Source organism: Larus michahellis, chromosome 25 (genome assembly GCF_964199755.1).
Source record: "Larus michahellis chromosome 25, bLarMic1.1, whole genome shotgun sequence".
Lineage (NCBI taxonomy): Eukaryota > Metazoa > Chordata > Aves > Charadriiformes > Laridae > Larus > Larus michahellis.
The window spans coordinates 2526373-2659356 of NC_133920.1; the positions used below are offsets into that span (position 1 = coordinate 2526373).

A 132984-nucleotide genomic window follows, 5' to 3' on the forward strand; every position below is an offset into this window, starting at 1 on the left:
GGAGGGGTGTCTCCCGGGGAGGGGGGGGAGCATTTCGGGGGGCTTCACATGGAGGGGCTCATTTGGGGTTTGCACTTGGGGGGGGGGCTCCCATGGAGGGAGTCCCATGGAGGGGGGGTCGGTCTCTTATGGGGGGGTCTCATTCGGGGGGGTGTCCCGTGGGGGGTTTCATTTGGGGGGGGGGGTCACTTAGGGGTGTCCCAGGTGGGGGTATCCCAGAGGGCGTCCCATTTCGGGGGGGGGTGGTGTCGCATTTGGGGCGGGGTCTTCCATGGGCGGGGGGGGGGTGGTCTCACTTGGGTGGGGGGGTTAGATGGCGGGCTCACTTAGGGGTGGCCCATGGGGGTGAGGGGGGTGTCCCAGAGGTCGGGGGTCTCATTTCGGTGGGGGGGGGGGTGTCACACTGGGGGGGCTCCCGTGGGGGTCTTACGTGGGGGAGTCTCTCTTGGGGGGGGGATCTCCCATGTGGGTCTCATTTCGGCGGGGGGGGGTTACATGGCGGGGCTCATGAGGGGGTCGTACTGGGGGGGTGAGGTCTCCCATGGTGGGGTCTCCCATTGAGGGCGTCTCGCCTGGGGGGTTGTCATTTGGGAGGGTCTGTTATAGGGGGGGGGTCTCCCATGGGGTTCTCTCTTGGGAGGGGAGTCTCCCACGAACGGGGTCTCCCGTGGGGGTGTCTCTTGTGGGAGGGGGTGTCGCATGGGGTCTCACTTTGGGGGTCTCATATCGGGGGGGGTTGTCTCCCATGGGGTCTCCCATGAGTCTTCGGGGGGGGGGGGGGAGCATCTTCCGTGTGGGGGTGTCTCCCATGGGAGGGTCTCTCATGGGGATCTCCCATATGGGGGGTGCGGGGTGGGGGGGGGGGGCTCTCATGGTGGTCTCCCATGGTGGGGGGGGGGGAGGGGGTTCGCCCCGGGTGACCCAGGCGTCCGGGCAGCTGCCCCGCCCCCAGGCCGTGCTGGGGACCAGGGGCTGGTGTCTCCCCCCCCCCGCACCCCGCCCCGGGTGTGTGTTGTGTGTCCCGTCCCCTTCCCCCCCCCACCAAAACCATTCCCGCTCCCATCCCGGGGTGGGGGGGGGGAACGACACACAGAAATTCCGGCCCGGGCTCCGTGGCAGGAAACTCCGTGGCTCCGTCACGGCCGGGGGAGGCGAAATCCCCGGGGACGGGGCGGGGGGGGGAGTGGAGTTGGGGGGTGGGTGCCGGGGGGGGGGACACACGCTTCCCCTCCGCGGTGACGTCACCACCGGGAGGGACCCAGGCGTCCGGGCACCCAAGGATGGGGGGAGGAAGCGGGGGGGGGGGGGGGTGCAGCTCCCGGACGCCTGGGTCCCCCCTTCCAGCCTCTCCCCCCTCCTCGGTGTCCCCCGGGGCTCCCCCCGCCCCCGGCACCGCCGGTTCCTCCCCGGTCTGTCCCCACCCCCGGTGCCGGTCTGTCCCCACCCTCGGTCCCTCCCCGATGTCGCCCGCTCCCACCGTAGCCCCTCCGGTCCCCTCCGGTGGCCCCCCCGGTGCCAATCTAGCCCCCCCCCACCCCCCCCACCCCCACCCCGGTGTTAGTTTGTCCCTCCCCGGTGCCACCGGGGTCCCCCCGCTCCCTCTCCGGCCCCGCCCGGTCCCCCATGGTCCCGCCCCGGTCCCTCCCCCGGTGTCCCCATCCCCTTCCCGGTGTCCCCGTCCCCTCCCCGCTCCCTCCCCAGTCCCGTCCCACCCCCCCCGCCCCACCCGGTCCCCCCCCCGCCCCCCGCCCCGATCCGTCCCTCTATAAGGCGGCTCCGCCGTTCGATCGCCGCCGCGATGCCGTCGCTCGCCGACCCCGAGACCCCCCCGCTGTCCCCCTGTCCCTGTCGGTGCCAGTGCCGGTGCCGGTCCCGGAGCCGTCGCCGCCTCCTCCCGGTTCTCGCCGCCCTCGGAGCCGCCGCTCTCGGGGCCGCCGCCGCCGCCGCCGCGCTCCTGATGGTGCTCCGGGAAGGGTCCCCCCCGCCGCAGGTGGGCAACGGGGAAGGGGGAGGCACTGGGGCTCCGTCCGTCCGGGTGTCCGTCTGTCCGGGTGTCCCTCTGTCCTCTTGTCCAGGTGTCTGTCTGTCCTGGTGTCCACCTGTCCAGTTGTCGGGGTGTCTGACCTGATGTCCGTCCGTCTGTCCGGTTGTCCTGGTGTCTGTCTGCCTGGTTGTCCTTCTGCCCAGGTGTCTGGGTCTCCGACTGTCCAGTTGTCCAGGTGTCCGTCTGACCTGGTGTCAGTCCATCTGTCTGGTTGTCCTTCTGCCCAGGTGTCCAGGTCTCCATCTGTCCAGCTGTCCGATTGTCCGTCTGTCCAGTTGTCCAGGTGCCTGTCTGGTTTATCCAGGTGCCTGTCTGTCCTGGTGTCCATCTGTCCGATTTTCCAGGTGTCTGTCCTGGTGCCCGTCCATCTGTCTGGTTGTCTGGTTGTCCCTCTGTCTGATTGTCCAGGTGTCCATCTGTCCAGTTGTCCTGGTGTCCGTCTGTCTGGTTGTCCTTCTGTTCGGTTGTCCAGGTGTCTGGTTGTCTGTCTGTCCAGGTGTTCATCTGTCTGTCTCATTGACCCAGTGTCCACCTTGTCCAGGTGTCCATCTGTCCAGTTGTCCAAGTGTCCGGTTGTCCATCTGTCCAATTGTCCAGGTGTCTGTCTGTCCTGGTGTCCATCCGTCTTGTCCAGGTGTCCATCTTGTCCATCTGTCCAACTGTCCAGGTGTCTGTCCATCCTGGTGTCCATCCATCTGTCCGGTTGTCCAGGTGTCTGTCTGTCCTGGTGTCCAGTTGTCCATCTGTCCAGGTGTCCATCCATCCAACAGGATGGTCATCTGTGTGTCCATCCAGGTGTCCATCTGTCTGTCTGCCCACTTGTCCATCGGTCTGTCCATCTGGGTGTCCATCCATCCAAGTGTCCATCCGTCCGGGTGTCTGCCTGTCCGGGTGTCCAGTTAGCAGTCTGGTTGTCTGTCTGTCCAGGTGCCCATCTGGTTGTCCATCTGTCCACCCATCTGGGTGTCTACCCGGGTGTCCAGTTGTCTGTCTGTCAGGATGTGCATCTGGGTGTCTGTCCAGATGTCCATCCAGATGTTCATCCATCTGGGTGTTCTCCTTGTCCATCCCTCTGTCTGAGTGTCCATCAGTCCAGGTGTCTGTCCACATGTCTGTCTCTCCAAGTGTCCACCCATCTGCCTGTCCATCTGTCCAGGTGTCTGTCCACCCACCTGTCCTGGTGTCCGTGCAGGTGTCCATCCACCTGGGTGTCCATCTGTCTGCCCAGGGGTCCATCCATCTGTCCAAGTGTCCATCCATCTGGATGTCCACCTGGGTGTCTGTCCATATGTCAGTCCATCCCTTTGGGTGTCCATCCACCCAGGTGTCCCTCTAGGTGTCTGTCCATCTAGATGTCCACCCGGGTGTCTGTCTGTGTGTCTGTCCATCCCTTGGGGGGGTCCCTCTAGGTGTCCATCCATCTGGATGTTCACCTGGGTGTCTGTCCATCCCTCTGGATGTCCATCCACCTGGGTGCCCATCCGATTGTCCACCCACCCGGGTGTCCCCATCCTTCTGGTTGTCCCTCCCTCATGTCCGTGCGGCCATCCAGGTTGCACATCCTGGTGGTGTCCATCTGTCCATCCATCCCCCTGTCCCCAGGGACCCCCAGGATGTCCACCCTTCTGGGCGAGGACGCATCAGGCCTTCAACTCCCCCCCGCCACTCCTGTGCCTCAGTTCCCCCATCCTCAAAGCCACCAAATCCCCCCCCACCCACGCCAAATCCAGGGGTCCCCCCCAACCCATGGGGACCCCCCACCCCATGGGGACCCCCCAAAATACCCAACGGGCTGTTGGAAAGTCCCCAAATCCCGATGCGAAACCCAACTTCCCCTTCGCCAAGGTAGGGGAGATGGGGACAAGGACATATGGGTCCTTCCTGCCCGATGACACTCTCTTTCCTCCCCCTTGCAGGTTGCCACCGCCGCCCACATGCTGCTGAGCGCTGGTAAGTGCCCCCCCCCCGCCCCCTCCCATCCCCACTGCCAGGCCTGAGGCCACAGTGAGGGGCTCCAGGGATGGGTGGGGGACGGGGGTAGGTCCTTCCTTAGGTGGCTCATCAAGTCATCTTGAAAGTCATAGTGTGGGTTCCTCCTTCCGCCCTCGGGGAGGATACGTCAGCCCCTGGCTTGGAGCATCCGGGGGTGTCACGGGGCGGCCGCAGTGCCCAGGGTGTCGCAGTGTCCCCGAGGTGTCATGGAGCATCCTCTGCCCCTGCGGTACGCGGGATGTCACGGAGCATCCTCCGTCCCTGTGGTCCCCAGAGTGTCACGGAGTGTCCCCAGGGTGTCACGGAGCATCCTCCATCCCTGTGGTCCCCAGGGTGTCATGGAGCATCCTCCGTCCCTTGGTCCCCGGGGTGTCACGGAACGTCCCCAGGGTGTCACTGAATGTCTCCAGGGTGTCACAGGGCATCCTCTGTCCCTGCAGTACCCGAGGTGTCACGGAGCATCCTCCGTCCCTGTGGTCCCCAGAGTGTCACGGAGTGTCCTCAGGGTGTCACGGAGTATCCTCCGTCCCTGTGGTCCCCAAGGTGTCATGGAACATCTCCCGTCCCTGTGGTCCCCAGGGTGTCACTGAATGTCTCCAGGGTGTCACAGAGCATCCTCTGTCCCTGCAGTAACCGGGGTGTCACAGAGCATCCTCCGTCCCTGTGGTCCCCAAGGTGTCATGGAGCATCCCCCGTCCCTGTGGTCCTCAGGGTGTCATGGAGCATCCTCTGTCCCTTGGTCCCCGGGGTGTCACAGAGCATCCTCCGTCCCTGTGGTCCCTTGGTGCCATCCCAGGTACCCCTGGGGGGACTCTGGTGGCCAGGAGCTTCGGGGAGGGCTGTAGCACCCATCTCTTGTCAGGGGCACCCACTACAAAAGAGGAGCACCCATTTCCCCTTGGGGACCCCTCATTCCCAGTGGGGACCCCCCTTCCCAATGGAGCCACCCCTTTCACACAGGGGACGCCCATCTCCTATCAGGGGCACCCATCACTGAGCAGGAGAACCCGTCTCCCATCGGGGGCACCCGTCTCCCATCGGGGTCACCTGTCTCCCATTGGAGACACCCATCTTCTGTTGGGGGCACCCATCACCAAGCAGTAGCACCCATCTCCTATTGGGTCACCCCATTTTCCATCCAGGACCTCCACTACCCATCAAGGGCACCCATCTCCCATTGGGGTCACCCCATCTTCCATCCAGGACCTCCCTCTCCCATTGGGGTCACCCCATCTGCCATTGGGTCACCCTATCTTCCATCGAGGACCTCCACTACTCATCGGGGCCACCCATCTCCCATCGGGGCTGCCCATCTCCCACTGGGGCCACCCGTCTCCCATGGGGAGCACCCATCACTGCTCAGGAGCACCCACCACCCTTCTCCCCTCTTCTCTCCCCAGGCTCCTTGGCGGTGCCAGCGGGACCCATTTGGCGTTATGAAGAAGGCATCAAGGGCGTCTTCCTCAGCGGTGATGTCCAGATGACAGCCGGGGAGCTGCGGGTGACAACGGGTGGCCTCTACCTCCTCTACGGCCAATTCGCCCTGGTCTGCACGGCACCCACCTGTCCCCATCGCAATGTCACCCTCCAGCTCTGGCGCTCCAGGTCACAGCGCCCGTTGCTCACCGTGCCGTTGACGCTGCCCAAGGGTGCAGGATCCCAATCAGTACGTTCTGGTTTGGCCCAAGCCATCGGGCAGCTCCAAACCGGAGACGTCCTCAGCCTGGCGCTGGAAGGGGACACAGACAAGGACGGGTGGCAGCTGGCACAGGACGAGCGGGAGGGCAATTTCGTAGGGTTGCTGCGTATCGCCGGGGGTGACACGTGGGGTGACAAGGGGGTGACCAGCGGGGTTTGAGGCCGGTCACCCTCCTGGCTGGAGGTTGGGGACATCAAGGGACATTGCTGACCGCCACGGCTGGAGATTTGGGTCCCAAGACCCCCATGACCATTTGGGGACATCAAGGGGCATCAAGGGACATTGCTGACCTCCACAGCTGGAGATTTGGGTCCCAAGACCCCCATGACCATTTGAGGGCATCAAGGGGCATCAAGGGACATTGCTGACCTCCATGGCTGGAGATTTGGGAACATCAAGGGACATTGCTGACCTGGCGATGTGGGGACATCAAGGGACCTCGCAGACTTCCATGCCTGGAGATCTGGGGCGGGTGACCCACCTGCTTGGAGGCGGGGGACATCAAGGACCTCCTTGCTTGAAGATTTGGGACATTAAGGGACATTGGAGACCCCCTATGCTTGAATATTTGGGGCTGGAGACCCCTTGCTTGAAGATGTGGGGACATCAAGGGACCTCGTGGACCGCCATGTCTGGACGTTGGGGACATCAAGGGACCTTGGAGACCGTGGGACCCAGAGACCCCTCCCCTGCTTAGAGGTTGGGGACATCAAGTGACCTCCCAGAGCCCCCCCCCCCATGCCTGGACACTGGGGACATCAAGGGACCTTGGACACCCCCTGTGCTGGCCATTTGGGGACCCCAATGCCGGACACTTGGGGACACCAAAGGACCTCCCCCCCCCCCCCATTTTGGGGACATTGGGGACCGCACAGACCCCTGTGCCCAGTGACGCTGGGGGGTCCCTGCTGCTCCCAGCCCCCCCCTACCCCTCCCCCCCCCAGCTGGCCTGGGGGGGTCCCTCCTCCCCCCCCCTAAATTATTATCTGCTTTATTTATTGATTAATAAATTTATTTATGATCCTCCGTGCCCCAAAATGTCTTTAATCGTCCCCACAAATGGGGGACACCCCCACCTCCCCCCCCCCGAAGGGTGTCACTGGCCCGGCCGCCTGCGTTCCCACTCGTGCGGGTGCGAATACACACACACGCGTGTGCACATGCGAGGGCACACACATGGGCACGGGGCGCCCGCGAAACACCGCAGGCAATGGCACACACGTGTGCACACGCACATACGTGTGCAGTGGGTGAGTGCAGACACGTGCACATACGTGTGCACAAGCACATACGTGTGCAATGGGTGAGTGCAAACGTGCACATACGTGTGTGCATGCACATACGTGTGCAATGGGCGGGCGTTCGCAAATAGACACGTGCACATACGTGTGCACACGCACATACGTGTGCAGTGGGTGAGTGCAGACACGTGCACATACGTGTGCAATGGGTGAGTGCAAACATGTGCACATACGTGTGTGCATGCACATACGTGTGCAATGGGCGGGCGTTCGCAAATAGACACGTGCACATACGTGTGCACACGCACATATGTGTGCAATGGATGGGCAACCACAGACACGTGCACATACGTGTGCACACGCACATACGTGTGCAATGAGTGAGTGCAGACATGTGCACATACGTGTGTGCACGCACATACGCGTGCAATGGGCAGGCGAGCGCAGACACATGCACATACGTGTGCACATGCACATACGTGTGCAATGGGCAAGTGCAGACACATGCACATGCGTGTGCACACACACATACATGTGCAATGGGCGAGTGCAGACAGACACGTGCACAGACGTGTGCGCCCGCACATACGTGTGCAATGGGTGAGTGCAGACACGTGCACATACGTGTGCACACGCGCACACGTGTGCAATGGGTGTGTGAGCGCAGACAGACACGTGCACATACGTGTGCACAAGCACATACGTGTGCAATGGGTGTGTGAGTGCAAATAGACATGTGCACATACGTGTGCACACACACATACGTGTGCAATGGGTGGGCAACCACAGACACGTGCACATACGTGTGCACACGCACATATGTGTGCAATGAGTGAGCGCAGACATGTGCACATACGTGTGTGCATGCACATACGTGTGCAATGGGCAGGCGAGCGCAGACACATGCACATACGTGTGCACACGCACATACGTGTGCAATGGGTGTGTGAGCGCAGACAGACACGTGCACAGACGTGTGCACATGCACATACGTGTGCAATGGGTGTGTGAGTGCAAATAGACACGTGCACAGACGTGTGCACATGCACATACGTGTGCAATGGGTGTGTGAGTGCAAATAGACACGTGCACATACGTGTGCACACGCGCACACGTGTGCAATGGGTGGGTGAGCGCAGACACGTGCACAGACGTGTGCACCCGCACCTAAGGGGGCAGACGCAAATGCCCGTGTAAATGCAAATGCACACGCGTGTGCGCACGCTTTCACGTGGGCAACTGCAAATACACGTGGAGATGCAAACGCACATACGTGTGCACACGCGTGGCCTTCGCCGCCGCCCCCCTCCCCCCCCCCGCCGTGTCCCACTTTCTGAGATACCGCAGATCAGCGCAGAGATAGAACCCCGGCGGTCGCGTTTCGCAAAACCTTGGTGGTGGGGGGGCCCCCACCCCCCCCCCCCGCCCTTGTCCCTGTCCCCCCCCCCGCCGTGTCCCGTCCCCCCCCGTGGCCTTATCCGGCCACCGGCAGGAAATCCTCCCCGCGCACCCGCTCGAACGACGGGGTGGAAAGACCTGAAGGGGTCCGGGGGCGGGGGGCACCCCACACGTGTGGGGGCTCAATTACCCTTCCTCCCTGCCCCCCCCCTCAAAAATCCTAAAATTCCCCCCCTCTCCGAGCAGGGAGAAAAGTGTGTGTGTGGGGGCACAACCTCATATCAGCCACCAGAGAATCTCCATTCCCAAGAGGGGGCAAAAGGAACTTGGGGGGGTGGGGGTGGGGGGCTGGCTTGGCCCTGCCGCCCCCACCCCCCGCAGCCCCCCCCCCCCCCCCCCGTATGACCCTGACCTCCCCCCCCCCCGAAATTTTTCCTGACACCCCCCCCATCTCCTTCCCCCGACCCTTAGATTTGCCCCTGCTCCCCCAAAATGTGCCCCGGACCCCCTCCCCCCCCCGGTATACTCCAGATTCCCCCCCCCAATTTGCCCCAGTATACCCCAATTTGCCCCATCCCCCCCCCAATTTACCCCTCAACCCCCAGATTTGCCCCGACACCCCCAATTTGCCCCAGACCCCACAAAATTTGCCCCAGCTCTCCCCCCCCCGCCCCAGATTTGCCCCGACAACCCCAACATTTGCCCCAGTCCCCCCCCCAAAATACCCCAGACCCCTCCGATTTGCCCCCCGGCCCCTCCAAATTTGCCCCTGCCGCCCCCCTCTCCCCCCCCCCCCCCCGAAATTCTGGCACACAGCAGTTTCTCTTCACGTTTATTTTGGGCTCAGGATGGGGGGGTGTTTCGGGGGGGGGTGTGTGTTTCGGGGGGGGGTGTCCCCCAATTTGGGGGAGGGGAGTGCCCACCAACCCCTGCCTGGCCCCACCTTGGGGGGAAACTGAGGCACAGCAGAGGTGATGCCAGGTGAGGAACCCAGGGAAATGGGGGGGGTGGGGGGGGGTGGGCAAAGCTGGGGGTGGGATCGGGGTTCAGGGCCCCCCACCTGAATATCAGGGTTACCCCCCACCCCCAAAATAAATAGGTTAAAAGGGGGTCCCGGAGGTCCCCCAGGTGTCCGGGTGGGGCAGGATCCGGGTCATTGGCACCCAGTGCACAACCCTATAGAAGCCACTGGAGAATCCACAATGTTCTTCAGTCCTGCGTGTCAGGGGCTTTGGGGGTGGCCAAGGCGGTCTTGGGGGGGTCCTGTGGAGAAGGACCCAGGTGCCCGGGTGGGTCAGAGGCCAAGTCTGGAGGGTCCGGGTCATCAGCATCCAACGCACAACACTATACGAGCCACTGGAGAATCCCCACTGCTCTCCAGTCCTGAGCGTCAGGGACTTTGGGGGTGGCCAAGGGGGTTTTGGGGGGGGGGTCCTGCGGAGAAGGACCCGGTGTCTGGGTGGGTCGGAGTCCAAGTCTGGAGGGTCCAGGTGATCAGCACCCAGCGCACAACCCTATACGAGCCACTGGAGAATCCACAACGTTCTTCAGTCCTGGGTGTCAGGAGCTTTGGGGGTGGCCAAGGGGGTCTTGGGGGGGGTCCTGTGGAGAAGGACCCAGGCCTCCGGGTGCGGCAGGGTCCAAGCCTGGAGGGTCCGGGTGATCAGCACCCAGCGCACAACCCTATAGGACCCACTGGAGAATCCCCACTGCTCTTCGGTCCTGGGTGTCAGGGACTTTGGGGGTGGCCAAGGGGGTTTTTGGGGGGGGGGGGGGTGTCCTGCGGAGAAGGACCCAGGCCCCTGGGTGGGTGGGAGTCCAGGTTGCTGCTCATCAGCATCCAGCGCACAACCCTATACGAGCCACTGGAGAATCCCCATCACCGACCCCCCCCCAAAATAAACTCACACCATGAACATCCCGAAGTAGGAGCGGGTGCCGTCCACCGCCCGCACCAGCTCGGGGGCCTGCACCCGGGTGAACACCTCGTCCCCCGCTTCCAGCCGCACCAACCCCCCCAGGAAACTCTGCCGGGCCCAGGGCGTCCCGTGGGGTTGGGGACAATAAACCACCTTCGTCACCAACAGGTCGAGGATCCCCGGGTACCGCGGCGTGCGTTTGTGGATGCCGTGGAGGGTGGCGGCGCGAACCGGGCACCCGGGAGCGCCCAGTTGCACCTTGGAGTAGACGAAGTAAAGGCCGGGCTGGCGGCAAACGAGGGAGCCCTCGCGGTAGCCCAAGCCGCGGATGAAGGCCCAAGACTTGCCCGGTTCCCACCGAAGGGACCCGTTGGGTTGGGAGGAGAGGTCGGCGCCGGCTGCGGGGAGGAAGGGAGAAGTGGAGGTGAGGGGGGGGGGGTGTCAGGGTGCTGAGCACCCCAAAATCATCCCGCACCCACCTATATATAGGGGACCCAGGTTTGGGGGCACTGACCCCCCCCAATCCCCCCCCAGCACCCACTATCTATAGGGGACCCAGATTTGGGGGCCCTGACCCCCCCCAACCCCCCCCCCAGCACCCACTATCTATAGGGGACCCAAGTTTGGGGGCGCTGAACCCCCCCCAATCCCCCCGCAGCACCCACTATCCATAGGGGACCCAGTTTTGGGGCGCTGACCCCCCCCCAATCCCCCTCCAGCACCCGCTATCTATAGGGGACCCAGGCGTCTGGGGCCTCGAGCCCCCCCAATCCCCCCCCAGCACCCACTATCTATAGGGGACTCAGGTCTGGGGGCACTGACACCCCCCAATCCCCCGCCAGCACCCACTATCTATAGGGGACCCAGATTTGGGGACCCTGACACCCCCCAACCCCCCCCCCCAGCACCCACTATCTATAGGGGACCCAGATTTGGGGACCCTGACACCCCCCAACCCCCCCCCCAGCACCCACTATCTATAGGGGACCCAGATTTGGGGGCCCTGACACCTCCCAACCCCCCCCCAGCACCCACTATCTATAGGGGACCCAGATTTGGGGTGCTGACCCCCTCCAATTCCCCCCCAGCACCCACTATCTATAGGGGACTCAGGTCTGGGGGCACTGACACCCCCCAATCCCCCCCCAGCACCCACTATCTATAGGGGACCCAGATTTGGGGACCCTGACACCCCCCAACCCCCCCCCCCAGCACCCACTATCTATAGGGGACCCAGATTTGGGGACCCTGACACCCCCCAATCCCCCCCCAGCACCCACTATCTATAGGGGACCCAGATTTGGGGACCCTGACACCCCCCAACCCCCCCCCCAGCACCCACTATCTATAGGGGACTCAGGTTTGGGGGCCCTGACCCCCCCCCCCAACCCCCCCCCAGCACCCACCTATCTATAGGGGACCCAGGCGTCCGGGGCCCCAAGCCCCCCCAAACTCCCCCCCAGCACCCACTATCTATAGGGGACTCAGGCGTCCGGGGCCCCACCCCCCCCCCCCCCCGGCGTGGAACCTTCCCCCCCCCCCCGGCCACCCCCGCGGAGGGACTCAGGCGTCCGGGGCTCCCCCCCCCGCCCTCCCCTCGGAAATTCCAGCCCCCCCCCGCCCACCCCCACTTCTTTCCACCCATCGGGGAGGGACCCAGGCGTCCGGGCCACCCCCCCCCGCCCCCCCCCCAACCCTCGGGGTGGGGACCCCGGCGTCCGAGGCGCCCCCCCTTGTTGTGTGCCCCCCCCCCGCCCCCACCCCACCCCCCCCATACCTATGAGATGAGCTGCTGGTTTCCTTGTTGGGGGGCGGTCTGCAAAGGGGACCCAGGTGGCCGGGTGAGGGCTGGGGTCCCCAAGGTGGTGGCACCCCCGTCCCCAGGGTGGTGGCACCCATGTCCCCAGGGTGGTGGCACCCATTTCCCCAAGGTGGTGGCATCCCCATCCCCAGGGTGGTGGCACCCATGTCCCCAAGGTGGTGGCACCCCCGTCCCCAGGGTGGTGGCACCGCTGTCCCCAGAGTGATGGCACCCATATCCCCAAGGTGGTGGCACCCTCATCCCCAGGGTTGTGGCACCCATGTCCCCATGGTAGTGGCACCCATGTCCCCAGGGTGGTGGCACCCAGGTCCCCAAGGTGGTGGCACCCTCTCCCCAGGGTGGTCACACCCTTGTCCTCAGGGTGCGGGATCCCATGGTCCTCAGGGCAGTGGCACCCATGTCCCCGGGGTCGTGGCACCCATGTACCCAGGACCCAGTTTTGGGGACCCACCTTGCAGCATCTTCTCCGACAGCGGCTGGTTCCCCTGTGGACACCCACATGGGTCAGGGGACACTCGGGGACACGAGGGCACACGAGGACATGGGGATACGTGGGGACACGAGGGGACACGAGGGTGCATGGTGACAGCGGGACACGGTGGGACATGGGGACACACAGGGACACATGGTGGGACACGCACCTGGGTCTGGGGACACACGGGGACACGGGAATGGACATGAGGGGACATGAGGGGACATGGGTGCACACCTGGGGAGACACGAGGGGACACGAGTGGACACGGAAACACACGAGGGGACACGAGGGGACACGAGGGGACATGCAGCACCACGGCCCCTTCCCACGCACACGCGGTGTCACCCACTGCCCCGTCCCCATCGTCCCCGTGTCCCCCCTGTGTCACTGTGTCCCTCCGTGTCCCCGTGTCCCCCACCTCCCGCCGTATCCCTGTGTCCCCATAACCCCCATGTCCCCACATCCCCCCTGTCCCCCCATGTCCCCTGATGTCCCCATATCCCCCATGTCTCCCATGTCCCCATGTCCCCATGGCCCCCATGTCCCACCTTGTCCCTGCGTCCCCATAACCTCCCATAACCCCCATGTCCCCACATCCCCCCTGTCCCCCCGTGTCCCCCGTGGCCCCTAATGTCCCCATATCCCCCATGTCTCCCCATGTCCTCCATGTCCCCAAATGCCCATGTCCCCGCGTCCCCCTATGTCCCCATGTCCCCTCATTATCTCCCCGTGTCCCCATGTCCGCCCCCGTCCCCCCATGCCCCCGTGTCCCCATATCCCCCATGTGCCCAGCATCCCCCCAGGTCCCCCCATATACTCCCATGTCCCCATGTCCCCCCCCGCTTCAACGTGTGTCCCCCCCCGCCTTGTCCCCATGTCCCCTCTCACCTGCAGCTGCGCCATCACCCTCTGCAGGTCCCCCCGGACCCCTGCCAGCACCCAGCCCTGCACTGCCACCGCCACCAGTGCCAGGGCCACCAGCGTCCCCAACACCCACCGGCCCCAAGCCACCCCCCGGACCCGCCGCCGCCACGTCGGGGTGGGGGGGGTGGCAGCACACATGGGTGCCTGGGGGGGGGGCAGCGGTGGCCAGGGCCCCGCTACGGTGAAGACGCCGTCCCCCATGGGCCACCCCCGGCGTGTCACCCGGCGTGTCACCCGCTGTCCCGGGGACCGGCACCCGCTTTATGGCCCCGGAGGAAACGGGGCCCACGTCACCCGTCGGTGTCACCACCACGGGGTGGCTCCCCCCCGCCATGGGGATACGGGGCGGGGGGGGTCACGCACGTGGTCGTGTGGCTTCTCCCACCCCACGGTGCCACCGCCGTCCCCAAGGGTGGCACCTCGTCCCCTCCAGTGCAGTGTCCCCATAGTGTCACCCCCTTTGTGTCCCTAGGGGGGGTCTCTGTGCCCCCCCCCCCCCCCCCCGCCATGTTTCCAACACTGTGGCCCCCCTGTGGTGTCCCCTGCACTTTCCCCATGGGGACACAGAGGTGCCACCGCATCCCCCTACTTTTGGGGACGTTGGTGACCCCACGTGTTTCACCAGGACTGGGAATGTCCCGAGTGCCACCAGTGTCCCAAAAATCATGGGGGAAGGGCGGGGGGGGGAAGTGCGTCCCCATCCTCAGGGACACTACGGCCGGGGACATCGGGGACACCACTGTCCCCACGGTGGCCTTGGGATGCTGGGGACAGGTTGGGGACAAATTTGGGATGCTCCGGGGGGGGGGACAACCCGAGGACAGCCTGAGCGAGAGCTTGGGGACAGCTTGGGGACACTCCCAGCTGCCACGTGTCCCCAGGGCGAGGCCAATGCGGGAAGCAGCAGGACGTGGGGTGACACGGGGGGGGTGGGGTGGGGGGGTGTGACACCCTCTGCCACATGCGGCTCCCGGCCACCCCCACGCCTTTGGGGACACCGCGCGGCCGAGGGGGACGGGCGCTCGGCCGGTTGCGTGCCCGCACACGCGTGTGCAAAGCGCTGGCACCGTGCATACGCTGCCACCACGCCTGCGCACACGTGTCCACCTTCACGCACGCCTGCGCGGCTGCATGCGGGCATCGGGCACACGCGTGCTGGCGCACACGCCTGCGTCACGCACGCACACGTTTGGGTCGCGCACCCTCACGCTTGCGCCCGCACCCGCGCATTACGCTATCGCACGCTTGCACACGCTTGTGCCACGCACCCCCATGTGCGGGCATGCACGCGCTCGTGCTACAAGCAAGGCGCGCACACACGCACTTGTGCAAGCGCTCGTAGTCCCCCGCCACACGCTTATGCACGCAGCCACGCGTGTCAGCGCCCCCTCCACGTCTGTGCACACACGTGTGTCTATGGACACACGTCTCTGTGCCCCCACGCGTGTCTGTGTCCCAACATGTGTCTGTGCCCCCACGCGTGTCTGTGCCCCCACATGTGTCAATGAACACACAGGTGTCTATGAACACACGTCTCTGTGCCCCCACGCGTGTCTGTGCCCCCACGTGTGTCAATGAACACAGGCGTGTCGCTGCCCCCGTGTATGTCTGTGCCCCCACACGTGTCTGTGCACTCACGTGTGTCAATGAACACACGCGTGTCTGTGCCCCCACACATGTCAGTGCCCCCACACATGTCTATGAACACACACGTGTCTGTGTCCCCATGCGTGTCAGTGCCCCCACGCGTGTCTATGGACACACACGTCTTTTTGCCCCCACACATGTCAGTGCCCCCACGCGTGTCTGTGAACACACACGTGTCTATGAACACACGTCTCTGCCCCTACACGTGTCTGTGCCCCCACACGTGTCTGTGCCCCCACGCGTGTCTGTGAACACACACGTCTCTGTGCCCCCATGCATGTCTGTGCCCCCACACGTGTCAGTGCCCCCACGCGTGTCTATGGACACACACGTCTCTTTGCCCCCACACGTCAGTGCCCCCACGCATGTCTGTGAACATACACGTGTCTATGAACACACTTCTCTGTGCCCCTACACGTGCCTATGCCCCCACGCGTGTCTGTGAACACACACGTGTCTGTGCACTCACACGTGTCTGTGCCCACACGCGTGTCTGTGAACACACACGTGTCTGTGAACACACGTCTCTGTGCCCCTACACGTGTCTGTGCCCCCACACGTGTCTGTGCCCACACGCGTGTCTGTGCACTCACATGTCTCAGTGCCCCCACAACTGTCAGTGCACACACGCGTGTCTGTGAACACGTCTCTGTGCCCCCCATGTGTGTCTGTGCCCCCACGCGTGTCTGTGCCCCTACACGTGTCTATGAACACACATCTCTGTGTCCCCACACGTGTCAGTGCACACACACGTGTCTGTGAACACGTCTCTGTGCCCCCACGTGTGTCTGTGCACTTACATGTCTCAGTGCCCCCACACATGTCTGTGCCTCCACACGTGTCTGTGAACACACATGTATCCGTGTCCCCACGCGTGTTTGTGCCCCCACGCGTGTCTGTGCCCTCACAGGTGTCTGTGCCCCCACGTGTGTCTGTGAACACACACGTCTGTGCCTCCACACGTGTCTGTGCCCCCACATGTGTCTGTGCCCCCACGTGTGTCCGTGAACACACACGTGTCTATGAACACACATGCATCAGTGCCCCCACGCATGTCTGTGCCCCCACGCGTGTCTGTGCACTTACATGTCTCAGTGCCCCCCCACGTCTGTGAACACACGCGTGTCCGTGAACACATGGGTCTCTGTGTCCCCACGTGTGTCTATGAACGCACACGTCTCTGTGCCCCCAACACGTGTCAGTGTCCCCACGTGTGTCTGTGCCCCCCCCACGTCTGTGCCCCCACGCGTGTCTGTGAACACACATGTGTCTGTGCCCCCCCGCGTGTCTGTGCACTTACATGACTCAGCGTCCCCCCCCACGTCTGTGCCCCCACGCATGTCTGTGAACACACACGTCTCTGTGCCCCCACGCGTGTCTATGAACACACGTGTCTGTGCCCCCACGCGTGTCTGTGCACTTACATGACTCAGCGTCCCCCCCACGTCTGTGCCCCCACACATGGCTGTGAACACACACGTCTCTGTGCCCCCACGCGTGTCAGTGCCCCCGCGCGCGTTCACAGCCGCACGGCTGCATGCCGGAGGAGGTGCGTTGCCCCCGCACGCGTGCGCCCAGGCGCAGGCCCCACGCGTGTGCAGGGCAGCGCAGCGGAGGCCGGAGACAGCGCCGGAAAAGCGCCGCCCGCGCCAAGGCCTTGCTCGGAAGGCAGGAAACCGCCGGCCGGGTGCCGGGCTGGGTGCTGAGCGTGGGGGGGGATTGGGGGGGGGGGTGGTACAAAGGCAGGGTGGCACCCAGCGCCCTGCACCCAGCGCCGGGCAATGGTGTGCACCGAATGGCACGCAGCACCGTGCCCCGCACCACACGCTGCAGTGCCGAGGGCGCAGCGCCGTGCAACCAGGGCTGTGCAGCGCCGTGCACCGAGGACATGCAGCGCCGTGCACTGAGGACGTGCAGCACCGTGCACCAGGGGTTGTGCAGCACCACGCACCAGGGGTTGTGCGCAGTGCCATGCACCAAGGACATGCAGCTCTGTGCACCAAGGACATGCAGCACCACGCACCGAGGATTGTGCAGCGCCGTGCACCGAGGACATGCAGCGCCGTGCACCAAGGATTGTGCAGCGCCGTGCACTGAGGGTTGTGCAGCACTGTGCACTGAGGACATGCAGTGCCATGCACTGAGGGGCGTGCAGCGCCGTGCACCGAGGACGTGCAGCACCATGCACTGAGGGTTGTGCAGCACCGTGCACCGAGGACGTGCAGCACCATGCACTGAGGGTTGTGCAGCACTGTGCACCGAGGACGTGCGGCACTGTGCACCAGGGGTTGTGCAGGGCCATGCACTGAGGATGTGCAGCACCGTGCACCGAGGGTTGTGCAGCGCCATGCACCAGGGGTTGTGCAGCGCTGTGCACGGAGGACGGGCAGCATCATGCAGCAGGGGTTGTACAGCGCCGTGCACCGAGGACATGCAGCGCCGTGCACCGAGGACGTGCAGCACCGTGCACCAGGGGTGGTGCAGCGCCGTGCACCGAGGGTTGTGCAGCTCTGTGCACCGAGGACACGCAGCACCATGCACTGAGGACTGTGCAGCACCGTGCACCAGGGGTTGTGCAGCACCGTGCACCAAGGACATACAGCGCCGTGCACTGAGGATGTGCAGCATCGTGCACCAAGGACATGCAGCACCGTGCACCAAGGGTTGTGCAGTGCCATGCACCAGGGGTTGTACAGCGCTGTGCACCGAGGACATGCAGCGCCATGCACTGAGGACTGTGCAGCGCCATGCACTGAGGCCATGCAGCACCGTGCACTGAGGATTGTGCAGCGCCGTGCACCAGGCGTTGAGCAGTGCCATGCACCAAGGACGTGCAAGCACCGGGCACCGAGGGTTGTGCAGCCCCGTACACTAAATGCCAGGCTGCAGCGTGCACTGAGGGCCACGCAGCACGATGCGCCGAGCGGCTTGCACCGATGGCACCCAGTGCCGTGCACCGACAGTCGTGCACCGATGGTGACAAGCGCAGTGCACCAACAGTTGCGCACCAACGGTTGTGCACCAACGGTTGTGCACCGATGGCGCCCAGCACCGTGCACCGACAGTCATGCACCGATGGTGCCCAGCGCCGTGCACCGCCGGTCGTGCGCCACGCAATGCGCAGCGCCGTGCACGGAGGCCGCATCCCCCTGACACCCTGCAGATTCAGAGCCAGGCTGTCAGAAAGGACTTTTTTAACCCAAAAAAAAAAAAACCCAATAAGGGGGAGGGTGGGCAACAGAGAGGGGGGCAGCCGGGGCGGGGAGGGGGGCAGGGGACGCCGCTGCCACCCAGGGTTGAGGGTCATCCGCTCAGGATGGACACCCGAACATGGTCATGGCCTCGGCGAATTCAATGAAGTCCTGGCAGAGGGCTTGAAGGTCGGGCTCCTGACACGCCACCTCCGAGGGCCACGCCTCCAGCCAGGTGTCCTTGCCGATGAGGTAGGAGAAGCTGGGGACAGCAGGGGACAATAGTGGGCCGTGGCTCAGAAGCAGGTGGCACCCCGGAAGGGACACACACAGTGGGTGCAAGGGAGTGCACAACCCCGTAGGAGACACGAGAGAATCTCAGGACTTGGGTGTCGGTGTCACTGCGTCCATGTGTCTCTGTGTCCCCATGGCCCCATGTCCCACCTCCCCGTGTCCCGCCTCCCCCTATTCCCGTCTCCCCCTGTCTCATGTCCCTGTCTTCCCGTGGCCCCCTCCGTGTCCCCACAGGTGTGCCCGTGTCCCTACCGGCCGCCGGTGACCCACAGGTCGGTGGCCAGTCCCCAGAGGAGGTAGTCCTGGCCAATCTGGAGCCGCAGAGCGTCCCGGCACTGCTGGTGGCTCACGAAGGTCCGGTTGCTTCCTGCTGGGTCCTCGTCGGTTCCTGTCCCAGGAGGGGACACCCAGGTGACGTGTCACCTCCGCCCCAACACAATAGGGACACCACTCTGACATGTCCCGCGACAGGGACTCTCCATCCCCAGGGACCCCACCGTTGTCACCGTCTCATGGGTGACACCAGCCCCCTCCAGCTTTTCCCACCACCCTTGGGTGCCTCACCCCACCTGGGTGACACCAGCCCTCATGGGTGTCTCCAGCACCCTTGGGTGACACCAACCCACCTGGGAGCCCCCACGTCACACTAATGACCCCAACCCACCTGGGTGTCCCCGCCCCTGGCTGTCCCCAACCCTAGGTGACCCCCACCATGTCCCTCAGGGTGGCCTTGTCCCCCACCCCTGGGGTGCTCGTACCCATCTTGATGACGGAGAGGATGGTCATGATGTAGTTGTCGTGGGACGCCGAGTGCTCCACTGCCATCAGCTTCACCTTGTACACTGGGGAAGGGGATGTCACCATGTCACCCCCCACCCCTAGACAGCACCCCCACTCCAGGGTGGCCCCTCAGCAGGTGGCCTCTGTCCCCCCCTTTCCTCCCTGTGTCCCTTTACATCCCCTCATCCCTCCCTGTCCCCCTGTCCCCTCCTGTATCTCTGTGCCCCTCATGTCCTTCTATGGCCCTTCATGTCCCCATCCATATCCTTTATGTCCCCTCCTTGTGCCCCAGATCCCCCCATGACCCCATATCCGCATTATCCTTCCACGTCCCCATTGTCCCACCATAGTCAACTCCTGGCTCGCAGGCACGGTCAATGCGTTGGTTGACGGTGATGGGGACGTCGTCCTTCTTCCACATGAAGCAGCTTTCTGCGGGGACACGGGGACACAGCAATGGCAAGGTCTATTGTGGCACCAACATGTCCCATCATGGCAGGGACATGTCCCACCATAGCAGGAACATGACTCCATCACAGTCATGACTGTGCCCATCATGGCCATGACACGTCCCATTGCAGCAGTGATGTGTCCCCATCACGGCCATGACATGTCCCATCATGGCCATGACACAGCCCATCGCAGCAATGATGTGTCCCCATCACGGCCATGACATGTCCCATCACGGCCATGACACATCCCATCACAGCAGTGATGTGTCCCCATCATGGCCATGACGTGTCCCCATCACGGCTGCGACATGTCCCATCACGTCCATGACAAATCTCATCACAGCAGTGATGTGTCCCCATCATGGCCATGACATGTCCCATCATGGCAGGGGTGTTGACCCAGTCTGTCCCCGTGTCCCCATGTCACCTTCGGCACAGCGGCACACATCCCCGTAGCAGATCTTGCTCAGTTGCCCCCTGTTCTTGTCCGGATGGTAGAAACGGGTGCAGCGGTCATCTGCAGGGACATGGGGACTTGAGGGGACAGGAGATGGGGGACACACAGGGGGAAAGGACCACTGGGAGACATGGGGACACAGTGGTGACATGTGGAAGGAGAGGGTCGGCAGGGGATGCAGGGGGACATGGTGACACAGGCACAGGGAGAAGGTCAGCAGGGACATGGTGGGACAAAGGGACAGGAGGGGACACAGAGGGGACTTTGTGGAAGACAGGGGGCACAGAGGGGAGTGTGGGGATAGAGGGGACCTTGAGGTGACACAAGGGGACATGGGGCGCACCGATCTTGTAGTAGCTGTAGACGGTGACGGCCGCGGGCTGGATCAAGCCCACCTGGAATCGCTGGTGGGCCTTGAAGGAGAAACACTCCTCGGCCTTGTGGGAGATCTGGGGACGGGGACACGGGGATGGGGGTGGCAGTCAGCCAGACCCTGTCCCCAGCCATGTCCCCATGTTGTCCCTGTCCATGACCTGGACCCGTCCCTGTCCTTGTCCCCACCCCTGAGATCTTTTTCCTGTTCCCACTCCTGAGATACTTTTCCAGTCCCCACCTCTGTCCCCATCCATGTCCCCAACTTCATTCCCACCTCTGTCCCTGTTCCAGTCTCCATCCGTGTCCCCAACCCCACCCATGTCCCCGTCCCAGTCCTGTCCCCACCTGTGTCCCCAACTTCATCCCCATACCTGTCCCTGCCCATGTCCCAGCTCCATCCTCTGCTCTCTTTGTCCCTGTCCCCACACTGTCCCCATCCCTGTCCTATCATGTCCCGATCCCTGACCCATCTTGTCCCTGTTCATGTCCCCATCCTGTCCTGTCTTGTCCCCAACCCCATGTCCCCACCTTGTCAAGGTAGATGACGAGGTTGCTGCGGTCCGACAGTGCTTGGTCGATCTCAAACTTGGAGATGTACCTGTCCACCCCTTCCGTGAGCTGGTGACAGGGACACGGTGACACGGGACATGCAGGACATGCAGGGACACGTGGGGACACGCAACCACATCAGGACACGGGGAAGCGTGGGCACAGGGGCACATAGGGACATGGTGGTGCCACATGGGACACGCAGGGACACATGGCCATGGCAAATGCAGGGGACTTGCAGGGATGTGGGGACACAGGGGGACATGCGGACACAGTGGCACCCAGAGGACATGGGGACACACCTCCATGGAAGGAAAGGCAGGGACACAGGGATGCAGTGGCCCAGGGGAATATGGGGACACAGTGACACACAGGGACACATGGGGATGTGGGGACATAAGGACATGGTGGGACACACATTGGGACATGGTGGGACATGATGGCACAAAGATGCAAGGTCCCATGTGTCCCCTCCGGGTCCCCACAGTGTGTCCCCATGTCCCTGCACTCACCCTCTTCAGGTCCTGGATGTCGGGCGAGAAGCCGGTCAGCATGGAGACGTCGAGGATGGACATGGTGGCATCCACGTTGTCCAGGTACCTGTGGGGACAGGGTTGTGGCCACCCGCCTGTCCCCAGCTGCCCTATTGTCCCCAGTGTCCCCATCCCTTGTGTCCTTGTTCCCAAGGATCCCTACAGGACAAGGTGGGACTGTGCTCTCTCTGACCTCAGTGTCCCCCTTTCCCTAATGTCCCTGTCCCCAGTATCCCCGTTCCCCTCCCCATCTCCAATGTCCCTGATGTCCCGATGTCCCCAGCCTGTCCTACCTGGCGCAGATGGTGATCTTGACGGAGCGGAAGACACCCTCCTGTTCCTTGCCTATGGGGGGACATGGGGACAATGAGGGGACACAGGGGATGTGGAAGGAGACATGGGGTGCCATGGGGGGGACTTGGCAGAGGGGGACATGGCGGGTCCACATAGAGGACATGGCGGGGACGTGGGGGGGACTCACCTGTCCTCACGTCCTCCACCTGCACCTGCAGGTCGAAGTTGTCACACTTGTTCTCCTTGTCAGGGACCTTGGCATTGTAGACAGTCACCACTGTCATCGTCCCCTTGCCTGTACCCTCAGCTTTCACCGTGAAGTCCTCATTCAGCTTGGTCTGTGGGGACAGGGGACATTAGGGAGGGACGGGGACATCCCCTGGGAGGGAAATGGAAGGCATGTGGCATCCTGGGGACATGGAGGCACATGAGGACATGGAGGGTGTGTAGAAGGGACAAGGGACATCCCAGGACATGGAGGGGACAGCAAGACACAGAGGGGACAGGGACATTGAAGGGACAAGGAAATCGGAAGACAGAGAGGGACATGAAGGGGACAGAGACATTCCAGGTCACAGCAAGGGAGGGGACAAGATCAGCTTGGGACATGGAGGGACACGGCAGGGACATCCCAAGCCTTGGAAGGACACAGAGGGGACAGGACATGGAAGAGACAGGGACATCTGAGGCCGTAACAAGGGGACAAGTTTATCCTGGGACATGAAGAGACACAGAGGAGACAGGGACATCCCATGGAGAGCCAAGAGCAGGGTGAGCAAATGCTGCATCCCCACGGTCCCGATGGTGACGGTGACAAGAAGGGGGTGGGTACCTCAGCGGAGCGTGCCACCAGGGCGTTGCGGTTCTCGATGCGGTAGGTGATGGCACTGGCACGTCGTGGCAGCAGCACCGACACGTCCAGGCTGAGCTCGAGCTGCCGTGGAGTTGACACCTGGTACTGGGCCAACGCTTGGAACACCAGGATGGTGGCCTGCGGGGACACCCGTGTCACCAGGGCTTGGGGACAGCATCTGGAGTGTCCCCAAAGGCCCCTGGGTGGCCTTGAGCCTAGGGTGACCCCAAGTCCTGGGGCCACCTGATATCACCTGGAATGTACCCGTGGTGGGGTCTTGCGGAGCGCAGTTGTCCCCCAGGGACAGGATGTGTCCCTGAGGGTCCCCAGGGTCTGGAGGTGTCCCCCAGGGACAGACCTTTTAGGTTTTCCAAAGCCCTTGAGATCCCATGAGACCAGGAGTGTTCCCCAAGGATACGCCATGTCCCCAGGGGTCCCAAGGGCCCTGAGGGGTCCCCCAATGCTTTTGAGGTCCCATGGGACCAGAGGCGCCCCCCCAAGAGACATGTCATGTCCCTGGTATCCCCAGGGCCACAAGGTGATCCCTCAACCCCCAACCAAGCCCTCAACCTCCCTCTTCCCCATCACACAGCACTCCTCCCCATGGCTGTGGGTGCCAAGGCAGCACCCATGGGTGCCAGGACGGGACCCATGGGTGCCAGGGGGGTCAGTAGTCCACCTGAGTGGATCCGTAGCCACCACCAAAGTAGTTCTGCTGGGCAAGCCAGCGGGCCACTGGTCCCGTCAGCTCCGGCTTCTCCATTTGCAGCAAGGACAGCAACGCGTAGGACGTCCCCTCGATGTTGTAGGTATGGGCGTTGCGTTCCTCCCAGCGTTTGCCCTCTGGGGTGACATCGGTCCCTCAGCACCCTCTAGGGATGATTTCTCCCCCCAACAGGTAACCCATAATTACCTCTCCCCCTCCCCCAGCCCATGACCCCTGCGGTTTTGTGCCCCCCCCCCCAGCCCCAGTGAGACGTCACCTTTGGAAAACTTCATGAGAACTTTCTCGCTTTTGAGTCTCTCCGTCAGGGCCAAGGCGTAGGAGGCCAGGGCCACCGTGTAGGGTCGGCTCAACGACTGGTACCTCCGGGCAAGGTAGTCGGCGGCTTTGTTGATGCTCCCGTCCAAGCTCTGGGCAGAAAGAATGGTAAGTTTGGATTCTCAAGTGGCTGCTATAAGGGTTGGGCACCTCATCTTGAAGGTCACTTCTATGTGACAGGTGCCAGTTGTCCCTCCTCTCCTCATGTGGGGTTGAGGACTGGGCCACTCACGTTGACATGGTCCTTGCAGACCATCCGTGACTCCTGCAGCGCGACGAGGACAAAGGCTGTCAGTGACACCTCGGGCTCAGCGCCCTGGTAGCCTCCCTGGGTGACAAAACGGAGGGGAAAAAAACCTCAGGATCGTGGTCTTCTCAGCAAGCTCTGTCCCCCAACACTCATCCCCATCACCCAATGTAGTACTTTCCCCATAGCTCATTCCAAAAGCCCATCCTCGAGCCACCAGGGTTTTGGCCACCAGCAGGGACAGGGTTTAGATCCCCCCATACCACCATCTCCTTGTGGATGACAGGAGCATCTTCTTGGAAAATCCCATCTGGCTTCTGCTTCTCCAGGATGAGCCATTTCACGGCCCCACAAACCACCTCGGGCTCGATGTCTACCAGCTTGATGGCCATAGCAAAGACTTTGGCTACGTAGGCTGTCAACCTGAGGGCAGGAGGACCTTAGTGTCATGTCCAACCATGTCAGCTGGACCCACGTATTGGTGGCAATGTGACCCTCACCAGGTGCTTGATGGACGGTCCTTGAAGGCAGCATAGGAGCCGTCAGGTTTCCGGAAAGCAAGTTGTTGGGTGTAACCTGGTGAGGAGATGGTGGTTGGCCAACACAACGAGCACCCAGCCAAGTTGAGGTAGCTTCAGGCCACCATCCCACTCCAGAGCAAACCAGTAGCTCTAGAAATCCCCAAACTGGTAGCACCCAACCCGTGTCTTCTTCAAAGGTGCAGGTCTCTTCAGCACCTTGGATGATGGTGACATTTTGCACCCTGAGAGAGGAAACCAGAGGGCGCTCCCAACCCTTTGGGGGATGCTCCTACCTTTTTTAATCAAGTTGATGGCCTCAGTGCGGCGGTCAATGCCGAAGCTTTCCCACTGCAACGTGCTGTCCAGGTAGTGGGTGGCAATGACAGTGGGCGTCATCCCGATCATGTTCTGCTCCCCGCAGCCCGCTGGCGTCACGATGAGGTGCTTCAGCTTGTCCCCGTCGATGGCTTTCTCCACCATGATGGACACAGGGTTGCCTGGAGCAGAAGACGGGGAGACGTCAAGCCAGGAGCGTCCCACCCCATCCCAGTTCATCCCCAGTTGTGTTCCTTCCCCCACTCTCACCTTGGATGCTGACTTTGGTCTCCGACTCAGTGTTGGGGACAATGTCCGAGAGGTTTGCTGCCCTCACCTTCTCTTCCTGTACACCATCTGTGGGGCAAGGAGGCCAGGATGGAGATGGGTGGCCCCAACTCCTTCATAAGCCGCCCACCACCACCACCCTGAGGTGACCCAGCCCTGCCCCACATCTGCCCCAGGATGTCCCTTGTCCCTCAAGATATTCCAGAGCCATAGCAGGATGTCCCTTCTCCCTTGAGATATCCCAGCTCCATAGTACGATGTCCCTCGTCCCCCAAGATGCCCCAGTCCTACCCTTGGTGATATATCCTTCATCCCCCAAGATGTCCCAGACCCCACAGTGTGACTTCCCTTGTACCCTGAGATGTCCCAGACCCTTCTCTCAAGTGGGACATCCCCGTGGGGCTGAGACATCCCCAAGACCAGCCAGGGCCACTCACTGACTCCCTTCGTCTTCGGGTCCAGCTCAACTATCTTCACCGTCTTCTCCAACCTCATCCCTTCAGGCTGCAGAAGTGAGAGTCCAATGCTAAAAGGCTGGGCTGGTTTTGGGTCCCCCCCTTCCCAGCCTCTCTGGGTTGTCCAGGAAAGGTAGCCCAGTATAAACCAGCATCCCCAGGTCATGCAACAAACTGGGAGAGCCCCAGAAGGTCACATGTGAGCATCCTGGCGGGGGAGGATCCTTCATCCCTGAGTACCAACACCGGTATGAAAGCGGAGACAGGAATGTCACACGGATACCATGCTGGAGACATCTCAGGGACGGAGGTGGCACCATGTGGTGGAGACGCCATGGGCAGCAATGACCACTCACCACAACTTTGAGCTTCTTCTTGACACCGTCAGCCACGAAGCTGCCCCGAACGGCTGCCTTCACCTCGACGTCATGCAGCCCCAGCTGCAAGGGCACGATGACGAAGGGCACGGCCCATGATGACTGGGCTTTCAGTTTGAGGATCTGCTGGTAGCGCTTCTTGGAGGTGGAGGCACTGCACAAGGCTGGGTTGTACATCAGCTCCACACGCACCTACAGGGCACAGAGATGTTGGCCGTGGGGTTCAGGTGGCCACAGACCTCCCCCCAGAAGCCCAGGTGTGGCTCCCCTGCCCACCGTGATATCGTGCGTCCAGTAGTTGTAGAGGATGGCTCGGATCTCCACCTGCTCGTTCCTCACCACAGAGTAGGGCAGGCGCAGGTCGATGAAGAACTCCTTCATCACTGTGATCTCATAGGGGTCAGCCACACACAGCCCTGTGGGGTGGCCCCCAGGGACATGGGGTTCAGGCTTATGGGCCTGATGTCTCAGGGACATCCCCAAGGGTTTTGGAGATCCTTCAAGTCCCATGGCTTCCTCCCAAGGCTTAGGAGATCCCTCAAGTCTCATGGTGTCCTCCCAAGGTTTAGGAGATCCTTCAAGTCCCATGGAATCCTCCCAAGGCTTAGGAGACCCCTCAAGTCCCATGGAGCCCTCCCAAGGTTTAGGGGAAACTTCAAGTCTCATAGAGTCCTCCCAAGGCTTAGGAGATCCCTCTCAAGTCCCAAGGACTGCCACCAAGCTTTGAGGGATCTCCCCAAAATTTGGGGCACCTCCCCAGTGGTATGCACCCCTCTAAGATTTTGGAGATCTCTCAAACCCCAAGGAAACCTGCCAGGCTTTAAGGGACCCTTCAAATCCCAGGGACCACCCTGAAGGTTTGGGGGATTCCTCTGATCCCCAAAGACACCTTCCTCCTTCATCACGCACCCTTGGTCGGTGAGATGCTGACAGCCAGCACCTCCCACGTAGTGATGGAGTCCTTCAGGTATACAGGCAGAGTCTTCATGGAGATGCTGGAGAGGATGAGAACAACCAAAGGGGTCATAATTGTCCCCAAACCAGGCTAAGGAGGTATAACCAGCCATCAAGCTGGAGTAGGGTGGGTCATAGGTGGTCCTTCAGCTAGACTGGGGGTTGTAGATGGCCCTGAGCTGGACCAAGGTGTCATAGCTGGTCCCAAAGCAGCACCATAGCTGGTGGCCCTTGTCTGGCTGACAGGGAGGGGAATCACAGCTGGTCTCCAGACTGGGAGTGGCAGTGTCTGGATCTGGACAGGGAGGAGGTGATGATCCCCAAGGTGGAGGATCACCCCATGGGGTGGAGGTGTAGTGGGACAAGGGCACAGGGCTCACCCCAGCTCATTGGGCTTCTCCGTTAGTTGTTCCACTTGCCACAGCCAGCTCTCCGGGAAGAGGCTCCGTGAGACAATGTCCTCATCAGACAGGAAGTCATCGTCCTCCTCGCCTAGGGGTGGTACCATCCCTCTCGACCGTGGCCTCAGGGGCCCAGCCCCTGGGTGGAGCCAGTATGATCCCAGCACCATCCAAGCACCACCCTTGTTTTACTCAAGCATCATCTAGGCGTCACCCAACTTTGACCCAACCGTTGCCCACAATTCATCCAAGTATTGCCCAAGGACAGCACAAGCAACACCTGAGGTTCACCTGACCTTCACCCAAGCACCGCCCAAGGATAGTGCCAGCAATGCCTGAGGTTCACCTGATCTTCACCCAGGCATTGCCCGAGGATAGCCAAAGCAATGCTTGAGGTTCACCCGATCTTCACCCAAGCTTTGCCCAAACTTCACCCAAGCTTTGCCCAACCACCAGCTCCGTCACCACCCCACCAGTGCCCAGCACTTGCTTCGAGCCAGCTCGAGGTGGAACTCCCGGTGCTTCTTGTCGCGGATGCCCTTGATGTAGTTGCAGCAGTCGAGGAAGGCATGGATGCAGGCTTCTCCATCCTGGATGTAGTTGGTCCGTTGCTCACAGCTGTGGCCCATGGGGTTTTCCTTCATCCCATCCTCACAACACTTGCGCAGCGCCTTGTCCGTGTACTCAGCCGCTGCCAGCACCAAGGCACCCAACTGGCACCCAGTCCCAAAAACCCTGGCCCGAGTGCTGTCAGGGACATGGGACACTCTGGTGTCCCTCAGGGATTTGGGGCAATGGTATTTGTTGGGTTATGGGGTGCTGTGCTATCACCAGGGACATGGGACACTGGTGTCCTTTGGGATATGGGGTGCTGTGGTATAAGCACAGACATGGGACACTCTGGTGTCCCTCAGGGACCTGGGACACTGGTATTGATTGAGACGTGGGATGTTGTGGTGTTGACTGGGACGTGGGATGCTCTGGTGTCCCTCAGGGACCTGGCACACTTTGGCACCCTCAGGGGACATGGGACAATCCAGTGTCTCCAGCGACACAGGACATTCCAGTGTTCTTGGGGACACAGGACACTGCCAGTGCCACCTACCCTTGGTGCCTTTGTACTCGATGAGCTGCAGGGAGCGGCGCTTGCGTTTCGCAGGCTGGAGACACTGGACCTCTGGGGACAGAGAGGACACAGGTCAGGACCCCACAGTGTCACAGCCCCAAACCCAGGTGTCACTTCCCCTTGACATCAGTTGTCACATCCCAAAGCTCAGGGGACACCTCCCCCATCCCTGAGGTGTCACACTCCCCCACCTTGAAGTGCCACATCCCAAGGTTTCGCCAACCCCATCTCCAAGGTGCCACCCCAGGTTGTCCCAGTCCCCAGCATGTCCCCTACCTCCTCGCTGTGGCGTGGTGACCTTCACGCTGGTGACCAGGCTGAGGCCAGCATCAGCAAAGACACCCACGTTGTCCCTCCCGCTGCCCGGGGTGCAGCCAATGTCACTCTTCTCCACTGTGTCCCAAACCTGTGACCAACATGGGACAGCCATGACAGCCACTGCCACCACCCGGGGACAGTGGGGACGGGGACCTGGGCACCCACCTTGGACTGGGTGAGCTTGTTCTTCTTGCTGAGGACAAAGACACCCTTGTCCACGACCACCAACCCCACGTGGGCATTGTGGTCACCCTCGACGCGCAGCCGCATGCGTGTCCCTGGTTCGTGCACCCGGTTGTCACCCTCTGTCGCTCCCTTCACCACCAGCTGCCAGGAACACGGGGTGGGGTGGGGGTCATGGCCATGGGATACCCCCAAAAAAACCTTCACTGTACCCCCAGGAGCTGCCCCATGGGGGTACCCCAACCCCACAGGGTGTTGGAGTCCTCCAGGGGTAGCTGATGGCTCTGTCCTCCACCACGGAATGTCTGGATCATCAATCGGCCACCTGGGCCACCCAAAGCTCCCCATGAGATGCCCAAGCCCTTCATGGACTATCCAAACAACCTAAGTGACACCCAGTCCCCATCATGGGTCACTCATTCTTCAAGGGCCACCCAAGGACCCCATGAGATGCCCAAGCCCCCCATGGACCATCCAAAGCACCTAAGCGCTACCCAATCTCCATCGTGGGGCCCATCATGGACCATCTCAAGGGCCACCTAAACCACCCCCAAGGCCCAGACAATACCCCCACAGGCCCCTTCAACCTCTAGGACAGTGGGGACACACTCACAGTGCCCATGCAAGTGTCCTTGACATCAACCCAGATGGAGTCGGCGACAATCTCGCCGGGCATCACGAAGTAGTAGGCCACGATACGGAAGGAGGGGATGAGCTCGGTCGTCACCGGCAGTGACATGGTGACCAGGCTCTGGCCAGGCTCGTGCCGCTGTCGCCCCACGTGGACGATGCGCCCCTTGCTCAAGATCTGTGGCGGGCAAGGAAAGGCAGGGTTGGTGGCACCTGGACACCTGGGTCTCCAAGATGGGGAGCAGTTGGTTGGCAGAGGCCAAGGTGCTCACCAGGTAGGTGAAATAGGGGACAGAGTCACGGACGGCATTGCTGTTGCTCTTGAGGTGGAAGTTCACAGCAAGGTTGTCACCAGGCTGGAGCTCGGTGGCCCCCACGGCCAGGTGGAGGAGGTTGCCGGATCCACTTTGGGTGCGGTAAGCTTCGGCAGTCATCTGCCGCGAGGCTTGGCGGTCGGGAGGCAGCCCTGGTTGGTCCGTCCGCACCTGCAACACAGGGGACATGGTGGCACTTGGTCACCAGGAAGAGGCGTGGACATGGGTAGGGGTCAACATGGAGGTCTTGGCCACCATAGAGGTCTTGGTTGTCCTGGTCTCCCTGACCCCTGCTGCCCTGGTTCTTGGTCAATGGCGATCATCTCCTCAGTCAATGTGATCATCTCTGCTACCCTGGATGTCTTGGCCACTCTAGTCAACTCAACCAACTTAGTCCCCCTGACATTGCCCCTCCTGGCCCTTGGCTACCCTGAACAGCATGGCCCCTCCCATCCCCTTGACCTTGGCCATCCTGGTTCTTGGTTACTGGTAAACCATTCTGACCCTGGCTGCAGGCCACCATGGACGACTTGGCCACTACGGACATCTCCACCAGTCTCCCTGACACTGTCCATCCTGGTCTTTGATCACCCTAGATGTCTTGGTCAACCCAATTGTGTTGGCCGTCATGGTTGCCCTGACACCAGCCATCCTGCCCCTTGGCCAATGGTGACCAGGATAGCTCTGGTCCTTGGTCACTCTGGACATCTTGAGCACCACAGTCATCTCAGTCATGCTTGTCTCCCTGACCTTGGCCATCCTAGTCGTTGGTCACCGGTGAAGAGGGTGGCTCTAACCCTTGTCCACCATGGGTGCGTAGGTCACCTGATCCTGCTGTCCTGGTCCTTGGTCAATGGTGACCATGCTGGCCATGGTCCTTGGTCACCCTGGACATCTCAACCACCTTGGTTGTCTCAGCAACCCCAACCCCCAGGTCACTTCAACCACCCCTGTCCTCTGCCACCTTGGCCACCCCAGTTCCAAGGCCACCCCGGTGTCCATCCCCACTCACAGTGATGGGGACAGCATCCTTGTTGGCCGGCATGTTGAGGACCAGTTTGGCTGTGCCATCACGCTGGGTGGAGACGAGACCCTGGAAGCCGTCAGCCTTGACAGTGACACGTGGTGCTGGGGACTCATCAGGGTTAGTGACATAGACCTGCAGGGGATGTGGTGTGACATGAGGACATTACGTGGGGTCATGGCATGAGGGACATGGCACCTGGTGCCATCCAGGTGACACAGGGACAGACCACAGTCCCCAGGCCCTCGGCAGGTGACACAGTGATGACACGGGGACAGATCCTGGTCCCCAAGTCTCTTCCACCCACAAACCCCCAGACTTGTCCCGTCTCCATCCCAATGTTGGGGACCCCGGTACCATGGAGGTCCTGGGCCAATGCCACCGCTGTTCCCATCCCTGTCCCCAGGTGCCATTACCGTCAGATCAAAGGGCATCCCCGGCTTGAAGTACTTGGGGGTGCGGGTGAAGTGGATGGTGTACGGGGATGTCACGATGCGGATGCCACTGCGTTGCGCCTCCACCATGTCACTGCCTGCGGTGGCCACGGGAACGACCATGTCACCCAGTGCCGGGACAGGGCTCCCAGTACCCACCAGGGACCGCCCCGTCCAATCTTGGGTGGCCCCAGATGTCCCCATCCTCATTGTCCCAAAGCCCACCTGTCCTCATCCTTGCTGTCCCCAACCCCATATCTCCCTGTCCTTTGCTGTCCCCAACCCCATGTGTCACTGCTGTCCTCATCCCCCTAAGTCCCCACATGTCCCCAGGTGTCCCCCCCACCTACCCAACTTGTTGGAGCCTGTGACAGAGACAAACAGCCCATGGCCTCATACGTCCCTGCTGTCCCTAACCCCCCAAGTCCCCCGTGTCCCCTGCGGTCCCCCTGCACACCTGACTCGGTGAGTACAGTGACGGAGACGTAGAGCGAGTGTCCCACCAGCTCCCGGGGGTTGGCGAATCGTTGCCGCAGCATGGCCATGGACAGCACAGCTTCCCCGTCCCCGTCGGTCACCTGTGGTGCAGAGTTAGTGGGACAGGGGACAGCCATGGGGACCGGGATGGGGACAGGGATGGGAGTGGGGACAGGGGATGGCAGAGCTCAGCATGGGAGAGGGATGGGGACAGGGATGACGGTGTGGATGACAGGGCTCAGCAAGGGACAGAGCCCAACAGAGGGCTAGAACAGGGACAAGGGAGGGGGACAGGGACAAGGACAGGGTCACCTGGACGCGCCGCAGGGACTGGGGGATGCTCTTCTTCTCATCATCCACCATAACGCCAAAGAGGACGAAGGCTGTCCCCTGCAGGCGCTTCCCGTACAGGTACCTGTGGGCAAGCCACCACTGTCACCCTCAGCCCCTGTCCCCATGTCCCCATCACATCCACATCACTGTCACCCCACCTCCCCACATCCTCTTGTCATACAACCCCGTCACCCCGTTGCCCCATGTCCTCATCGCCCTGTCCCTGTCACTCCACCTGCCCATGTCCCCCTGCCATCCCCCCCATCACACCCTGCCACCTTCATCACCCTGTGTCCCCCTCACCCCCTGTCCCCATCATCCCACTTCCCCACATCCCCATCACCCTCATCCCTGCCACCTTGCACCTGTGCCAGCCCCTCATCCCTGGGGACGTTGAGCAGGAGCAGAGCAGGAGTGTCACCCTACACCACCACCCAGGGAGGTTTGACCCCCATAACGAACAGTTTTGGGGTGCCCACCCCACCTGGCCGTGATGGACACTCGGAAATCCTCCTGCCGGTCGATGTAGAGGAACTTCTCCTCTGGCTCCAGGACCACCTCAAAGCTTGGGAGCACTGGGGGGGAGACACCCAATGGACCCAGGCATCCAGGACAGGTACAAGGGACCCAGGGGTCCGGGCCCCCCCCCCCACCTTACCATACTCCTTGACTTCAAACTGGGTGCTGAAGACCTGTTCTGGTGAGTCTTCGAATCTGGCCATTATCGTCCATGTCCCCAGGCTGGAAAAGGCAGGGGACAGAGTGAGGGGACAAGTCTGGAGACACGGATATCCCTGGGCCACTCTGGGAGGTGGCACCCACCTGATGACCTCGGGCAGCTTGTGGTTGAGGGAGAAGATGCCCGTCTTCGTTGGCGAGGACACGGGCACTTGTTTGATGATGACATTATCAGGCGTCTGAAGGGACATGACATGGAGTGGTTGGGGACTGTGGCATGGGTGGCTGTGTCCCCATGTCCCTGTGTCCCCAGTGGGCACCCACCTTGACCTCCACGACCACCGTCTTGGATGCTGGCTCCATGAGGTGGTTCAGAGCAAAAAGGCGGCAGAGCACTGGGAGCGGACATGGGGGGACAAGGTAAGCAGGGATGGTGTGGGGACACCCAGAAATGGGTGCTGGACCCCAAAATGGGTGCTGGGTCCCAATGGAGATGCAAGGGGCACATCCCCAAATGGTTGCTGGACCCCAATGGGGACATCATGGCAAGGTCCTCAAATGACAAGGTCCCAAGGTGCTGTAGAGGGGAGGCAACACACCAAGATGGCACTGACACCCCAAGGCGACATGGAGGGGACCCAACATCCCAAGGTGCCAGCAGCACCCCAACATGCCATGGTGAGACCCAGCACCCTAAGGTCACACCAGCACCCCAAGGTGTTGTGGAGGGGATCCAACACCCCAGGAGGCCACCAAGACCCCAAGGTGCCAATGGAGGGGACCCAACACCCCAAGGTGCCACCGGCACCCCAAGGTGCCATGGTGAGACCCAGGACCCCAAGGACACACCAGTGGAGCCGGGGGTGTAGATGGGCTTGTCCGTCTGCAGGAAGATGTGGCCACTCTGGAGTGACACCAGCAGCACCTTCTCCAGGGTCGTCTGGCCCACCCGCGCCGTCACCGAGACAAACTGTTTCCCCGCTGTCTGCGGCAGGGCCTTGGCCAACACCTGCGGTGACGGAGGACACCAGGTGGCACCTGCACCACAGGGACGCCGCAGGGGACACCAGATGGCACCCATGCCCAGGGAATGGAGCTGAGGATGCCAGGTGACAGTCCCCGAGGACTCCAGGGTGACCGTCATCAAAGACCCAGGGGTGACTATCCTCTAATCATAGGGTGACCATCTCCAAGGCCCCCTGGGTGACTGTCCCCAAAGATGGCCATCTTCAAGGACCCCGGGGTGACAGTCCCCAAAGATCCAGGGGTGACCATCCCCATGGACCCAGGGGTGACCATCCTCTAATCATAGGGTGGCCAGCTCCAAAGACCCCCAGGGTGACTGTCCCCAAAGATGGCCATCTCCAAGGATTAAGGGGTGACCATCCTCTAATCATAGGGTGGCCACCTCCAAGGACCCCGGCGTCAGTGTCCCCAGGGACCTCAGAGCAACCATCCCCGTGGTGACCATCCTCCCCCAGGTCCCACCAGCCCCGTGGAGGTTCTCCACCATACAGGGTTGAGCCCCGTGGATCAGCCTCTCCGGGGTGGGACGGGGGCAGTGACCGGCAGGGCGGTGACACAGAGGTGGTGACATACCTTGATGGTGGTGGTGCCCAACATGCCCTGGTCAGGGCTGAGTGGCAGGCGGGTCTGGTAGAGCACGTGGCGCTTGAGGGGAAAGTCCTGCACCAGGACGGTGGCCTCGACGGGGGCATTCAACCCCGGCGCCTCCACCACCACCCGCTCCTCCGTCTCCAGCCGCAGCACCGCCGGTGTCACCATTGTCACCCTGGGGACACCGGCCGTCAACGGGGGGGGGGGGGAAGCTGTCACAGGGTCCCCCCAAGCACCCTGGGGACCTCAAAGCACCCAGACCCCCACCCCCCCCGCAAAATCTGTCCCCACAGCACCCTAGGGACCCCGTGATATGTCACCCACAGCACCCTGGGGACCCCACAACGCCCCAGGGGGACACCCCCCCCCCGATCTGCCCCATAGGCCTGAAGCAACCCCAAAACCCCCATTGCCCCCCAATATCCCCCCATTTCACCCCAATATCCCCCTCACTGCCCTCCAGGACCCACCCCGGGGGCGGGGGGGAGCTGGAAAGGGGGATCCCATCTAGGGTGGGGGTCCTGGTCAGGGAGGTCCTGGGTAGGTTGGGGGGTCCCTGGCAGGGGGGGGTCCCTGTTGGGGTGGGGGTCTCAGACAGGGGCGTTCTGGTTGAGAGGGTCCCAGATATGAGGGTCTCCTTCAGGGTGGGGGGGTCCTGGCCATGGGGGGGTGGTCTACCATGGGGGGTTCCATCTGGGGCAGGGGGGTCTCGGCTAGGGACGGGGTCCCAGCCCGGGGGGGGGGTGTCTATGGGTGGGGATCCCATGGGTGAGGGTATCTCAGGGTGCAGGGATCCCACGGGTAGGGTGGGGGGGTGGTCTACCATGGGGGGTTCCATCTGGGGCAGGGGGGTCTCGGCTAGGGACGGGGTCCCAGCCCGGGGGGGGGGTGTCTATGGGTGGGGATCCCATGGGTGAGGGTATCTCAGGGTGCAGGGATCCCACGGGTAGGGTGGGGGGTGTCCAGAAGCGGGGGTCCAGAGGGTTGGGGGGGGGTCTCATGGGTGCATGGGGGATCCCAAAGTGGATCCCATGGGTGGGGGGTCCCAGAAGAGCGGGTCCAATGGGTGGCTGGGGTCTTATGGGTGCATGGGGGATCCTGGGGGGGGGGGGGGCGTCCCATGGGTGGGGAGTGTCCCAGAAGAGGGGGTCCAATGGGTGGGTGGGGGTCCCACAGGGGAACCTGGTGGAGGTGTGGGGGGGGGTCCCATGGGTGGTGGCGGGGGGGGTCCCACAGGGGATCCCGGTGGAGGGGGGGGGTCCCATGGATGGTGGCAGTGGGGGGGGGTCCCACAGGGGATCCCGGAGGAGGGGGGGGTCCCATGGGTGGTGGCGGTGGGGGGTCCCACAGGGGATCCCGGTGGAGGGGGGGGGTCCCATGGGTGGTGGCGGGGGGGGGGGGGGTCCCACAGGGGATCCCGGTGGAGGGGGGGGGGGTCCCATGGGGTGGGGGGGGGGTCCCCGTGACTCACAGTTGGGCGTGGGTGGGGGTCGCGTGCAGCAGCAGGAGGCCGAGGAGGAGGGGCAGCGCCGGAGCCCCCATGGCTGTAGGTGGGGGTCAGGGACAGGGGATCCGGGGGGGTGTGTGTGGGGGGGTCCCCTTTATGGTGGCACCGCTGGTTAATGGGTAACCAGCACCCGGACGCCTGGGTCCACCCATATTCGGGGCGGGGGGGGGGGGGGGCGGGACGGACACCTGGGTTCACCTGGGTGGGGGCTGGGGAGGGTCTGCCCGGACCCCTGGGTCCACCCATGGCAAGGGGGTCTGGCATCCACTTTGGGGGTGGGGGGTGTCCCAGATCCTTGGGTCCACCTCGGGGGGGGGGCTGGGAAGCACAGGACACCCGGGTCCACCCACATGGGGGGGCTGGGGGGGGGTGGGGGAGGGACTGCCCGGACGCCTGGGTCCTTCCTCATTTCGGGGAAGGCAGCTGATGGGGGGGCACGGGGGGGTTGCGACACCGTATGTGGGGGTGGTGGCAGGGGGGGCTGCGACAGGGAATTGCGGGGCGGGGAGGGGGAACGACACCAGGGGACACCCGTGACCCTCCTGGGTTGTGGGGCGGGGGTGGGCAGGACCCAGACGCCTGGGTTCCCCTCCTGGACCCCCAACACCTGGGTCCACTCCTGGACCTTTGGTGGGACCAGGACACCTGTGTCCCCACCTTGACCCCCAACACCTGGGTGTCCCCCCCGGCCCCCAATACCTGGATCCCCCCTGGACCTGGACACCTGGGTCCTCTCCTGGACCTTTGGTAGGACCAGGACACCTGAGTCCCCCCTGGACCCCTAACACCTGGGTCCTCTCCTCGACCTTTGGTAGGACCAGGACACCTGTGTGCCCCACCTTGACCCCCAACACCTGGTTCCCCCGTGGACCCAGATGCCTGGGTCCCCCCCCCCGGCCCCCAATACCTGGGTCCCCCCTGGACCTGGACACCTGGGTCGTCTCCTGGACCTTTGGTAGGACCAGGACACCTGAGTCCCCCCTGGACCCCCAACACCTGGGTCCTCTCCTCGACCTTTGGTAGGACCAGAACACCTGTGTCCCCACCTTGACCCCCAACAGCCGGGTCCCCCCCCCAGCCCCCAATACCTGGCTCCCCCCTGGACCTGGACACCTGGGTCCTCTCCTGGACCTTTGGTAGGACCAGGACACGTGGGTCCCCCCTGGACCCCCAACACCTGCGTCCCCTCCTGGACCCTTGGTAGCACCCGGACACCTCTGTCTCCCCCTGACCCCCCCAACAGCTGGGTCCCCACTGGACCCGGACGCCTGGGTCCCCTCCTGGACCCCCAACACCTGGATCCCTTCCTGGACCCTTGGTGGGACCCCAATGCCTGGGTCCCCCCTGAGACCCCCGACAGGTCCCGGATGCCTGGGTCCCTCATGGGACCCTTGGTGTGGGTGCAGGCCCCCAACGCCTGGGTCCCCACATGGGCCCCCCGTTCCCACCACCGTGACCACAGCAGGGCCCCCCGGGGGGTGTCAGTTCCTCCCCAGGGCAGGAAGGACCCCAGCATCCGGCCACCGCGTCGAGGTTCCCATTAGCCCTCGCGGCATCCCGGGGCGCAGGCGCGGCACCGCCGGCTTCCGGCACCCCCACGAACCCCCAGGCCCGGTCGGGCCCCATCGCCGCTGCTGCCCACAACGGGTGGTCCCCAGGGCCACCAGACCCTCCCCAGACGTGGGTGCACCAGGGGGAAGGAGCCCATCGGCACCCGGTCTTCTCCAGGCTTGGTGGCAGCGGTGGGAAGGAGACCAACGCCGGGTGCTTCTCACAGCCGGCGGCTGCGCCGTGGGGCCCCATCACCACCGGCTCCTCCCCAAACGTGGTGGTTCTTGGTGGGGAAGGACCCCCACTTGCTGTGGAAGCCTTCTCAGAAGTGGGCAAAGACTCAGCTCCATCGGCTCCTCACCAGAAGTCATCCCACCAGGGCCTCAGCTCTGTCGGTTCCTCACCAGACGTGGTTCCACCAAGGCCTCACCTCTGTCGGAATCTCACCAGAAGTGGCTGCACTGCAGGACCTCATCTTCGGCAGCTCATCCCCAGAAGTGGTCCCACCAGGGCTCATCTCCATCAGCTACTCCTCAGACGACATCCCACCAGGGCCTTGTCTCCATTGGCTCTTCCCCAGAAGCTGTTGCACTGCAGGACCTCATCTTCTGCTGCTCCTCCTCAGAAGTGGTTCCACCAGGATCCACCTCCATCGGCTCCTACCGAGGAGTGATCCCACTAGGGCCCATCTCCATCGGCCCCTCCCCGGAAGTGGTCCCACCAGGATCCATCTCCATCAGCTCCTCACCAGGAGTGATCCCACCAGGACCCATCTCCATTGGCTCCTACTGAGAAGTGCTCCCACCAGGACCCATCTCCATCTGCTCCTCCCCAGAAGTGGTCCCACCTGGGCCCTATCTCCATCAACTCCTCCTCCCCAGGAGTGGTCCCACCAGGACCACCTCCATCGGCTCCTCCGTAGACACCACCCCACGGGGACCCCATCACCATGGAGGCGTGGCGGCAGTGCGCCCGCTGGCTGGTGGTGGCGCGGGTGCTGCCTGCGGGGCACCGGGCGAGCAGCCCCGAGGGGCAGGTGTGGGACCTGGCGCAGGCACTACGGGACGGGGTGCTGCTCTGCCACCTCCTCAACGCCCTCCTGCCCCGCGCCGTCCCTGCCCGCGACATCTGTCCCCGGCCCCAGATGTCACAGGTGCGACCGGGGCCAAATACCCACGGAGGGAAGGGGGGGGTGGGGTGGGGTGGGGTGGTGGAACTGCCCCAGGGTGGGGTAACTAGGGCGGGTAATTGCCCCAGAAAAGGGTATGGAGTTGCTGGTGCCAGTGGGGATGATGGTGACAGTGCCAATGAGGTGTGAATGAGGGTGATGGCAGTGGAGTGATGGCAACGGTGACGGGAACGATGGTGGTGATGGTGACAGTGGGGGTGATGATGATGATGGGGGTGATACTGGTGCCAATGACAGTGACAACAGGGTTGATGGTACCAATTGACAATGGTGTTGACAACGGGCATAATGATGCTGGTGACAGTGACAATGATGGGGGTGACAGTGATGGTGATGACAATGAGGTTGGTGATGATGGGGTGTGACTATGATGGTGTGAATGGGCGTGATGTTGATGGTGACAGTGACCACGGGGGTGACGGTGACCATGATCACAACAATGATGGTGATGATGATGCCAGTGAAGATGCAAGTGGCAATGATGGTGTTGGTGACAGTGACAATCATGGTGATGATGGTGATGCTGGTGCCAATGAGGGTGACAGTGATGGTGTTGGTGACAGTGACAATCATGATGATGATGGTGATGGTGACAATGGGGGTGCCGGTAACAATGGGGGTGCCAGTGATGGTGTTGGTCATGTTGATGATGGGAGTGACAGTGACGATGACAGTGTTGATGACAGAGATGATGGAGATGCCAGTGTCAATAGTGGTGATGATGGTGGTCACGATGGTACTGATGAGGATGCCAGTGGTGATGACGATGATGGTGATGGTGACAATGGGGGTGCTGATAGTGCTGGTGACAGTGCCACGGTGCCACCACAGTTCCTGTGCCTGAGGAACATCCGTACCTTCCTGACCGCCTGCACTGACAAGTTCGGGCTCCCAAAGCACCGGCTCTTCGGCGCCTTCGACCTCTTCGACGTCCAGGACTTCGGCAAGGTGGGACCCAGGCGTCCGGGTCACACCTGGGGGGACCCGGGTGTCCCGCTCCTGCCCCTCAACGTCCCCTGTCTGTCCCTAGGTGATCGACACCCTCTCGGCACTCTCCTGGACCCCCATCGCCCAGAGCAAAGGCTTCACGTGAGTGTGGGGGACCCAGGTGTCCCGTCCCCAATGGACCCAGGTGTCCCATCCCCAAGGGACCCAGGTGTCCCCTCCCCGAGGGACCCAGGGGTCCGGGCTGTGTCTTGCCCCCAGGCCCTTCCCTACCGAGGACTGCGTTGGGGACGATGACATCTACAGCGGCCTCTCTGACCTCATCGAGTGAGTGGGGCAAGTTGGGGGGCTGTTAGGGAGTATTAGGGGGGTATTAAAGGAGTACCAGGGGTGCTGGGGGGGCATTAGGGAGTATTAGGGGGGTATCGGGGGGGTGGCAGGGTGTGTATTAAATGAATATCAGGGGTAATGGGGGGAACTAGGGGTATTAGGGAAGTATTAGCAGGGTATTTGGGGGTATTAAAAGAGTACTGGGGGTATTAAAAGAGTAACAGGGGTATTGGGGAGCATTAGTGGGTATTGGGGGGGGTATTAGCAGGGTATTAGGGGGTATTAAAGGAGAAATAGGGATATTGGGGGGCATGGAGAGGTATTAGCGGGGTATTAGGGAAGTATTAGCAGGGTATTAGGGGGTATTAAAAGAGTACCAGGGGTATTGGGGAGCATTAGTGGGTATTGGGGGGTATTACCAGGGTATTAGGGGGTATTAAAGGAGTATGGGGGTATTGGGGGACATTAGGGGGTGTTAGAGGGTATTAGCGGGGTATTAGGAGGTATCAAAGGAGTACCAGGGGTAATTGGGGGGCATTAAGGGGACATTGGCGGGGTGTTATGTGGTATTAAGGGAGTATAGGGGCTACTGCGGACATTAGGGTTCAATAGTGGGGTATTGGGGGGTATTAAAGGAGTATCAGAGTGTGTGGGGGGCATTAGTGAGTATTAGGGGAGTATTAGGGGGTATTAAAGGTATAGCAGGGGTATATTGGGGGGGCACTATTAGCAGGGTATTAGAGGGCATTAAAGGAGTACCAGGTTATGGGGGGCGTTAGGGGGTATTGGGGGGTATTAGGGGGCATTAAGGGAGCACCAGGGGTATGGGGGGGCATTAGCAGGGTATTAGTGGGTATTAAATGAGTATCGGGGGGGCATTAGGAGGTATTAGCGGGGTATTAAAGGAGTACGGGGGGGGGGGGAAGGGGTATTAGCGGGCAGTAAAGGAGGACCAGCGCTGGGGGGGGGGTATGAGGGGGGTATTTGGGAGGATCTGGGGGGGGGGGGGGCAGGGGGTTACGGGGCCGTCCCCTCGCAGCGACACGGCGGAGGAGGACGACGACCTCTACGACTGCGTGGAAGCCGAAGGGGACGACGGCGATGACATCTACGAGGACCTGATGAGGGTGGAGGCCCCCCCGGCTATGGTGGGTGCCCCCCCCCCCCCCCCAGACACCTGGGTGTCACCCCATCGTCCCCCGTCCCCGTCCCCCCCCGCCCTCGGCCACCTGGGTGTCCCCCCCGGTGCCTCCATCCCCTCTAGGATCCCTGGGTTTCCTCTGGATATTCGGGTCCCTCCCGGATACTGGGAACCCCCTGGAGGTCTGTGTGCCCTCTGGACACCTGGGTGTCCCCGTGTCCCCCCCCGCCCCCGGACACCTGGGTGTCATTGTCCCCCCCAGAAGGTGGAGGTGGACCGGAGGCTCTGCTGCCTCCAGGAGCTGAGGCAGACGGAGGAGAGGTACACGGAGACCCTGGAGTCCATCTGCCAGGTGGGGTGGGGACATCGGGGGACAATACGGGGACACTGGGGACATGGGGGGACACTGGGGCCATGGGGAGGTGGGGGGGGACACGGAGGGACATGGGGGAATATGGGGAGTGTGGGGGGACACGGGGGACACGGAGGGACATGGGGGACATTGGGGGGATGGGGGGGGAATATGGGGACAAGGGGGACACGGAGGGACATGGGGGACATTGGGGGGATGGGGGGGAATATGGGGACAAGGGGGACGTGGAGGGACATGGGGGGGACATGGGGGACATTGGGGGGACGGGGGGGACATGGGGCGACATTGGGGACATAGGGGGACATTGGGGACAGGAGGGACATGTGGGACATCGGGGAAATAAGGGGACATGGGGGACTGGGTGACATGGGTGATGTTGGGGACACGAGAGGACACTTGGGACACGAGGGGGACATTGGGGACACAGGGGACCTTGGGGACACGGGGGGGGGACATGGGGGACACGAGGGGGACATTGGGGACACGGGGGAATACGAGGGATGTTGGGGGGGACACAGGGACATGGGGCACTGGGACAGGTCCCCCCGGTGTCCCCCAGCACCCCCTCCCAGTGCTCCCAGTAACCCCAGTAACCCACAGCACTTCCTGCGGCCGCTGCGGCACTTCCTGCAGCCCCAAGACCTGGAGAGCATCTTCATCAACATCGAGGTGACACCAGTAACCCCCAGTGCTCCCAGTAGCCCCTCCCACTGCTCCCAGTAACCCCCCGGGGCTCACAGTGCTCCAAATAACCCCTCCCAGTAACCCCAGTAACCCATCCCACTGCTCCCAGTAACCCCCCGGGGCTCCCAGGGCTCCCAATAACCCCTCCCAGTAACCCCAGTAACCCATCCCACTGCTCCCAGTAACCCCCCAGGGCTCCCAGGGCTCCCAATAACTCCTCCCAGTACTCCCAGTAACCCCAGTAAGCCCTCCTGCTGCGCTTAGTAACCCCCAGAGCTCCCAGTACCCCCCCCCGACACATTGTTCCCAGTAATCCCCCCCAAAACTGCTCCCAGTAACCCCCAGGACTCCCAGTGCTCCCAGTAACGCCTCCCAATGCTCCCAGTAGTGCCCAGTACACAATCCCACTCCTCCCAGTACCCCTCCAGGGCTCCCAGTATTCCCTAGTAACCCCTACCACTGCTCCCAGTAGCCCTCCCAGTAACCCCCCAGCATGCCCAGCGCTCCCAGTAACCCCTCCCAGTGCTCCTAAAAATGCCCAGTAACCCCTCCCAATAGCCCTCCCAGTAACTCCCCAGCATGCCCAGTGCTCCCAGTAACCACTGCTACTGCTCCCAGAAGAGCCCAGTAACCCCTCCCAGTAGCCCTCCCAGTGCTCCCAGTAACCCCCCAGCATGCCCAGTGCTCCCAGTAACCCCTCCCGCTGCTCCCAGAAATGCCCAGTAACCACTCCCAGTGCTCCCAGTAACCCCTCCCGCTGCTCCCAGAAATGCCCAGTAACCACTCCCAGTGCTCCCAGTAACCCCCCAGCATGCCCAGTGCTCCCAGTAACCACTGCTACTGCTCCCAGAAATGCCCAGTAACCCCTCCCAGTGCTCCCAGTAACCCCCCAGCATGCCCAGTGCTCCCAGTGACCACTGCTACTGCTCCCAGAAATGCCCAGTAACCCCTCCCAGTAGCCCTCCCAGTGCTCCCAGTAACCCCCCAGCATGCCCAGTGCTCCCAGTAACCCCTCCCGCTGCTCCCAGAAATGCCCAGTAACCACTCCCAGTGCTCCCAGTAACCCCCCAGCACGCCCAGTGCTCCCAGTGACCACTGCTACTGCTCCCAGAAATGCCCAGTAACCCCTCCCAGTAGCCCTCCCAGTGCTCCCAGTAACCCCCAGTAACACCAGTGGGGGGGCCTGGAAGGGTCTGGGGGATTTGGGGGGGGTCCGTTCGGTGGGTGACCCCCCCACACACACACTTGTGCCTCACAGGAGCTACTGCAGCTGCACCGGCTCTTCCTGGGGGAGTTGCGGGGGGCGCTGGGGGGGGCCGGGGGGGGCCGCGGGCTGCCCCCCCTCTTCCTCGCCTACAAGGAGAGGTGAGGGGCATGGTGGGGGGGTGGAACCGGGGGGACACTGGGGGACACGCGGGGGGTGTGTGGGGGGACACCTGGCAGGGTCCTGGGGGGCTCTGGGGGGTCCTGGAGGCACTGGGGGGGCCCTGGGGGTAATGGGGGGGACATGGAGGGCATCCTGGGGGGCAGTGGGGGATCCTGGAGGGGTTGGGGGGCACTGGGGGGGCTATTGGTGGGCCATGGGGGCAATGGGGGACACACAGGGGGTCCTGGGGGGCACTGGAGGGGGTGGGGGGTGGGGTATTGGGGCATCCTAGGGGGCAATGGAGGGCAATGGGGTGTCCCTGGAGGGGTTGTGGGGGGCATTGGGGGTCCTGGGGGAGCACTGGGGGGCCCCGGGGGCAATGGGGGACACGGAGAGGGTCCTGGGAGGGTCCTGGGGGGCAGCGGGGGATCCTGGAGGGGTTGGGGGGGCACTGGGGGTCCTGGTGGGCCATGGGGGTCAATGGGGGCCCAGGGGAGTCCTGGGGGGGTCCTGCGGGTACAATGGGGGTGGGGGAAGGCCCGTTTTAGGGGTCATTTGGGGGGCAATTTTGGATCCAGTTTTGGGCCAGTTTGGGTCTATTTCAGGTCTGATTTTGGGTCCAATTCTGTCCATTTTGTATCTGGTATCGGCTCCTATCCTGCCCATTTTGGGTCCGACTTCAGGTCCATTTTGGGGCCAATTCCGCCTATTTGGGGTCCATTGTGGGACCATTCCGGGCCTGGTTTGGGCTCCGATTTTTGCTCTGTTTGGGGCCAGATTCCGGCTGTGTTTTGGGTGGATTTGGGTGTATTTAGGGGCTTCCCGTCCCCGCAGGTTCCTGCTCTACGGCCGTTACTGCAGCCAGGTGGAAGCGGCCGCTCGACGCCTCGACCAGCTCGCGACCAACACCGACCTCCGCATGAAGCTGCAGGTGGGCCCTGACCCGTGGGTGTCCCCCCCCCCCGGACCCCCCCTCATCCCCCCAAACACCCCTGATCCCCCCATGAACTCCCTGATCCCGCCCAAACCCCCTGATCCCCCCCAAAAAAACGCCGATCCCCCCAAAACCCCCCACCCACAACCTCTGTATGAAGCTGCGGGTGGGCCCGGACCCCTGGGTGTCCCCCCCCGGACCCCCCCAATCCCCCAAACACCCTTAATCCCCCCATGAACCCCCCCAAAAAAACTCCTGATCTCCCCAAAACCCCCCACCCACAACGTCCGCATGAAGCTGCGGGTGGACCCGGACCCCTGGGTGTCCCCCCCTGGACCCCCCCAATGCCCCCAAACACCCCCGATCCCCCCAGGAACCCCTTGATCCCCCCCAAAAACCCCTCAACCCGCCCCCCCCCCCCCCCAAATCACAGCCCCCCCCAACCTCTCCATGAAGCTGCAGGTGGGCCCGGACGCCTCAGTCCGCTCCATGGGACCCCCTGACACTCCCGGGATCGCTGGGACCCCTCTAGTCCCCCTGAGACCCCCCATTAGTCCCCTCACAGCCGGCCCCCCCCCGCACCGTACCCCCACATGTCCTCCCCCCGCCCCCATGACGCTCCGTCCCTCCGTGACCCCTCTGCCTCCCCCAGTCACCCTGGGACCCCGCCATGTCCCCCAGACCCTCCCAATCCCCATGGACCCCCCCGCCAATGACCCCAATGGCCCCCCCTCCCCATGACCTCCCTGTGACACCCCCCACACCCCCCCCCCGCAAAATGCCCCCCAGGAATGCTCCCAACGTGCCAACAACGGGCGCTTCTCCCTGCGGGATCTCCTGATGGTGCCGATGCAGCGGGTGCTCAAGTACCACCTCCTGCTCCAGGTCTGCTCACGGGGTGGGAGGGGGACACCCAGGGTGGGGAGGGGGACACCCGGGTCCCCTGAGGGGGCACGCCTGGCTCCCTCAGGGGACACCCGTGTCCCCTGGGGCCATCTAAGTCCCCTGGGGCGCACCTGGCTCCCCTGGGGAGGTGGTGGGTGGGGGGCGTCCTGGGTCCCATCAAGGTTGGTGGCGGGGTGGGGGGGGCGACGACGACATCTGGGGTCCCTTGGGGGCCCCCGGACACCTGGGTCCCTGCCAGGGGACACCAGCCCTGACCTCTGTGTGTGTCCCCCCCCCATCCTCAACCAGGAGCTGGTGAAGTTGACCCCGGAGCCGGCCGAGAGGGACAGGCTGCGAGTGGCCCTGGACGCCATGAGGGTGGGGGTCCCGTGGGGGGGAGGTTTTTTTTTGGGGGGAGGGGGGGGAGGGAAGGAGTCCTGGGGGTCTTGGAGAGGTCTTGGGCGAGGGCAGGGGGGGGCATGGGGATGTTTGGGAGGTCCTGGGGGGATTTTGGGGGGGTCTTGAGGAGGTTCTGGGGCTTTTGGAGGCGCTCCTGGGAGGTACTGGGAGGACCCTGGGGGCCTTGGGGGACTCCCGGGGGGTCTTGGAGGGGTTCTAGGAGGTCTTGGGGGGGGCTCCTTGGGGGGGCGGGTCCTGGCACTCTTGGAGGGGTCCGGGAGGGTCTTGGGGGGACCCTTGGGAGTTTTGGGGGATCGTGGGAATCTTGATGGGGTCCTGGGGAGATCCTGGGGGTCTTGGAGGGTTCTGAGGGGTTTGGAGGGGTCCTGGGGAGTTTGGGGGTTCCTGGGCGGGGGGGGGTTGTCCTGAGGGGCTCCTCTTGGGTTCTGGGGGGGTCTTGCGGGACCCACGGAGATCTTGGGGTGCTGGGGGAAATGTGGGTGCCCTGGGGGGGTAGTTGGGGTTCCCTGAGGGGGGGGGAGGGGTGTCTTTGGGGGAGGGTATTTGGGGGTCGAGGGAGGCTGGAGGGTACTGGGGGGGTCCCCAGGGGTGTCGGGGGATTTGGGGGTGCCTGACTGGGCTCCCCCCGCACCCCCCAGGACCTGGCGCAGTGCGTCAACGAGGTCAAACGGGACAATGAGACCCTGAAACAGCTCACCAGCGTCCAGCTCTGTCTCCACAACATGGTGGGGACCCCCCGCCCCACACCCCCCTCACCGCCCCCCCCCCCACCTCCCCTGGGACCTCCGCCCCCCCAACCACTCTGGTGGCACCCCCAAACTGCCCTGGCTCCCCCCTGCACCCCCAGACCCTCCCAAGCTCTCCTGAGTGTCCAGCTTTGCCCCCACAACGTGGTGGGGACTCCCTGCGCCCCCCCCCCAAACCCATACAGTGTCCCTGGGACCCCCCCAATGTCCCCCCCCATGTCCCTGTGTCCCCCGCCATGTCCCTATGTCCCCACCATGTTCCCGTGTCCCCCCTGCATCCTCCATGTTTCCCCATGTCTCCCCAAATCTCCATATGCCCCAAATCACCTCATGTCCTCCATATTCCCCTTGTCCCCCCGCACTGTGTCCCTGCCACCCCCATGTGCCCCCCTATGTGTCCCCCACATCCCCGCTGATGTCTGGCGCAGCCACAGTCCCTGGCACAGTTCGGGCGTCCCAAAATCGACGGGGAACTGAAGGTCTCCAGCACCGAGCGACGCTCCAAGGTGGACAGGTGGGACAGGGCGAGGGACAGCGTGGGGACAGCCATGGGGACATGGGAACACCACAGGAACCTGGGGACACCCATGGGAAAGCTGGAAGGACACCCACAGGGACATGGGAACACCACAAGAACCTGCAGACACTCATGGGGACACCACAAGGACACCATGGGGACACCACGGGGAGACCCACGGGGACATGGGAACACCACAGAAACATCATGGGAGCATCGTGTAGACATGAGGGATGTGGGGACACCCTTGGGGACATGGAGACACCACAGGGAGACACGGGAAAACAGGGACACCCATTGGGACACCCATAGGGCCATAACGATGGGAACACAGGGATACCTTGGGGACACCCTTGTCACAGAGCAGGGGCCAGAGCAGGGACCACTCCAGGGCAGTGGTGGGCACACCCCAAGGCACGTAGTGGCCCTGGGAACCCAGTGCCACCCCATCCGTGTCCACAGGTATGGCTTCCTCCTGGACAAGGCCCTGATCATCTGCAAGCGCCGTGGGGACTCCTATGAGACCAAAGACATTGTGGACCTGCAGAGCCACCAACTGCGAGATGGTGGCCTTGGCCCCCGCGATGGCAAGAAGGTATGCTGGCAACCCAGGCGTCTGGTTCCCAAGGAACCAAACATCCAGGTCTGGTGGATCCCAGTATCCTGGTTCCTGGTGGACACCAGTGCCCAGGTCTAACGGACCCCAGCACCCTGATTCCTGGTGGACACCACTGTCCAAGTGTGGTGGACCCCAGGACCCCAGTCTCTGGTGGACCCAAGTGTCCAGGTCTGGTGGGCTCCATCATCCAGGTCCTTAGTGTACCCAAGAGTCCACATCCTTAGTGGACACACGGAAGCCTGGTGGCCCCAGAATGTGGTCCCCAGTGGCCCCAGGCGTCTGGGTGACAGTGAACCTGGGCGTCCGGGCGCCGCTGAGCCCCATCCATGCCCGCAGTGGACCCACACCTTCCTCCTCATTGACACGGCCGGGCTGCAGGGCTACGAGCTCTTCTTCAAGACCCGTGAGCTGAAGAAGAAGTGGCTGGAGCAGTTCGAGATGGCCCTGTAGGTGCCCCTGCACCCAGGGGTGGGGGGACCTGCCCCACTGGGGGCTGCGTGGCCCCAGGGGGGACCAATTTGCCCCCACAAGACCCAGGTTCCCCCGTTTCTTGCCAGCTCCAACATCTTCCCCGAGCACGCCCTGGCCGATGGCCATGACTTCCAGATGTTCTCCTTTGAGGACACCACGTCCTGCAGGGCCTGCCAGATGCTGCTGAGGTAGGACCCCAAAATTATGTCCCCTACTCTCCTGGGGAGGCAATGGGGAACAGGGTGGCCTGGGAGGTGGGGCTGGGGGGCTCTGGGACAAGGGGAGGCCCCGGGTAGGTGATTGGAGGTGGGGTGAGGTCTTGATGGGTCAGGCCCTTGAGTGAGTTGAGGCCAAGGTGGGTCAAGGAGATGATGGGTCAAGCCCTGGGTGTCCCCAAGGCCAAGGTGGGTGAAGCGCTGGGTGTAGGACAACAAGGTGGGTCAAGGCCTGGGTGGGTTGAGTCCTGGGTGGGCCAAGGCCAAGGTGGGTCAATCCCTGGGTGGGTTCGAACCGAGGTGGGTTGATCCTGGTGGGGCCAGGGCCAACATGGGCCGAGAACCTGGTGGGTCGAGGATTGGGTCAGTCCTGGGTGGGCTGAGGTGGGTGGGTGCAGGTGGGCCGACGGGTGTCCCCTCATGCTGACCATGACCCTATGTGTGTCCCCCCCCCCCCAATCCGTGTCCTGGTGTCCCCCAGGGGCACATTCTACCAGGGGTACCGCTGCAGCCGGTGCCGGGCCCCCGCGCACAAGGAGTGTCTGGGGCGGCTGGGGACCTGCGGCAGGAGCGGCGCCGGTGAGAGGCATCGTGGGCTAGTGGGGGAGCGTGGGACGGGGAGTGGAGCATCGTGGCATGGGGGAGCGGGGCACTGGGGGGGTGGAGGAGTGGGGCATCGCGGGGTACAAGGCAGCTGACAGGGAGCAAGGCATTGCGGCACGCGAGATGGCCAACCCGGACGAGGGCATTGTGGGATATGAGATGGCCGACGCGGAGCAGGCCATTGTGGCCGACACGATGGCCAACGTGGACGAGGCCATTGGGGGGTACAAGATGGCCACCATGAGCGGGGCCATTGTGGGCTACAAGGGTGGAGAAAGGCCTGGGCCAGGCCCGGGCGGAGCAAGGCATTATGGGATTACCCTAACGATGGCCACCCAACCCCTGGGAGCTTAATTAGCAGCAAGTGTTAATCAGGGCAGGGCTTAAATAGCCCTCCCCCCGCGCAACTAATGAACGTTTCCTCTTCTGTCCCACAGATTCGGGCTCTGGCACGAGGAAGGTAGCAGCAAAAGAGATCAAAAAGGGCTGAAATGCCCCAAATTTGGGAGTGGGGGGGCCCTGGGGGAGGTGGGGTGGTGTCCATGTCCCTCCCCCGCCCCGGGACTAATTAAGGTCTCATTAATCTCCAGAATAAATCACAGCGGCCGGGCCCTGAGAAGAAACCAGGAGACCTGGGTGAGGAAAATATGGGGGGCCCAGATGCCTGGGTCCACCTAGTTGGGGGGCACAGGGGGGTGTCCGTGCAGGAGATGCCTGGGTTCACACCCCCCACATTGGGTGTCTTCCTTCTAGGGTTGCCCAAGATGGAGGCAAGCCAACCCTATAGCGGCGTCCCCCCGCCGCCGGGTGGGCTGGGTCCTGCCCTACGCCTCAGCCCTGGGGACGTCGTGGAGGTCACTGTGGCCGAGGCTGAGCAGCTCTGGTGGCAGGTGGGGACGGGACCCCTGTGGGGGTGATGGGACCCTTGTGGTCATGCTGGGATGGACCTCCATTATGGAGGAAAACCACTATGGCCATACTGGGATGGACATCCGCTATGGGGGCACACCATCATGGAGATGCTGGCATGGACCTCCACTATGGGGGCACACCAGCATGGCCATACTGGGATGGACGTCCGCTATGGGGGCACACCAGCATGGAGATGCTGGGATGGACGTCCGCTATGGGGGCACACCAGCATGGCCATGCTGGAGTAGACCCTCATGATGGACTGGGAGAGACCCCCCAAGTCCATGCTGGACCCCCAAGGGGAGCTCAGACCACAATGGCTGCGATGGGTTGAGGAGCCATGGTTGGGTTGGACCCCTATCATGGGGCTGGGCCAGATCCCCACAGCCAAGTTGGGCCCCCGCCATGGGGCTGGACCCCCATAGCCATGTTGGAACCCCACAATGGGCACAGACCCCCACCATGGAGATAGACCTCCATAGCCATGCTCAGTCTCTGCAATGGAGATGGGCCAGACCCCCACCATGGGGCTGGACCCCTGTGGTTCTTCCAGCCTCCTGGGGGGCAGAAGGGACCCCCATGGTCCCCCCGGCCCCACGGTGCTTTATCCCCAGGGCAGGAACGTGGCCACTGGTGACCTGGGCTGGTTCCCTTGCGCCGTTGTGAGACCCTTCATCAGCGTGAGTACGGGGGACCCCAAAACGTCCCCAGGAGCCCCCGCACCCACCCTGATGTCCCCAAGATGTTTGGGGTGTCTTGGGATTTGGGGGGTGTCTGTGGGTCATGGGGGGGGGGTGTCTCAGAGGAGTCGCCCCAACTCTGCTTTCTCTCCTCCAGGTGCCGCTGCCGGATCTCTCTGTCTACCCCTGGTGGGTGTTGGGGCCCCCCCATCCATTGCCCCTGGCGCCCCCCCAAATCCTCCTCTGGGCTCCCGTAGTGGCCCCCCCAGGGTCACCTCCCAGAACCCCATGGGGCCCTGTCCTTCCTAGGGTCACCCCACATCTCCCCCCCCAGGGGTCACCCCACACTTCCTGGGGTCACCCTGTATCCTCCAGGACCTCCCAGATCCCTTCCTGGGGGTCCTTCATCTTTCCTGCAGCCTCCCCCAATAGCTCCCAGGGCCCCCCAGATCCCTCCTGTGTCCCCCATCCCTCCCGGTTCACCCCAAATCCTCCTCCAGTGTCACCCCATAGCTCCCAGGGTTGTGTCCCCCTCACCTCCCCCAAATCCTCCCCAAGTCCTTTGTCCTTCCTGGAGCTCCTCAAATCCTTCTCCTGGGCCCCACAAATCCTTTCTTGGGGTCCCCCATCCCTGCTGGGGTCACCACAAATCCTTCTGCCCCCCCCCAGCTCCGTACCAAATCCTTCCTCAGGGTCACTCCCTTGGCATTGGGGCCCCTCCAAAAAATAATCTTCTGAGCCCCTCGTCCTTCCTGCGGTCACCCCATAGCTCCCAGGGGCCTCCAACTCTCCTGGTGTCCCCCAGATCCTTCATCCTGGTTGCCCCATAGCCCCCAGCTCCCCCTCCTGCCCCAAATCCCCTCGAGTTGCCCTCCCCCACCCCCCGGGGAGGGGCAGGAGCTGTCGATTTTGGGGGCTCAGGACCCCCCCACCCCGTAATTCCCCAGGTACGCTGGTCCCATGGAGCGGGGGGAAGCCGAGCAGCTCCTGATGCCCCGCTCCGACGGCGCCTTCCTGGTGCGACAGCGGGTGAAGGACGCTGGCGAATTCGCCATCAGCATCAAGTAGGGACCAGGGACACCTTCGGGGTTGGGGGGCGGGGGAGAACACAAAGTGGTGGGGGGGTGGCAGGTCATCGTCTCAAGCCACCGCGTCCCCCCCATCCAGGTACCGCGGGGAGGTGAAGCACATCAAGGTGATGACAGCGGAGGGGCTCTACCGTGTCACCGAGAAGAAGGTGTTCAAGGGGTTGGTGGTAAGAATTGGAACACCCTTCTCTGTCGTCCCCCCACCCCTCAACCCACATCTGTGGGTCTCCCCCCACCTTGGGGTTGAGGGCTGGTGGTGGCCTTGGGGCTTGACCACGTCGTCTACAGGAGCTGGTGGAGTTCTACCAGCGCAGCTCGCTCAAGGATTGCTTCAAAGCCCTTGACACAGCACTCGTGGTGCCCTTCAAGGAGCCCGAGAGCCGGGCTGGTCCCCGGCCACCTGGTAGGACCTGGGGGGTGGAGTGGGGTGGAGGTGGTGGAGCTCCCCATCGGGGTGGAGGGATGGTAGGGATGGAGGTGGAGGGGGTCCCTCATTGTGGGGGAGGGGTGGGACGGAGGTGGAGGGGTGGGACGGAGGTGGAGGGGTGGTGGGGTCCTCCATCAAGGTGGTGGGGTGGAGGTGGTGGGGTCCCTCATTGTGGGTGGGGTGGGATGGAGGTGGAGGGATAGAGGTGGTGGGGTCCCTTGTTGTGGATGGGGCTGGTGGGGTGGAGGTGGTGGGGTCCCTCATTGTGGGCGGGGTGGGATGGAGGTGGAGGGATAGAGGTGGTGGGGTCCCTCGTTGTGGATGGGGCTGGTGGGCTGGAGGTGGTGGGGTCCCCCGTCAGGGTGGCGGTGGTGGGGTGGATGCAGTGGTGGTGGGATGGACATGGTGGGCTCCTTCTCCTTGGGTCATGGTGCAGAGGAGAAGCTGAGGGGGACAGGTGAGTCACAGGGGTGGGACAAGGGAATGGTTGAGGCCAAGGGGGAGGAGCAGCCATTGGGACAGGTCGAGGGGGACAAATGGCCAAGGCTGAAAGGACAGGCGCAAGGGGGACAGTTGAGTCACGGGGTCAAGTCATTGGTGATGGCCAAGAGATGGGTTGAGGGACCAGTGATGGGATGAGTCAAGGAGGGACAAATAGCCAAGAGGGACAAGTTGGGACTTGGCGGAGGGGGACAGCTGGCTTCTGGGGACACGTCGATGGAGATGGCCCAAGGGATGGGTTGAGGGAAGGACGATGGGACAGTCAAGGGGACACAAATGACCACAAGGACCAGATGGAGGGGACTTGGACAGCCATGGGGGGGATGACCTGGGGGTCTCCTCGGTGTCCCCTGCCCAGGAGCTGTGCGCAGCTTTGGTTCGGCCAAAGCCCGTTATGACTTTTGCGCCCGGGACCGGACGGAGCTGACGCTGCGGGAAGGTGACATCATCCGCGTCCTCAGCAAGAAGGGCCACCCCGGCTGGTGGAAAGGAGAGATCTACGGGCGGGTACGGCCACTTCCCCACCCGGGGGACCCCCCAGGGTGTCCTCTGTGTGTGTCCCCCCGCCCGGCCCCAAGCTGGGGACCTTCTCCCACTGTGTCCTCCTCCTCCCCCAGGTTGGATGGTTCCCCGCAAACTACGTGGAAGAGGATTATTCGGAATATTGCTGACCATGGACCCCCATCCCACCTACCACCTGGTGTCCCACAACCTGTGTCCCCCCCCACCCCCTCCCAGAGGCCACCACATCCCTCCCCACCCTTCCTCCTCCCATTAATTTATGCCTCTTCCTTGCCCAGGAGGGACAATAAATGAGGATGAGGAGGAGCCACAGGGTCGGTGTCTCCGGAAGGGACCCAGGTGTCCAGGTGGGGGATGGGGCCATGGGGTTGTTTTTTTCCCGGAAGGGACCCAGGCGTCCGGGCCGGGGACAAGGTCAAGGTTGTGCAAGCAGGTTCTCTGGGAAGGGACCCAGGCATCCGGGCAAGGAGGAGACCACGGGGTTGGTGTCCCCAGGAAGGGACCCAGATGTCCAGGAAGGGATGAGACCACGGGGTTGGTGTCCCCAGGAGGGGACCCAGATGTCCAGGAAGGGATGAGACCACGGGGTTGGTGTCCCCAGGAAGGGACCCAGATGTCCAGGAAGGGATGAGACCACGGGGTTGGTGTCCCCAGGAGGGGACCCAGATGTCCAGGAAGGGATGAGACCACGGGGTTGGTGTCCCCAGGAAGGGACCCAGATGTCCAGGAAGGGATGAGACCATGGGGTTTGTGTTCCCAAGAAGGGACCCAGGTGTCTGGGTGGGGACAAGATCGCGGGGACAACATCTCCAAGAAGGGACCTGGATGTCCAGGAAGGGATGAGACCATGGGGTTCGTGTCCCCAAGAAGGGACCCAGGTGTCCAGACAGGAATGAGACCATGGGGTTGATGTCCCCAAGAAGGGACCCAGACATCCAGGAAGCGACTGAGATATCTAGGCAGAGATGAGACCTTGATGTTGACGTCTACAGGAAGGGACTGAGTTATCTGGGTGGGGACAAGGTCATGAGGACAATCTCTCCAAGAAGGGACCAAGACGTCCAGGCAGAGATGAGACCACAAGGTTGATATCCCCAAGAAGGGACACAGTTGTTCAAGCAGGAATAAGACCATGGGGTTGATGTCCCCAAGAAGAGACCCAAGTGTCCAGGAAGGGATGAGACCATGGGGTTTGTGTCCCCAAGAAGGGACCCAGGTGTCTGGGTGGGCACAAGATCGTGGGGACAACATCTCCAAGAAGGGACCCAGATGTCCAGGTGGGGCTGAGGCCACGGGGGTCGACATCTCCAAGAAAAAGGGACCCAGGTATCCGGGTGGGGGTCACAGATGATGTCACTCGGAAGGGACCCGGGCGCCCGGGCAGGGGAGCCCCATCACCACTGTTACGTGCCATGAGCAGCCTCAGGCCTCAGCCCACGGGGCGGGGGGGGAGGGCGGGGAGGGGAGAGGTGTATTGGGGCTGTTTGGTGGCTTTTGGGGCCATCTGGTGCCACTTCCCCTCTGCCCATCCCAGTACCCCCCAGTGTCGGGACTGGGCTGCCTCCCTGTCCCAGTGCTCCCAGTAACCCCCCAGTACTGGGACTGGGCTGTCTCCCTGCCCCAGTGCTCCCAGTTCCCCCCACCAAGTGCTCCCAGTACCCCCGCAGTGCTGGGACCGGTCACTGTCCAGTGTTCCCAGTAGCCTCCCAGCCCAGTGCTTCCAGCGTTCCCAGTTCCCTCCTCATCCCCACAGCTCCCAGTGCCTTTCTAAGTAATCCCCAGTGCCCCCCCAGTACCCGCCCAGTGCTCCCAGTAACCCCCAGCCTCCGCCAACAGATCCGACAATCCCCCCATAAGCAGGGACTGGTCCCTCCCCAGCCCTTCCATTTTCCTGCTAGAAAGCGCCATTTTGGTTAAATTAACAATTTTTTATCGAGGGCAGAAACATCTCTTGGTGTCACCTCTGCCACCGGTCGATTTTTTATTTTTTTTTCCCCTTTTTTTGTTGAAAACCAGCCAAAACCGGCCTAAAACTGGTTTCGCTTTCTGCCCTGAGTCCTTTTTCTAATTGATTTTACAGCAAATTTCACAATTCCGCCTCAAATTTCCTAATTTTTTTTTTGCGGGGGAGGAAGCTCCCACTGTTAATTTTCAACCCAGGCAGGGAATTTTGCTAGCCGTAATGAATTTTTGCATTTCCGCTGATCGATAATGTATAAATGCCCCCAAAACCTCGACTTTTAGCTTAGAACTCTTGGAAAAAAAAAAAAACCCGAGCGTTAAAATCTCACCGAATTCTGTGATTCTGTTTTCACACAGAATTTAACAATTTTAACAGAATTTCTTTGATACCACAATTTTTCAGCCATCGGGATGGGGCTGAAGGGGCCGTTTTATTTATTTTTGGGTCAAAAAGAGACCAAAATGCTCACGTTGTATTTTTTTAGGGGAAAAAACCCTAAGTTTTATTGGGTGAAAATGTGCTGAATTAAGAGATGTAAAAGTGAGCAAAACTGGGGGTTTGGGGTTTTTATTATCTGTGGGAGAGACGGGGGGCTGGAGATGGGGGAGGGAGGATAAATATGGAAAAAAAGTCTTTTAAAAATGGGGAGAAAAAAAGAGGATTTTACTAAAATTGTCTTTTCTGAGAGTTAAGGAGAAACCGTGGTGTGGCAGCAGAACTGGGGAGAAAAAGGTGAAATTCAGCGATGCCGAGAAACGGGTTTGTGCTGGTGAGTGGGCTTTTACCCTTTTTAAAGTGGTTATTTTAACTGAAAATCCCCTTTTTTGGCAAGTTTTGGGGTGGTAGGGATTTTATTGACATTTTTTTAAGGATTTCCATGTCATTAATGAGAAAAAATGGGAGCGTGGAGCCTCCGGATCCCCCCAGAGCTGCGTGAGTTCATCCGGTTCCCCAGCAGGAAGTTTGAAGTGTACCTTTTTTTTTTTTTTTAATGGAAATTGCCTGGAAATGGGAGGGAAAAAAATAATGCTGACATCAGCAATTCCAGGATTTTTCGCAAATCCAGTGGTTGGAGTGGGAACACCGCTCGTCGTTCCAGACGCCGCTGGGCCCGATGGTGCCGCAGTCCTTCTGGTCCTTGTCCTTGTTTTCCTTCCACGTGTTCCAGTAGCTGGAGAAAAAAGGAGAAAAAGAGGGAGAAAAAGGAAAAGGAAAAAAAATTATTAAAAAATAAAAACAAGCCCTGCGGCAGCGGAGCTCTCAGGAAGAGGTGGAATTTGTAGTTTGAGGGAAGAAAACCACTAAAAATCTCAATTTTTTTTTTTACCACCAGCAAGAAACCGCTCTGACAACAGCATTTTTCCACCATAAACCCTTCAAATTGCGTAAAACTAACAAAAAACAAAGTTTTGGTGGGCCAACTTCTTCTCTTCCCATTTATTTTAGGATTATTTTCCTGGTTTTGGAGGAATTTTTACCTCAAATTCCCCCGTTCGCCGTTAGTCCAGACCCAAGTGCCTTCTACCGCTTGATCTGTCACCCCCAGCCAGTACGTGCCGCTCCTAATATTGTCCTTCAGGAAATTCTACAAAAAAAAAAAAAAAGGCAGAATTTGGTTAAAACACTCCCAAAATAATAATTCCTGTGGATTATGGAGCGTCTCGAGGCTTTTGAGGTCATCGCTGGCCATATCCGAGTGGTGTTTTTTTGGTAAACAGTGAATAATTTGGGTATATTTTAAAAAAGTACGTACACAGCACTCCGGAAAGGAGATTTTGAGCTTTTTTTTTTTTTTTTCTCCTCCGTTTTTAGCACTTTTTTCCTTAAAACAAGAAGTCATGGTCAACTGAACTCGGCTTGATCCTCGTCACTGTTCTCCACCTCTAAATCTCATGAGCCCCATAGCAAATTTTGGTTATTTTGAGCCAAAAAAAGAAGGTTTTAGAGTTCCTGTGGTTGCTGCGATGGGAATTTAAAAAAAAAAAAAAAAAAAAAAAAGGGTATTTTGGGGCTGAGAAATTGGTTGGCTTTTTGCTCGGGAGCGGCCGACTGACCTGTTCCAGCTCGGAGTTGACGATGACGAGGTGAGCGCCTTGGTCGATGCAGATCTCCCGCGCGTCCGACCAGCTCATGGTCTCCGTCGAGAAGGAATAACAGCTTTTCTCGAAGATCTTCCAACCAGCCGAGCACTTCTTGTCGTCGTGGACAGATCTACAAATCAGCGCTGAAAAGGACCAAAAAAACCCCCCAAAACCGGGAAAAAAAACAAACCATAAATCAATTTTTCTCAGCCGACAAAACCTCCACGGTGCCCTCATGAAGGTGGCATCTCAAAATTGGTGTAAGTCACCCAGATTTCCCATTGCTGTGCTCTTTTTGAGCAGAGATCAGGTTTCTCTCCCGGCGCGTGACGACGGAGACAGAGATCCGCGGATTTTTTTACCTGCCATATCCTGCAATTCCTTGTAGTATTTGTGCATCCCAGTCCGCATCCGCGTCTGGTGCCGGCGCGTCTCCAACAGCTCCTGCCACACTGTGGGGAGGGCAACGAAGTAAACAACCCCCCCTCCAATATTTTTTTTCTCCTTTTCCCCCCTTCATTTTACCCAAATCTTGAATTTCCCACCCCCGGGATTTATTACTTTTCCACACATAGAAATCTCATTTTCCTGCAAAAATGTCCTGCATTGCCATGTGGTGGATTTTTTTTCCTCTTTAGGTGACATTTTGCTGCGATATCGCCCAAATCTCATGTAATTCATCACTCATTTGGCAGCCGTTAAGGATTTTTGCACATCATATTTGATTTTTGCGGGATTTTCTGTTGGATTTACGTCCTTCCCTTCCTTTAAGAGAGATAACGGGGTGTTTTTTTCCCCCGCTAAGATCCTACTCAGGATAAATCCCATTATTTGCTCCTATTTACACCCTTTTGGGGCTAATTCCTTCAGGATTGGGGCACGAGCTTAGTCGGCCATCCGGTTCTACATTGCTTACCCCAGCGTAATTCCCAGTGGAAATCAGAAACAAATCAGTTAAAACCAGCATTGATTTACTACGAGATGGAGCAGAATGAGGAGCCGCTTGAAAAGACAATTCAATTTTTCCTTAATTCACATCAAACGGGCAAAACCGGTGCCAGAAAAGAGCCAAATGCTGAAAAAAAAAGTGTCACCGCAGGGATTTGGGTCCTACCGTTGGCTTCATTCTCCGAGCAGTTCGACCTCAAGAGCTTCAATTCCTCCATAATTTCCATCTCTGAAACAAAAACGAAAGAGAAAACACTGCTGGATCGTACCAAGGAATCGCCAGCGGCATCTAAATTTGCCCAATTTATGTGGGTTTTTTTAGGTGGAGTGGGGAATTCCGGAGCAGATTCCAAATTTGCCCAATTTCTGGCGTTTTAGGGCTGAGTGGGGAATTCCAGAGAGGATTTCCTCTGGATTTACACCCTGGAGCAAATAGGGAGTGGTGCTGGTGCAGGCAGGAGGAGGCAGTACCCGGGGCCGGGGCGGGGGGGCAATTTTGTGCTAAAACTCAAAAATTCCCATTCACGTGTGGAATTAAAACCAAACTCAAATTCACACGTGGAATTAAACCACCAAATCGTGACAACAGACGGGCTTTAGCTGCGGTTCTCACATGGACGGACACTTAAAGCATCATGTTATTGTAGAGAACTATATAATTATATATAATATACAGTATATTTTATATATAATATATTTTTAACATTGAAAATGCTTTTTTTGGGGGATGTTTTAACCAAATTTGCTGCTTCCCAGCCTGACGGGGACCCTTCCGGGGATGCTCACGCTTCATCATGGCCAAGGTGAAGAGCAGCACCCATGCGACAAAGCTGAGGGCTACCAGGACATAGAGGATGGCCACCGACGTCATCCTGCGGCTCTGTCCCCTGTCACCTGCGGGTTCCGGGTCACCTGCAGAGAAGAAATCAGGGAGAAATCCCAGCTTTCTGGGTCTGGATCCAGCTGAGGCCTCCACTGCGGAATAACGGCATCGGTCGAGTGTGACTCACCCTTCTGGGAAGGATTTGGAGATGCCGGTTTCCCTGCCAGGATGTAAACCCCTGTTGGGAGGAAGGAAAAGAGTCACGGGGGGGGGGGATGTTTTTGGGGTATTTTAGGGCCAAATCCTGCTCCACGGAGGTCCTTGACGGCAAAGGTGTGCTACCTGTGCCTGCTTTGCTCCTCTGGCTCTGCAGATCTTCGTTGGGCACCGGCGATTTGTGGCCACGATCCGACTCCGACAGGGAGACGTCGTCATAATCGTCCTCGAAGCTGTCCGGGGATGCTACGCCAGAGGGAAAAAATGGGTGAAAATCAGGCCTGTTAACCCACTGGGAATCCCAGGTGTTAATGATCGGCTCAATCCTTCAGAAAGCGTGAAAAACGCGATTTCCCTTTCCCCTTGGGTACACCCGCAGCAAGGTTTTTACACCCTTTTCTCAATATATATTGATTTTATCACTTTTATAGAGTTTTATAACATCTTTCAGAGCCGGGTCCTCCCCTCAGCTGCAAATCTAAGCAATTCTGCTTGAAATTTGAAGTGCTTTGCGGCAGGAAGGGATGAATTTGAGTGGGGAAAGTTGCAAACACCATCTCCGAGGGAGGACGGAGCGATTAATTCCCCTCTCAATCCCCGCCCAGCGTGGACTTCCGGGATATTTTTGGGTCTATTTGATTGCGTTCCACAAAAGGAACCATATCTGGAAAGAAATGCCACATTTGACCGACCGAGCTGAAAATAAAGCCCAGTTCAGCCTCGGGGAGGCACCACGGGCAGTTCTGCTTTCCATCAGAGCTACAAAAAAGCCTGAAAAGGTGAAAAAAAAAATATGCTGATTTACCCGGTCTGAAGTCACCCACGGGTGTCATTTTCCCAGCGACGGAGTAAATTCCTGCCAAAGAAAGGAAAAGAGCTTTGAGGAAAAGGGGGAGGATACTCAAAACCACCAGTTGGTGCTTCTTTGCCGCCTGCGAGGAAGTTGCCGATGTTTTTTTTTTTTAAGGCCCGGCGTGGAGTTTACACCTGAAACGGTGGCCAAACCTGGACGTTTCGGGACTTCTTGAGCACAAAGTGGGACCCGCGTCACTCCGAGCGCCCCAAAAGTGTTTTGCCACCCTCCGTACCACAACGATGCTTCGTCGCCAACACCCTCCCGGCCCCAAAAAACACACGTCAAGGACACACGGAAAGCGGGGAATCTCCCCAGATTTTACCTGCTTGTCTCACCAGCCGCTTGGTGGGTGCTGGGGGACCCAACCAGTTGCCGTAGGTCTCCTGCCGGGCCATGCTTGCCCCGGGGCAAGTAGCCGCGCAGGCGCCCAGTGAGGAGCTAAACCCCTCGGCACGCGTCCCGGCACACCCCTCGCCGCCTCCAGCACCCCATTTTGGCCGGCGGTTCGGCCCCGAGGTTTCGGTTCCTTCTCAGCGCCGGCACCGGCGGTGACATGCAAATGGGCGGCGAAACGAGGGGTGAAACTGCCCTCATCCCTTGGCAAAAATTAAAAAAAAATTCACCTGTTCCAGTGGATTTGGTGAATTTGGCACATTTAGGGCATGAGGGGCTTGGGTTTGGGGGAGAAACGGTGATGCCAAAGGTGGGATTTAAGGCGGGATTTAACGGCAGCTCCTCCAAGGATTTGAGGGTTTGGGTTTTTTTTAGGGATTTTAGATAAAACCATAGATTTTAGCTAAACCACCTGGTACCTACAGGTGTTAAACACCACGCTGGTAAAATCCCAAATCTGCCAGCGGAACCATGCCGGGAGGGGAATCCGGCAATGTGACCCTTTCGGCAAAACAGGCGTCATGCTTCAGCACCCCCGAGTTGGAGATTTGCATACGCGCCCCAAAAAACACATTCACGCCTCGTTTTCACTGCTCTCTCTTCCCTTTTTTTGGTATTTTTTTACCTAAACCCTGGGAAAAAAAAGGTGTGCACCCACCCCCCTCGGTGCCGCGTCAGCTGGATTTATGGGAGTTTTGGTTCAAGTCACAATCAAAGTGCTTTATTTATTGGTTTTGTTTTTCCTGATTAACCGGCAAGTGATACGTCGAGCCTCATCGCAACAGGTTCGCAAAATGTTAACAAACACCCCCAAAAATCTCTTAAAGACTCCCCCCAAAACGACCCCTTCAAATTGTTTAACCCCCTCGGCCACAGCGTTGTGCAACTTCCAAGCAGCGCATCCCGCTTTTAGGAAGCTGCGGAGCCCATTGTTGGACAACGTTCCCCCTGGCCCAAAACCTCGTGTTTTCACCCTGTGCTTGGTTTTGCCCCCCCTCTTTTTTTTTTTTTTTTTTTGCTTTTACCCCCCCATTTTTAAGCCGCTAGCAGCTCCGCTCACAGATCCAGGTCCTGGGCATGGCACAGGGAATGTCGTTCCAGTAGCCATTGGGGAGGATGGTGGCGCAGTCCTCGCCTTGGTGGCCTGCGTCATTGGGTTCACCGCTGTTCCAGAACCTGCGGGGGGGGGTACATCGTTTTGGGTGGAAAACTCATTTTGGGAATTTGTTGCATTTGGGTTTGTTTGTTTTTTTTTTAAGTAGGGGGAAGTCAGGCAGAGCACGCACCAGCCCCGCAGCATCTCCTGGGGAGGGCCCCCCAAAAAAACCCTTCTCCCCCCGTTTAATTCAACAACGCAATTTTAGTGATTTTTCCCATTTTCCCCCCATTTAATGCAGGAAAATATCTCCGCTTTGATCACGGTGTTTTTCCCCCAAAATCCCAAGAATGAGGAGATCCATTAGAAAGAATCCCTTTGACTCCGGCTGCGGGATCTCGGTCGGGAACTGACTGAGCTGGGGGGGAACCAACGCTCTGTGCGCATTCACACCTGGGTATTCAGCCCCAAAACCAAAGCGAATTTTGGGGAAAAAAAGCCAAAATCTTGCCTGCAGCCGGGTAGCTCCTCTTACGTTTCCCTCCACTTGGCATTTTCAAGTGCCACAGCAGCACGAAACTTATTTCCGTGCTTCTTAAGCACTAAACCAGAGTGGATGGGTGCACTAATGAGGGCGCGGTGCCATTTTTTGGGTGAAAAAGGGGCTAAGGGGGAACAAAACTGATTTTTTGGGGGTAATTTACCCTCTGATGAGGCTGAAAACGTACGTGAGAGCGAGGGAGCTGCCGTCCACCCATTGCCAGTTGCTTTCTTTGTCCATGTCGGTGAGGCCCAGCCAGAACACTCGGTTCTCCATGATGTGATTTGCCAGAAATTTCTGCAAACAGGGGGAAAGATTTTAAAAAAAAAAAAAGGGGACAAAAAAAAAAAAAGCAGCGTCAGGAGGGGAAGTGGAAGGCGGCGGCAAAGGGATTCAGTGGCGCCAGCAGTCAGTGACATTGGGGAGCCCATCCCTTGCAGGGGACAACTGTGATGTGTCATAAGCTTGACAAAAAAATGCAACGTTTCCTGTAGGAAATGGACAAAAGTGCTGAAATTTCTAATATCTGGAGGGAAAAGCTTTTAAAAAGAGCTTTAAAAGCCAGATCGGGGACAGCAGCCTCCTACATGGGAGGCCGGGATTCTCTAAATTGGGGTAGAATGCCACTTCGTGCACCCTTTGGGTTCTATTGCTGTAGTTTGTTCTGTAATTTCTGTAAATTTCTAAATAGTTTTAATAATTTCTAACCAAATTCTGTCATTCCTAGATGACGGCGGGGCGGGATCGCTGTGGAGCCAGGTGAGAACCTCTCGTATCCCCAGGGAGCCCCTCGGTGTCACGCAGTCGCCGGAGGGGCAACTGTTTCCCTGGGCTACCCCCCCCCGGCAAAAAACCCTTAAATCACGCCAGTCTTTTGAGGAAAAATTCACACAATTTGGCCAAATCACTTCAGAGCCAAGCTGAAACCTCAACCGGTTGTACTTTTCCCCCCCGTGCCATCCGCGGGCAGTGTTGAGTCGTCCATGCTTAGCTTTCCATTTGTGGAACTGGAGTCTAATATTCCTCAAAACTCATGGAATTTGGGAGTGGTTTTTTTTAAACTTTTTAAGGGATTTTTCAGCTTACATTTTCCTGCTCGGTGTTGACGACGGCCAGCTGGGCGTTGAAGCGGGTGCAGTGTTCTTTAGCTGCCAGCCAATGCATGGCGGCCGAGGAGAAGAAATAACAGGTTTTGGCAAACTGCTGCCAGCCGGCTGGACATCTCGTGCAGAGAATTTCTGAGGGAAAAACAGGGCATCGGGGAAAAAAAAAAAAATCAAAGGAAAATGTGTGGATGAGCGAAGGGGGGCAACAAGGGGCTCAGTCCCTCACCTGAGAGGTTGCGCGCCTCCTCCAGCGCCGCATTGAGCAGCGCCAATGTGCGGTTCTGCTCCTGCTTCACCTCTGCCAGCTGCCGCAGCACTGGCTCCGGCGCGCCCCTTTCCTCTGCCAGCGAGAGAATAAAAAGGTAAAACAGCTGCCGCAAAGACCTAAAAACCCCCATTTTTGTCTCCCTTCCCCTTTTCCTCTCCGTCCCAATTAACACTGTGGCTTTCAATGGGTGTTTTTTCCTGGTGCGAGTTACCATTCTTTAAAATTCAGGCATAAAACCTCAAAGCCCTTTCGTTAAATGAGCTTTTTATCGTATTTACGGACAGGCTGAGAAAGGGATTTTTTTCCCTAATGATATCTCAAGCTCATTAAGATTGGCTTCGTGTGCTCCCAGTGCGCATTCTAGGAATCTCTAGAGCATCCGCCCGCTATCACATGTTTTGGGAATCAAGAAAGACTGAATTTAATGGGTTTTCCATCAAAATCATGCGCTCACCCAGGACGCGGAGGCGATCCGACAGCTCCTTCCCGCACTCCGCTTGGCACCGCGTCATCTTCCACCGCATGTTCTCCACTTCTTGTGACACTGGAAGGAGGAAAACCTTTGCTTTTGACCCCGTTTTGCCCCTGCCTGCACCTGGTATTCAGGATTTTTCCCTGATTTTCCCCAAAACCACCTTTTCCTCAGCATACCGTTCAGTAGTTGGCCATGAATCGCCTTGAGCTTGCCAGAGAACTGTTCATCTAAGAGGAAAATAGGAGGAAAAAGCTCAAAACATGTCTTGACCGTCTCTGTCCTGATGGAAAGTGGTTTTGGTTTATTTTTTTTGCTGGAAAAAGTACGCTGGGAAGCACCAGGGGGGAAATCTGTGCAGGTATTGAGGGTGCGGTGGGTGCCAGGGAACTATTTTGGGGGGAAATGTTGTACCGAGGGTGCGTTGGACCTCCGAGAGGTTACGCCAGGCCATCGCGTGGCTGTTCTCACTCCGCATCCGGGCTTGTTCCAACGCCTTCCATGCCGCGGATACTGAAGGAGAGGAAGAGAGCAGCCACCTTCACTCTGGATCCATCCCCGGAGAGCTCACAGGGTGCAAAATGGCCTTCAGTCCTAACTCAGAGCCACTTTTTGCTCCATCTTCTAGTGTTTTCCCCCAAATTGTGCCCGCGCTTGGTGAGGGGAGCGAGGGAAACATGGCAGACTCACCTCTCTGGAGACTGACAATGGTGAGAGTGGTGAAGAGCACGAAGGCAAGGGCCAGAAGCACGTAGAGCAGCGCGACGGCTCTCTCCGGAGACAAGGCTAGGACAGACGACATTGCCAGGAGTGAAATGGGGTGAAGCAACCCCAAATAATTCCCACCCCCTCCAGATATTTTCTTCAAAAAGAGCACAAAGAGGAGGAATCCCCCCAGAAACAACCTCTCGAGTGGCTCCACCACCCTGTTGTCCGCGTTCAAACCTCTTTTTCCTACACTGTGACCCAACAGAGGAACCAAGCGTCAAAACTTGGCTTTAACTTCGGAGAAAAAAACGATTTAAAGAGCTGAAACCCTCTAGTTTCATGTCTCTGGATCCCCAAAGCCGCTCCCTCGCCCTGATACCTCCTTTAGGTGCTTTTCTGGGCTCTCGCTTCTCCAACTCCGTCCCCTCGGCGAAATCCCATTTCTCGTAGGTGCCAATGGCACCTTCGCTTTGTGACATCTCTGATCCTTTTTCTTTTCCCTCTCTCGATATCGCCCCGATTTATGTGGTGGGGAAGACGCGTCATCTCATCCTGAGGCGGGTGGGGGGGGAAGGAAATGCTGGCGTTTCATAATTCTAATTTCCCAGGGCGGGGGGGGAAGAAAAGTAAAAAAATCTGCGCACTCAGGAGCTTTGGAGCGGCCGATGCGCTTGGGTTGCCCCTCGCCACGTGCCACAGCCGCTTTCCTGTTGATTTTTTAGAAGAATTGGTTAAAAAAAACACACTTCGCTTTCCTCAAAAGAGGCTGACACCTGCCCAAGGAAGTGGCTTTTGGAGGCTTCATGCCAAAACAGCATTCTCCGAGGCGAGCACCTAAAAATAAAAAAAAACAAAGCTAAATTTTGGGGAATTCTTTAGCATTTTGTTCAGCGTTTTTGTGATAATTCCTTGCATTTTTAACATGAGAAACTTCAAATTGTGAAAATCCTATTTTTGAGGGGCACTATTTCCTTTATTCCTTCTCCGGAAAATTCTGTTTCTTACCCAAATGCCCTCAGGGCTTGGAACCAGGCGTCCCCTGGGCTGGCTTTCAGAGAAAACGAAACTTAGAACTTAGGAGTGACTTCAACTTTGTCCACTTTCAGATGAATTTCACACAGGGACCCTTGTCAAAACAAACACAGCCAAAAGCTGAACATCCCTCACTCCGGTTCCCCTGCTCTTGGGGCAAGCTGCTTCCTCCTTTTGTCCAATTTCCCCTTTTTCGATCCCAAATTTAGGGGAAGTCGAGGCCAAACTTCTCCCCGGGCTGGCCTTTCATGCCTTTGGGGCTCCGGTGCTTTGCAAGAGGCAACGGAGCTGGTTTTGAGTCAAAATGCTGTGAATTCGGCCCACGGGCTCTCGTGGGGGTTCCCCTCTCTGCTGCCAGCATGCCATTTGTCCCGGTGGAGTGGGAGAGGTTTAAACAAACTCAAGGATGGCGCTTTTTAAGCTGAAAGAATTGAAAACCAAGATTAAAGCCAAGAAAGGACCGAAACCGCCAGCTCCCACCCCTAAATCACCCACACCCTTCTTTCAGGCTTTTTTATCTTTTTTATTTTTTTAAATACTGAAGCTGAAGCAGTTGCAGATACCTTTAGGCTCCTAAGAAAATCCACTTCTCAGCACTGTTAAAAATATCCCCAGTGGCAACTCAGCACGCCCAGTGTCCCACAGCCCCTCCCTGGGGACAGCAGTGCTCTCAGTGTCCCCATATCCTTGTCCCTCAGAACATCCCCCCCACTCCTGTCCTTGGGGACATCCCTGATGTCCCACAAACCCCTATCCCTGGGGAACTGGGGACTCCTGTGTCCCTGCACCCCAGGGATCACTGGGGACCGCCACTGCCTCAAGGCCTCAATCCCTGTGAAACTGCAAACCCCTGTCACCCCCATTTCTAGGGAGCTGGGGTCCCTATTGTCCCCATCCCTGGGGACCCCATGAGCCCCCAGTGTCCCCATCCCTAGACCCCTATGGGATGGGGGACCCCGATCACCCAGCACTCCATCGCTAGGGAACTGGGGACTGCCATGGCCCCCACAGCCAGGTCCCTGAGAGAATGAGGGACCCCCTCGTCACCCCAATACCCCCATCTTTGGGTAATCAGGGACCCCTAATCCCTGTCCCCTACCCAGGCGCCTTCCCTGAGGTAATTGTGGGTGTCTCCACCCTGGAGCCCTTGCACAGAGCTGCGATCAGCTACTCGACGTCCCATAGGTGGAGGCGTCTGCCTATCATTCCCCGTCAGCCAATAAGAGCCGCAAATCTCCCCAGGAAGGCGGGATCAGCCACCTGTGCTGGAGGGGAGCATGCCGCCTCGTCTCCGTGCCCCCATAGGCTGCCTCTACCTTCTCCTGCGCCAGCGATTGGTAGGTTCTCCTGTCAATCAAAACCAAAACCTTCAACTGAAGAGGCGGGGCTTGTTGTCCTCTCCTGTCAGCCAGGTGCCACTCCAACCGAGATTCGGCAGCCGATTAGCTGCTCTGCCTATCCATCATCACCACCTGAGCCTGCCATTCGCCTCTCAGCAAGGTGGTGCCCACATCCCCCTCAGGGGGAAGGATCTCCTTGCCTCTGATTGGAAGGGCGGCATGCCCATCAACCGCCGGCGAGCCAGCCCATTGGCTCCCCGCGCAGTAGGCGCGGTTTGGAGCCAGGTCTCCCCGCGGCGGTTTATTCCCGGGCGGACATCGGCGATTGGTTGTGGCGCCGTGGGGGGGCGGGCGGAGGCGCGGAGGCGGCTCGGTGATTGGCTGAGGGGCGGGGCCGCCTGTCAGTCAGTGTCAGTCAGGGCGGCGGCGGCGGCGGCGGCGGGTCCCCCCATGGCAGCGGCGGGGCCCGCGGCGGCCGCGGCTCCCGCTCGGCTCCAAGCGGCGGTAGCGGCGGCGGCGGCGGCAGGGGCGGCGGCGGCTGGGGGGAGCCACGGCCCCCCTCCTCGGTGACAGCCGGCGGTCGCCATGGCAGCGCCTCGGAGGTAGGAGGGGCCGGGCCCCCTCGGGGGGGCTCCCCCCTCAGGAATGGGGGGGGGACGGCTGTGGGGGGTGGTCGGGCGTAATCACCCCCCCCAGTGGGGAATTGGACCTAAAGCTCCCCCTTAAGGTTGAGTGGGGGGGAGGTTGGGAGTACCCCCCCTCCCCGGGGTGAGGAGGTAACTGGGGGGGGCGCTGTGGGGGGTGGTCAGCGGTAATCACCCCCCAGGGGGTAATTGGGCCTGAAGATCCCCATCATAGCCTGGGGGGGGGGATTGGGGGTAGCCCCCCCCTCCCGGGGGTGAGGGGGTAATTGGGGGTGATCCCCCTCTGGGGGGGGGTATTGAGGGTAAATCCCCTCCCAGGCTATGAGGGGTGTCTATGGGCGTAATACTGGGGGTGGGGGGTAATTTGGGGTAAATATCCCCCCCTCAGTCTATGGGGGGAGTGATTAGGGTTGCCACCCCCCCGCCCCCCACAGCTGGGTCGTTAATGGGGGGAGCCTCGCCATTTTTCTTGGGGTATCCCCCATATGAGGGGAGTGGCATTGGGTTAACATTGGGTTAATCCCTCTGCCGGCTATGGGGGGGCTGCTGGAGGAAACCCCCCCGGACTATGGGGTAACTGGGGGATACCCTCCCCCTCAGGCTAAGGGGTTACATGGGTTTCCCCCCAATTCCCCCCCACTTTTGGGAGGTAACTGGGGGCTTACTCCTCCCCCGGAGCAAACCATGGGGGTGCCCCCCACCATGATAAATTGGAGGGTGGGCATTGGGGATACCCCCCTCCCCCCGCCATGGGTAGGCATTAGGGATGCCCCCCCACTATAAAGGGAGACATTGGGGGGGGGTCACCCCCTATTACCCTCCTTTATTGGAGCCCCCCTGCCACCCCCCCCCCCCCATTACTGCCTGCTCCTGTGTGCAAAGAGGGTGTTGTCCCTCGTTTCTTTTTCCATTAAAATAATGAGATTTTGGTCAAAAAAACAAAAAAGGGTGTGTGTGTGTGTCTGCGGCAGACGGCTGCCCCCCCCCCCCTTATCACAGTCACCGACCCCCAAATGTCATTTACTGGGGGAGGGGAGGCTTTTTTCACCCCCCCACCCCCCCACCTCAGTGCACACCCCTCCTCTCCCCCAGCATCCCTGTGCCCCCCATCAGTGGGGAGGGGACTTCGGGGGGGGGGGTCCCTGGGTGCCCCCCAAAACACTCAGCAGCCACCCAGAAGATGGAGCAACGGCGGCCGCAGCCCCGGGAGCCGCGGCTTTGTGCCGTCCCCGGCGCCTCTCTCCTTTTGGGTTGAAACCCAGGGATTTTAGCTTATGCCGGAGCGACTCGTGATTCACACCAAATTACAGGGTTTTTCCCCCAAAATTCCACCCCCCCCGTGCTTTTTAATTTTTCCCCTTTTTCTGCTGGTTTTCCATCAATCGGGGGCTTCGCCGGCGGCGTTTAATACCTGCTGCCACCAGCAGCTTGGGGGGGAGGGGGTGGAAGAAAAACCCACAGTATTTGGTGAAAAATCCCCAAAGACACCAGTTTTGGGGCTCATTTCGGCCCATTTAGGACTGCGAAAAGCACAAAAATCACGACCCAAGTGGCATTTTGGGTAGTTTTTCCCCTAGAAAGCCACATTTGGTGGCCAGTGCCAGGCAGGGGGGTCGTTTCCTTCTTCCGTTTCGGTACTGAATTCAATTTTTATCTGGTTTTGTGTGGGTTTTGGTTGGTTTTAAATCCAGTGGTGTTTGGGGGGGATTTTAGCTTAAAATTTACACCTGCTTCACCCCCCCCAGTGGCAAAAATCATGGTGTTTAAACCCATTTTTATCCATTTTCCTCCTTTTTTCCACCAACCGCAGGTGTTGGTGAAGCTCAAAAACGTCCCACTGAAATATTTGGGGTTTAATTAAATTTTTTTTTTTCCTTATCCGGCTGCTTTTGCATGTTAAAAATTGGATTTTCTGGCAAATTGGCGGATTTTTGATGGCTTGTGTTTGAGGGAAAGTCGACGTGGCTACCCGGCACCTCCAGAAACTGCTGCTGAAATTGGGGGTGAACACCCGTTTTGATGAACTTTTAAGCGGAGCACAGAAAAAACGTGGAAATGGCTCCGAGACACGGCAGAAATGGTGCAAAAAAGGCGCAAAACGACACTGAGAGACGCTGAAAAAACGGCGTAAAAATACTGTGAAAACGGGGTGGAAAAGGTGCAAAATGACACTTGGAGACGCTGCAAAAAATGGGTGGAAAAGGCATAAAACGGCGCAGAAAAGGCATAAAAAGGGGCAGAAAATGCACAAAACGCCGTGGAACGGTACAAAGCTGCATGGAAAAGCTGTGAAAATGGGTCCAAAAACCTACAAATTGGGAAATTTTAAGCGTAATGTGGGAAATTTTAATGATTTCCTGCCCAAATGCTCCAGCTCGAGGTTGGTGTCTTGACGTGTTGCTGAAATTGGGCTTTTTTGGGGAAAAATGAGGCAATGTGAGACATGGGGACTTTGGGGACACCTGGGGACCTCGAGGACCGAAAAAGTTATTTTTTTTATTAACTTACTGTCACAAACGGGCTGAAATCGGGATCAACCAAATGCCTTTTTGGGCCAGTTTCCTAAAAAACAGAGCCTGGGCATCACGGTGGCATTTCCAGGACCATTTCCACCATTTTTTTCCCCCAATTTTTGCAGCGCCTTTGACAACCTCCGCTCCAGATTTTTATTTTTTTTTCCTCCAAATTCAAGCTTTTTCAGCAAAAAACAAGCTCTCAGCACGATGGGAATCCCTCCCTGCTGCAAAACCACCAGGATTTCACCCCAAAAACCTGTTGAAAAAATTACAGTTTGTCTTTATTCCTCTTTTCCCATTTCCACCTGTTTTTTCCTGCACATACTAAACAACATTACCACCCTCCTGCCTCATTTTTGGGGTTAAAATCATGCTTTTTGGCCATCCTATATTCATCCGTGCATGATTATTGCTTTTATTCCCCCCTACATTGACGTGAAAATGAATTTTCCTAAAAAAAGCCATTTCAGGACATTTTCACAGCCCGGTGAACCCTGGCAGGTTGCGCTTTGGCCGCTGTTTGATCAGTAACTTATAATTTTTGCAGCAAAGCTCTTCTTTTGTTGTTTTGTTTTTATGTTACAACAGTATTTTGGGCGATATCAGCAAGGTCTTGCGGGGAAATGTGAATTATAAAAAATAAATTAATGGCTTTCCTGGAGACGATGGTGCAGCTGGACCAGCCCCGTCCCACGATGGGCACCGTGGGGCTGAATTAAATATAATTAAGGATCATTTCCCACCCCCACTCCCCCCTTTATAAAATTTCCTGCTTAATAAGCAAATTTGCGGGAATCCCGTTAACGATTGACCCGATTCTTCCCCCGAAACCGCTCTGTTAATTTTGCTGCTTTTTGGAAAACCGTTAACCAAACGGCACGGAATTTCCCCCGTTTGCGCTATGGCTCTGTTTTCCCCGTGCCCTGTCATTGTTTTCAACTCATTTTGTTCCACCAGCCCATTTTTCCCCCCCAAAAAGGGTCAGAAACATGTTATTTTGGTTAAAACCCCCCTGATTTTATAACTTAATCTGCAAATTAAGCCCAAATCGGGTAAATCACACGTTCACGGTGCAACCTTTGGGCGCTGCTGCTTTTTCTCTCTTACCTCCGCTTTTTTCATCCCTGAGGGTTCATTTTGCAGCATTTTTTCACCAAAAAGAGAGTTTTTTCGACCCCCAAAAAGCCGGAGCTTCCTTGAGGGATCCCAGTCGCTGCCGATCCTCCAGAAAATCCCCTCTGGAGTCACCGCTTGAACCCTTCTTTTTGCCCCACTCCTCAATCCACTCTTTTCCACCCCATTTTTGCCCATCCCTGCAATCCCAGACCAGGACTCATTCCTCCCCAGGGAGGCATTTTTTCCATAAAACCCCACCAAAATGGGCAAACTGGGCATTTGTCAACCCCTGAAGCAAACCCCCAGCGAGGGCAGCTTTCTATCCATCCATGCTGGTCCCTTCCTTCCCAAAATTGGGCTTAATTCCACTTTTTTTAGGCTAATTTAGTTCAACTAATTTAAGGCCAACGCGGGATGATGTGCGTAGGCCTGGCTTGATGTGAAAATGGGGCTAAAATGGGGTTTTTGGGTGGAATTATGTGAATATTGTGGTCGGCTGCAAACCAAGTGACGCTCGCGTCCTCTTTTTTATCAGATTAGCTAAAACTGGGTTTTTTAAAGAGATTTGACGCGATGCAGTGAGGAGGGAAAGATGGGGGGTGACGTCCTGCTCATGCTGATGCCCGGTTTTCCAGGTGAGACCCCTGAAATCCCTGTGGATTCGGCGCAGTGCCGGATTTCCCCCCCTTCCCCGGCCCCGGCACCATGGCGTCGCCGGCCGTCAGCCCCGATTCATCCTCCCACGAAGCCCTTTCCTCCGTCAACTCAGCCCCGGCCTGTTCGCCCACCTCCGACTCGGAAAACCTCAGCCCCGACGAACTGGAGCTACTGGCGAAACTAGAGGAGCAAAATCGGTGAGTGCTGGGCAGATATCCACCTTTTTGTCATTGTTTTTTTCCAAGCTTTTCCCTTAAAATCAAAGAGAAATGGGCAAAAATGAGCTGCTCCCTGCCCCTCCCCAAGCAGCGCTCCAGCCGGGGGTAAAAACGCTTCGGTTTATTATTTTCAAGGTTATTTTTTTTTGTTTTCTTCTTTGAAAGCAGCGGGGTTTGCTCCTTCAGGCGGGAAAAAAGGGAATTTCTGGAAGGAGGCGACTGTTTGGAAATAAATAATAAACCCACCCACTTTGTTGGGTAACAAGCCCCGAGGCTCATTTGTCCGAAATGTTGGGCAAAAATCTCCATCCCCCGTGTTAAAACGGGATTATAATCAAGACCTGAAATGCAAATTTCCTCACAAAGCTGTTTTTAAGCAAATTTGCTGTTGGAAAAACCCCTTGGAAATCCATTTTTTTAAACAAATTCGTTAAAGAAACCATCCCCAGGGCAGCTGTCGGCATCTGGCTGGGGCAAATTGCTCATCCGGGGGCTGTTTTGGGGTGCTTTGGGGGAATATCTCCCTTTTTGGGGTGGTTTTGGAGGACTCTCTTCTCCTTTGGGGCGTTTTGGGGGAATATCTCCTCCTTTGGGGCTGTTTTGGGGGAATATCTCCATTTTTTGCCGTGGTTTTTAAGGACTTTCTCCTCCTTTGGGGCATTTTTGAATGAATCTCTCCTTTGGGGCTGTTTTGGGGGAGTATCTCCTCCTTTGGGACTGTTTTGGGGAAATATCTCATTTTTAGGGATGGTTTTGGGGGAATCTCTTCTCCTTCAGGGCTGTTTTGGGGAAATATCTCCTCCTTTGGGCCTATTTTGAGGGAATATCTCTTTTGGGGGCTCTTTCCTCCTTTGGGGCTTTTCTGGGGCTATCTCGGTCTCTCGCAGGCTACTGGAGGCCGACTCCAAGTCAATGCGCTCCATGAACGGCTCGCGAAGGAACAGCGGCTCCTCCTTGGTCTCCAGCTCCTCGGCCTCTTCCAACCTCAGCCACCTCGAGGAGGACACCTGGATCCTCTGGGGCCGGATCGTCAATGAGTGGGACGAGTGGCGGAAGAAGAAGGAGAAGCTTCTAAAGGTGAGGAAACTACTTTATTTTTAATTATATTTTAACCCCGCTGTAAAAATCTGCAGCGTGATCTTCCCGCTGACGGGACAGGATGTCTCCCCATCCACAAGGAGCTTCCCCATCTTCTTGAAACCCGTTTTCTCTTTTTTTTGCCTTGTTTTTCTCCAGGAGCTCATCCGCAAAGGGATTCCCCACCACTTCCGTGCCATTGTCTGGCAGTTGCTCTGCAGTGCCACCGACATGCCCGTCAAAAACCAGTACTCGGAGCTACTCAAGATGTCCTCGCCCTGCGAGAAGCTCATCCGACGGGATATCGCCCGCACCTACCCGGAGCATGAGTTCTTCAAGGGACAGGACAGCCTGGGCCAGGAGGTGCTCTTCAACGTCATGAAGGTAACGTCTTTCCTCCAACCGCAGCGGATCTTGGCCGCAACCCAGACACCGCTTTGGGTTTTGAAGCTGTTTTAACTGGATATTAATTTTTGATGGCTTTGGTTTCCACCGCAAGCTCCTGGAACCATCACTTCTTGCAGCGTGACAGCCCTTTCCTCGCAAAGGGACCTTTTCTGGGGGGAATAGCTCCTCCTTTGGGGCAGTTTTGGGGAACTCTCTCCTCTTTTAGCATGGTTTTGGGGGGAATATCTCCTTTTTTGGCTCTGTTTTGTCCCAGACCTCATTTTTCCTGGTGAGTTTTATTCTGAATTAAGAAACAAATAGTTGGATATTTTGGGGTCTAAATTCAAGTGCAGAGCAACATCGTGCTCACAGGAGGTGTCATTAACCAAAAAAAAAAAGCTATTTTTGATGGCTTCCCTCCACTCTTGGCTTCCCACAGCAAGCAGGGATGGTGGCCCGGCCAAATCCCTGCTCAGACTTATATTTATTTTGAATTTTTTTCCTTCCTTCCTTCCAGGCCTATTCGCTGGTGGACCGAGAGGTCGGATACTGCCAGGGTAGTGCCTTCATCGTGGGACTGCTGCTCATGCAGGTTTGTGATGACCCCAGGGTGAGGAGGAGCTGCCTCGATGGGTTTTTAACACCCTCTGGAGACGGGGTTGGGGAATAGGAGCCTTTTTCTTGATCCTCAGGAGCAAAATGGGCTCGATCCCACTTAGTCCTGATGGGTTTAAAATCCCCTGTTCGTATTCCCCTTCACCTGGGGACGGCTCCCAGCACGTCCTATCCCATCCGATCCCATCACCTGATGGAAATAGGCTTCAAATCTGGAGCCACAGCAGAGTTTTAAGGGGGAATCATGTCCTTTTGGGTCTCCAGATGCCCGAGGAAGAGGCCTTCTGTGTGTTCGTGAGGTTGATGCAGGAATATCGCTTACGGGAGCTCTTCAAACCCAGCATGGCTGAACTGGGGCTCTGCATCTACCAGTTTGAGTACATGCTGCAGGTAGGCACCACCCCACGCCCCCTAAAATGGGGGACAAGGACAAGGAGAGGTAGGAGTGAGGTGGCAGCTCTTGGAAGAAATGGGTTCCTCCAGTGGGCTCTTGTCCAGCAACGCAGAGATCCTGGGGACGTCTACGAGATCCCCCGAGGACCATCCATGATTCTTCAAGGGGGACATCAATGACCATCCATGAGACACCCAAAGGGGCCATCCATGAGACAGCCCAGGAACCATCCACGAGATGCCCTGAGGGACATCCATAAGACCCTGGGGACCATCCACAAGGTCCTCCCCCAGAGGACCTTCCATGAGACCCCCTCAGGGACCTCCACAAGACCTCATGGATCTTTTAAAACCTCAGCAGCCATGAATGATCCCTAAAAACACCCACCATTCCCCATTTCTCCTCATTTCCTCCATTTCTTCTGTCCAGGAGCAGCTGCCGGAGCTGAACATCCACTTCCGCTCACAGAGCTTCCTCACCTCCATGTACGCCTCGTCCTGGTTCCTCACCCTCTTCCTCACCACCTTCCCTCTTCCTGTGGCCACGCGCGTCTTTGACATCTTCATGTACGAGGTAACGGGGCCGCAGCCAACACCGTAAACCACAAAGGGGCCATGACCACATTTTCCACTTGGATGTGGAAATGTTCTTCCCACTCCAGCTGGTCTGGTTTTGGGGAGAAAAACCCCAAACCCCAGCTGGGAAAGGTGATGGTGTGGGGTCAAGCGTGGACCCTTCCTGTAGGGCCTCGAGATTGTCTTCCGCGTGGGGATGGCGCTGCTGCAGTTCAACCAGGCTGAGCTAGTCCAGCTCGACATGGAGGGCATGTCCCAGGTATGTGCCACTGGCTTTTGGCATGGATTTGTCCAATGATGGATTGTGTATTGGGGCAGATTTCTCCAACAGAACACGTTTTGGGGCAGGTTTCTCCAACAGAACATGTTTTGGAGCGGATTTGTCCAACAGAACATGTTTTGGGGCAGATTTGTTCAATGAATCATGTTTTGCAGCGGATTTGTGCAACGGGACATGTTTTGGAGTGGGTTTGTCCAACGGGATGTGTTTTGGAGCAGATTTGTCCAACGGGACATGTTTTGGGATGGATTTATCCAACAGGATCACGTTTTTGGGCAAATTAATGCAATGGATTGTGTTTGGGGGCGGATTTGTCCAACAGGACATGTTGTGGGGCAGATTTGTCCAATGGAGCATGTTTTGGGGTGGATTTGTCTAATGGAATGTGTTTTGGTGCATATTTGTCCAATGGAACATGTTTTGGGGCAGATTTGTCCAACGGAGCATGTTCTGGGGTGGATCTGTCCAACAGGACATGTTTTGGGGCAGATTTGGCCAACAGGATGTGTTTTGGGATGGATTTGTCCAACAGGACGTGTTTGGGGGCAAGTTTGTCCAGTGGATGGTGTTTTGGGGCGGATTTGTCCAACGGATTGTGTTTTGGGGTGGATTTGTCCAGCAGGTCGTGTTTTGGGGCAAGTTTGTCCAATGGATGGTGTTTTGGGGCAGATTTGTGCCATGGATCATGTTTTGGGATGGATTTGTCCAATGGATGGTGTTTTGGGGTGGATTTGTCCAACAGGACGTGTTTCGGGGCAGATTTGGCCAACAGGATGTGTTTTGGGGTGGATTTGTCCAACAGGACATGTCTGGGGACAAGTTTGTCCAGTGGATGGTGTTTGGGGTGGATTTGTCCAATGGATGGTGTTTTGGGGCGGATTTGTCCAGCAGGACGTGTTTTGGGGCAAGTTTGTCCAATGGATGGTGTTTTGGGGCAGATTTGTGCCATGGATCATGTTTTGGGATGGATTTGGCCAACGGATTGTGTTTTGGGCTGCTTATTTGTCCAACGGAACGTGTTTTGGGGCAGATTTGTCCAATGGAACGTGTTATGGGGCAGATTTAGGCAACAGGCCATATTTGGGGGTGGATTCATCCAATGGGCCATATTTGGGGGCAGATTTAGTCAACGGGATGTGTTTGGGGGCCGATTTATGAAACAGGTTACAGTTTTTGGTGGGTTTGTGCAACGGGCTGGATTTATGCAACGAGGGCATGTTTTGGGGGCAGATTTAGCCAACGGGCCCCATTTTTGGGGTGATTTTACCCATCAGGCCCTACTCTGGGGTTGGTTTTCGCGATGGCCTGTATTTTGGGGCCACGTTTCATGGCCAGTTTCCGTCCCCGCAGTATTTCCAGAAGGTGATCCCTCACCAGTTTGACAGTTGCCCTGACAAGCTCATCCTCAGGGCCTTCCAGGTCAAGTACAACCCCAAGAAGATGAAGAGGTGAGATGGGAAGACGGGCTCTTATGCTCGGAGGGGGCTCCCCCCAGTAGTCACGGGGCACAGGGCCAGGGGTTCTGGTCCCCGTCCTTGTGTCCCAGCCTTGTCCCCATGTCCCCAAAAGGCTGGAGAAGGAATACGCTGCCATCAAGAACAAAGAGATGGAGGAGCAGATCGAGATCAAGGTGAGATAAGTGTTGGCGTCTTGGGGCCGCTTGAGCCATCCTTGTGGCCGCTTGGCCCATCTCTGGGGCCAGTTGAGGCTTCTTGGCATGGTGTAGCCTATCTCTGGGGCCATCTTAGCCATCCTGAAGCCACTTTGGCCCATCCCAGGATCACTTGACACATTCCCGGAGCCGTTTGAGCCATCCTGGATGGCCCCAGGGCCATTTAAGCCATCCCAAGGCCACTTTGATTCATCCCTGGGGTCATTTTGAGCCATCCCAGTGCCATTTAGCCAATCCCTGAGGCCACTTGAGCCACCTCAAGGTGACTTAGCCTGTCGCTAGAGCCACTTGACCCATTCCTAGGGCCACTTGGGTCACCTTGGGATGACCTAATCTGTCCCTGGAGCCACTTGACCCATCCTCAGTGCCATTTGAGCCATCCTGGGGTGGTTTGGCCCATCCCCAGGCACATATGAGCCATCGTGGGACAACTTTGCCCACGCCTGAGGCCATCTAAGCCATCCTGGAGCCACCATGACCCATCTCAGGGCCATTTAAGCTGTCCCCAAGGCCACTTAGCCCATCCTGGGTACCATTTAGCCTGTCCCTAGCACCTTTTGAGCCATCCCCAGGGCCACTTGAGCCCTCATGGGGCAGCTTAACCCATCGCTTGGGCCATTTAAGCCATCCTGGGGCCACTTTTACCCATCCCATGGGCCATTTGAGGGGTCCCAAGGGCCGCTTAAGCCATCCCGGGGCCACTTGGCCTGTCACAGAGCAGTTTGAGCCATCCCAGGGCCACTTTCACCCATCCTTGGGGACGTTTGGCCCATCCCTGGGGCCATTTGAGCCATCCGTGGGGCCATCTAAGCCATCCTGGAGCAACTGTGACCCATCCCAGGGCCATTCAAGCTGCCCCCAGGCTGAGTGTCCCCGCTGGGGACATCAAACACCGCCCCCCCCCGGGGCTAATTCTTCCCCATTTTCCACCCTTCAGCGCCTCCGCACGGAGAACCGCCTGCTGAAACAGCGCATTGAAACCCTGGAGAAGGTGAACCCCATGGCCCAGCACCCCAAAACTCCCCTGGGGGCACTCAAAACCCCCCCTGGGTGCACCCAACCCCCCCCAGGGGCACCCCAAAACACCCCTGGGGGCACCCAACTCTGCCCCACCACCCCAGAGTACCCAAAAACCCCCCTGGAGCACCCAAAATATCCCCTGGATCACCCCAAACTCCCCCTGAGTCACCCATACTGCCGCTGCCCAGAGATCCCAGCACCCATGGGTGCACCCCTGCAACCTCCAGCACCCCTTTTATGGGCCGCACCCCCAAAATCCCCCCCCTCCTGGCACCATTTTGGTGCAAAAATAGGAAATTTAGGTCCAGCGGGTGGCCGCTTCATCAGTTTTCCACACTAAATCTCCCTCTGGGAGGTGGGAAACGCTCCAGTTTAGGGCCAAATACCACCATCCCCATATTTCCCTGCCACGGGGGAGGAAAAGAGCTAAAATTCTTGGAAAACACCCCAAAAATGGGAAGCGATGATGCGCGGGAAGGTTGCCGGGTGCCTCCGCCTTGCGGCTTCTCTCGCTGCCTCCGTCTCCTTCGTTTATCTCGTTACGTCTCTCCTCTTTTTCTCTCTTCTTCCCCGGCGGCCGCAGGAGAGCGCGGCTCTCGCCGACAGGCTCATCCAGGTAGCGTCAAAAATAGCTATTTTTCTCTTTTCCGCTGTGTTTTAACCCTTTTCTGCCCCCTTTTGCTTCCCAGCCCGCCTGCATCTGCCTCATTGGGGGAAGATTTGCCCCTTTTTCCTGCTTTTCCGGAGGCTCCCGCGCACCTTCCCCGCTTCGGGGGAGGTCGGAGGGAGGAGGATTTTGGGGGTGGTTAGTGAAAATGGGAGGTTTTGACCCATTTTGGGGCTCGGTGGAAAGTGGGGGGTGGCGCAGTGGCACTTGGCCGGGGGCGGGTGTGTGGCCAAGATGGGGTAAAAGCCACCGTTTTGATCAGTTTGACCAAAATATGTGGATTTTGAGTCATGGGTCGTGGGGTGAGAGCAGCTCCGAGGGCACAAAATGGCCCTGGAGGTCCCCGCAGGGCTGGTGTCGCCTCCTGGTCCTCCGTGTCACCTGCTGTGGGGTTGCTGTCACCCCCCAGGGCTGGTGTCACCCCTCCTTGTCTGCATTGTCACCTGCCGTGGGGCTGGTGTCATCTTCTGGGGCTGGTGTCACCCCCTTTTCCTTCATGTCACCCTCCTTGTCCCCAGTGTCACACGCCACAGGGCCAGCATCACACTGGTGTCACCCCCTCGTCCCTGCTGTCACCTGCTGCAGGGGGGCTGGCGTCACCCCCTCATCCCTGTCATCACCTTGCTGTGGGGCTGGTGTCACCCTCTGTGGCTGGTGCCACCCCCTTGTCCCCAGTGTCATTCCCTTGTCCCCAGCCTCACTCACCGGGGGACTGGCGTCACTCCTCATCCCTCGTGTCACCTCCTTATCCCCAGCATCACCGCATGTCCTCGGCGTCACCTCATGTCCCCAGCATCACCCCCTTGTCCCCGCCACTGCCACCACACCCCTCCCAGTGACATGCTGATGGTGGGGGGGGGAGAACCGGGCACACCACGCCATGGTGGTGACACGTCCCCTGCTGTCCCCAGGGCCAGGTGACACGGGCGCAGGAGGCAGAGGAGAACTACATCATCAAGCGGGAGCTGGCGGTGGTGAAGCAGCGCTGCACCTCGGCCACCGAGAACCTGCAGCGCGCCCAGACCACCATCCGTCAGCTGCAGGACCAGCAGGTTGGTGTCCCCACGTGTCCCCAGATGTCCCCAAGATGTCCCCAAATGTCCCCAGGCATCCCTATTGCCCCCACACATCCCCTCCTTTCAGTTCGTGCCCTGCTGCAGCCCGGATTTGGGTGCGGGTGGTCGGTGCCACCACCGTGGGCAAGGGAGGGGACGGGCCTTGTACCCTGTGGGTGACACACTGGGGACGGTGGCAGGGGAACCCACGCTTCAGCGAGGAGTTTGTCACCCACCTGGAGACAGAGCTGGAGCAGTCGCGGCTGCGGGAGAGCGAGACCCTGGGTGCCCTCAAGGAGATGCAGGATAAAGTCCTCGACATGGAGAAGGTGACGGGGATGGCTCGCGGGTGTCACTCATGGGGACAGGGATGGTCCCATGAGTGGCCCTGGGGATGGGGAGTGTCACACAAGTGGTCTTGGGGATGGGGATGGTCATGTGGGTGGCACTGGGGGTGGTCACACGAGTGGTTCTGGGGATGGAGAGTGTCACACAAGTGGTCTTGGGGACAGGCAGTGTCACATGAGGGGTCCTGGACCTGGTGTCCCCTGTCCCTGAGGATCCCCAGTGCCACAGAGCTGTCCCCATGGGGTCCCCCTGTGCCACATGTCCCTGGGGGATCCCATGTCCCCTGTCACCTCCCCGCAATGCCCCAAGAATGTCCCCACCTCCACCTGGCAGAGGGGAACGAGTCCTCGGTGCCACCACCCCAGGGTGTCCCTGCCGATGACCAGTGCCACCACCCCGAGGTGTCCCCCATGACATTTAGTGTCACTGTCCCAAGATGTCCCTGCCGGCGTCCGGTGCTGCTGTGCTGGGATATCCCCACCCCAGGGTGTCCCCACTGATGTCCCCCGTGTCCCTGCAGAGGAACAGCCTGCTGCCGGACGAGGACAACGTGGTGCGGCTGCAGGAGGAGCTGCAGGCGCTGGCGCTGCGCGAGGCCGAGGCCGTCAAGTCACTGACGGAGCTGCAGCAGCAGGTGAAGGACCTCAGTGACAGCTGGCAGGTGAGGACACGGACACCTGGGTCACCCCCCCAGACACCTGAGTCACCCCCCTAGATGCCTGGGTCACCCTCCCAGGTTGCCTGGGTCTGTCCCAAATGCCTGTGTGTGTCCCCCAGCCCGGAAGCCTGGGTCTCCTCCTGGCCACCGGAGTCCCTTGTTCTAACATCTAGGTCCCCTCCTGGCCACCTGGGTGCCTTGTCCTGACGCCTGGGTCCCCTCCTGGACACCTGGGTCCCTTCTTCCAACATCTGGGTCCCCTCCCTGCCACCTTTGTCCCTTGTTCTGATGCCTGGGTCCCACACAGCCACCTGGGTCCCCTCCTGGCCACCTGGGTCCCTTGTTCCAACATCTGTGTCCCCTCCTGGCCATGTAGGTCCCTTGTTCTGACACCTGAGTCCCCTCCTGGTCACCTGGGTCCCTTCTTCAACATCTGGGCTCCCTCCTGGACACCTGGGTCCTTCCCAGCCACCTAGGTCCCCTCCTGGCCACCTGGGTGCCTTGTCCTGATGCCTGGGTCCCCTCCTGGACACCTGGGTCCCTTCTTCCAACATCTGGGTCCCCTCCCTGCCACCTGGGTCCCTTGTCCCAGTGCCTGGTCCCCTCCTGGCCATCCGGGTCCCTCATCCTCATGCCTCTGTCCCCTCCCGTCTATCTGGGTCCCTCACCCTGCCACCTAGGTCCCTTGTTCCAACATCTGGGTCCCCTCCTGGCCACCTGGGTCCCTTCTTCCAACATTTGGGTCACCCCCTGGCCACCTGTGTCCACTCCCTGCCACCTGAGTCCTTTGTCCTGAGAGCTGTGTCCCCTTGTGGCCACCTCATTGCCTCCTGGCCACCTGGGTCCCTTGTGCCAATCTGCAGGTCCCGTCCTGGCCACCTGGGTCCTTTCTTCCAACATCTGGGTCCCCTCCTGGCCATCTGGGTCCCCTCCTGGCCACCTGAGCTCCCTCCTGGCCACCTAGGTCCCTCGTCCCAATGCCTAGGTCCCCTCCTGGCCACTTCGTTGCCTCCTGGATCCCTTGTCCCAGTCCCTGGGGGTCCCCTCCCTGCCGCCTGTGTCCCTCATCACAATGCCTCCGTCCCTTCCTCTCCACCTGGGTCCCTCATCTTGCCACCCGGGTCCCCCACCATCCTGGTGGGTGCCTGATGGGTGCGGGGGACGCAGGCTGGCCGGGCGGGCGGGCGCTGGAAGGATTCCCCGCAGCGGAGCAACGCCAACGCGCTGCAGGAGGCCGTGGTGGCCGCACGGCTACGGGAGGCCCAGGCCCAGGCTGAGCTGCGGGCGCTGCGCCAGCGGGTGCTGCAGCTGGAGACACAGGTCAGAGCCCGGGGGGGCTCAACCCTGGGGGGGTACTGGAGTTGTGGGGGCTGAACTGGGGGGTACTGGGGTCATTGAGGCTGAACTGGGACTACTGGGGCTGGGGGTTCAGCTACTGGGGTACTGGGGGCTGAACTGGAGGGTATTGGGGTCATTGGGGCTGAACTGGGGGGTACTGGGGTTGTGGGGGCTGAACTGGGGGGTACTGGGGTTGTGCGGGCTCAAATGGGGGGTACTGGAGTCATTGAGGCTGAACTGGGGCTACTGGGGCTGGGGGGTGATGCACCAGTGGGTGCTGCAGCTGGAGACACAGGTCAGAGCCCGGGCCCTGAACTGGGGGGTACTGGTGTTGTAGGGGCTGAACTGGGGGATACTGGGGTTGTGGGGGCTGAACTGGGGGTGCTGGGGCCTGGGTGCTGGGTGCCGTCGCCCCCAGGGCCAGATCTGGGTGCAGCAGACGTTCATGGGGCTGAGGGGGTGACAAGGACCGTGGTGACAGTCCTGTGTCCCCCCTTTCCAGGGCCAGACCCGTGACAGGGTGGGGGGGGAGGTGACAGAGAGGTGACAGGGTGGTGACAGCGGTGTCCCCTGCAGGGCCAGATCCAGCGAACGGTGCTGGGCCGGGCGGAGCAGACCTGCGCGGGGCTGAGGGGGTGACGGGGATCGTGGTGACAGTCCTGTGTCCCCCCTCCCCAGGGCCAGACCCATGACTGGGGCGGGGGTCGGGGGCTGTGTGTGCTGGTGGGGGTGTGGTGACAGGGAGGTGACAGCGGTGTCCCCTGCAGGGCCAGATCCAGCGCACGGTGCTGGGCCGGGCGGAGCAGACGTGCGCGGGGCTGCGGGAGCAGCTGCGGCTGGCGGCGGCGCAGAGCAAGGGGCTGCAGGCGCAGCTCAGTGAGAGCCACCGCAAACACGCCGAGGCCCAGTGCAAGGTGGGGACAGCTTGGGGACAGCTTGGGGACATCCCTGGGGCCCTCCGCTGGCACCTCCCGTGGGTGCTCCCTGTCCCCTCCCCTGTGGTACCCACAGACCCGCCCTGGGGACACCCGTGGCCCCTCCGCAGGGGACACCCGCAGACCCTCCCATGGGGTCTCCATGTCACCTCCCATGGGCTCACCGTGTCCACTTCTGTAGGGCCACAGTGTCCCCTCCAGGGGGGTCAATGTGTCCCCTCCCTCAAGGTCCCAATGTCCCCTCCAACAGGGTCCTCGTGTCCCCTCCAACAGGGTCCTATTACCCCTCCAATAATGTCCCCTCCGCTGGGGTCCCCATGTCTCCTCCAAAGGGGTCAGTGTGTCCCTTCTGAGAGGGTCCCAATGTCCCCTCCCACGGGGTCCCCATGTCCTCTCCAACAGGGTCAATGTGTCCCCTCTAAGAGGATCCCAGTGTCCCGTCCCATGGGGTCCCTTGTCCCCTCCACCAGGGTCCCCATGTCCCCTCCAAGGGGGTCAACGTGTCCCCCCTGAGAGGGTCCCAGTGTCCCCACCAGTGGTGTCCCCGTGTGCCCTCCAATGGGGACCCCATGTCCCCTCCCATGGGGTCCCAGTGTCCCTTCCCGTAGTGTCCCCTTGTCCCCTCCAGTGGGGTCCCCGCCTCCCATCAACTGAGCCCCCAGCGTCCCCTCCCCTGGCCTTCCCTTGTCTCTGGGGACAGGGAGGTGGGGCTGGAGCCTTGCCTGCGGGGAGGGTGGGTGCCACAGGGGTGGCCCTGGTGTGACACGAGTGTCCCCAGAGCAAGGAGGAGGTGATGGCGGTGCGCCTGCGGGAAGCCGACAGCATGGCAGCCCTGGCCGAGATGCGACAGCGCGTCGCTGAGCTGGAGATCCAGGTGAGCGGGGACAAGGGGACACGAGGCGGGGGGGGACAAGGCGGGGGGACAGGGTGACGGGGTGATGGGGTGGGGGGAGGGGACGGGCACCCGCTGACCCGCGCGCACCCGCAGAGGGAGGAGGGGATGATCCAGGGGCAGCTCAACCACTCAGACGCCGCCCAGTACATCCGCCAGCTCAAGGACCACATCGACGAGCTCAAGGCCGAGGTAAGGCACCCATGGGTGCTGCAGCACCCACGGCCTGCACCCACGGGTGCTAGGGGACCCCTACCCTGCACCCATGGGTTTTGGGGGACCCACATCCTGCACCCATGGGTGTTGGGACACCTGTACGCTCCACCCGTGGGTGCTGCAGAACCCGTACCCTGCACCCGCGGATACTGTGGGACCCGTACCCTGCACCCACGGGTGCTGCGGCACCCACGTCCTGCACTCATGGGTGCTGCAGGACCAGTACTCTGCACCCATGGGTGCTGGGGAACCTGTACCCTGCACCCACGGATACTGGGGGACCTGTACCCTGCACCCACGGGTGCTGTGGCACCCACATCCTGCACCCATGGGTGCTGCAGGACCCATGTGCTGCACCCATGCGCTTTAGGGGACCCGTGTCCTGCACCCACAAGTGCTGGAGAACGTGTACCATGCACCTACGGGTGCTGTGGCACCTGCATCCTGTACCCACGGGTGCTGGGAGATCTGTACCCTCCACCCATGGGTGCTGCAGGACCTGTGCCCTGCACCCATGGGTGCTGTGAGATCCATGTCCTGCAGCCACGGGTGCTGCAGCACCCACATCCTGCCCCCACGAGTGCTGGAGGTCCCATATCCTGCACCCACAGAGACCGCGGGACCCACACCCTGCACCCATGGGTGCTGGGGGACCCATATTCGTGCCACCTGTGGGTGCTGTGACACCCATATCCTTAATGTGGCACCCACATCCTGCACCCGTGGATGGTGTGGGATCCGTACCCTGCACCCATGGGTGCCAGGGGACCCACATCCTGCACCCACGAGTACTGTGGGATCTGTACCTATGGGTTCTGGAGGACCTGCATCCTAAACCCACGGGTGCTGCAGCACCCGCACCCTGCACCCATGGGTGCTGGGGGACCTGGGTCCTGCACCCATGGGTGCTGGGGGGGGGGTGTCGCATCTCCTGCACCCATGGGTGCTGGGGGACCTGGGTCCTGCACCCATGGGTGCTGGGGGGGGTCCCATCTCCTGCACCCATGGGTGCTGGGGGTCCCGTACCCTGCACCCATGGATTTTGGGGGACCTGCGTCCTGCACCCATGGGTGCTGTCTCCCCTGTACAGGGTCTGGCACCCGTGACATGCCTCAAGGACCCTTCCCTGGGCGGGGGGTGACACCACTGTGCCAGGGACAGGGGCCATTCTCATGTTGTCCCCGGGGTCACCCACCCCCCCGGGGAAGGGTCGCCGATGTCCCCAAGGCCAGGACACGCTGGGGACGATCCCCAGCCATCAGCGAGGTCCCCTCGGTGCCATCGGCGATGTCCCCGCGGAGCCACGTGGCACCACCGGGACAGCTGGTGACAGTCTCTCCCCATCTCTCCTCCCTCCTCCCCTTCTCTGCTGGCCCTTGTCCCCTCCCCTGTCCCTTTGTCCCCTTCTCTCTCCCACCCCTCTGCCTGTTTTGTCCCCCACCCGTCCCCTGGTCCTTCCCCGTCCCTTGTCCCTGTGCCCGTACCTTTGTCTTCATCACTGTCCCCGTCCCCTTGTCCCTGTCGCCCATGTCCTTGTCCCCTGTCCCCTTATCCCCACCTCCCTGTTCCCTGTCGCCATGTCCCCTTGTTCCCTTGTCCTTTGTCCCATCACGGCCCCGTGTCCCTGTCCCCATCCCCTTGTCCCTGTCCCCTTGTCCCATCACCCACTGTGTTTCCATGTTCCTTGTTCCCACCCCTGTCCCCTTATCCTGTGTCCCATTGTCCCCCATTCCCTGTCCTGTGCTCTTGTCCCATCACCCATCGTGTTCCTGTGCCCCTTGTCCCTGTCACCTTGTCCCCTTATTCCCGTGTATCCTTGTCCCTGTCCCCTTGTCCCCATCCCATCCCCTTGTCCCCATCCCTATCCCCTCATTCCCTGTCCCCTTATCCCGTGTCCCATTGTCCCCCGTCCTGTCCCCTTGTCTCCCATCCCCTTGTCCCATCCCCCATCGTGTTCCCGTGTCCCTTGTCCCCTGTCCCCTTGTCCCCTGTCCCCGCAGATCCGGCTGCTGCGGGGGCCACTGGCCTTTGGGGCGGTGGGGCTGGGGACACGCCTGGGGGACGAGGACTCTCTGGGTTCCTCCGACGAGGAGCTGCCACCCTTCGCCCTGACCCACGGGGACATCGGGGACCTCGGGGACATGGGGGACAGCAGCGACAGCGAGACCGAGGGGGCACCCACGGCACCGTGACCCACGGGGACGTTGGGGACATGGGGGACAGCAGCAACCGGCGAGACCCAGGGGGCACCCATGGCACCCTGATGCATGGGGACAGTGGGGACGTGGGGGACAGCAGTGACAGCGAGCCCACCCCAGGGACCCTGACCCATGGAGACATGGGGCATGTGGGGACCTGCTGGCCCCATGGCACCCTAGGGGCACCCAGGGGACATTAAGGGACGCCCACAGCACCCAGGGGACACTGGGGGCACCTATGGGCCCTGTGGCACCCAAGGGCCGCTCAGGGGACCCTGTGCCACCCAGGGGGACACTGGAACACACCCAGAGGACACTGAGGGACACCCATGGGCCCCACAGCACCCGGAGGACACTAGGGGACACCCAGGGGACACCGAGGGACACCCGCAGCACCCAGAGGACACTAAGGGACACCCATGAGCCCCACAGCACCCAGAGGACACTAAGGGACACCTGGGGGACACTGAGGGCACCTTATGGGCCTGGTGGCACCCAAGGGACACCCGGTGGGCCCCATGGCACCGTGAAGATACTGAGGGGCACCCAGGGGACACTGAGGGCACCCATTGATCTTGTGGCACCCAGGGGACGCCCACAGCACCCCAGGGTGGGATCTGGCGGGGGGGGGGCGGCGCTGAGCCCCTGGGAGGGCCCCGAGCACCAACTGATTGGGTGGATCCCCGGGGGGGCCTGATCCTGGGGCACTGCTGGATCCCCGAACGGCCGGGTCCTGGGACATCGAGGGATCCCAGGATTCTGCTGGATCCAGCACGTCGAGGGATCCCTGGGCACCGCCGGATTCCCAAACAGCTCGATCCTGCACACGGAGGGATCCTGGAGAACCACTGGATCCCCGAGGGACTCGATCCTACGCAGGGAGGATCCCGGGATTCTGCTGGATCCCTGAATGGCCGGATCCTGCACACGGCTGGATCCCTGAGGAGCCCAATCCTGTGCACGGGAGGATCCTGGAGAACCGCTGGATCCATGAACAGCTGGATCCTGATGCTCTGCTGGATCCTTGAGGGGCCTGATCCTGTGCGTGGAGGGATCCTGGGGCACCGCTGGATCCCTGAGGGCCCGATCCTGCACACGGAGGGATCCTGGGGCACCGCTGGATCCCTGAACGGCTAGATCCTGGGACACTGAGGCATCCTGGGATTCTGCTGGATCCTGCGCACGGAGGGATCCTGAGGCACCGCTGGATCCCTCAGGGGCCCAATCCTGCGCATCGAGGGGTCCTGGGGCCCCGCTGGATCCCTGAAGGGCTGGATGCTGTGCACAGAGGGATTCCAGAGGACCACTGGATCCCTGAGCAGCTGGACCTTGCGCACGGAGGGATCCTGGGGCACCACTGGATCCCTGAGGGGCCCGATCCTGCACACGGAGGATCCTAGGGCACCACTGGATCCCTGAACGTCCAGATCCTGGGGCACCACTGGATCCCTGAGGGGCCCGATCCTGCACACGGAGCATCCCAGGGCACCACTGGATCCCTGAGGGGCCAGATCCTGTGCATCGAGGGATCTTGGGACGTGATGGGACACCCCCTCCCCCCCCCCCCAAAGCCAGATCCTGGGCCACAACCGGACCCTGGGACCCAACCGGATCCTGCACCCGGTGACCCCTGGGTGCTGTGGGACCCCCCCCCCCGCCCCACCGACACCCACCCCCTCCCCGGGACACAGCCGGATCCCCCCAACACCCCCCAGGACACGGGGGGGATCCCGGCCCCCAGCCGGATCCCAGCCACGGCAGGGCCCGATCCTGGACATTTTTGGGGGTGGGGGGGGGACACGGACCCTGAAATGACCCAGGAAAGGGCCCGATCCTGCCCCCACCCCCTTCCTCCCCCCCCCCCCGCATCGCTGTTTATACCCTGTACAGAGAAATACAGACGCTGTGGGACAATGCGGCCCCAAAAAGCCTCAGATTCACCCCAAAAAAACACCACCGGCACCCCCAAAATGCCTGAGATTGGCCCCAAACCCTTGGATTTCACCCCCCAAAATCTTCTGGCATTCCCCAAATCCTTGAGATTGGCCCCAAAAGGGCCCCTTGCGACCCCAAACCCCCTGGAATTCACCCCCCAAAAAAAAATCGGGGACCCCCAAAATCCCTGAGATTTGCCCCAAACTCCCGGAATTCACCCCAAAAAAATCTTCTGGGACCCCGTAATCCTTGAGATTGGCCCCAAAGTGGTCCCCTGGGATCCCGAAATCCTGGAATTTACCCCACAAAAAAATCTGCTGGGGCCCCAAAATCGTCAGGATTTGCCCCAAAACCTTGATTTTTGCCCCAAAGTATCAGCTGGGATCCCAGAATCCCAGAGATTGGCCCCAAAGTGGCCCCCTGGGATCCCCAAATCCGTGGAATTCACCCCAAAACTTCTGGGACCCCAAAATGCCTCCCTGGGGCCCCCAACCCCCTGGAATTTGCCCCAAAATAGCCTCCCCTCCCCCCCCCCCCCAGCGGGTCCCAATAACCACAAGGTGTTGGGGGGCGGGGGGGCAGCAGCTCCTTTATTACCCCCCCCCCGAGAAAGAAGGGGGGGGCAGGCGATCGGGGGAGGGGGGGGAGTCCGAGGGGGGGGGTGGTGTCCCTGGCGGGGGGGTCAGACCCCAGCGATCGAGGAGGGGGGTCTCTGGCGGGGGGGGTCCCGGGCTCAGGGTGCTGCCGGGGGGGGCCTGGCTGGAGGCGGCTTCGGGTCGGGGGTCCTGAGCTGGGGGGGGGGGGGGTTGGGGTGGAGAGGCTGGTGCCCTCCCCCTTACCCCCCCCCCCCGCCCAGTGCTCCCAGTTACCCCTTTCCCACCCTCCCAGTACTCCCAGTATTGCTTTGCAGTGCCCCCCCACAGTGTCCCCCAGTCTTGCCAGTTCCCCCCCGCGCTTTGAGCTCGCCGTGCCCCCCCCATTCCTCCCAGCACCCCCCAGTGCTCCCAGTATCCCTTACCAGTGCCTTCCCAGAACCCCCAGTACCGCCTGTGCTGCTCCCAGTGCCCCCCCCAGTGTTGCCAGTTACGCCCCCCCTTGAGCTCCCAGTGCCCCAAGTTACCTCCCAGTGCCCCCCCCAGTGCCCCCAGTTACACCACCCCCCCCCCAGTGCTCCCTGTATCTCTTTCCAGTGACCCCCCCCAGTTCTCCCAGTATCCCTTGTGCCACCCCCAGTGCTCCCAGTTACCCCGTTCCCCTCAATTCCCCCCCAGTGCTCCCAGTATCTCTCTCCAGTGCCCCCCCAGTAATCCCAGTATCCTTTGTGCCACCCCATTCCCCCAGTGCCCCCCCCCCCAGTGCTCCCAGTGCCCCCAGTTACTCCCCCCCCACGAGTCCTCCCACTATCCCCGTGCCCCCCCGAGCTCCCGGTGCCCCAAGTGACCTCCCAGTCCCCCCCCGCATTCCTCCCAGTACCCCTCCCCAGTGCTCCCAGTACCCCCCAGCCCGCCTCGTACCTGGCCCCCCCCAGGCTGGGGGGCAGCACTGGCGCTGGGAGGGGCCGGGGGGGGCCGGGGGGCAGCTGAGGGCAGAGTGGGGGGGGGATCATCAATAGGGGGGGAGACTGGGGGGGGGAGCCCAGGATTGGAGGGGGGGGAAAACTGGGGGTGCTGGGGGGGGGAGGGAAGGTGGATTGGGGGGCCAGGGGAGGTCCCGGGGGAGGGTAAATGGGGGGAAGGGGGTGTCACAAGGCGGGGAGGGTGTCAATGGCGGGGGTGTCCGGGGGGCATCACTGGGGGGGGGGTTGGGTCGGGGACGTGTCACTGGGGGGGGGGGGTGTCAGTGGGTTGGGGGGGGGGCCGGGAGTTCAATGGGGGGTGGGAAATCACTGCGGGGGCGTCGGGGGGACTGTCACTGGGGGTTGTCAGGGTTTGGGGGGGGGTGTCCCCTCACCTGTGCGACCGTGGACGAACCAGAGCCCCCCCGCCAGCGCCGCCCCCACCACGAAGGCCCCGAAGGAGACGGCGGCCACGGCCCCGGGGGGCACGGCGGGCTCTGGGGGGGGGGAGGGGGGGGGGCAGCGTCAGGGGGACCCCTCCCCTCCAGCACCCCCACACCTTTCGCCCCCCGCCTTCCCCACGGCGGGGGGACCCAGGCGTCCCTGACCCTCCCAGCCCCCCCCAAACCTGCCCCCCTGGGGGCGACCCAAGCATGCAGGACCCCCCCTCCAAACCCCCCACCCCCGTCTGGGGGACACCCCCCCCCCAAAACCGATCACTCACCCGCGCGGGGGTGCCGGGGCTGATCCCGCTGCGGGGGCGGGGGGAGCCGCAGAACGGGGGGGGCGGCGGGAACGGCACCGGGGGGGCACCTGGGGGGGGGGGGGGGGGGGGGCGGGAGACGGTTATTGGGAGGGGTGCTGTCCCGGGGGTGGGGGGGTGTGTGTAACTTGGGGTGGGCCCGGTCGGGGGGGCTCCAGGTTGAGGGTTCACCTGGGGGAGGGGGTGTTCGGTCGGGAGGGGCTCTGGGGAGGGGCCCCGACGGGGGGGGCCCCGGGTTTGGGGGGGGTCCCAGAGGGGCCCGGGGGGGGGCCGTGTTTGGGGGTCCCGGGGTTCCGGTGGGGGGGGGCCGTATTTGGGGGTGCCGGGGTTGTGGGGGGGGGGGGGTGGTGTCCGCGTTTGGGCGTTCCTAGTCGGGGGGTTCCGGGTTTGGGAGCCCTTGCGGGGGGGGGGGGGGGGGGGGGGGGGGGCGGTCGGGAGGAGGGGGGGAAATACCGGGGTTGGGTGTCCCCGGGGCGGTCCTGGATTTGGGGATCCCGGATTTGGGGGTCCCGGGGTTGGGGGGGTGTCCATGTTTGGGGGTCCCGGAGAGCTCCCGGGGGGGGGGGAGGATTTCCCGTCTTTGGGGGGTCCCGTGAGGGGCTTTCCCGTGTTGGGGGGTCCCGGGGAGGGTCCCGGGGTGGGGGGGTGGGGGGGTGGGGGTGCCGGACCTGGCGGGGAGGGGCGGGCGGGCCCGAGGGTGACGACGATGGGGCGGGTGACGGTGACGGTGCGGAGGAGCGGCCGCGGGCGGGGCCGGGGCGGGGGCCGGGGGGCGGGGCCTGTCCCGGAGGCTCCTCCCCCCCGGCGGGGACAGGGCTCGGCCCGGCACTGCGCGGGGGGCGGGGGGCACCTCTTCATCCCAGTGCCCCCCAGTTCACACCCCACCCCCCCATACTGGGACTAGCCCTTTCCGCCCCCCTCCCCCCCCCAGTCCCGGTGTCCCGGTGTCGCGTCCTGCCCCCCCCGTTCTTGTCCCGGCTCCCACCACCGGTGTCCCCAGTTCCCGCTGCGTCCCACCGTTCCGTGTCGTGTCTCCCCCCGCCATGTTCCCTATTCCCGATACGGCCTCCCGGTCTCCCGTTCTCGATGTCCCCTATTCCCGGTGTGTCCCCCTCGTCCCCCCCCGTTCCCAATTCCCGGTGTCCCCTATTCCCGGTGTGTCACACCGTGTGCCGCCCTCCACGTCCCCCGGTTCCCGCTCCCGGTGTCCCCTATTCCCGGTGCCTCCCCCTGGTCCTCCACCGTGTTCCCCCGTTCCCGATTCCCGGTTTCCCCTATTCCCGGTGCGTCCCCCCCACACACCCCGTGTCCCTATTCCCGGTGCGTCCTCCCCTGTCTCCCCTGTGTCCCCCCCACCCCGTCCCGGTTCCCGACGTCCCCTAATCCCGGTGAGTCCCCCCGTCCCCATCCCCCCTTGTCCCCTAATCCCAGTGCATCCCCCGCCGTGTCCCCCCTCGCTCCCAGTTCTTGGTGTCCCTTATTCCCGGTGAGTCTCCCCCGCTGCTCCCGGTGTCCCCTACTCCCGGTGTGTCCCCTCGTCTCTCCCGTGTCGCCGCGGTTCCGATGTCCCTTATTCCCGGTGTGTCCCCACGGTCCCGGTGTCCCGTGTCCCTTATTCCCGGTGTTTCCTATTCCCCGTGTCGTCGTCCGTCCCACCCCCCGTGTCCCTCCGGTCCCGACGTCCCCTATTCCCGGTGTCCCCTGTTCCCGATGTCCCCCCCGGTTCCGGTGTCCCTTATTCCCGGTGTGTCCCCTCTTCCCGGTGTGCCCCCCCCCAGCTCCCCTCCACCCTCCGTGTCCACCCGTGTCCCCTATTCCCGCTGCATACCCCGTGTCCCGCCCCCCCCTCCTCCAAATCCCCCCTCCTCCGCCCGTACCGGCGGCAGCCCACCCCCGTGTGTGTGCCCCCCCCGCCCCGTGTCCCCCCCCGCCCCGTACCGGCGGCAGCCCCACCCCCGTGTGTGTGCCCCCCCCGCCCTGTGTCCCCCCCCGCCCCGTACCGGCGGCAGCCCATCCCCGTGGCCTCGCCCCCCCCGGCGCGGCAGAGGCGGAGGCGGCAGTGCAGGAACTGCAGCGGTTCGGGGAAGCGGGGGGGCAGGAGGAAGGAGAGGAGCAGCCTCCGCCGCGCGCCCCCCCTGATCCCGCCGCCCCCCCCGGCGCCGAGCAGCCCCCCCGCAGCACCACCAGCGGGGGGGGGGCCGGGGCCGGACCCGGATCGGGCCCCGGGGGGGGCGGGGAAGAGCGGGGGGACACGAAACAGCGGCGGAGGGAGAAACTCAGCCCGGGGGGGGCGCGGGAGAGGGAGACCTGGGAGGGGGGGGACAGGGAAAGGGGGGGTCACGGGGGCTGGGGGGGGACCGCGGGGATTATGAGGAGCGGGACATGGAGGGGGGGACGCGGGACAGGGAAAGGAGGGGGTCACCGGGGGGCGGGGGGGACCGGGGAATCGGGGGGGTCACACAGGGATCGGGGGGCACCGCAGGGATCGGGGGGGACACGGGAAAAGGGGGGAGGGAGATCGAGGGGACGGGGGGACGCCGGGAGGATGGGGGGGGGTCAGACAGGGAGCGGGGGGCACCGGGGTGGGGGGCCACCGGGAGGACGAAGTGGGGGGGCCGGGACAAGGGGCACCGAGAACTGGGAGTGGGGGGGACATGACGGGGGGGGGGGAACCCGGGTTACAGCAAGATCTTGGGGGGGGGGGCGGGCACCGGGGATCCGGGGACACCGGGGGACACCGGGGAGCATCACTGGGGGGGCACTGGGGGGGGGGGGGGCAGGGCCCGGGGGGGGTGATGGGGCCCGGGGTGGGGGGGGGGGCGGGCATCAAGGTGGGGGGGACCGGGGTTACAGCAAGATCTGGGGGTGTCACCGGGAGGGGGAGGGATGACCCGGGGGGGTGTCACCGGGGGAGGGGGTGTGTGTGACCCGGGGGGGGTTCCCCGCCCGTCCCGGTGCCCCCCCCCGCCCCCCACCCGGCACCTGCACGAAGACACGCCCCCCCGCGGGCACCGCGCGCGGCCCCGGGGCGGGGGGAAACTCGGGGGAGGCGGAAACGTCCAGGCGGAGGCGGGGGGGGCGGGGGGGGCAGCGGCGCTGCGGCACGGGCCGGGGGCACCGGTGAGCACCAGTGCTCCCAGTGCCTCCCAGTTACCCCCCCCAGGGACCCCCTCCAGTGCTCCCAGTCACCACCAGGGAGCCCCCCCCCGCGCTCGCAGGGACCCCCTCCCCGGTTATCCCCCAGTTACTCCCAGTTACTCCTCAGGGACACTCCCCCCCCCCCCCGCAGTGCTCCCAGTTACCCCCCTCCCCTCCCAGTGACCCCCCCAGTTGCTGCCAGTGACCCCCCTCAGACCCCTCCAGTGCTCCCAGTCACCACCAGTGCTCCCCCCCCACCCCTCCCAGTGACTCCCCCCCCAGTTACTCCCAGTTATCCCCCCCAGGGACCCCCTCCAGTGCTCCCAGTTACCCCCCTCCCCTCCCAGTGACCCCCCCAGTTGCTGCCAGTGACCCCCCTCAGACCCCTCCAGTGCTCCCCCCCCACCCCTCCCAGTGACCCTCCAGAGCTCCCCGTCCCACCCCCCCGTCCCCAGTGTCCCCAGTTCCCCCCGCCCCACTCACCCCGGGCCGTTCCCCGCTGCAGTGCGGCCTCTGGGGGCTCGGGCCCCCCCCCGGACCCCCAGTGTCACCCCACGGCCAGCCCGGGGGGGGCCCTGCGGACGGGGGCACCCATGGGTCCCTCCCTGTTCCCCCCCCACACCCCGGACGCCTGGGGCCCCCCCATGACCCCCCCCCCCGGGACGCCTGCGACCCCTCCCTGCCCCTCCCGGACGCTTTGGTCGCCCTGGAACCGCCCCCCCGGACACCTGGGACCCCTCCCTGTTGTCCCCCCCCAAGGACTCCTGGGTCCCCCTGTGACCCCCCCCCGACTCGTGGGCCCCTTCTTGCGCCCCCCCCGGACGCCTTTGTCCCCTTGTGACACCTCCCCCCCCCCGCCCCCCGCCGACTGCTGGGTCCCCACCTGGCCCCCTCCTGGACACCTGGGTCCCTCCGTGACCCCCCCGGACGCCCGGGTCTCCTCCCTGCCCCCCCCCCCGCCCACAACTACTTTTGCCCACCCCCCCCCGATCCTCCCGGAAGCCTGGGTCCCCCCGTGCCCCCCCGCACCCACCTGCGGGCCCCCCCCCGTGCAGCAGCAGCAGCAGCAGCAGGAGGAGGAGGAGGGGGGGGCTCCAGCGCGGCGCCATTGGGGAGGGGGGCGGGGGGGGGAATGTCCCACGCGTGTCCCCCCCAGCGGTGGCAGGTCCCGCGGGTCCCCTCCGTGTCCCCAGTGCTGTCCCCGGCAACCGCCCACGCGGGGGAGGTGTCGTGTCCCCCCCCTGCCTTGGCCCCCCCCCCCCCCCGAGGCCACCGTCTCCCCGGTGACATTGCCCGGCCTTGGGCTGCGGGGACCCAGGCGTCCGGGCGCCCCCGCCTGTCCCTGGTGGCCCCAGTGTGCCCCCCCTCCCTCCCCCCCCGTGTCCCCAGGGTCCCCCAGTGGCCCCAATGTCCCGTCCATGTCCCCCCATGTGCCCAGTCGCCCCCCGGGTCCCCAATGTCCCCCCATGTTCCCAGTGTCCCCCATGTCCCTCCATGTCCCCGATGTCCCCTGAATCCCCCAGTGCCCATTTCCCCCCTCATGTCCCCAATGTCCCCTGTGCCTGATGCCCCCAGTGTCCCCATGTCCTCTCAACGTCCCCATTGTCCCGTGTCCCCCAGTATCCCCCCACTGTCCCCCATATCAATGGCCCCATCCCTGTCCTCCCCTCCCCACTGTCCCCATGTCCCCCCCATGACTCTCCATATCCTCGTGTCCCCATCCCCATCCTCCCACATCTTCCGGTGTCCCCCATGTCCCCAATGTCCCTGTATCGCTGTCCCCTTGTCCATCCCCCCCGTCCCATGACCCCCCATCGCCAATGTCCCCCATATTGATGTTCCCTTGTCCCCATCCTCCTGTGTGTGTCCCCCCCCATCCACAGTGTCCATGTCATCCCATCCCCGTGTCCCCAGTATCCCTCATGTCCCTGTCCCCCATCATCCCATCCCCCCAATGTCCCCCCCTGTCCCCAATGTCCCTGTCCCCCATCATCCCGTCCCTCCAATGTCCCCCCCCGGCCCCAGTGTCCCTGTCCCCCATCATCCCGTCCCTCCAATGTCCCCCCCCGGCCCCAGTGTCCATGACCCCCACCATCCCGTCCCTGTGTCCCCAATGTCCCCCCCTGGCCCCAGTGTCCATGGTCCCCATCACCCCATCCCCATGTCCCCAATGTCCCCCCCGGGCCCCAGTGTCCATGGCCCCCATCACCCCATCCCCATGTCCCCCCCCCTGTCCCCAGTGTCCCTCATGTCCCTGTCCCCCATCATCCCGTCCCTGTGTCCCCAATGTCCCCCCCTGGCCCCAGTCTCCATGGCCCCCATCATCCCCTCCCCGGGTCCCCTTATCCCCATCCTCCTGTGACTGTGTCCCAATGTCCCCCCCGTCCCTATTGTCCCCCCCAGAGCCTGACGCAGCCCCTCGGGTTCCACATGCGCATTTATAATAATAATAATAATAATATAATAATAATAATAATAACAATAATAATAATTAATTAATAATAACGATGATAACGAGGGGGAGCCACCGCCCGCGTCCACAATGCACTAAAACTGCACCTGCTGCCACCCTGGGGGACACGGGGAGGAGGGACACAGGTGGGGACCACACCTGAGGTGGCCCCGCGGTGGCCCCCATGCCCTGTCCCCAGCCCTGATTGTCGCTGCGTGGCCTCGTGCCGGCCCCGTGTCACCGTCACCCTGGGGTCACCGTCACCCCAGGGGGCTTCTGTGGACTGTGTCTCCATGCCGTGTCCCCACATTGTCCCTCCATGTCACGTCCCTGTGACATGGCCCTGGGCCGTGTCCCCACGGTGTGTCCCGACGGCGTCCCTCTGCGCCACGTCCCCGAGCCATCTCTGTGCCACTGCTGCATGTCGTCCTTCGTGCCACATCCCCGAGCCATCTCTGTGCTGTGTCCCCAGGCCACCTCTCCATCTCATCCTTCAGCGCTGTGTCCCCGTGTCACATCCCGGTGCCATCTCTGTGCCACGTCCCCACGTCACATCCTGGTGTCATCTCCGCACTGTGTCCCCATGTCACATCCTGGTGCCACCTCTGTGCCATCCATGCCACCTCTCTGCCATGTCCCCACGTCGGGTCTCCATGTTGTCCCCTCTCTCTGTGCTGTGTCCCCGTGCCACATCCCTGTGCCATCTCCGTGCCACATGCCCATGTCACATCTCTGCGCTGTGTCACTGTGCCACCTCCATGCCACGTGCCAATGTCACACCTCTGTGCCACATCCCTGTGCCATCTCGTCGTCCCTCTGTGCTGTCTCTGTGCCACATCCCCGCAGTGTCCCCACGCATCGTCCTCCATCCCGTCACCTCCATGTGCCACATCTCCATGCCATCTCCGTGCCCATGTCCCCATGTCACATCCCTGTGTCACATCCCCAAGCCGTGCCCCCATGTCACGTCCCCGTGCCACGTCCATGTGCCGTGTCCCCGTGCCACATCTGCACGTCACATCCCGCTGTGCTGCATCCATGTCACATCCCAGCGAGCCACAGCCCCGTGCCACATCCCAGCGTGCCACGTCCCTGCACCGTGTCCCCATGCCACATCCCCGTGTCACATCCCGGTGTCACATCCCAGAGTGCCATGTCCCTGTGCTGTGTCCCCATGTCACATCCCCGTGTCACGTCCTCATGTCACATCCTGGTGCCGTGTCCCCGTGCTGTCCCCCACAGCCAGGTCCTGTCCCCATCCCTGTCCCCACTCGGGGACCCTGCACTGGGGTTGGGGATGGGGACAGTCCTGAGCTTGGAGGCCGAGGAGCTGCTGGCCCTGGGGAAACTGAGGCACGGGCCACCCGGGGGACACACACACACAGAGGGGGCACACGCGTCCCCCTGCCCCAGCATTGTAAGGGGGGTGGGGACATCAGGAGGGGACACACTGGGACACGCCAGGAGACACTGGGACAGACTGGGATCTGTTGAGACACACTGGGATCCACGAGGACAGGAGGTGACGGGTTACATCAGGATGTGCTGGGACATACTGGGGACGTGCCAGGAATGTACTGGGACACACTGGGATGTGCTGGGAAACACCAGGACACACTGGGTTGCCCTGGGACACGTGGGGACACATCGGGATGCCCTGGGACACCCTGTGACACGCCAAGGTGCACGGTGACACGCTGTGGCACGTGGGGATGCAGCAGGACACGCCGGGATGTGGGTGTCCACATGGCTGCCGGGGCACACAGTGGCCGTCGCAGGTGTCATGGCCACCACAGGTGTCACAGCCGGGTGTCACGGCCACCACAGGTGTCCCGGGTGTCAGGGCCACCACGGGTGTCACGGCCAGCGCGGGCAGGGGTGGGCGGCGGGTGCTACCTGGTGAAGAAGGGGAGGTGGTGCTGGCTGAGGCCACCGCCGGTGCGAGGGGACTCTGTCCTGGCCATGACGTCCTTGAACCAGGTGGCCACGTCCACCTCCAGCGTCTCGTAGCGCTTGATGAAGTTGTGCTCCTGCAGGGAGGGAGGGGGTGAGCGTGGGGACATGGGGACACGGGAACGGGGACGTGGGCAAACAGATGGGGACAGGGGTGTGGGGACATGGGGAGATGGACACGAGCGTCAGGACATGGATAGGGGCACCAGGACACGGGCGTAGGGACACAAGGACAGGGACATGGGGGCACGGGGAGATGGACACGAGCGTCAGGACATGGATGGGGGCACCACGACATGGGTGTGGGGGCACGGATGGGGACAGGGGCGTGGGGACACAAGGACAGGGACATGGGGGCACAGGGAGATGGACACGAGCATCAGGACACGGATATGGGCACCAGGTGTGGGGACAGGGACATGGGGACACAGACATGGGCACCAGGATACGGGAATGGGGACATGCATGGACACAGGGACAAAGGGGGCACAGACAGGGGGGCATAAGCATGGGGACAGGGACACAAGGACATAGGCAGCAGCACATGGCAGTAGGGACATGCACGCGCACAGGGATGGGGACAAGGACACAGGCATGGGGACATGGACATGGGGACGGGGACACTGACACAGGCACGGGAATAAAGACACATGACACTGGTGTAGAGACATGCACGGGGACAGGGACACATGATACTGGTGTATGGGGACAGGGATGGGGACAGGGGCTTGGGGACAAGGACAGGGAGACCGAGGATCCCCGCCAGGGACAGCAGCACGCACCCACCTGGGCAGTTGACACGTGTGGACACTGGGATGGGGCAGGGATGGGCTGGGGACAAGTTGGGGGACTCGGGGATGGGTTGGGGACACGTGTGACAGGGACAGCCAGGGGACGACGTGGCCCTGGGGACTCACCAGTAACTTGTTGTACTTTGGTCTCTTCCTGTGGTCCTTGGTGAGGCTGCGGGAGAGGGGAGGGCGGGGTCAGCACCTTGGGGACACCCTGGGGATGTGTCCCCAACCCCAGAGAGGGTGGCTTGTCACCCTTGTCACCCACCAGTCCCTGACGAAGGCCTGGAAGTCCCCGGAGAAGCCCATGGCGGGGGGCAGCAGCGGGGGGTCCTCCTGCAGCACCTTCGTCAGCACCTCGAAATCCGTCTTGCAGTTCTGGTAGGGGAACTGCCCCGTGGCCAGCTCCACCTGCAGGGACACCGCTGTCACCGGGGGACACACACACACAGACAGGGACACGGCTGTGCCACAGGGGAGACCCCCAGGGATGTGGCTGGGACGTGGTGGGCTTGGGGGACATGGTGGCAGCACCAGAGGTGGACACGGTGGGGAGATGGGGGGCTGAGGGGATGAGGTGGCATCATGGGGACATGGTGGGAACACAGCCGGGACACACTGGGGACAGTTTGAGAACACAGTGGGGAGCTAGGGACATGTTAGGGACACAGTGAGGATGTGGAGGGAACCCAGGGATGTGCTGGGGACACACTGGGGACATGTTGGGGACCCAGAGATGTGCGGGGGACAAGCTGGGGACACATTAGGGACGTGCTGGGGAGCCTGGGGACGTGGTAGGGACATGTTGGGGACACAGGGATGAGTTGGGGACATGGTGGGGACCCAAGGATGGGGTGGGAACAGGAATGGGTTGGAGACAGGGATAGGTTGGGGACACACTGGGGACACAGTGGGGAGCCGGGGACATGCTGGGTACCCAGAATGTGCTGGGGACCTCGGGATGGCTTGGGGACACACTGGGGACATGCTGGGGAGCCAGGGACATGGTGGGGACACAGTGGGGATGGAGGGACATGCTGGGGACAGGCTGGGGACCCAGGGATGGGTTGGGGACAAACTGGGGGAGCCAGAGATGTGGTGGGGAGGCACATTAGGGACAGGCTGGGGATGGGTTAGGGACACATTGGGGACACAGTGGGGAAGTGGGGACAAGTTGGGGAGGCACAGGGGACATGGCAGGGACCCAGGGACAGGCTGGAGTAGCAGTGGGGACCTGGGGACGGGTTGGGGACACGGTGGGGACAGGGCTCACCAGGGAGATGCCGAGGCTCCACACGTCGGCGCGGATGTCGTAGTCAGGCTTGGTGGGGTCGGGGGGGTCGATGCGCTCGGGCTGGGGGAGAGGTGGGAGGCTGAGGGGCACCGGGGTGGGACCCCCAGCACCCCCAGCCCCATGGGACCCACAGTCCTGGGGGACTCCCAGCACCTACCTCTGGGGTGCAGCACTCACAGTCCTGGGGGACCCACAGCCCTGGGGGACCCCCAGCACCCACCTCTGGGGTGTAGCACCCACAGCCCAGAAGGACCCCCAGCACCCATGGTCCTCGGGGATCCCAGCCCCAGGGGACCCCCAGCACCCATCTCTGAGGTAGAGAACCCACAATCCTGGAGACCCTAGGTCCCTGGGGGACACCCAGCCCCCACCTCCGGGGTGCAGCACCCAAAACACAGCGGCACCCACAGCCTCAGGAGACCTACGGCCCCCACAGTCCTGGGGATCCAAAGGCCCCACCTCTGGGGTGCAGCATCCAAACCCAGCAGCGCGCACAGCCCCCACAACCCCGGGTGACCCCCAACACCCACAACTGTGGAGACCCACAGCCCCCACCTCTGGGGTGCAGCACCCAGAACCCAGCGGGGCACACAGCCCCCACCTCTGGGGTGTGGCACCCACAACCCCGGGGGACTCCCAACACCCACCATCGTGGAGACCCAGAGCCCCCACCTCTGGGGTGCAGCTCCCAGATCCCAGCAGCACCTACAGCCCCATGGGACCTCCAGCACATGCAGCCCCCCACCACCCCCAACCCCAGTACAATCCTCCCCCCCCCCCTCCCCCCCCCAACACCCATGGGTGCTTACGGCCATGTATGCGGCGCAGCCGGCGCTGCGGGTCTTGGCTTTGGAGTCGACGAGGCGGCCGCTGATGCCGAAATCGCAGAGTTTCACCTGCCCCCGCTCGTCCAGGAGGATGTTGGAGGGTTTGACGTCACGGTGGATCACCCCGTGCTTCTCCTTCAGGTAAAACAGCGCCTTCACGATCTGTGGGAACGGACGGGGTGAGTGTGGGGACATGGGGACACTGCGGGGGGGGGACAGGGATGTGGGCATCAGGGCAGGGACACGGGGACAGGGATGTTGGGAGCACGGGGAGATGGACATGAACATCAGGACATGGGTGTGGGGACCTGTATGGGGACAGGGGCGTGGGGACACAAGGACAGTGACACGGACACAAGCACCAGGACACAGGTGTGGGGACACGGGCACAGGGATGGGGACACAAGGACAGGGACGTGGGGACACGGGAAGATGGACACAAGCGTTAGAACATGGATGTGGGCACCAGGACGTGAGTGTGGGGACATGTATGGGGACAGGGGCACCAGGACATGGGGATGGGGACACACATAGGCACACGGGGCACAGGCAGGGGGACGTGGACATGGGACCAGGGACACAAGGACGTGGGCATCAGGACATGGGAGGGCACAGGGATGCGGACACAGACGTGGGGACAGGGACACAGACAAATGCACGGGGACAGGGAGACAGGCAGGGGGACACGGACGTGGAGACAGGGACACAAGGACATGGCCAGCAGGACACATGTGGGCACAGGGATGGGGACACAGACAAGCATGGGGACACAGACATGCAGACAGGGACACGGGGACACGCATGGGCATAGGGAGACAGGCAGGGGGATCTGGGACACAAGGATGTGGGCATGAGGACATGGCAGCAGGGACACACACGGGGACAGGGACAAAGGGGCACAGGCACGGGGACAGGGACACGGGGCAGGAGGTAGAAAAGGGCCTCCACGATCTGTAGGGAGGGGTGTCAGCGGTGGTGGCCCTCCCCTCCTGGTGTCCCTGAGTGTCCCCTCACCGCCACCGTCATCTTGCCCAGGATGCGCTCGGGGATGGGGCCCTGGATGCGCTTCTTCAGCTTCTCAGCGCAGGTGCCCATCAGCTCCATGGCGATGAAGACGTCGGTCTGGGGAGGAAGAGGAAGGGTTGGTGGTGGGGGAGGGCACACATGGATCCTGGGGACACTGGGGACACCTCCCGCCATGGCTGGGGCAATGGGGACAGCACAGAGGGACAGGGGATGGAGGGGACAATGGCGGGATCTAGACATGGGGGGCCCTGTGGCCATATCCAGACCCTGGCGGGGGGAGCCCCACGGCCATATCTGGAAACCAGGGGAGGAGGGTCACCATGGCCATATCCAGACCCCAGGAGGTGACCCCACATCCGTATCCAGCCCCCGGGGTGGGGGACCCCATGGCTGTATCCAGACCCAGGAAGGGGGACCCCCATGGCCATATCTGGACCCCAGGAGACCCCCCCACAGCTCAATCCAGATCATTTGAGGGGTCCCATGGCCATATGCAGACCTGGGACACACACACACACATGACCATGGCCACATCTAGATGCCAGGAAGCCCCACTATGGCCGTATCCAGACCCCTGGGGGGGCCCCATAGCCGGATCCAGCCCCTGTGGGGGGGGGGCCTCACAGCCATCTCCACCCATGGCGGGGGGCGCTCACGTTGGTGATGAAGGTGCCGAAGCACTGGACGATGTAGGGGCAGTCGTGGCTCTTGAGCACCACGTCCAGGTCCATCAGGATCCGCTTGTTCTCCTCCCGGTTCCCTGAGCGCCGCATTTGCTATGGGGGAGGGGGGACACAAAACAAAAACGGCGGGGGGTGTGTGTGTGTGTGTGGGTGTCAGGGTAGGATCCTGGCCCCACCGTAGGGTGTGGGGACCCCCCCGGTGAGGGGCGGGGGGGGGGGGGAAAGGGGTGTCCCCAACCTTGACGGCGATGACGTGGCCCGTCTTGCGGAAGCGCATCTTCCAGACCTGCCCGCAGGTGCCGCTGCCGATCTCCCCCAGGTTCTCCAGGTCGTTGATCTCCGCCTGGTAGCGCTGGCGGGCGGGGGGGGGGGGGAGGAAGGGGGGGACATGACACACAAATTGGAGGGGGGGTGTCAGGGTCCCTCCTGTCCCCTGTGCCCCCCCCCCCCGCCCCAATACGTCCCTCCCTGGGCTCACCTGCCCCCCCACGGTGAGGTAGCCCGTCTGCTTCATGATCTCCTGGAGCTTCTGGTCAATCTCGATGCTGGGGAGAAAAAAAAGGGGGGCGGGGCTGGCCAATCAGCACGGGGCAGGGGGAGGGCCTGGCCAATCAGCATGGGGCAGGGGGAGGGCCTGGCCAATCAGCACGGGGCACAGGGGGAGCCTGGACAACTAGCAGGGGACACAGGAGGGTCTGACCAATCAGCATGGGACACAGGGAGGGCCCGGCCAACCAGCATGGGGCACAGGGGGGCACCTGGCCAATCAAACGGGGGCACTGGGGGGGTGGGGGAGACCTGGCCAATCAGCACACAGGACACACACCCACACAACTGACCAATCAGAATGCTCGGGGGGTGCCTGGCCAATCAGCACACAGGGAAAATGCAGGGCAGGTGCCCACCTGGCCAATCATCACTGGGGGTGCCACCTGGCCAATCAGCACAAAGGAACCTCCTCTCTGGTTGGCCAATCAGCACCCAAGGACTCCTGCACAGCCAACCAATCAGCACACAACTCTCCCAGCCGCCTGACCAATCAGCATCCACAGCCTTCTATTTGCCCAGCCAATCAGCACACACGATCCTCCAGACCACTGGCCAATCAGCATGCAGGGGCGTTGGCACATTTGGCCAATCAGCAGCTCTGTGCTCCCAGGCCCCTGGCCAATCAGCACACGGGAATCTCCCATTGGCCAATGAGCAGACAGGAGTCCCCTGCACAGCTAACCAATCAGAACTAGTGGGCTCCTGTACACCTGGCCAATCAGCATAGACCCAATCTCCTGCTCGGCCAGTCAGCACACATGATCCCTCCCTGCACTTCTGGCCAATCAGCAGCTGCGGTACCTCTGGCCAATCAGCATGTAACAAACCTCCTGCCTGGCCAATCAGGGCACATAATCCCTCCCTGCATCCCTGCCCAATCAGCATACAGCATCCCTTGGATCTTTGGCCCATCAGCAGACACAATTTCCCCCTGGACCTCTGCCCAATCAGCATCTGTGGGCTCCTGTACATCTGGCCAATCAGCACATCTACATCTCCTGCTTGGCCAATCAGCACATGAACCCCCTCAACCTCTAGCCAATCAGCACACGTGACCCCCTGGGCCACTGACCAATCGGGGCATGTGATCCCCTGGGCCTGTGGGATTTCCAGGAGCAGACATCTGACCAATCAGTGCATGGGATCCCCTGGACCTCCAGCCAATCAGCAGTTATGATCCCCCTGGACCTCCAACCAATCAGCACATGGGATCCCTTGGATCTCTAGCCAATCAGCACTCGCAATACGCCCAACCTCTGGCCAATCAGCACTCACAATTCCCTGGAGCTCCTGCCAATCAATGCACTTGATCCCCCTGGACCTCCAGCCAATCACCACACTCAATCCCCTTGGACCTCTGGCCAATCAGCACATGCGATCCCCCTGGATCTCCAGCCAATCAGCATACGGGATCCTGCCGACCTCTGGCCAATCAGCACCTGCAGGTTCTTCTACATCTGGCCAATCAGCATACAGCAAATCTTCTGCCTGGCCAATCAGCACACTCTATTCCCTTGGACCTCTGGCCAATTAGCACTCGTAATCACCCTGGACCTCCGACCAATCAGCATTCAAGCTCCCCCACCCATTCAGCCAATCACAGCGCACCAGCCCCTACGTCCCCCGTGCCTCCCCCCACCCGCCAAGGGTGTTCCCCAGCCAGCCAGCCTACGGGGACAGGGGCTCTTCCCGCCCAGCCAATGAAGGGGGCCCGCTGGGGTGTGGTCCCGGGGTGGGCGGGGCCTCAGGGGGCGTGGTCCCGGGGGGGGCTCACCTCTCGACGCTGCGGGGCACCAGGAAGGGCGGCGGGGGCAGCCCCAGCATGTGGCGGGGGCGGGAGGGGGGGGGCGGGTGCTGGGGGCCCTCAGGGGGCACAGCCCGGCCCCCCCCGTCGCTCACCAGGGGCAGCTGCAGAGCTGGGGGGGGACAGAGAGACCCTGTCAGCCCCCAAAGTGGGGGTGGGGAGGGGGCAGAGAGACCCCCATCAGCCCCCCCAACTGTGGGGAGACAGAGAGACCCCATCAGCCCCCTAAGTGTTTGTAGGGGAGAGATCCCATCAGCCCTCCAAGGAGGGGGGGGCAGAGAGACCCTGTGAGCCCCCACAAATGGAGAGGCAGAGAGACCCTGTCAGCTCCCCAGGTGGGTGGGATGGACACAGAAAGACCCCCCCAAATGTGGGGAGAGGCAGAGAGACCCCCATTAGCCCCCCAAGTTGGTGAGGGGGACACAGATAGACCCTGTCACCCCCCCAGCTTCAGGGGGAGGGAGAGACACCCCCATCAGCCCCCCAAGTGGGGGGGTGGGTGGGCAGAGAGACCCCCATCAGCCCCCCAACCCCCTCCCGGGGGCGGTGAAGCACCCCGGCGTGCCCCCCTCCCCCAACCCACCCCCAGCACCCCAGGGTGGGGGGGCCAAGCCTGCACACCCGCCCCCCCCCCCGCCCGTCTCCCAGCCCCAGTTGGCTCTTTCTGCCCCATTTTGCCCATTCTTGCCCCATTTCTGGGACATCCCCATTCCGCCTGTTCCTGCCCCACTTTGCCTCTTCTTACCCCATTTTGGCTGCCCCCCCCCCCCCCTTTTTGCCCCTTCCTTTCCCATGTTGGGACACGACCATCCCCCCATTTTGTTCCTTCCTGACCCACTTTGCCCCTTCCTGCCCCATTTTGGGACCCCCTCATTTTGCCTGTTCCTGTCCCATTTCGCCCCCCTCCCATCTCAGCCCCATTTGCCCCATTCCTGGACCCATTTCAGCCCCAATTCACCCCATTTCCCCCCCCCACCTCGATCCCGCCCCACACCCCCCCATGCCGTGCCGCATGCGCCATGCACCCCGCGGGGGGCCGGGGCCACACTCCATGCGACAGGCAGGACAGCCACGCGGGGGGCGGACAACGGGACACAATGGGACACGGGGACATTCAGGGACACACACAGGGACATTTGGGGGGGTGGGGGAAGGGACACGCAGGGAGAAGCTGACAGGGAAAAAGCTGCTCCACTGAGTGGGGAAACTGAGGCACGGGCGGGTTTAAGATGTGCTGGGGGGGGAGAGGAGGTGACCTGCTTTGGGTGGGCGCTTGGGGGGGGACGACACATATGGGGATGTCCCCAAGGAAGGGGAGAGCGAGGTGGCGGGGGGGGGACGACAGCGTTAGAAATGTGGAAGGGGGGGAATGCAGGAGAAACCCAAGCGGCGGCGAGATGTGGTGGTACCTGCTCGCTGGGACGGAGCGGGAGCGGGGCTTAGGGTGATGACGATAACTGGATTTTTTGGGGGGTGGGGGGGGGAAATGGGGGAGTGGGGGGTGGAGGGGGGTTGGGGGGGGAGAAAATAAAAAAAACGGGGAGAAAAAGGGAAAAGAAAATAATAAAAAGAAAGAAAAACACCATAAATCACAACAGGAACAAACTTGAGGCGCCCGGGGCAGGGTGTGGGGTGGGGGAAAGAACCAGAATGAACTTAAATTTCAGGGGGGGAGAGGAAAAGGGGGTGAGGGGGGGTAAAAGGGGGGTGGGGGGCTGCCTGGCGGCTCTGGACCCCCCTCAGCCTGGAAAATGCCTTTTTTTTTTTTTTTTTTTTTAATTGCATGAAATTGTAGGGAAATTCTGGAAAATTGTCGCCTGGCAGTTGTGGTGTCCCCCCCACCCAGTACAGGTCCTACCTGGGGGGGGGGGAGGGGAGGAAGTTGGTCTCCCCCCCACAGAGGCTCCTCAGGGTGCTAATTGCAATGACACCCCCCCAAATAACCCCGAAATTCCTGCGCTGCCTCCAGCAGTGCTCAGTACAGCCCCACGGACCAGTAAAGTCTTTGTGCCCCCCCCATTTCATCCAGTAAAGCCCTTGTGCCCTCCCCTTTAACCCTGTAAAGCTCTTGTGCCCCCCTGCATTTCACCCAGTAAAGCCCCAACTGCCCCAAAACCCACCTCAGCTGCCCTCAATTACCCCCCTTGCCCCCCCAAACCCCCATTTTACCCAATAGGGCCTAAACGGCCCCCAGTATCGCTACAGTCTCCAAACAACCCCCCCAGGAGCCCTCTATGCCCCCCAACACTCCAAAACCAGCCTCAACTACCTCATAAGCCCCTTGATACCCCTAAACCAGCCTCAAATGCGCCCCCAACACCCTGAAACTGACCCAAGAGTTGTTCCCCCCCACCCCTCAAATGGCCCCAAAGCCTCCACAACAACCCTAAAATCGCCTCAACCGCCCCCCAACACCACTAAAACGGCCCAAGAGCCCCTCAACATCCCTAAAACAGGCCAAGAGCCCACCCATCACCCCGCAAACGTCCCAAGAGCCCCCCAACACCTCTAAAACAGCCCAAGAGCCCCCCCAACACCACTACAGTGGCCCAAGAGCCCCCCATCTCCCCTCAAACGGCCCAAAAGCTGCTCCAACACCCCTCAAATGGCCTCAACCGCATCGCGGCACCCCTAAACCGGCCCAAAAGCCACCCCAACACCCCTCAAAAAGTCACGACCTCCTCCCAACGCCCCTAAAAGAGCCTCAACTGCCCTCTCAACACCCTGAAACTGGCCCAAGAGCCACCCAACACTTCTAAAACGGCCTCAACCGCCCCCCAACACCCCTAAACTGGCCCCAAAGCCCCCTCAACACCCCTCAAACGACCTCAACCGACCCCCAACTTCCCTAAAACCGCCCAAGAGCCCCCCCAACGCGCCTCAAAAAGCCCAAGAGCCCCCCTAACACGTCTCAAAAAGCCCAAGAGCCCCGCCAACACACCTCAAAAAGCCCAAGGGCTCCCCGAACTCCCCTAAACCAGCGTAAGACCCCCCCTCCAACACCCCTATAGCGCCCTCAGCGTCCCCCCCCCCGCCTCGGCCCAGCACAGCCCTCACGGCCCCCCACCTCCCCACAGCACCACCTCAACAGCCCCCCCACCACCTAAATCACCCCACAACCCCTTTAACAAGGCCGCAACCACGAGGGGCGCCCCTAACCCACGCCTCCCCCCCCCAAAATCACCTCAGCCGCCCCCGCCGGGGCCTAGGCCCGGCTCCCTCTGTGTGTGTGTGTGTTCCCCCCCCACCCCCGGCTTTCCCCCTTTCCCTCGGCGGTGCCTTACTAGGCCGGGCCCGGGCGGGACTAATGTCGAGGTTGAGGTCGATCCGGCGGCGGGCTTCTCGGTTCTCCTGCTTGAGCTTGGCCTCCAAACGGGAGAGCTTCTGCTCCAGCGAGGACGCCGCCATCTTCCCCCCGCTGCAGCCGCCGCCGCCGCCGCCGCGCAGCCAGAATGCACAAACAGGCCTCTGCGCACGCGCGGCGGCCGGCGAAGCGCAGCCTCCCGCGCAACCGGGGGATATTTTGGGTGCCGGCGGCCACCGTCCTGTCCGCGGCGGCTTCGGGAGGGGCAGTGCGCATGCGCGGAGCCCGCTTTGCCAGGCCCCGGCGAGGCCCGCGCATGCGCACAGAGACCCCGCCCCAACAGGGGGCTGGGGAGGGGTATAGAGACCCCCTCCCCAATATAGGGACCCCCCCCCCTCCCCCCCCCCCCTTGGGGACCCCCAGTAACCCCTCCAGCCCCCCCCTCCCCATAGCACCCCCCCAACACCCATGTCCCGTCCCCCCCCCCCGAGGTGCCTTATGGGGTGGGAGGCACTAAGAGGTCAGGAGAGGCCAGGACCTCCCCAAAAGGGGGGTGTCACCCCCAAAAGGACACCCAGACTACCCCGAAAGGGCCCGCACCCCCCTAAGGAACACCAAGACTGCCCTTAAAGGGGCCCCGCCCCCAAAAGAGCACCCAGAACCCCCCCCCCAAAAGGACCCCCAGCTCCCCCCAAGAGACCCCTCCCCCCCAAAGGGCCCCCACCCCCAAAAGAGCACTCAGAACTCCCCCCAAAGGACCCCCAGCCCCCCACAAAGAGAACCTTCCCCCCTTGAAGGGCCCCCACCGCCCCTAAGGAGCACCCTGACCCTCCCCAAAGGGTATCCCCCAAAAAAGTGCACCCTGATCCCCCCCAAGGTCTCCCCACGCCCCCTAAAAAGCAGTCAGATCCCGCCCAAAGGGCTCCCCCCCAAGATCATTCAGACCCCCCCAAAGGACCCACACCCCCAAAAGAACACCCAGAACCCCAACAAGCCCCACCCCCACCCCAAAGGGCCCCCACTCTCCCTAAAAAGCAGCAAGACCCCCCCAAAAGGGATGCCACACCTCCTCCAAAGGGCCCCCAGACCCCCCACCAAGGGCCCCTTCCCCCCTAAAGAGCCCCCAGACCCCCCCAAAGGGCCCCCATTCCCCTAAGGAGCACTGAGACCTCCCCCCTAAAAGCCCCCAGATGCCCCCAAAGGGCCCCCACCCCTCAAAAGAGCACCCAGGACCTCCCACAAGGACACCTAACATCCCCAAGGGCCCCCCCCCCCCCAAAGCACCCAAACCCCTCCCCAAGAGCACTCAACCCCCCAAAGAGCACCCAGATCCTCCCCAAAGGGCCCCCAGCACCCCTACATGGACCCAGACTGCCCCAAAAGGGCCCCCACGTGCACCCCAAGTGCCCCCACACCCAAAGGTCACCCAAGCACCCGGTGCTCCCGACTGCCCTAAATAGCCCCCAGACCCCCCAAAAGGCCACCAGATCCCCCCCCTAAAGGGCCCATATCTCCCAAAGGGCCACGAAGAACCCCCAAATGTTTGCGATCTTGGCAGCTGGGGCTGTGGCGAGTGGAGGAGGTGGCCCGGGGGGCTTGTGGGCGAGGAAAGCAGCTCCCAGAGAGCGCAAGGTCGAGCCACGGTTTTCTCTCCACCGGCCACAGCCCCAGCTGCCGAAATCCCAAACAGCCGGGGCTTGATCCCACGGCCGAAATCCCAAACAGCCGGGGCTTGATCCCACGGCTGAGGCGCCTGGAGGGACAACCTGGCCTTGTTCTCACCCTTTGGGGAACCGCTTCCCTCGCCCTAACAGCTGTGGGGTGCCGGGCTTTCCTGCTGTCCCTGGCCTTTAACCCATCCCACGCCGCCGCGCTGACCCAAAAACGCTGAATGCCCGTGGGTGGCACTCCCGGCGATGGCACCAGGGGGGACAACTCGGGCTTGTTCTCACCCCCTGGGGGAAATGCTTCCGCTGCCGCGCCAGCTGCGGGGCGCTGGGCTTTCCTAGCCTTGGCGGACCTGTGGATGGGCACCAAAGCTGCGCCGGCGGACCAAAATCGCAAACGGCTGGGACTGGCGCCCGCGGCAAAGGCGCCGGGGGGGGGGACAAAACCCAGGTTTGTTCTCACCCCCTGGGGGAACCGCTTTTGGCGGGCACCTCCTAACAGCCTGCGGCTTTTAGATGCCCGCATCTTTGTAGCAGGAAGAGCCAGATCTTCATCAGGGTGCGTGGTGCCGGATAAGGGAAAAGTTGAAGCTTTTCCCCATCCTGCCGGGAGGGCCAGGACGCTTGTTTCCCACAGCAGTCAGCGTCAGCTGTGGGGTGCAGATAGGCTGAGTGGAGGAAATGCCTTGGGCTCCAATGGAAGCTCCAGATTTTAATTAGTGCCACTACACTGGCTGCAGTTCGACGTGAGTTACCTCACGCTACTGTGAACTCACACCTAGCTGGTAGAGTTTTCTTATTTAAGAAAACATCTCCCTGAGGAAAGCAGTGGTGGGGGAAGAGGAGAGCACTCTTTAAGTTTCCCAAATCCCAGGGTGGTTGCCAAGCCACCCCTTTCTTCCTCGCTGCCATCCCATTCCTGGGAAGCACATCTGGTGGAGCTCCATTCTCTAATCGTTGGGGTGCCTGTGTAGCTTTCATAAAACGAGTCTTAGTCTGCCTAAAGACTTGGGAAGTAGCAATCTACATCTCCATTAGTCCTACCAGGCGTCTTTTTTAAGGTGATCGACAGCAGGCGTGATTCCCCATCCCAAAGTGCACAGCTAAAATGGATCAGACAGAGGGTGCTCTTGCAAAACTCATCCTGTGACTAATGTGGTGAAATCCTCTTGGCGGCCGGTCACCAGTGGTGTCCCTCAGGGCTCAGTTTTGGGGCCAGTTTTGTTTAATATCTTTATCAATGATGTGGATGAGGGGATTGAGTGCACCCTCAGTAAATTTGCAGATGACACCAAACTGGGTGGGAGTGTTGATCTGCTGGAGGGTAGGAAGGCTCTAGAGGGACCTGGGCAGGCTGGATCCATGGGCCAAGGCCAACTGTGTGAGGTTTAATAAGGCCAAGTGCCAGGTCCTGCATTTCGGTCACAACAATCCCAAGCAACGCTACAGGCTTGGGGAAGAGTGGCTGGAAAGCTTCTCGGCAGAAAAGGACCTGGGGGTGCTGGTGGACGGCCAGCTTAACATGAGCCAGCAGTGTGCCCAGGTGGCCAAGAAGGCCAACAGCATTCTGGCTTGTATCAGGAACAGCGTGGCCAGCAGGAGCAGGGAAGGGATGGTGCCTCTGTACTGGGCACTGGTGAGGCCTCACCTCGAGTGCTGTGTTCAGTTCTGGGCCCCTCTGTACAAGAGGGACATTGAGGTGCTGGAGCGTGTCCAGAGGAGAGCTACCAGGCTGGTGAGGAGTCTGGAGACCAGGGCATATGAGGAGAGGCTGAGGGAGCTGGGCATGTTTAGCTTGGAGAAGAGGAGGCTGAGGGGAGACCTCATTGCCCTCTACAACTCCCTGAAAGGAGGGTGTAGGGAGGTGGGTGTTGGCCTCTTCTCCCGGGTGAATAATGACAGGACCAGAGGAAATGGTCCGAAGCTGCGGCAGGGGAGGTTTAGATTAGATATCAGGAAGAATGACTTTACTGAAAGAGTGGTCAGGCACTGGAACAGCCTGCCCAGGGAGGTGGTTGAGTCCCCATCCCTCGAGGTATTTAAGAAATGTCTACATTTGGCACTTCAGGGCATGCTCTGAAGGGCAGAGATTGTAGGTTGTTGGGGTTTTTTTTGTTTTTTTTTGTTTTTTTTTTTTGTGTGTGTGTGTATGGTGGGACTCGATGATCTCAAAGGTCCTTTCCAACCATGAAGATTCTATGATTCTATGATTCTATGACTCTGCAGGTGGCAAGGACTCCGCCGATTCCCGAAGCCACGTATCAGCAGGCCCTGGGTGAGCGGCAGCGAACCAATGCGCTGCAAGCGGGAGTTCGAAGGACGGTTTGCGCGGGAGGAGGCGGGAGAAGGGCAGCGCGCTCTTCCATTGCGGGGCTGCTGCCTGCTCTGCCCACCTGCAGCCTTATGCCGCAGCCCCGATGGTCACCTCGACCCCAGACAGCCGTTGGCCGTGCAAACCCACCCAGCAGCTTGAGGTCTCCAGGGAATGAGAAAGGCTTCTTAGGCTTTGGGATCTCTGGAAGGCTGGTGGCAGCGGCACGGGGGAGGGCTGTGCTCCGCAGCGGTTGGGCACCATCTCCCTCCCTTGCCAGGCTGGCCCAGGAGGCGGCCACTCAGACAGGGCTTCCTCGCGGGGAAGCTGCCGTCCGGGTGGAGGGCTGTAAGGTCTGTACCCCGCACTCCTGCACGGAGGAGGGTGCAAGCTCCACCTGCGCGAGGTGTGCTCCGGTTGGAGTCCCTCAGACAGCAGGCGGGAGCTGCGGGAGGAAGTCAGCGGGCGACGCCGTGTTAGACAGGGAAAAAAAAAAATGGATAAAGTATTGCTTGAGGTGTGGCAAAGAAGAAAAATCCGGCCCTGAGACACTGGCCTCCAAGGACTAGCAGACAAGGAGCACCAACAGCAAAAAGATGGCGCCTTGGGGAAGGAGGCGTCATGGTCTGTGGTGACGCATGGCGGCAGGATATCACGTTCCCCCCGTTTCCTTGTGTATACCGACCAGCAACAGATACGAAGTCTTGGCAGTAGATGAAGATGGGCAGGACTCGCAGGAAGAAACTGCCTGTTGTGCTGGTCTGGGCTGGGGTAGAGTTAATTTTCGTCATAGTTAACCGGTATAGGGCTACGTTTTGGATTTGTGCAGAAAACAGCTGTGGGTAACACAGGGATGTTTTAGTTACTGCTGAGTCCAGCGTACGTGGAGTCAAGGCCTTTTCGGCTTCTCGCCCCACCCTGCCAGGGAGGCAGCTGGGGGTGCACAAGAAGTTGGGAGGGGACACAGCTGGCAGAGCTGGCCCAAGTGACCAACTGGTGGCAGAATACACAGAATTCCCACATACAGCATGAGAATGAAACCCCATAAATTGAGCCCCGCTGGGTCTGTGAGTCCTGCAGGGACCCATCTGTCCTGGTTCCCCCGTCAAAGGGCTGCTTCCTCCACGGAAGGGGATAGGCGAGTCACCGTTGCCTGCCCCGCTGGCAGCGACTCAGCCCTGGGGACGGCCCAGTGCCCTTCGGGGCTCTCCAGCTCTGATGTGGGGCTCAGCGGGTCTTTTGCCCATCTTGGGTGGTGTTTCCCTGTGCTCCCTCCCCGCCTCCGCATGGGCACGGAGCAGTTCTGGATAAACAGCTTTTCACGGAACAAAAAAAAAAGAGCAAAGGTGTCACAGAAGCTGTTATAATATAACACCACCCCACTTCACCCCCAACTACACCACACCCCAGTCCATCTCCATCTCATCCCTGCTGTGGGTCTAATCCCACCTTTCCACCCCAGTGCTGGCTACGGGAAGCCTGTGCTTACTGCGTAGTTCTGGCAAGGTGTTCTTACGGTGCTTTCCCCCCGGTTTTTTGGACAGACCAGGCTGGGACTGTGGCAGGTTCATCCCTGCAGCTGACTGTGGCTCCTGGGGCTCCATCTTGATGGTGGTGAATCGGTCTATGCTTAGGATTGCGTTGGATGTCTCTGGGACGCTGTAGTCAGGGGTGAGCAGCTCCATGGGCAGCGAGAGTGCATCGATGTCACAGTGGGAGATGGCGCCGCCGGTGCCACCAGGGTTGCCAGGTGTGGGGACACTGCTGGGACCATCCTGGCTGACCCACCAGGATGATCCAGGGAGCAATCAAAGAGCCTTATGACCTCTTCCAGAAGCACATCCTCGGGCAGTGCAATGTTGCCTGCCGGGTCCCCAACAGCTTGGGTGGGGGGTGGCAGCACCAGTGGCTGAGGAGGACCTTGCTGCCCGGGGGGGGCTGTTGCTGCCCAGGTGTGCCCCCGTGGGGGTGGCCGTGTCAGAGAGGCTTAGCCGTGTCGACTAGCCCTCGATGTGCTCGTATCCCTCTAAAGTGCCGAGGGAGCTGGCCAATGTCACTGCAAGGCCCCTCTCCATGAACTTGGAAAGGTCATGGTTGCTGGGAGAGGTTCCCAAGGACTGGAAGGAAGCACACGTAAGTCCTATCTTTAAGAAGGGCGAGAAGGAGGATCTGGGGAGCTGTCAGCCTGTCTCATCTACCATCTTCCAAGACAAGCTGAGGAAGGGTAGGCTAGACAAGTTGAAGCTGAGGTGGACTGAGAACTGATCCAATAGACAGGCTCAGACCAGTGGCACAAAGCCCAGCAGGAGGCCAGTCCCTCGTGTAACCCTGGCATTCATACTGGCTCCTACAGTGCTTAACCTCTTCATCAAGAACCTCAAGGATCAGGCAAACGCAGCAAGTTGCTGATGCCACAAAACTGGGAGATAAAACAGATGGGTGTTCTACCATCCAGAAAGACCTCAACAGGCTGGAGAACGGGGAAGAAAGGAATCTCATGAAATTCAACAGTGGGAAAAGCAAGTCTGCACGTGAGGAGAAATAATGCCCTGCACCAGTAAAGGCTGGGGCCTGACTGACTGAGAGCTTCTCTGCGCCTTGGCAGAGAAGGGCCTCCTGGTGGACAAGCAGCTGACCATGAGCCAACAGTGTGGCCTTGTGGCAAAGAAGATCAAGAGCTTCCTGGGGTGCATTAGGAATAGCATTCCCAGCAGGATGAGGATGGTGAGCCTTCCTCTTTCCTCAGCGCTGGTAACACCACTTCTGCAGTGCTGTGTCCAGTGCTGGACTCCCCAGAACAGGAGGGTCATGGGCTTAGAGGAGTGTGTCCGATGAAGAGCCACAAAGATGGTTAATGGACCGGAGCACCCTTCACGTGAATCGAGGCTGAGCGAGCTGGGACTGTTCAGCCTGGAGAAGAGCCGGCTCCAAGAGGGTTCTTGTCAAAGTCCATCAATATCTGATGGGAGGACATGGAGAAGAGGGAGTCAGGCTCTCAGGGATACCCAGCAACAAGACAAGAGGCCACGGGCACAAACTGAAAGACATGACATTTCATCTGAACGTAAGAAAACACTTCTTGACTGTGGGTGGCTGATCACGGGAACTGGTTGCCCAGAGAGATTGTGGTGTCTCCCTCCGTGGAGATATTCAATCCTAGTCCTGGACAACCTGCCCCAGGTGGCCAAGCTCGCTTAACAAGAGATTGGACTAGGCCATCTACGCAGGCCTCTTCCAACACTCCATACTCTGTGATTCTGGAATGCCCGGCAGTATTTCTGAGAAATTTTCTGTGGTACCCCTGTGCTAGTTGGACTCCTGGTGCCTCGTGCCCATCCTCCTTTTGGGGATGAACTCAGTCACTGTGTAATCCTGAGGACAGGGTTGACCAGGGATTACAAATGTCAGCAAATCCTCAACACGCACCAGTGTTCACTACCCTCGCACCCACCGTCCATTCTCTCCCCCTACAGGGGTATGGCATGGAAGTGACCTCTGGAGGTCTCGAGCATCATGGTCTGCCCTGAGCAGGGAGAACTTTACGGTTAGGTCAGATTGGGCAGTGCTTTCTCCTGATCTAGCACTGATCCACTGTCATGGCGATTTCCCCCTTCCCCTCCACCCCTAAAACTCTTTAGAAAAGCTCCTTTCTGCCTCTCTTTGTCTTGTCCTCATTGTCTTTTTTCCTTTCCACCCCCCATCCCAGGGGCCATGGGGCTCAAGAGAGAAGAACTCCAGCAGCTCCTCTGCACAACTGGTCAGGGAGTAACACAGCCAGTGGTTCTCCTGAGAGAGGAGGCACCACGAGCTGCAGTGCAGGGCACCGACACGTGGCACTGGGTGCACAGTTCCCAGCAGGTAGTGCCAGTGGCTGAAGCCTCCAAGGGACACCTGGCTCCACAAGCAGTGTTGAGTCCTTTAGTGACCGTGGAGAGCTGCTCTGGTGGGGAGTGGTGGGGCTGGCACTGCCCAGTCTCAGCTGTGTTCCAGCTGCTGGTTTCCAGTCACACCTGCTCTGTGGTTTGCAGGGGTCTGGGCATGGACAGGGGCAGGGCCGGACTGCCTGTCCTACTGATACAGCCACTGAGCCCAGCAGGAGGATGGAGATGGTCACGTTGAAACGTGATCAGCGCTGCCCACGGCCGTGGTGAAAGGTGAGGGCTGGAAATGGCTGGTATAGGGACATGGGTCTTGAATGAAGCTCCTGTGGAAGGTTTTCCTGTCTGTTCACGCGGGCATCAAGCCAGGCTGGCTTTTTGCATTGAGGGACTTTTCTTGAGGGTCCATGGGCATATAGGGATGGTCTGCAGTTTCCCAGGTTCTCCTCCACATGCTGCCTTTTCCTGTGGGGAACACCAAGGCTTCTAGCCCTGCAGATGACCCGGGAGAGGCCTTGTCCACTCTGTGCTCACAGCTGGACTCCTGTCCTCCAGCTCAGCCCTGGCTGAGTAGCCTTGTTTGGAGGTGACTTCTGGGATAGGGACTGGCAGACTGGGCAAGGGAGGCTGTCTCCAGGTCATGGAGTGGTCCAGCAGGGACTGAAGGACAGCAGTGAAATGAAGTGGCTTCTGGGTCTATTCTTCCTTCAGTGCAAGCCCTGACACAGGGTCACAGCCTCCCTTTTGGTGCCACCCTTCAGGAGGGATGATGGCGAGCGGGAGACACCCATCCTTCAGCTACTCCCCAGGCCTGCTAGTGTACCAGGACAGCGTGCACTGCTGACGCTGCACCACGAGCATGCTTTAGGGTAACCAAACCCTTGGCACTGCCTTGGATTAGCTGAGCACCAGCATTCTTCTCTGTGAGGAAATTCTCAGCCTGGATCCTCTCCTGTCTGACCTCTCCCCATCCCTCCTCTGATCCTCACACCTCCTGCTGCTCCTGCTCTCCTCCCTGTGTTCCCTGCAGGGCCTGGAGCTGGTGGTGCCACTCTGCAGCAAAAGGGGGTTGTGGTGCCCTGGGCCATGGCGTAACTCCACGCTGGTCAGGCTGGGAAGCAGCTCTGGGTAGATGGGAGCACTTCGCAGAGGTCTGCAGCTGTGGAAGGAGCACAAAGCATTCCCTCTGACTCCGGATGTTGGCCAGGGAGCATGTTGACCCACCCATGTTCTTTTACTAAGGAAGACGTTAATCGCCCAGCAGTGTGCTTGTCTTGGTCTTTCTGGCTCCCCACTGCCTCTCCTGGTCTTGGCAGAGACCTTGTCTGCTTGTGGATACTTAAATACAGTGCTTCACCTTTGGATAACATCACTTGGACAGTCTCTTGTTCTGTCAGGCCCACCTCAGGAACATGGCTCCTGTACATGCCCTCTGCTCTCCTGGGGGCTCCGGGTTCCCTTCCAGAAAGCCAGGCAGCTACCATTCAGCTCTGCTGCAAGTGGAACAGCCCTGAGCAGGCAATTCAGAGCCTGTTCCCCATCTCCAGGGCACTGGGCACCCACGTGACGCAGCTGAGTCCATCCCTCATTCCCTCTGACCCTTCCCATGAGCCCATGGAGAAGCAAGCGCTGCAGCAGCCCATGGAGAGGGAAGTTCCTGGAACCTATTCCTGACTTCAGCCAGAAGAAGAAGCCAACCTCCAGGCGCTGCACTGGGGAGACACCCTTTATTACGGAGCTGCTCCACGGGCAGACAGGTCTGCTACTGCGACCACACATTTACCTAAAGCCTCGGGCTTAAAGCGCAAAGCGGGATCATGCCTCTGGAGATATGGACTGAATTCAAACATTCTGTATGAGTCCGATCATCACAGATACCAAACCAAATAAAGTACAAGCCTGTCCTGGCCCAAATTCGGAAGGCCCTGTGAGGAGAGACGGGCATCTTACTGCTGCTGAAGGTGAACCCATTGAATCAGTTTGCTCAGGGCATCCTTCAGCTCCTGGTTCCTCATGCTGTAGATGAGGGGGTTCACTGCTGCAGGCACCACCGAGTAGAGAACTGCCACCACCAGGTCCAGAGCTGGGGAAGAGACGGAGGGGGGCTTCAGGTAGGCAATCATACAACTGCTAATGAACAGGGAGACGACGGCCAGGTGAGGGAGGCACATGGAAAAGGCTTTGTGCCGTCCCTGCTCAGAGGGGATCCTCAGCACGGCCCTGAAGATCTGCACGTAGGACAGCACAATGAAAACAAAACATCCAAAAGCAAAGGCAAGACTAAACACAAGAAGCCCAGATTCCCTCAGGTAGTCATCTGAACAGGAGAGCTTGAGGATCTGGGATATTTCGCAGAAGAACTGGTTTATGGCATTGCCTTGGCAGAGCGGCAGTGAAAATGTATTGGCCGTGTGCAGCAGAGCGTGGAGGAAACCACTGCCCCAGGCAGCTGCTGCCATGTGGACACAAGCTCTGCTGCCCAGGAGGGTCCCGTAGCGCAGGGGTCTGCAGATGGCAACGTAGCGGTCATAGGCCATGACAGTGAGAAGGGAATACTCTGCACCAAAAAAGAAGAATAGAAAAAAGACCTGGGCAGTACATCCTGAGTAGGAGATTGCCTTGGTGTCCCAGAGGGAGTTGGCCATGGATTGAGGGACTGTGGTGGAGATAGAGCCAATATCAAGAACAGAGAGGTTGAGGAGAAAGAAGTACATGGGAGTGTGGAGGCGGTGGTCGCAGGCTACAGCTGTGGTGATGAGGATGTTGCCCAGGAGGGCAGCCAGGTAAATGGCCAGGAAGAGCCAGAAGTGCAAGAGCTGCAGCTCCCGCGACTCTGCGAACGCCAAGAGAAGGAACTCCGTGATGGAGCTGCTGTTGGACATTTGGTCCCTCTGGGACTCGGGTGCTGTCCAAGGAGAAAAAGATATGGACAAGTTAGGGCAGCTTTGTCTGAGGAAAACCTGTTCTGTTTGTCATCGAGTCTGCCCACATCACCTCTCTTCTTCTCAAGAGGACCTTCATGCAGCTTCCTCCCTTCAGCTCTTGCTTGCTATAGCAGCTGGTACACAGAAGCAGGAAAAAAAAGCCCCATATATACCTTGAGGTGGACACTGAGGATGGACACTCTGGGCTGAGTGCAGGAACCAGGGTGCAGTGACCCTGTGGGAATAGTCTCCATGACCGGGAGGAAAAGAGCACATTAGTACTGGGGCCGCCTGCCTCTGGAAAAGTGCCCTAGGAGGGATTTCTCTTTTCTGGTTTTACTCTTCTGAGCAGACGTGCCTGGGTCTGAATCACTCGGGAGAGCTGATCTCTCCAGCAGTCTTGTTCCCAGCCGCTCCGTCCTGCTTCCCTCAGCTGGAGGATGAGCACACTCAGAAGTTACTCTGAGAAAGGAACTGGACAGAGACGGGGGATTCACCATCCAAAGTGCAAACTCCCCAAACTCCTCTCGCTTGCCCGTGTTTGACCATGGAACTGTTTATCTTTTTCCACCCCATCCTCTGCAGACTGAGGTCTGCCCTGCAGAAACCTCCCGGTGGCAGGGCATATGCTGGGGCACCCTCATGTTCCGTGGTGCAGAGCAGGAGGTCAGAAGCAAACACACCATGGCCAGTAAGCATGCTGCTGCTGCAGTCTGGGACTGAAGAGCGGGTGATGGGCTGTTATCACATTTCCAGCAGACTTACTGATCTCTCGGTCTCAGTCTCGTGTTCAAACCGAAGATCTTCTTTTCCATTTCTCTCCCTTCCCCAGCTCTTCCCAGTGGTACAAACCTGAAAGAACATTCTCAGGAGAGTTTTTCGTTCTTTAATCTCTGACTTGACCTTCCTCTTGGAACGTCTTCTCACAAATGTCCTGGAGGCAATCTGGACCTGTGAGCAGCCCTCACCCACACAGCATCCTCTAGACAGCAAAATGACCCTGCCCTGCTGGGGGTCACTCCTTCCACCCACGGCTTCTCCCCGCAGTGCTGTGGGGGGCTCCCTGGGCAGGCTGAGAGCTGACCCTGGCAGGCGGCAGAGTCCCTGCCCCCCCGGCACACAGCCCCCGGGGGTGCAGGGACCCTGCTCTGAAGGACCGCCCTGGGCACCCCTGGCTGCAAACCCGCACTTATACCCCTCCAACTCTGCCCAGGAGAAGGCAGCCATCGTGCCCTGTGCCTCTGAGGGTGCAGAAGGGAAGCCCTGCTCTGGAGCACATCCTCCTCCTCTGCACTGGAGAAGCTGTGAGAGCCTTCCTGGAAGATACCACGGGCTATTGGACGTGCCAGCTTTAAGAGATCGCTCCAGGAACTGCAGCTGTACTGCCCTGCAGCCAGAGACTTACCATGGGAAAGGCCGTAAAGATTTCTCCTGTGGTGAGCTGTGGAATAATTACTAAATTGGCCAAGAATACAAAAATACAGCATTGTTCACACATTAAGGAAAGTCATAAAATCAAGAGGCTTCTGAGGTAGAATACAGCCGCAGCTAGCACACGAAGAATGCAGCATCTGTGATTCCCTGTACAAGGTTGTTTGCGAAACTACATGAGGGATGGAACGGAACACGCTTGTTCCGTGGCCTTCCCTTGTGACGAATAGCAGATATGGGGACGAGATGGTACTACGGAACTGATAAGCGGCCTACACGCTACCCGAGCCAACATTTCGTCTAATGTTGATGAAATGCTGTCCTTTTGTGCGAACTTTGCTCACCACAATGTACCAAAACACACCTCCATCCCGGAGGCTATCCGCCCCCGAGGTGTGAACACTCCTCCTTGAATACATTAATCATAATAAAAGTATGTATGACTAAAGTCACTCAAACTCCACTTTGAAGATAAAAAAATAATATAAAAATAGCCCAAGAGAGAGGGGATGTCGGGGAAGACACCATCGCGAAGAATTCCACCGCTGATTTCCGGGATCAGTCGACGGGCTGAGCCTTTCTTCCCCCCCATAGGGACGCCTTTGGGTAAGACTTCGATTACACCGAGCGCTTTCTCGGGGACTTAGAAATTTCTCTAGAGAATCTCTACCCTACATTTATAGCCAGGCTGTATCGTTTATAGTTTTGTCGCGCGTTTGTATACTTAGCAATATCTTTATTTGCACGTGCTTTGCAGACAGTGTATTTATCACCGGCAATCCTAAAGAACCTGTATATCTGTTGTTTAAATAAACTGCACTGTTTAAGTAGCTAGTCGTTCCGCTTTCTCACTGAACGCGACCAAAACTACAGAGAGGCCGTGCTAGTTCGGGAGCACGACTAGACTGAAGGTGCAGTCCACTATTAGTGTATCCAAATCGTAGTAGTTTAATACATATTAAACGCGATTGGACTGATAGTGCTGAATTGGGCATCACTCAGAATTTAAACCTAGCCGCACCTAGCCTCCCACCTCGGTGAGGAGTGTTAGAACGCAAGGGGGTTTATCTTCTGCCAAAACCGCTTGGCCCCGTTTCACGCAACAGTATTGGCGTAGTCGGCAGGATTGCCATGGATAAACTGCTGCAAAAATATGATTGTGCCCCTTCCCAGGCTGGGAAGGAGTGGGCCCAAAAATTTTGGAAGGATGAAGAGAAAGTGATGGAACGTATTGAAGAGTGTCGGGTTTCACAGAAGCTCAGAGCAGGGAAAGGCAAGGGTGTGATTTGTGCTGTGTTAGGCGCCTGTTTATCTTGTGCACAACAAGAAGCTAGAGAAACCCCTGCTCCTAATCTGATTTCAGCTGTAGAATACGCAACCCTGAAATCGGAGAATGAGGTGCTGAAGTCATCATTAGCCTTGCAAAAGGAGACAGGAGAAAAATTAAGAACTCAAGTTGATAAGCTTGTGAGCGAGAATGAATGTTTAGGAAACCGGAATGCTCAACTTGGGAGTGAAAATCTCCAACTTAAAATGTTATTGGAAAGGGTGACTGGGCTCTTAGATAAAATGCAGCCCTCGACCCAGGTCCAACAGATTCGTAAGTTAATGTGTTATCCAAATTCCGGAACCCAGACCGGAGATTTTTTGTCTAATAGTGAGGATGACGAAGAAGATGAGGAGGAAAGGACTTTTACTTTGAAATCCCAAGTTTTTCCTTTACGTCCTCTGGTTAAAACTGAAACTGCGGTTGATGACGATGATGAAATTCACACCACTGTGCGTACCGTTCCATGGACACCAACCGAGTTAACAAAAATAAGGGAGAAATATTCGAGGCGACCAGAAGAGTCAGCTGTTGAGTACGTGTGGCGAGTTTCTTCTGAAGGGGGGGACAGAATTATGCTGAGTGAGGAAGAAGCAGGAGATTCTTGGGGACCAGGAGTGTTTTTAACAACTATTCCTGGTGGACCTCGCTGTCTTTTTAACCCCGTCGGTCAAGTAAGACCGAGCAGATTCCCTTTTCTTTTGTGTCTTACAGGAACCTTAGATGAACTGTATGTGGACAGACGAACTGTTGCCACCTCACAACGACTGAAGAGAGATGTGACTGGTATCTTAGGAACAGGACTGGGAGTCTTAAATAGTATAGATGCTGAGATACTTGCAAACAAACTAGTCACAACTACTAGTGATCTAGACAAATTAAAACATCCTCTACAGTCCTCTCTATCAGCATTGGGAAATCACCAATGGCTTTTATCGAATATATTGCCTCAGTGGGAGGAAACAGGTGAAAAAGACCATCAGCTGATCACAAATGCACTTGGTACAACCCGAAACAATGTTTCCTTGGCCCTTAGTTGTATCCAAGCCCAACTGTGGATGCAATCTATGACAGCCGCAATTATAAGGGAAGGTGAAGAAGGCACCTTGCCCACCGAAATTCGAAAAGTAATATGGGATAATGCAATTGAGTTTGAGAGAAAATTTCAATCCTGGTGGTATCTGGTTAATTTCACCTATGATCCCACTGAGAGCAAAGCCACAGCTTTTGTCTTAATGATACGCAATGCCTCAGCATACAGCATATACCCAATCATCGCACTGGGGTTGAATCACCATGGAGCTATACTCCATCCGGTAGAGCATAGAGTGTGGGCACGACAAAACGAGAATAAATGGCAAACTGTTGATGTTGAAGCATGCATTTCACGAGATCAACAAGGATTCATTTGTGAGAGTAATACTCTCAAGGCACAAGACATTTGTCTTGACACCAACCAGAATGTTTGTCATTTTGAGATACAACCTGATGAAACCCCAGAAACTGTGCTTGTATATATTGGGAAAGGGTGTGTTTGCATGAGGTCTCCCTGTACTTTTGTATTCGTAGATGACATAGCAGTAGATATAAGTAATAACTCAAATCTTTGTGTTTGTAACTTTACTAACATCATTGGATGTGACTTCAGTTATTCAGCTCCTGTTACGTCTTTTCAATTGCTACAATCTAATTACACATTGATTCGAGATTTGCTGCCTACCCCTATCGGAATGAATCTCTCACTAGTGAAGAAGTTGCTACAACACGATGAATTGAAGCGATTGTTGAAAGAGGCCCAAGAAAATGGACAAAGAACTCTGATTACTGTCCATCATGATGTTGAAGAAATACACCATGTACTGGAAAGGGTCAAGAGAGACGGAGGACATGAATGGTGGGACACCCTCTTTGGATGGTCACCAACAGCTACAGGACTTTTTAACAAGATGCTCCATCCTGTTGTTGTTCTACTAGTACTCACTGTATTGTGCTTTGCTTTGACAGTTGTTTTGTATGTTAGACTTTGGATTATGATGAAACGCTTAACTCGCTTAATCACCACACAAGAAGTATTTGCACTTGATATCCCTCGCCATAAGAGGACATGTGATATTCCCCATCAGTATTGATTATCGTGGAGCTTGAGTGACTGTAGTCACGGGGTGGATTATGTGGAATAATTACTAAATTGGCCAAGAATACAAAAATACAGCATTGTTCACACATTAAGGAAAGTCATAAAATCAAGAGGCTTCTGAGGTAGAATACAGCCGCAGCTAGCACACGAAGAATGCAGCATCTGTGATTCCCTGTACAAGGTTGTTTGCGAAACTACATGAGGGATGGAACGGAACACGCTTGTTCCGTGGCCTTCCCTTGTGACGAATAGCAGATATGGGGACGAGATGGTACTACGGAACTGATAAGCGGCCTACACGCTACCCGAGCCAACATTTCGTCTAATGTTGATGAAATGCTGTCCTTTTGTGCGAACTTTGCTCACCACAATGTACCAAAACACACCTCCATCCCGGAGGCTATCCGCCCCCGAGGTGTGAACACTCCTCCTTGAATACATTAATCATAATAAAAGTATGTATGACTAAAGTCACTCAAACTCCACTTTGAAGATAAAAAAATAATATAAAAATAGCCCAAGAGAGAGGGGATGTCGGGGAAGACACCATCGCGAAGAATTCCACCGCTGATTTCCGGGATCAGTCGACGGGCTGAGCCTTTCTTCCCCCCCATAGGGACGCCTTTGGGTAAGACTTCGATTACACCGAGCGCTTTCTCGGGGACTTAGAAATTTCTCTAGAGAATCTCTACCCTACATTTATAGCCAGGCTGTATCGTTTATAGTTTTGTCGCGCGTTTGTATACTTAGCAATATCTTTATTTGCACGTGCTTTGCAGACAGTGTATTTATCACCGGCAATCCTAAAGAACCTGTATATCTGTTGTTTAAATAAACTGCACTGTTTAAGTAGCTAGTCGTTCCGCTTTCTCACTGAACGCGACCAAAACTACAGAGAGGCCGTGCTAGTTCGGGAGCACGACTAGACTGAAGGTGCAGTCCACTATTAGTGTATCCAAATCGTAGTAGTTTAATACATATTAAACGCGATTGGACTGATAGTGCTGAATTGGGCATCACTCAGAATTTAAACCTAGCCGCACCTAGCCTCCCACCTCGGTGAGGAGTGTTAGAACGCAAGGGGGTTTATCTTCTGCCAAAACCGCTTGGCCCCGTTTCACGCAACATGAGCTCTCAGCATCCTCCCTCCCCAGGCTGCCTTTAAGCTCTCTCTGTCTCACTTGTCTCCTCTAGTGACCCCAGCCCTGCCGCGCTTGGCAGAGGAGCTGCTCCTGGGCAGAGCTGTCTCTCTGCAGCGCTGCCCGCTTGCCATGAGCTCCCTCCATCCCAGGAGCCCAGCCCAGCTCAGGCACAGAGCACCAGCCCCAGGTGTCACTTTTTCTGTCCCCTCGGGGCTCCCTCTGGGTGTTCTGGGGCTGAAGTAATGACTGATATTTTCTCCCTCAGCTGGGGAGAGACACTTACTTCCAGGAATATAATTTCTCTTACAGAGTCAGATTTAGGTCTAAAACCCGTGATTTCTTGTCCCATTTTTAGGCAGGACACCTAGTCAGTGACAGGCAGAGATGTCCTTCAGTCCTGCTGAGACAAGGGATTCAACTGAGTGGTATCTCAACCTGGGTTTGCAGTCCCGGGGCTAGAAGAGGACTCAGCGCCCTCCCATGCCTGCCACAAGCCCTCAGCGGGTGGGATTCCTCTTGCCTCCGTTCAGGTGTGCCTAAAATAGGTGCCTGCATGTGAGCTGCTTGTCTCACCTCCCATGGGAATTAATAGAGGTGGGCGCCAGCAGCGAGCTATTCAAATGGCAACACCCTGTGCCAGAGGTGGTCCTGTGCAGGCCACTGCAAGCTCCAATGCGGCAATGCCAAGAGGCAGGACAGCATCTGAGAGCGTCATTTTTTTGCCTGGTGAGGAATTCCTTTGGCCAGCTGAAATGATAGCAGAGTCCCACATTTAGGACAACAAAACCTACCCCTCCTCATTATTTTCTGGAAAACCTACAGAGATAGTCAGCTGGCCAAATGGAGTCATGTGCCAACTGGACTGCAAAGAATTTTGAATTCCAGCTAGACGAAAGATGTCTGCGTGTTCCGGAATCAGCTGGGATAGAGTGAAATTTCTTCATAGTAGCCTGTATGGGGCTGTGTTTTGGATTTGTGATGAAAACAGCGTTAATAAGACAGGGATGTTTCCGTTATTGCTGAGCAGCGCTTACACAGCACCAAGGCCTTTTCTGCTCCTCACACCACCCCACCAGGGAGTAGGCTGGGGGTGCACGAGGAGTTGGGAGGGGACACGGCTGGGACAGCTGACCCCAGCTGGCCAAAGGGATATTCCATTCCATTCCATAGGATGTCATGCTCAGCAATAACAGCTTTGGAAAGAAGAAGGAAGAGGGGAGTGTTTGGAGTGATGGTGTTTGTCTGCCCAAGTCACCATTCTGTGTGGTGGAGCTTTCCTGGAGCATCTGCCTGCTGGCAGAAAGTCGTGAATGAATTCCCTATTTTGCTTTGCTCGCACGCGTGGCTTTTCCTTCACCTATTAAACTGCCTTTGTCTCAACCCAGTTTGCCCACTTTCCCTCTTCCGATTCTCTATTTCAGTGAGGGGGAGTGAGCGAGTGGCTGCGTGCCGGGCGATGTTAAACCATGACTGTGTGCCTCCCCAGACTATTGACCTAGCTCAGGGGAGCTGGCATTGAGTTCTTCCTCTCTCAAGCTCTTCTGACCAATGCAGCTCTCCACTCTAGGCCCACAGCACATCAGGGCCATAAATCCACACTCAGGTTTCTCAAGGGGAATCTTCACAACTGTCCCAGCTCCCCAGTCAGCTGAGCTTCTCTTTTTGGCAAGACCTGGCATCCCCCAACATCTTCCATTAAGGGAGAAGGGAAAGCCTGAGAAACCACTGGAGCTTTTTCCTTCCCCTCCCACCTCATGCCAAATGGGCCAAACAGAAACATTGCTGTGGCAAAGGTGACGTCAGAGCAAAGGCCTCCATGAAGTGACCTCACTGAACTCCGCATCAATAAGGAGGAGGATTTCACAGAATCACAAAATCGCAGAATGACAGGGGTGGGAAGGGCCCTCTGGAGATCATCTAGTCCAACCCCCCTGCCAGAGCAGGGTCGCCCAGAGCAGGTGGCACAGGAACACGTCCAGGTGATTTGAATGTCTCCAGGCTGCCCAGAGAGGTGGTGGAGTCTCCATCTCTCCCTCCTTGATCTGGGCTCCATCTCCACCACTGTCCCCAAATCCATTGCCAACTCCCTCTGGGACACCAGGGTTATTTCCTACTGTAGATGCGCTGCCCAGGTCTTTTGGTTTCTCTTCTTTGTTTCTTCAGAATACTATCTTCTCTAACTGTGGGCCAGTTCTTCTGTGAAATCCCCCAGCTCCTCAAGCTCTCCTGCTCTGACTCCTGTGTCAGGAAAGCTGGGTTTACTGTGTCTTTGTGTAGCTTGCGGGTGTTTTCTGTTCCTTGTCCTGTCCTACGTGCAGATCTTCAGGGCCGTGCTGAGGATCCCCTCTGAGCAGGGGCGGCACAAAGCCTTTTCCACCTGCCTCCCTCACCTGGCCGTGGTCTCCCTGTTTGCCATCTCTGCCATGTTTGCCTACCTGAAGCCTCCCTCCATCTCGTCCCCTTCCCTAGATCTGGTGGTGGCTGTTCTGTATGCAGTGGTGCCTCCCACAGCAAACCCCCTCATCTACAGCATGAGGAACCAGGAGCTCAAGGAGGCACTAAAGAGACTCATCCACTGTCTGCTGTTGCAGCAGGAATAAGCTGCCCTTCTCTCTTTACAGGCAATTCTGAGTTTCTCTCAGGCCAGGCTTGGTGATTTGGTCCTTTTCTTCTGCGCTTGAACACTATCTTTGTAAACAAGTTTTAGGAATCACCACACTTCTCCAGCGGCAAGAGCCTGGTCTGTCTGACCCAGAGGCCTTCTGGAAACGGTGCCCCAGGAGCAGAATGTTTGTGCCGCCCTGGGGAGTGGGGCGCATAAGGCATTCAAGGGGGAGGTTGTTATCCTAGGGACCAAAGGTGTGAAAAAGAGAGTGATTGGCCTCCACTTCCTCACGCCATTGGTGCCCTCCAGGCTTGGGGCTGGTGGGGTGGAAAACGCTCCCTCTCTTCTGCCCCAGGAGCTGCTGTGCCCATGAGAGAAGCTCAGGCCCGGTGTCACAACTACAGGTCTCATTTCTAAGAAGGAATCCTGGACTTTGCTACTGAAAAATAGGAAAAACCCTTCTTTGCCTGCGTGCAGTCAGTTCTCTAAGGAAGGCGGGTGGAGGTTCATGAGAGAAAGCGCAGGGCTGGGCAGGGAAGGACAAGGTTGTCCCTATGGTCTCAGACCTCAAGGGACTGCTTCTCCTGCCGGTCTCAAACTCCTTAGGAGGCTCACTGGAGCAACATCAACCGGAGAATGCTGCTACCATCTCTTATCGAAACTGAAAAGGAATAAAATATATCCGTGAGAATAAAAAATAATTTTTTGTGACGTGCTCTTTGAAATCTTCGTCTGTCAGCAAGAAGTGCCTTCAAGGCACCATGATGGAGAAATTCCCCAACCCCTGTTCAGGAACCCAAGGTGCTAAAGTGCCCATACACTAATGCACACGGTGAGTTAGAGAGCTGTGGGTAGTTGCAGGGCTATGACCTTCCTGGTGTCATGGAGACATGGTGTGGTTACTCCCTGGACTGGAGGGTTGCAACGGAAGGACACAGGCTCTTTCAGGACAGGCTGGAAAGTCGAGGAGGGGCAGTTGCCCTTTATGTGAGAGAGCAGCTGGAGGGCCTGGACGTCTGCCTCGTGATGGGTGAGGAGCCAACTGAGAGCTTATGGGTTAGCATTAAGAGGAGGTCTAGCTGGTCTCCAGACACGCTTTCCAAACCCAACTTGTACTTACCCACTATCCTGATTATATATACAAATATAGAAAATATGTATGTATACTTCTTTTCTTCCCTTAATGTCATTTGCAATTTCCCTTCCTGCTTCTTGTCCTTGCCGTCTCTTGTCCTGTCCATTCTGTCATGATCCCTGGCCAGATCATCAGCCCCACTCGGACCAAGGACCAGGGTCACAACGTGGTCTCCAAGCAGAGCCCGTCTGGGATCTCGGGGCCACGCAGGCACACCACGGCGGCCAGGTCCAGGCAGAGACACAGACTTGCAGAAGGACTGTGGGAGTGGTTGTGAGCTGGCACCAGGGCAGAGCTGGGGGCCATGGGGGTCAGCAGAGAAGAGCTCCAGCAGGTCCCCTTCACACCCAGCGGTGCTCCTGAGAGACGAAGGTCACATAGGAGGGGAGGCACTGTGAGGTGCGGTGCAGGAATCCACGCTGGCCACTGTGTCTTGTGGCTCCTGGCAGGTAGTGCCAGCGGCTGCTGGCCCCAAGAGACTCCCAACCCTGGGAGGGGCAGTGAGTCCCCTTCCGACATTTGGGAGCTGCTGGGGCTTCAGAAGGTCTGCTGGCAGAGCTGGGGGTCGTGGTGCCCACCCTACGCTTCCAACCCATGGTGCCTCTTGGAATCCCAGAGCCATCACAGTGACTGGGGGAACAGCCGTGCCTGGCTGGTGTTTAGGGATTTTGGGATGTCCTGGCAGTGTGGCTCCTGTTCACGTCCTCATCCCTGCACCAGCACAGCCCCGCTGCCCCACATGTGGCCCCACAGTCAACGTGTGAAGGCACCACACTGTGCAGGGTGCATTCAGGGGTGGGGAAACATCCCCCTGACGTGATGTGCACAACAGATCTTGGTGCGCAGGAGTTTGCAGACAGCCCAAGTCCGGGATCTGCCAGGGTCTGGGAATGTGTGAGCCTGGGGACGGCTGTATCTTCCCCCAGTATCGATAGGGCTGGCCACATTGTAAACCCCCCCAAATTCCAACCAATTACTGTAAAGCTTTGCAGGGTCTGGGGTTTTTGTTTCCTACTGTTGCGTGGTGGGGAGAGAGAACACTATGGAAAAGGAGCTCTCAAGTTTGAACAAGTCACTGAGATTCCTGGACTGTAACTTTGAGTGACCAGTAGATCTGCTAGGAGCCTCCTAAAGGGCCTTCATCCTCTCTTCTGCCTATGGACAGCACCAGCATCACCTTTGCTGGACCCCTCAGCGTTGTGCTGACCTGCCCTTTTCCACCTGTGAGCATGAACATGTCCCAGCCCGTGCCCTGCCAACAGGCAGGTTTCTGCAGAGCAAAGAGGAGTGCAGAGAGGTTGGGATGGGGGCTGTGAGCACCGACAGGGCAAAGGCATGGGACAGGGGAACAAAACCCAGAAATGTTGTGGGAGGGAGAATTCAGAAAAGCCCTCCAATGCAGACCCCTTCCTCCGAGCAAACGCCCTTGCCTCTCTCCCACCCAGCAGAGCCTCTGCCCTCAGGGCTGTGGGGTCCAAAGCATGAACCACCTCCTCTGCAGCCAGAGCTCCACAGAGCCGTGGTGCAGCTCGCCAGCATCTTGCCCACTGTCCCCTGAAGAGCACGGGGGCTGAGAGCAGCTGCCCAGCAATGTTCATGTCATCCCTTAACGAGATACCATCATCAGGACGCTGGGCTGGAGGTGTCCTTCCAAGCTGTGAGCTGCCCTCCAGGATGTAAATCTGCCCCATAGCACCTTTGTCTAAGTCTCCCCTTATTTATCACTGTCTTTTCCTCCATGGACAGTGCCCCATTCCCTGAGACATGTCCAACAACAGCTCCATCACACAGGTCCTCCTCCTGCCGTTCGCAGACACACGGGAGCTGCAGCTCTTGCACTTCTGGCTCTTCCTGGCCATCTACCTGGCTGCCCTCCTGGGCAACGGCCTCATGGTCAGTGCTGTAGCCTGTGACCACCACCTCCACACCCCCATGTACTTCTTCCTGTTCAACCTCTCCCTCCTCGACCTTGGGTCCATCTCCACCACTGTCCCCAAATCCATGGCCAATTCCCTCTGGGGCGTCAGGGATATTTCCTACTATGGATGTGTTGCACAGGCCTTTTGCTTTCTCTTCTTGGCTGGAGGGGAATATTTTCTTCTCACCGTCATGGCCTATGACCGCTACGTTGCCATCTGCAAACCCCTGCACTACGGGACCCTCCTGGGCAGCAGAGCTTGTGTCCACATGGCAGCAGCTGCCTGGGGCAGTGGTTTGATCCACGCTCTGCTGCAAAATGTCAACACATTTTCACTGCCACTCTACCAAAGCAATGCTGTGGGCCAGTCCTTCTGTGAGATTCCCCAGATCCTCAAGCTCTCCTGCTCCAACTCCTCTCTCAGGGAAGCCTGGCTTCTTGTGGTTAGTGTCCCTCTTGGGTTTGGGTGTTTAATTTTCAGTGTGCTGTCCTACGTGCAGATCTTCAGGGCCGTGCTGGGGTTCCCCTCTGAGCAGCGACAGGACAAAGCCTTTTCCACGTGCCTCCCTCACCTGGCCGTGGTCTCCCTGTATGTCAGCACTGGTATGTTTGCCTCCCTGAAGCCACCCTCCACCTCGTCCCGGTCACTGGATCTGTTGATGGCTGTTCTGTACTCACTGCTGCCCCCGGCATTGAACCCCCTCATCTACAGCATGAGGAACCAGGAGCTCAAAGACACACTGAAGAAACTGATTCAGAAGCAGGAATAAGCTGCCCATGTCACTTCACAAGCGCTTTCCAGTTCATCTCAGGAACCTCCTCTGTATTGGCCATTTGGTTTGTGATCATCGTGTTTTGCCAGGAATGCCTGCATCCACCCCACTTCTCCAGAGACATGAAGCCAGTCTGTCTGACCCAGGGGTCCTGTACATGTCTCTGGCATGGTGGTACAGCTGGACACGGAGCTGTTGGAGCAGGTCCAGAGGAGGGCCACGAAGATGATCAAAGGGCTGGAGCACCTATGCTATGAGGACAGGCTGAGAGAGTTGGGGTTGTTCAGCCTGGAGAAGAGAAGGCTCTGGGGAGACCTTATAGCGGCCTTCCAGTACCTGAAGGGGGCCTACAGGAAAGCCGGGGAGGGGCTGCTGGCAAGGGCATGTAGCGATAGGACGAGGGGCAATGGTTTAAACTAGGGCAGGGCAGGTTTAGATGAGACATTAGGATGAAGTTCTTTACAACGAGGGTGGTGAAACACTGGCCCAGGTAGCCCAGAGAGGGGGTGGAGGCCCCATCCCTGGAGACGTTCAAGGCCAGGCTGGATGAGGCTCTGAGCAACCTGATCTAGTTAAAGATGTGGTCAATGGAGTTAAATCCAGCTGGCGGCCGGTCACAAGTGGTGTCCCTCAGGGCTTGGTGTTGGGACCATTTCTGTTTAACGTCTTTATTGATGATCTTGATAAGGACATAGAGTGTATCATCAGCAAGTTTGCAGATGACACGAAGCTAAGCGGGAGTGTTGATCTACATGAGGATAGGGAGGCTCTACAGAGAGACTTGGACAGATTGGACCGATGGGCCAATGCTAACAGTATGAGCTTCAACAAGGCCAAGTGCCGGGTCCTGCACTTGGGCCACAACAACCCCATGCAGCGCTACAGGCTTGGGGCAGTGTGGCTGGAGAGCTGCCTGGCAGAAAAGGACCTGGGGGTTCTAATTGACAAGTGGCTGAACATGAGCCAGCAGTGTGCCCAGGTGGCCGAGAAAGACAATGGCATCCTGGCTTGTATTAGAACTAGTGTGACCAGCAGAAGGAGG

At 59.9% G+C, this 132984-nt stretch overlaps 10 protein-coding genes across 21 annotated transcripts; 3 read left to right on the forward strand and 7 right to left on the reverse strand.

The window, feature by feature from the left end:
* Nucleotides 1–1792: 1792 nt before the first annotated feature.
* Nucleotides 1793–6542, forward strand: LOC141734900 (uncharacterized). The gene is made up of 3 exons (XM_074567168.1): nt 1793–1990; nt 3961–3994; nt 5437–6542. Exons 1-3 carry the CDS (start codon nt 1799–1801, stop codon nt 5892–5894), a joined length of 684 nt encoding a protein of 227 aa, XP_074423269.1. The 5' UTR covers nt 1793–1798; the 3' UTR covers nt 5895–6542.
* Nucleotides 6543–10154: 3612 nt separating this feature from the next.
* LOC141734792 (tumor necrosis factor ligand superfamily member 14-like) lies at nt 10155–13734 on the reverse strand. The gene is made up of 4 exons (XM_074566970.1): nt 13479–13734; nt 12567–12600; nt 12071–12109; nt 10155–10691 (listed from the first exon to the last, which is right to left on the reverse strand). The coding sequence occupies exons 1-4, from the start codon at nt 13713–13715 to the stop codon at nt 10279–10281; spliced, it is 723 nt and encodes a 240-aa protein (XP_074423071.1). The 5' UTR covers nt 13716–13734; the 3' UTR covers nt 10155–10278.
* Nucleotides 13735–18338: 4604 nt separating this feature from the next.
* Nucleotides 18339–36283, reverse strand: C3 (complement C3). The gene is made up of 40 exons (XM_074566955.1): nt 36145–36283; nt 34656–34848; nt 33906–34065; nt 33381–33451; nt 33201–33295; nt 33037–33119; nt 32863–32953; nt 32358–32460; nt 32026–32146; nt 31551–31666; nt 31123–31269; nt 30069–30281; nt 29780–29974; nt 29149–29310; nt 28942–29071; nt 28645–28716; nt 28030–28230; nt 27519–27630; nt 27094–27179; nt 26461–26600; nt 26164–26376; nt 25790–25856; nt 25335–25421; nt 25043–25246; nt 24729–24804; nt 24492–24651; nt 24214–24309; nt 23923–24073; nt 23619–23782; nt 22919–23077; nt 22274–22424; nt 22086–22137; nt 21772–21859; nt 21239–21328; nt 20679–20784; nt 20306–20395; nt 19772–19858; nt 19405–19488; nt 18899–19034; nt 18339–18614 (listed from the first exon to the last, which is right to left on the reverse strand). Exons 1-40 carry the CDS (start codon nt 36213–36215, stop codon nt 18473–18475), a joined length of 4965 nt encoding a protein of 1654 aa, XP_074423056.1. The 5' UTR covers nt 36216–36283; the 3' UTR covers nt 18339–18472.
* Nucleotides 36284–37739: 1456 nt separating this feature from the next.
* On the forward strand, nt 37740–53604 carry VAV1 (vav guanine nucleotide exchange factor 1). 3 transcript variants are annotated; one of them, XM_074566957.1, is made up of 27 exons: nt 37740–38884; nt 39752–39868; nt 39951–40009; nt 40127–40192; nt 41235–41343; nt 41599–41688; nt 42310–42378; nt 43652–43758; nt 44594–44690; nt 45483–45578; nt 45888–45956; nt 46637–46723; nt 47173–47258; nt 47724–47856; nt 48217–48326; nt 48438–48539; nt 49048–49145; nt 49607–49629; nt 49760–49805; nt 49923–50059; nt 50696–50761; nt 50919–50950; nt 51709–51825; nt 51929–52016; nt 52138–52252; nt 53136–53284; nt 53395–53604. In XM_074566957.1, exons 1-27 carry the CDS (start codon nt 38681–38683, stop codon nt 53446–53448), a joined length of 2526 nt encoding a protein of 841 aa, XP_074423058.1. In that variant the 5' UTR covers nt 37740–38680; the 3' UTR covers nt 53449–53604. The 3 variants fall into 3 exon arrangements, with proteins under 3 accessions (XP_074423058.1, XP_074423057.1, XP_074423059.1); XM_074566956.1 differs by lacking the exon at nt 37740–38884 and having other exon boundaries at nt 39151–39868; XM_074566958.1 differs by lacking the exons at nt 37740–38884; nt 49607–49629; nt 50696–50761; ... (4 more) ...; nt 53136–53284; nt 53395–53604 and having other exon boundaries at nt 39151–39868; nt 49923–49949.
* Nucleotides 53605–55744: 2140 nt separating this feature from the next.
* On the reverse strand, nt 55745–60751 carry LOC141734790 (hepatic lectin-like). Its single transcript, XM_074566966.1, has 10 exons — nt 60509–60751; nt 60136–60186; nt 59457–59576; nt 59302–59352; nt 59078–59203; nt 58458–58520; nt 57706–57795; nt 57317–57486; nt 56741–56847; nt 55745–56433 (listed from the first exon to the last, which is right to left on the reverse strand). The coding sequence occupies exons 1-10, from the start codon at nt 60579–60581 to the stop codon at nt 56298–56300; spliced, it is 987 nt and encodes a 328-aa protein (XP_074423067.1). The 5' UTR covers nt 60582–60751; the 3' UTR covers nt 55745–56297.
* A 525-nt stretch (nt 60752–61276) lies between these two features.
* Nucleotides 61277–65468, reverse strand: LOC141734791 (C-type lectin domain family 4 member E-like). 3 transcript variants are annotated; one of them, XM_074566967.1, is made up of 9 exons: nt 65150–65468; nt 64753–64848; nt 64477–64575; nt 64242–64292; nt 64045–64134; nt 63549–63662; nt 63303–63454; nt 62404–62513; nt 61277–61755 (listed from the first exon to the last, which is right to left on the reverse strand). In XM_074566967.1, the coding sequence occupies exons 1-9, from the start codon at nt 65247–65249 to the stop codon at nt 61623–61625; spliced, it is 945 nt and encodes a 314-aa protein (XP_074423068.1). In that variant the 5' UTR covers nt 65250–65468; the 3' UTR covers nt 61277–61622. The 3 variants fall into 3 exon arrangements, with proteins under 3 accessions (XP_074423068.1, XP_074423070.1, XP_074423069.1); XM_074566968.1 differs by lacking the exon at nt 64477–64575 and having other exon boundaries at nt 61281–61755; XM_074566969.1 differs by lacking the exons at nt 64242–64292; nt 64477–64575.
* A 2134-nt stretch (nt 65469–67602) lies between these two features.
* Nucleotides 67603–88169, forward strand: EVI5L (ecotropic viral integration site 5 like). 6 transcript variants are annotated; one of them, XM_074566965.1, is made up of 20 exons: nt 67603–67744; nt 72188–72272; nt 73181–73370; nt 73530–73754; nt 74275–74349; nt 74637–74762; nt 75196–75339; nt 75511–75600; nt 76972–77069; nt 77191–77251; nt 78231–78284; nt 78897–78929; nt 79892–80032; nt 80236–80364; nt 80904–81044; nt 82209–82361; nt 83147–83293; nt 84093–84188; nt 84303–84398; nt 86423–88169. In XM_074566965.1, exons 3-20 carry the CDS (start codon nt 73206–73208, stop codon nt 86612–86614), a joined length of 2166 nt encoding a protein of 721 aa, XP_074423066.1. In that variant the 5' UTR covers nt 67603–67744; nt 72188–72272; nt 73181–73205; the 3' UTR covers nt 86615–88169. The 6 variants fall into 6 exon arrangements, with proteins under 6 accessions (XP_074423066.1, XP_074423060.1, XP_074423065.1 ...); XM_074566959.1 differs by having other exon boundaries at nt 67605–67744; nt 72054–72272; XM_074566960.1 differs by lacking the exon at nt 67603–67744 and adding an exon at nt 71996–72053.
* A 1011-nt stretch (nt 88170–89180) lies between these two features.
* On the reverse strand, nt 89181–95120 carry LOC141734804 (transforming growth factor-beta receptor type 3-like protein). Its single transcript, XM_074566980.1, is given in 11 exon segments — nt 89181–89345; nt 90070–90134; nt 90506–90605; nt 90890–90971; nt 91514–91701; nt 92812–92836; nt 92901–92995; nt 92998–93180; nt 93856–93969; nt 94495–94586; nt 95045–95120. Coding segments are annotated over 11 exon segments (1077 nt in total). The 3' UTR covers nt 89181–89288.
* Nucleotides 95121–96430: 1310 nt separating this feature from the next.
* On the reverse strand, nt 96431–108856 carry MAP2K7 (mitogen-activated protein kinase kinase 7). Of its 3 annotated transcripts, XM_074567053.1 has the most exons (12): nt 108675–108854; nt 106800–106847; nt 105361–105502; nt 103516–103582; nt 103276–103389; nt 103011–103130; nt 102343–102450; nt 101311–101490; nt 100481–100561; nt 99476–99618; nt 99334–99379; nt 96431–98493 (listed from the first exon to the last, which is right to left on the reverse strand). In XM_074567053.1, the coding sequence occupies exons 1-12, from the start codon at nt 108796–108798 to the stop codon at nt 98356–98358; spliced, it is 1311 nt and encodes a 436-aa protein (XP_074423154.1). In that variant the 5' UTR covers nt 108799–108854; the 3' UTR covers nt 96431–98355. The 3 variants fall into 3 exon arrangements, with proteins under 3 accessions (XP_074423154.1, XP_074423155.1, XP_074423153.1); XM_074567054.1 differs by lacking the exon at nt 106800–106847 and having other exon boundaries at nt 98218–98493; nt 108675–108853; XM_074567052.1 differs by lacking the exon at nt 106800–106847 and having other exon boundaries at nt 98218–98493; nt 103276–103582; nt 108675–108856.
* A 9640-nt stretch (nt 108857–118496) lies between these two features.
* LOC141734832 (olfactory receptor 14C36-like) lies at nt 118497–119504 on the reverse strand. The gene has a single exon (XM_074567039.1). It carries the CDS (start codon nt 119430–119432, stop codon nt 118497–118499), a length of 936 nt encoding a protein of 311 aa, XP_074423140.1. The 5' UTR covers nt 119433–119504.
* Nucleotides 119505–132984: the final 13480 nt, after the last annotated feature.

Bases quoted from the DNA above. Each gene is read 5' to 3' on its own strand.
- LOC141734792 (XM_074566970.1), bottom strand. From the start codon at position 13,715: ATGGGGGACGGCGTCTTCACCGTAGCGGGGCCCTGGCCACCGCTGCCC. The intron at 12,110-12,566 runs GTGGGTCCCCAA...TCCCCTTTGCAG, and splicing joins GTCGGAGAAGATGCTGCAAG to ACCGCCCCCCAACAAGGAAA. The intron at 10,692-12,070 runs GTATGGGGGGGG...TCCTCCCCGCAG, and splicing joins ACCAGCAGCTCATCTCATAG to CCGGCGCCGACCTCTCCTCC.
- LOC141734790 (XM_074566966.1), bottom strand. From the start codon at position 60,581: ATGGCCCGGCAGGAGACCTACGGCAACTGGTTGGGTCCCCCAGCACCC. The intron at 60,187-60,508 runs GTAAAATCTGGG...TTTCTTTGGCAG, and splicing joins GCGGCTGGTGAGACAAGCAG to GAATTTACTCCGTCGCTGGG. The intron at 57,487-57,705 runs GTAAAAAAATCC...GGTCCTTTTCAG, and splicing joins GGAATTGCAGGATATGGCAG to CGCTGATTTGTAGATCTGTC.
- LOC141734791 (XM_074566967.1), bottom strand. From the start codon at position 65,249: ATGTCACAAAGCGAAGGTGCCATTGGCACCTACGAGAAATGGGATTTC. The intron at 62,514-63,302 runs GTAAGCTGAAAA...CCCTGTTTGCAG, and splicing joins TCAACACCGAGCAGGAAAAT to AAATTTCTGGCAAATCACAT. The intron at 61,756-62,403 runs GTACGTTTTCAG...CCCCCCCCGCAG, and splicing joins GGCAGCTCCCTCGCTCTCAC to GTTCTGGAACAGCGGTGAAC.
- MAP2K7 (XM_074567052.1), bottom strand. From the start codon at position 108,798: ATGGCGGCGTCCTCGCTGGAGCAGAAGCTCTCCCGTTTGGAGGCCAAG. The intron at 103,583-105,360 runs GTGAGCCCCCCC...TTTTCTCCCCAG, and splicing joins GTGCCCCGCAGCGTCGAGAG to CATCGAGATTGACCAGAAGC. The intron at 99,619-100,480 runs GTGAGCCCTGTC...GTGTCCCTGCAG, and splicing joins GGAGCCTCGGCATCTCCCTG to GTGGAGCTGGCCACGGGGCA.
- VAV1 (XM_074566956.1), top strand. From the start codon at position 39,188: ATGGTGTTGACAACGGGCATAATGATGCTGGTGACAGTGACAATGATG. The intron at 40,010-40,126 runs GTGAGTGTGGGG...TCTTGCCCCCAG, and splicing joins GCCCAGAGCAAAGGCTTCAC to GCCCTTCCCTACCGAGGACT. The intron at 50,762-50,918 runs GTGAGTACGGGG...TCTCTCCTCCAG, and splicing joins TTGTGAGACCCTTCATCAGC to GTGCCGCTGCCGGATCTCTC.
- LOC141734900 (XM_074567168.1), top strand. From the start codon at position 1,799: ATGCCGTCGCTCGCCGACCCCGAGACCCCCCCGCTGTCCCCCTGTCCC. The intron at 1,991-3,960 runs GTGGGCAACGGG...TCCCCCTTGCAG, and splicing joins AAGGGTCCCCCCCGCCGCAG to GTTGCCACCGCCGCCCACAT. The intron at 3,995-5,436 runs GTAAGTGCCCCC...TTCTCTCCCCAG, and splicing joins CCACATGCTGCTGAGCGCTG to GCTCCTTGGCGGTGCCAGCG.
- EVI5L (XM_074566959.1), top strand. From the start codon at position 72,124: ATGGCGTCGCCGGCCGTCAGCCCCGATTCATCCTCCCACGAAGCCCTT. The intron at 74,350-74,636 runs GTTTGTGATGAC...TTGGGTCTCCAG, and splicing joins TGGGACTGCTGCTCATGCAG to ATGCCCGAGGAAGAGGCCTT. The intron at 82,362-83,146 runs GTCAGAGCCCGG...TGTCCCCTGCAG, and splicing joins TGCTGCAGCTGGAGACACAG to GGCCAGATCCAGCGCACGGT.
- C3 (XM_074566955.1), bottom strand. From the start codon at position 36,215: ATGGGGGCTCCGGCGCTGCCCCTCCTCCTCGGCCTCCTGCTGCTGCAC. The intron at 33,296-33,380 runs GTGGGTGCCCAC...ATGTCCCTTCAG, and splicing joins CGGTGGTCGTGGAGGTCAAG to ACGCCTGATAATGTCATCAT. The intron at 24,805-25,042 runs GTAGGAGCATCC...TCTCCTCACCAG, and splicing joins CATCAACTTGATTAAAAAAG to GTTACACCCAACAACTTGCT.
- LOC141734832 (XM_074567039.1), bottom strand. From the start codon at position 119,432: ATGTCCAACAGCAGCTCCATCACGGAGTTCCTTCTCTTGGCGTTCGCA.